The sequence below is a fragment of the Emydura macquarii genome, unplaced genomic scaffold, assembly GCF_026122565.2.
Source record: "Emydura macquarii macquarii isolate MOO-44397 ecotype Brisbane River unplaced genomic scaffold, CSIRO-AGI_Emac_v2 contig_2863, whole genome shotgun sequence".
NCBI classification, from domain to species: domain Eukaryota; kingdom Metazoa; phylum Chordata; order Testudines; family Chelidae; genus Emydura; species Emydura macquarii.
The window spans coordinates 4585853-4730031 of NW_027133000.1; the positions used below are offsets into that span (position 1 = coordinate 4585853).

Here is a 144179-nt window from a genome sequence, read left to right on the forward strand (position 1 = left end):
TGTGGAATGACAGGGCTAGATATCAGCCCTTCCTATTGAGCCCTACACTTAAAGTTATCTGATAAAAGTGATTAATGGAACACAGAGGGGAATCTACTTCTGTACTACAATGGGTCCTGTGTGTGATCTGTGGCAATAGACTTTCTCCTCTGAAGCACTTTATAAGTGTATTCCAGGAGACCATTAGCAGCCTGATCCAGAGTGAAAACTTCCTAACTCTGACTGCTGTACTGCAGAATAAGAGTTGGCACAGTGCAGAATAAAGACATACAACTAAAAGTGGCAGTGGCAGTAATCCAAATATCAACAAACCACACAATGAACTGATCTGTTTGCTAAAATGAGGCTGCAGTTCTGCCTGAAATCTGGATCAACTCTAGATCCAGCCTGAGGTATAACACTGCATTATTGCTGAGTTACCAAGAGCACAAAACACCACCTAATAAATAGAAGATTCTCCTGATAATCTTGCACAGAGGTTAGACACCCAGATCCACATTTAGGCATTTTGAAAGTCAGGCCTTTTATTTATTTGCTTGCCTAAATGTGTGTCTATGTGCTTATCTTCAGGCACCTAGATTCGAAAAGTTTGAACTAACGTTTGTCACAGGACAATGGGGAGAATCTTGCACGAAAATCTCTTTCTCTACTATGCCTGACTGAATCTAATGCTATGAGTTCCTCATTTTCAAAGGCATTAAATTCATTCATACATGTTGGAGGAAGATGAGTGGAAAACGAAAGTTTGGTGAACCACAGAAAGCCTTCTCTGTTTAGTACAGGAAACATTTAAAAACTCATGTTTTTGAAAAACAGCACTGACAAATATCCTAAATACCAATAAAAATCATGTACACCACCATAAATGGACATACACAGATTAAGAAACAACCCCTTACTGTCTAGGTAAGACAACACAAGACAAGACCTTGGATGTCAGTTCAGGTGCGGGGATTACAGATGATGAGACGAAGACAGGAAGGATTGGTGGAAGGAAGTGAGTTTAAAAGTGGGATTTTACTCTGACAAGTGACTGCAAAAATGGAATTGCGCTGATCCATACTTATTGCCTTTGTGTTTGTTTGCATAGAATGGCAAAGTGCAGCAGAAGGGTGTGATGTGCAAAGTGCACTAATGTTGTGCACTCTAACTGCCCCATGTAGACCCAACTGGCTCAATGTAGGCCTACAGCTACACTTGTGATGGTACACAGTTACATGTGTGATATTGTGCCATAAGCCCCCTATTGCCCACATCTGAACATGTTCCTGAAGGAAAGCACACAGCATTAAAGATAACCACATCCTTCATGTGTGCTATATATGTGTAAATGTCTCTACTGCAGCATGGCTCCACACCTGATCTACAACACAATGTGGACGGGAGCAAGTGGCATGTTCTAGGCCACAGGTATCAAGAGTCCTCCAGGGCCATTCCCATAAAGCATTGGTTCCTTTGCTACCTGACTCTTATCCAAAGGTAAGGGTCCCTGACCTCCTGTTGTCAGCGGTACTACAATAAGTAGAGCCAGAAGATTTACACAACCTTCGAAAATCAAATTTTTAAAGTGAAAGTAAACACCTGGTATGAAGCATAGTTCTGTTCTCACTCATAGAAAAGTTAGAAGTAGAAATCTGGAGTAACTTCACTGAAGTCAATGTACAACTGGTGTAAGAGGAGTATCAGGCTCACAGTCAACTTTATTTGCTGTATTTATCTAAAACTAGGAGAAATTTTGAATTTGCCTTAAAGTTCTCTCTGGTTTTATACTGCTGTGCATCACTGAAGTATTCAAATGTCTTTGATGTAAAATCAATGTGTTATCCACAAGTGTTGATAAGCTCAATTGTATTAGCATAGCTGTATTTATCATAGCTGCTTTATTTTTCTTCAACATATACGTGCCATAAACAATATTAGGTTCTCATAAACTGAAGATATAAGATCATGGGACGCCTACTCCAAACAACTCAATTCCTTTGATTTATTCATTTTTTGGAGTAACACCCCAAATTAGGAAAAACATTGCTTTTTGCATGACAGATATGAATGCTGAGGACTCATTTGGAGGTAAGTCTGGGTCAGGATCCAGTAATCTTTATTCTTGACTGGGAGGATAATTTAATGAAAGTAATCAACTTTAAAAGAAACTTTCATATAATTGCTGCGTCATTGATGAGAAGCAAGTTAACACAATGGAAAAACCCTCAGTTAGTGGAACCCTCAAGGTATGCTTTGTATATACGCCTTACTGAGTGACTATGCTGATATTATCGTAACCCTTGTCCTTTCTCCATTGTTGGTTATTACTTTTGCTTGTTTTGTCACATCTGAAATTAGATTATAAGCTCTTTAGGGCACGGATCAGCTCTTTCTTGTGTACGGTGGCTAAGATACTCTGGGGCGCTAAATAGATAATAAAATAATAATAATAATAACAATGTCTCTACAAGAAAGGGTTCAGAATCAAAACCCTGGAGTTTAACATCCCCAAACTTTGCAAGAAATCTGGTGTTGCAGTGTAGGACCATCTCTGTTTCTTCAGTTGCCCAAATAGTTAGGGCCAAAAATTGGTCCATGCAAATTTTACCTGATTTCAAAAAGGGTCAAGAATTTGGCTGTTATTCGCATAAAACAGAAACTGCATTGTTCTGGTGCCGTGACCTACATGAGTTCTTGGAAGGGTTAGATTTTTATTAGTAAATGTTGGTGAAAGAAAATTTGCCATATATACACAAAACATATTTCCATCAATAATAATAGAAATTTATAAAAAGGCAAAGTAAGAAAAATGCTCCTTGGGAACTTAATAGAGTTTGAGTTAAGGATGTTTTGTATATTTTGACATTTAATGTTCACAATCTGTTTTTTGATGGTTATAAACCTTTCAAGTTTTCCATCTCATTATTTACTGTCATAAATAATTATTGTCTAATCCGCATTATTTTGTCAGCCCCCACCATAATTTGTCACTGTTGTGAAATCTTAACTCAATAAACATTCGTATTATCTATTGAAATGATAAAAAAATAAAAATCAAATTCTGCCAAATGATATTGATGGAGCAGTGTGGGGAAACTTGCAAATACACATCTCATCTTGTCTCCATATAGTAGATAAACGGACTCAAGTCTTCCTATAGTATGAATTCTACAACTTTTTCTTCCCCCAAGCTCTAAACTCGTTAAATGCCTTAAAATAACGATGATTCAGTTTATATAATAACACTGATTTTTTGTATAATAGCCAAATGGCATCGTTTCTGCCTCTGAATTTTTTTGCTTTGTTTCTTATTTTCTCAGCTTTACAATTCTGACCTATAAAAGAAAACAAAGGCCAATGCATGAGATAATAGACTTGGAAATGAGCTGGAAATATGTTGACTGGAAACTCCTCTGTGATTGAATATCTAACTGCTCTAAAAAGTTTAATGGACTTCTCTTTTTTCTTATATTTGACTAGGATTATCTATGGGGCTTTTTATAGTGCCAAAAATCATATATACATGCAATCATTTTTCTGTAACTCTACTTGATTTCTGGTGCACCTAATAGTAACATCAGAATATAAGAATCAATGTATTGGAAGAGATCAATGTCCCATCTAGTTCATTATTCTGTTTTCAAAAGTAATTAGATACTTTAGGGAAAGATGCAAAATCCCCTCCACTAGCCATCCTACTATGAGTGCCACAGGTGAATTATATGTTGCATGAAAGTGTTTCCTTTACTCTGTTTAAAATATATTGTCTTTTTAATTTGTATGTCTCCTTGTTCTTGTATCATGGGAAAGGTAAATTGAATTTACTAAGCCATCCAATATTTTTACATCATTATCATGTACTCTTGCTCTTCTTTCCAAATTAAAAGCACTCTGCTATTGACTCTCATGGAGTTACTAAGGCGCACACCAATGTTGGAGAGCAGAATTTGGCTCATGGTTTTTAATCCCTGAATATGGATTACTACTTTCCCCCACCCATGCCTCCAATTATTCCTCTACCTTCCTTCACTTCTGTGTTGTTGTTGTTTTTTTTTTTTCTTTTTTAATAAGATGAGGTGCTCACAACTGAATACAGCATTCAGGGATAAAAAACATACCATCAAATGATTGTAAGGTGCTTTATATTAATCTCTATTCCCTGCTCAATAAAGCCTAATATTTTACTTGGCTTTGCAGTGCTGCTGCACATTGAGCAGCTATCATTATTGAACTGCCTGGCAATTTCTTTTTATGTACTTATTCATCCATTCACACTCCAAGCTCCCCCACTCTTCCAAAAGTGAAAGCTGCATGAATAGATAAGCCTTGCACCATGCCCTGAAGATCAATGGACTCAGGTTGTGACTGATCAATATGGAGAGTGACTTCTAGACCTCCTCTACACAGAAAATGCCTTGCTTATAATACCCAGATAGTTAGATCTAGGGACTGTCAGCGTAAATGCATATCACATGAAGATGAGTTATGCATTGGAGGAGATGTTTCTTGCTCAATACTTTCCTCCCTTTCTTCAGTAGTCTCCAGAGGTGGTTCAGAAATGAGTGAGACAGATTGTGATGAAGATCTGGTTCTGTCCCGATAAGGCAGGGATGGCCAAACTTACTGACATCTCCCTCCTTGCTGTGCAGAATCCTCTAGCCCCATCACCCTGTCACAGGGCAGAAGTTCTGAGCTCTCCGCCCCAGTCTGGTAGGCGGAGAATGGAGGGAGTATAGGGGCTGCACTGCGAGCCGCACTTTAACTATAAAAAAGCATCATGCAGCTCACGAGCCACAGTTTGGCCACCCCTGCTATCGGGGCTAAGAGGTTTGCTGTTACAATTTGTATAGGCGGACCATGTATCCCAGTTGGGCCATTGAATTGGGAAAGGTATGGGTGGCCTGAACCATGGTGGTCCATACCATGATTGTCTATGATGTCTGGTGCTTGATCTATATTTCGGAGATTCATGAGCTTGCCTGGCAGGTGAGGAATGTTGGGAGAAGACTCCTTCCTTTCCCTCATCCTCATCTCTGTTGGAAAATGGTATGGGAGAGAGAGCCTTGTCAGGTGTAATGTACACTGGGGAAGTATCTGTGCCGAACAGCGACGACTTAGGCATGGATGTTACATATATAGCTCTCTGATAGCATTTATGTCATTCTGAAGTGTGTTTTTGTCCTGGTGCCAACATCGGTGCCACGATTTTCATCGATGCCATCGTTGAGGTTGGTGCCATCTTCGGAGTCAGTGCTGAGGTCAGGTTTGGCTCCGTCACCAGTATCGGTGCCTCTGTCGGCATCGATGACACAGTCAGAATTGGTGCCACAGTCAGTGCCATAACTGCTGTTGGTGATGAGGTTAATGTTAAGTTGGTTGGCAGTGGCTTGACCTGTGAAACTGGTCTCTGTGCCGTGTGTTTTGTCAGTGCTGTAATGGAGGCCGTCAGCTGATTTTTGACTCTTGACTTTGCACCGGAAAGTTGATAGTCCTTTGAAGCCATTGAATGGGCAATACCTGAGAAACCTAGTGCCTCATATGTACTTAATCTTGGCACCGTTGGTATTGCCAGCCAAGAGAGATTTTGCTGGTGAGCTCTTCTTTTTCACCAGTTCTCTATGAGGCAGAGTTGAGGCTCTTTTCTGTGAAGATTTTTCTGTGATTTCAGCTCTTCTGGACTCTGATGATGACATTTCCTGGCCTGGGTCAGAGGTGGGTCTCAACGACTTTTCCATTAAAATGAGTTTGAGTCAGAGATCCCTGTCCCTTCTGGCTCTGGACTTTAGGTTCTTACAATGGGTACATTTTCGGGGTACGTGTCCCTCACACAGACATTGGACACATTGAGATTGTCCATCTGATACTGGGATTGCATCTCTGCAGGATGTGTAGCTTTTAAATCCTTGTGAACCAGGCATAATGGCAGGTTCCCTGAGGGAAAAACTATTCTATGCTCCGAGGAAATTTTTTTTTAAACTGGATAAATGGGGAAAGGTAAGTAACTAACTAACGACTAAACCAATACTATATAAAGACTATAAAACTGTTAAGAGCAAAAGGTAGGAACTGCTGAGGGCTCCATCTCAGACTGCGGATGGTTGAGAAGGAACTGAGGGTTTGGTCACATGCGGGGATGATGCACGTGCGACCCAGATGAGCACTGCTGATAGAAATATCCAATTGAGGATGTGAAGACATGCCAATACCTGAAGTGGAGTACCCACAGGGACACCACTCAAAGATGAATCCATACTTTTTCTCACCTTTTTTCGAAAGCCTGGCTTAGCCGAGTGTACATCATAGCTCGAGAAGCATGGACCCCACTCAGCTGTGCACTCTTTTTGTTAGCATTACAAACATTTCATGCCTTATCCTGCAGTATTTCCAGAGCTGAGACAGGAGCCACCACATGGAACATTGCAATGTCATTCAAGTAGCCCTGAACGAAACCATAGAACGAAACAATTCCCGGTTGCTGCTGGCAGTTGCGCAGCAGCTGAATACAGTGGAGTGCTGTTTCTAGTCCCAAAAAACAAGCACTGATTGATGGGATTGCATCATTATGCAGATATGGGATGATGAGCAGTGGCTGCAGAATCTTTGAATATGAAAGGCCACTTTCCAGGAACTTTGTGCATAGCTTTCCTCAGCCCTGAAACACAGCAACACTGAAATGAGACATGCTCTGACAATGAAGAAGTGAGTGGAAGTTTGCAGTGCTAGATTGCTATCAGTCAGTGGGAAATCAATTCGGAGTTGGTTAAACCACCATGGGATCTGATGTGATTCAAGTGTACAGGGGCATTAATCGACTTCTGCTAAGAAGGGTAGTGATTCTGGGCAACGTGCAGGACATAGCAGATGATTTTGCCATAATGGGGTTCCCTAACTGCGGTGGGGCGATAGATGGCAAGCATATCCCTATCTTGGCACCAAACTACTGACATCAACATGGGATAGTCAGGAAAGGAGCATGATGTGCATATCTTTCTTTCCAGATTACAAAATAACCTTAATGATGTTGAAATGCCAATAAAAATCCTGGGAGACCCAGCCAACCCCTTGCTCCCCTGTTCACAAAGTTGTACACTGGCCACCTGGACAGCAGTAAGGAGAGGTTCAGTAGTAGGCTGAGGAAATGCAGAACGGTGGTGGAATGTACCTTAGAACGTTTACGGGTCACTGGCGCGGTTTGCTTACTAGGTTAAACCTCAGTGAAAACAATATTCCCATTGTTAACATTTTTCAAGTCGAGCCTTTCGTTTTTCCTGCAGAGTGCTGCAGGAACAAACATTTAGAAGAACAATGCAACTGAAGCTCTACCAAAAAACAGTCACTACAACAACCTATTTAAGTTCTTCCTCTTATAACCAAAGCTCTCTAACAGTGTATCAGCGAGCAGTGACTAACTCAGCCTGATGGATGTTCAAGGATTTAATTCATTGTGAGATACCCTCAAATCTCATAATATCACAGAGAACATACAGGAATCTGAAGAATAACAAAAGAGTAAGAATGATAGGCCCATTGACTGCTGCTCCTCTGAATCCTTAATGCTCTTACACTGTAGGAACAGGGAGCCAAATACATCCTTGGCATAAGTCCAGTAAGATTAGTGGAGTTATGCCAGGTATGAATTTGGCTCACTAGGTGTGTATCTGTTGTGGTTTGCCATACACATTTTTGTTTTTACACTTTATTTATTTCCATGGCTTTGACATTACCCAGAACAGCTCTTGTTTATTGTCAGTCTTAGTTAAGGATCCTGTGGAAGTACTTCCTTTCATATTGAAGAACTTCAGCAGGCCTCTCTATCCAGCACTGACCAGCATTACAGCCCAGCTACTTGCAATTCATTTCTTTTTTTAATTTTTAAATAAAATTAGAAACTATGAGCATAATATGCTCAACAGTTCTGAAATCCTTGCATATCGATAAACATTTGGAAGTGTTTATATTCATTGTAGTATCATGAGAGCAGTGTTGAATACTGATAGCACAGCCCTACCATACATGCACAGAAACTAGCCCTTAGCAGCAGCATTATGATTGTGTGCAGCACAAAACTAGCCGTCACAAGTGTATGTCACCCAATACCAACACTAGAGCATAGTGGCATTCTGCCCTGCCATGTTATGGAGCTGCAGGGCAGGATGGCTAGCTAGCACTGGGGCTACGGCACTGCATCTCAAGGACAATGTAGATGAAATCCCAAATTAAAGTGAAATAAAAAATAAATTTTAGAACATAAGAATGGTCATATTGGGTGAGACCAATAGTCCATCTAGCCCCGTATTTGGTCTTCTGACAATAGCCAATGTCAGATGCTTCAGAGGGAATGAACAGAACAGGGCAATTTCAAGTGATCTGTCCCTTGGCTTCCATTTGGCAGTCAGAGGTTTACGGTTTACGGACATCTGGAGTGTGGGGTTGCATCCCTGACAATCTTGGCTAGTTCTTTTTTGAACCCGGTTATACTTTTGGCCTTTACAACATCCCATGGTATTGAGTTGCACGGGTTGACTGTGCATTGTGTGAATAAGCACTTCCTTTTCTTTGTTTTACACTTGCTGCCTATTCATTTCATCAGGTAACCCCTACTTTTTGTGTTATGTAAAGCTGTAAATAACACTTCCCTAGTCACTGTCCCCACACCGTTCATGATTTTATAACCCTCTATCATATCCCTCATCAGTTATCTCTTTTTTAAGATGCAAATACCCCTAATCATTTTCATTGCCCTTCTCTGCACCTTTTCCATCTAACCCTTACTTGTTACACTGGATATATCTTTGGCAAGTGGCACCATTTTATGGGTGCCTGACATTATTGGTCTTGCCTCAGTGGGGCGGACTGGACTAGATGACCTATCAAGGTCCCTTCCAGACCTACATTTCTATGATTATGAGGGTGTGACACACTGCACCCCATGTACACCCTTATGGTGTGATTGTATATCATTCACGTTCACTCTTACAGTTTAATTGTGTATTGTTTGATGGGTCCAGCTCTCCAGCCCTTGAACCAATCAGCAGATTAGTTCCTCCAGTGCTCTCCCGCCTTCGGCTCTCACTAGCCCTTGGCTTTGGCTCTCTGGCTTACAGCCTGCAGGCATCTCCCTCCACTGCTCCCTGGCTGTCAGCCCTTTCCAGCCCTGGCTCTCTGGCTTGGGATTGTCAACTAGCAAATGCCTCTTGCTGCTCTTCTCCCTTCAGCCTTCTCTCTGGAACCACAATCAATCTCCTGGCTCTGGAAGCTCCCACTTCCTACCCTTCCTGCCCTTCTCTCTCTCTCTCTCTCATGTCACCGAATCTGTTTATAGCTCCAGGTATTGCCTTGCCCCCTTAACTGGTCAAATGGGAGCACCAGCACTGAGGAATTGGACCTACTCCATTCACAGGGGCCAGACTCCCTGTAACATCCCTCTCACCCTACGACTGGTGGAGAGGCCTCTGTTTTTTGGTCCCTGGCTAGCTCAGAAGCCTGGTTGCCTCCTGGTTCCATCCCTCACTACTTCTAGCATAGATTATCTCCTAAGATGTCAACAGGGGAAAAAGTTTATTTTTGATATGGAAGGGATAGGCCTGCCCAGAAGCTCTAAATCCCCCATCAAAAAAATTTACACCCATATTGGGCCATAACTATACCTGACACTCACTTTTCAGTAAAGAGATGAGTAGTGACACCGCAGTGCTCAAGCATAAGTGAGAGTGAGCTTTACTGTCTTTGGTTTACAGAAGAAATTAATAATAATCGGTGCTACGTGCCATGTTAATAAATATGTCATTGCTCATTCATTTTTATGGCTTTTGCTGCTGCTGTTATTTTCAAGACGTATCAGAAATAAAAACAATTTTTTTAACCTTCTCACCCAGATATGCTTTTCCTCCCTCTCTCTTCCCTAGTACAAATATTCGTACTTTCCTTCCCATAGAGAAATCTGAAAATCTTCTCACAATTACAATAACTAACCAACTCTGCTACATCTTCAATAAGTTCAACTAATAACACTTTTTACCTTTAAATAAAAAAAACATTCAGTGCAGGCTGAAATCATAAAATCTTTTTTGGCTAAATAAGCAGAGAGAAAACCAGACACATATAATATCTCACTTCATAAGTGTTTAATGAGCCACTCTGTTTCAAGCATCTTATTCTATATCTGCTCTCTCTTTGACCTTGTTTCTTTAAGCCATAATAAAAAGAGAAAGTAAATTGTCATTGTTAAGACCACAATGATCTGCAGTGTTGGCTCCTATAACCAGAGCTTACACTCTTATCAAGTTCATTAAAAAGCACTGTTTTCCCAAATCATATCTAATTTTGATCAATAGACAAAAAAGAAGGAAAACAATAAAACCAGACATAATGAAAAACAGATTCCAGTTGTATACTTGATTATTACATTGGTTTTTGTCTTTTAGAGCTGTCTGAAAACATCTGAATAAAAGTTAACGTGGAGCTCTCCAAACACACAAAACCTTCTCTTTGTTTGGCTTTTGTTTGAAACTTTGATTTGGACACAAGATATTAAGTTAGTTAAACTAAACACCAGCCTGTTTTATTGATCTTGTGGCCAGGAATCTCACAGACTGTGTCCGAGTGGAAGTTGGTGACATTTGAAAATGATTTGTACATCTGTGATCAGAGCCATCTCTAAACAGGGTGGGAAGAGCCTACCCTGGAAGAGCCTCTTACACAGCACAGTGTGTGTATTTTTCGGAGTATGCTTTTAGGTTTTATGGCTAGCCATCCAGGTGAAATGTTATCCAATTCTCTTGTATTCAGTGTAACAAGCAAGAGTTAAGCCATACAACTCCTCATCAGTTTAGGAGTCATGCAGTCAAACTCGTCAAACTCCTGCACGTTATTCTGAATACAGATGCTGTAATGCTGAAACAAGTTTTGCTTCTGAACCAAGGGAAAAACAGGTGAGTAACAGCAGCTGGAAACTGAATGCTTCCGTTCCAACCTTTAAATTCCTCCACTATGAGTATAAAACAAGTTGGAGATCATTTGATATCCAGAAAATAGCTTATACATTGGGCCTGAACTGGAATCCTACTCACAGGAGTAGAACTTACTCTCAAAAGAGTCCTTTGCAAGATGAGGCTCTATTTGGTTCACATTACCTGGTGGTCAGTTATGGAGATGAAGGTTCTCTAGTGTCTAAATCACATTGTGAGCCATATTTTTAGAAGTGTCTCAAATGGCTCACAACACACAAAACACTAATTGCATTGGCCAAGGAAGTAAATATATCCCTGGCTACCTGTTTGTATGTGCAGTTTTAAATGGTCTGTTGGAAAACTGGTCCTGTATGTGTGACAATAGCAACATTGTAAAGCTTGAAACAAAAGTAAGGATCTATAATTGTATTGCCAGTTCTTCTGCCTATAACCACACTGTAAAACAATGACTCTATATCTGATGGAAAACAACTGAATGAAACTAGAAAGCCTTTTTTTGGAAACCTGGAGATTTTATTGCACAAAATTTGTGGTGGAAGGTCAAGGAAATCCTTGGTTGTTAAAACAACAACGGTAGGAAAAAGTAAGAGGTAGTGGCAAAGGTTGAGGCTTCCTAGCAGTTACACCAGTATCTGTGAACTCTCTTTCTGAAAGCTGCTGACAGAGCTTTGGCATATGATCACCCCCTAACTGCTGATTAACATAGCGCTGTTTTATATTTAACTCCGAGCAGAGCAGGAGGAGTAGGGGGTGGGACTGTACTGCTTAGAAGGGGAGTAGAGTAGTAACAGTGTTCTTCTGTGTCAGTTTCCTCTGTCTTCCTCCACAGCTGCACTCCTCTTGATCAGCCACTTTTCCTTTAGCTCAAATGCGTTTTATCTTGAATTAATTGAGTGCCTGGTGGAACGAGAGGTGGGAGAAACAGAAAGGCTATAACTACACCATTAAAATACAAACCAAGTCTGCTGGCTGGACTAAAAACAAGCAGTGCTGAGGTGCTTAATAAGCCTGCTTTACGGTTAATGTTTAGCTTTAAGAGAAGACAGGGAAACGGAGATGCAGGGAATGGATTTTGAGGATAAGAAGTCCAAGAGGTACTGCATGAAGAAAAAGCATGTGGCCATCATCTGTGCCGTGGTGGCTGCGGTAGGTTTAGCTGTGGGACTTGGCGTGGGACTAAACAGACCTGAGCCCTGCCAATCTTCAGAACGCACAGAACAGCCAACTGCTGCTCCTGGCACAGGGGAGCCACGCCATTGCCCTCCCAAAAATGATGTGAATGGAGAATGGGTAAATTTCAGGCTACCCAATTACATTAACCCAGAACACTACGAGCTGGAAATGAAGCCCGAGATGGATGCAGATATTTACACAGGGACAGTCAACATCTCCATCAAGTTGTATAAACCTACCAAGTACTTGTGGCTTCATCTCCGAGAGACCAAGATCACAGAGATGCCCATGCTCCGGAAATCCTCAGGGCAGCAGATTGCACTTATAGAATGTTTTGAATATGAACAGCATGAATATGTGGTGATAGGGGCAGAAGAGATGCTCTCTGAAACCAATGCAAGTGGCACCTATCTACTAACCCTAAAGTTCCAAGGCTGGCTGAACGGCTCCCTGGTTGGATTTTATAGAACCACCTATACCGAGAATGGAGTGACCAAGTAAACCCATTTTTTTAAACTTTGACTTGCACATCTATTTCTACTTGCTCAGACCTGATCTCTCCATCTCTCAACTTCTCATTCTTCTCTGTCACCAAATTACTTACAATTTCTGGGCTCTCTTTTAATTTTCCTGCTCCTCTCAGGAAGGTACAGCATTAAGAATGCCAAAGCGCTCTCTGGGCAGCTGCTTACAAGGGAAGGTGGGCTGGAGTTTTTTATTCTGAAAAACATTTTGGAACTCAGTTGGCCATAGCCTATCCCTGATCTTTGCAAACTCACATCTGGGAATTGTATGCAAGGACTGAGGCCGGTATGCGTGCTTTATATGTGTAATCCAGGTCATAGCATATAGCTCTATATGTTGTTTTCTATCATTCCCCAAAGTAACAGCCTTTCAGTGAAATGCTAACTAACTAGCACGGTGACAAGCTTTCTTGACATAACCTCTTTGATGTTGTAAGCCAAACAAAAGTTAGAATCAGAGCTCCATTTTTCCTTCCCCAGCTGGTTTAAATTACATGCAGGCCTGAAATTTGGAAGATATGTATGATTTGACATATTTCTGCTCCAGCTCGTCTCTTGTAATCAGATCAATGGTTATTAAAATGTTGCAAAGATTTAGCCACAATTAAAGAACCCAAATGTGTTTCTTTAATGGTTCAATTAACCCTTTCCCTGCCTCAGATCTTTACTACTTCAAAGGCAGGGCTTGAAGAATCTGCTGGACAGTGGCAAGTGGCAAACGTTCCTTGGTGAATATGTGTTAGGAGAGGGGCACTAAAACCATCAGTTTCTGCTACATTTATGATTTAATGTTTTAAATGTCACATTTCCAGTCCTAATGCTTAGAAGATAACCCTGAATCTGCAGACAGGCTGTTGGACTACCTCCTAGGTTTCCTGAGCAGCAGCAGAGTGAAATTAACACCATCAGTCAGTTTTCATTGTTGCTATTCAGAACCCTGTGGTGCAACAAGCAAGTCATGTCAGCTTCTCTCTGCTGCTGACTGGCAATGCCATAAGCAAAAGCAGAGGCAGGCACTGGCAAGGTTGAATGCAAGGGCAGAGAGAAGAGCAAAGGTCTAATGGACCCCGCCCTATATGTATACAAATGGGTTGCAGCAGCAGTTTGATCTGAGAGGATCATATCAGTTGGCTCTTCCGCTCTGTTCCCTCTCTATCATCGCTATACAGCTACTCCTTTATCAATCAAATAAGGTACTTTGGGCCCTTATCACCCTAGCATGTAACGGCCTCATAATTATTAACAAATTTAGCCTCACAGAACACCTGTAAAGTAGAGCATTATTTCCTGTTTATTGAAGGGAAATAGAGTGACAGAGAGATAAGTGACTTGCCTAAGATAACACAAGAAGTCTGTCAGAGATTCAGAAACAGAACCCAGATTTCCTCAGGCCCAGTTCAGCATCTTAACCACAAGGTCATCTTTTATCCCACCCCTCTGTCAGCCAGTTTCAGAAGTAGGAGGGAAAGGTGGAACAGCAGCTCAAATGTGGAAGCAGGGGGCATCCCTTCTTCATAGCAAGTGTGTGTAGCAAATGGCAGGAAGGAGATGTGTGTGTGTGTCTATGTATATATTAGAGACAAAAAACTCTGTTAAAAGGACATTATTAAGGATGCAAAGTCAAACACTAACAGGTTAGGAAATGCCTAACGATGCCTGTGTAGCCTTAATTCTGGCCCTTGTTCGTATACATTATGTTGCAATCTTTAATTAAATTTAATACATACTATTTTTCCACAAGACTACTGCCTCATTCAGTAAAGAGTGTGCACGGTGCTTAATTAATGAGCAGTTATTCATTATTTTGTTTTCTTCTCATTATTCCATGTGTTGCTCTAGCTCTTATTTATTGCATTCTTTTCAAATCCTGCTCTGGGTACGGAACTACTCATTTCCTCTTGGGTGTTTCTAGGGCACTCATCACTATTGTATCCAAGTGTTTCAGAAACATTAATGAGTTTATTTTCACAACACCTCTGTGAAATGAGGGGGTATTTTTAGTCTCATTTTACAGTTGGGGAACTGAGGCACAGAGAAATTAAGGTCAAAAGTATGCAGTACTTTGAGGTGCCCAATTTGAGACACCAATATCTGATTTTTCGGTGTATGTAGCATTAGAAAGAATTTTATATATTTAAGCACAGAACCCAATGGCCTCAGCTGCAGCTGTGAGTGCTCAGCACTTCTGAAATCAGGTACCAGGGTTTAAAGTGAAGCACCATTAGTGACTACCTATGAAAAGTTTGGTTTAATTCATTTGCCTAGCATGACACAGGAACTCTGTGGCAGAGAAAGGGATACATTTTAATTCTCTAGGACAGCATGCCTTAACCACCAGACTCTCCATTCTTTTCTTGCAATCTCTCTGCCTTGTTCATTGCACACCTTCCAACATCAGCAATAAATGAGGCAGGGATTCTACAGACAAGTCTCCTTCACTGCACAACCCCGATTCATTCCCCAAGCAGACCCATTCTGTGCACTGAATGAGGGTGAGATCCTCTGGAAAAAAATAGTATCTGATCATGTAATTTAATTTAAGACTATCATAATGTATGCAAACAAGACATCTGAATTAAGGTTGTGCAGGCAATCTTAATTCTGACATTTCCTAGCTTTTAAGTACTTGACTTTGCAACCTTAATAATATTTCTTTAATGTAGTTTTGCGTGTGTAATCCCCTAATTTTAAAAAAAAGCAAACTGAAAAGCAAGCAAACAAATATTCCATTATGTGGAGTCATATTGACACTTCCATGGAGCATCAGCAGGGTTGGAAGCTTTAGATCCACCACACAGATGTCTGCCACTTGAACTAACAGAATAACTGACAGCAATAGTAGATTCTCATCCTTTACGTGAACCAGCATTTGAGGGGGACAAGACACAAATTTTGCCAGTGACTTTCACAGATATTTGCTGATGGCAGAGGAAGGGTAAGGCTCAGTGATCTTGGGTTTCATTCCAGGCTCTGTGGGGGGGAGTGTGCTGTAGTACAATGGTTCTCATCCACAGGTACATGTACCATTGGGGATACACTGAGGTCTTCCAGGGGTACCTCAACTCATCTAGATATTTGCCTAGTTTTACAACAGGCTACATAAAAAGCACTAACAAAGTCAGTACAAACTAAAATTTCATACAGACAATGACTTGTTTATATTGCTCTATATACCATACACTGAAATCAATATTTATATTTAATATTTAACTACAATATTTATGGTCCAATTGATTTTATAATGATATGGTAAAAATGAGAAAGAAAGCAATTTTTCAGTAATAGTGGGCTGTGACACATTTTTTGTCTTTTTATGTTTGATTTTGTACTCAAGCACTTTTTAAGTGAGGTGAAACTTGGGGTGCGCTAGACAAATCAAACTCCTGAAAGGGGTACAGTAGTCTGAGAGCCACTGTTCTAATGGGCACAGAGTATTTTGTTTGTATCCCCCTAGATGGATTTCTTCTGTCCTATCTTCTTCAATTTTTCCCTGTCCCAATCCTGTCTCTCCCCCACTCCATAGCTCCTCGTACCAGTCTCATTCGCCTCACCTATTCAGTCCCAGTCTCCTTGCCAAGCCAACTCTAATTTCTCTCTCTCGGCTTCCTATCTCAGTCTCTCTACCTCCACTGCCAGTTTTCCTCACAGCTCTCACGGTCCCAGTGTCCTCACCCAACCATCCCCCCTGCTGGTTCCTCATCTCATCTGTTTTTCTTCTTCTACTTTCTCCACCCCCATTAGCTCTCAGTCCTGGTCTCCCTTCCTGGGCTCCTGCTTCAATCTCAGTGTCCCTCCACTCATATCCCTCTGACTCCTTGCCCCAGTCTCCTTGGCCAGCCAGTCCCAGTTGTCCCCCCACCTCCTTATTTCTAGTCAGATTTGCCTCCCCTCATACCAATTTACTTCCACCAGCTTCACTGTTTGCCAGTCCTAATCTTCCTCTGGCTCTTCATCTGATCTCAATCTTTCCCTCCGCCCCCCGCCCCACATACACTTCCCTCCCTGGCTACCAAACACACTGCCCAGCCAGTCCCAGTATACCCTTCCCAACTCCCAATTTCTCTCTCCTCTCCCCTCGCCATCAGCCTACAGTCAAAGTCTCCCTGCAAATGGTTCCTTGTCCCAGTAGAATCCCCAGATCCTTCCTCAGGTCCAACTCTTGTCCCCTCTGCATTCAAATCAGGCTGCTTCCTCCTCCATGTCACCTGTGCCAAGGATGGTGGGGTCCAGGATTTGTGTGGGCATTCAGAGCACAGAAAAGACAGGCTTCCTGCTCTAAGGTCAGGTATCCAGCCTCCAGATGGGCCCGAGCGGCCCAGAGCTGTGATTGCAGGGAAAATTCTGCTCAGGCCTGCCTTGGAGCATGCCCAGTGCAGATGGAATTTTCAGTGAATTTAGCTGCCAAACTCTAACAAGCCACCATGGAACATGTCCAAACTGCGATCTTTCAAAGGCTGATAAAGTTGAACACATTTGGGCAGATTTTCATGGGGATGGCACAGCCATGACAAAAAGCTCTGACCCCCACCAAAATTCACGTCCCTGCTCCAGAGCATGAGGACACCAGAGATTCACAAAGGAAAGAGCACCAGAATTTTTTTAACGAGGGCAAACAACTTATTTTTCGCTAGCCTTGTTCTCAGAAACAAAGCAGCTGAACTATTTTGACTGAAATTTTTCAGTAAATTTCAACCTGAGATAGACATCTGGCATGGAAGATTTCAGCCCAAATGGTAAAAGTTTGGAAAAGTTAAAAGCAAGTGAAAACTGGTCTTATAATGGGAAGAATTGAACAACATTAAGAACAGGCAACGCTACCAGCCCGGCCTATATTATGAGAGAGAAAGAAGGCTGGGATGGGGACTGAACCAGATGGCAATTAGCCAAGCACTGCTTACCTCTTGAACAGCCTCAGAAGATGTGGGACTTGACTGCTGATAGAGAAGAGGAAGAGTGGTAGGGAGGAGGAGGAGTGGAAAAAGCAAGCTGGGAAGCGGCTTCTGCCAGGGCAAAGGATTGCTTAAGTACTGCTGCAGTCCCTTTTGTTTATACAGTGGGCCTGGATCCAGACTTTACTGTCCCTTGGATCCACCTCTGGTTTTATACATTCACCAAAGGGCAATATTAGGTCCCAGAGGAAGGAAGGTTCAGTAGTTTGGGGACCAACCTTGGACTTGGGACACCAGAGTTTAATTATCTTTTTTGTCACAGATTTCCACTATGTTGGTGGACAATCAGTCTCTGCGCTCCATCTGTAAAATGGGAATAATAGCACTTCCCTACCTCACAGGTTTGTGGTGAGGAGAAATACAATAAACAGACAGAGGTGCTCAGATAGGGGGATAATGAGGGACATAAAAGTACTAAATAATTGTCTTAGGTTAACGAGTGACAGATTTTTCAGTCCTTAGCTGCTATCAAGAGATGTGAAATAACTCCAGTTTCTTCTCTTTTTATTACTGTTGATACAGATGGGATAAGGCAGCTGTGTCTTGGCTTTGTATAACTAAAACCTGGCTCAGATCTGAGTTCCCTTTTATTCAAACCACTGAAGTGCAGCGCTGAGGCACATCTCTAAATGATAAGGAAGCTGGTATTCATGGTTTTGTTGGTTAGCACAGATGGGAAATATTTTTTCATTCTCTCCTTGAATTTTCTCTATTTAAAAGAAAGCAAAGGCAGTTGCTGCAGACAGAAAACTCATTTTGCCATGACTTTGTGTATCCCATGCTAAAGTGCCAAAATTTCCCCAGGAAAATGATAAATCTGTGTTAGCAAAAAATGTGTGAAAATCCATTACTTAACTGAGGAAGAAAAAATAATTCTCTTTCTCTCTCTCTTTTTAATGAAAATCTGTGTGTGCTTTGCAAAAAATGGTAATTTATCATCACTCTAAATGTAGCAATGTTTTATTTTGGGAACAACAGCTGCATGTGGTCACAGACAGATGTCCTCTTAATATTCCTAGTATATTTACAACTTTATCACTTCTGGTTCATGTTTTAAAAACCTAGACTGCAACATAAACTGCAGGGCAAAATTCACCATAAAGAAAAGGAAGGTTTTTTTTTCTTAAAACCAAGTTACACAATGTTTCATTTTTTCTTTAATTACCACTTGTCTCCATGGGGGCATGGCATGGTCTACAGGTCTCTGAATCACCCCCATGAATTGTAGCATTGAGACATTGCATCACTGGTGTTTGTCTGCTCACCACGGATATATGGATTATCACCTTATAAATCAGTGATGAGGTTCTTGTGTTATCTGTCTTGAGAAACAATGATAGAAAAGTTTCCAAATATACAGCAATTTTTTAAAGCAATTGCTATAAAACATTGCCCTAGGGATTTAAGATAACTTTGTTGTGAAATATCTTCCAAATCCTACAAAGAGGAGAAAGGGATATAAAACAACTCTCTAAAGCAGAAGAAACTCCAATAAGCCCAAGTTATTTTGAGAGATTTAAATAAGGTGATGTTCATTACACTTCCTCCTCCAAGACCATGAATTGAAAGCATTTGAGTGATTGTCCAAATGAATATGAATAGTAAGAATAGTAAAAACCAAATATATTACATCATCAGGCTTCTAGATAAACCTTGTCACAACAAGTTTTTAATGACCAGTTTAGTATTTAACCATCACAGGGGAAAGCCAAAGGTAACAGAAACCTTGAGAAATTGGCTGTCAGGTGAGCTTGTGGTGTTAGTGGCAATCTATAATTTGAATATTTTTATTACTTTTTTGGAGAAAAAAAACAGATAAAAAAAAATCCACATCTTACCATAATATAGCCTGAGCAGCTATAGAAATATTGTCAGAAAATGCACAGCATTCCAAATTAATTGAAGAGATATTTGAGATGCATTCTCCCATCAATCAGAACAGAGAACATGCTCCATCGCTGAACAGCATGCTGATGGGGGAAACTTGATTTCATGTAGGGAAGTTGTTTCATACAAGCCTTGCCAACGTTTTTTAAATGAGCCCATTTTGCAACAGTTCACCTAGTCATTTCTATCTACGTGAGCCCACTTCACTTCCAAGCTAAAACAGAACAAACACACTGTAGCACTGATTTGTCATCAGGTGTTCTACCCTATTTCAAACATTTCATGTCAGTGCACAACTCATTACTGTGTTCAGCAGCACTGGCAGGCAGGTGTACAGGGTAACCTCAGGGTGATAATTGCCTATAACAAAAAAGCACTGTGCAGGCAGCTTAAGTATTTTGTAAGGATGGAGTTAAGCAATCACTCAGAAGCTTTTAAAGAGATCTTTCTAAAAGAAGTTCAGGTCCCAATCCTGCAATGAGCTCTAGGCAGACACAATCAGTGAAGCTTCCTGTAGCACAGCAATCAATTCATTCAGAGCTCATCGCTAGATCAGGGCCTTAATTTCCTTTTAGTTGATGACATTACTAATGTTGACTACTGTGAAGTCAGTGGGATTACTCACATCAGTAGGGTGAGCAGGATTTCTATTTACTGTAGGGGGGATGGTTGTGTTTTACTGCTCCTGCTCTTAAAAAAAATCTTTGAGAACATCTTCCATTGGTGATTAGCAGTTTTATTTGTGTTTAGTTAGCACACTTACGGGTTGTGACTTCTAGGAGTTTAAGTAATTGAAGGGTTTAGAAATATTTAGGTTGCATCTTTTTAAATAAGACCACTGAAAATAAAACTTTTGCTAGTTCTACTCCAGTTTGCATTGTTACCTAACAATTATGCTCGTACATGAAAATAACGTAAAGAATGTCTATAATGTAGACTTAGGACAATGCAACAATCTTTTGTTTATTTTAAAGGAGCATAGCAGCCACTGATCACGAGCCCACAGATGCACGGAAGTCATTTCCTTGCTTCGATGAGCCCAACAAAAAGGCAACTTACACCATATCTATCATCCACAAAGAACCATTCAGAGCACTCTCAAACATGCCAGTAGAGGTATGTATTTCACAAATGTACTACATAAGTGGAAGGATTCTGGAAAACAAATGTAAGAGTAATTCAAATCTAATCAACCTTGTGTGTTAACCCATCATTTGTCATCTCAGATGCTATACTGCTTAAGGTTAATTAAGATTTATATAAAATAGGACCAGTCATTTAGTTTTCATTCCTAGTTGTGCATTACTGGCCACAGAGGCTCAGCAGCAGAACACAACACAGCAATACTCTGCCAATCGCAGTGCAGGAGAGAATCATATCTTCTCTTTAGCTACCTATCCCGGAGCTTCTACGTGCACAGATCTTGTAGACTTGCCTCCTCTACTGGCCATATATAAATGATAAGAAGTGTTGTTGTAGCTGAGTTGGTTCCTGGATATTAGAAAGACAAGGTGAGGGAGATAATATCTTTTATTGGACCAACTTCTGTTGGTGAGAGAAAGAAAGCTTTCAAGCTTACACAGAGCTGATGAAGAGCTACGAAGGGATCTCACAAAAATGGTGACTAGGCAACAAAATGGCAGACGAAATTCAGTGTTATAAATGCAAAGTAATGCACATTGAAAAAATAATTCAAATTATACATACATAATGATGGGTTCTAAATTAGCTATTATCACTCAAGAAAGTCACCATGAATAGTTCTCGGAAAACTTCTACGCAGCATGCAGCAGTAGTCAAAAAGGCTAACAGAACATTAGAAATTATTAGGAAAGGGATAGAAATTAAGACAGAAAATATCATAATGCCACATAATTTCCCTGTTCTGTACACTCTCCCTGAACCTCTCGTATAGGGTGCTGTCAGACACAGGCCACTGGGAAAGATGGACTGTGGTCTGACCCAGTATAGCTCTTATGTTTGTATATGCTAAAATACACCTGTTTTCTGAGCGTAGACCTGACTACTCCATTTTTGTTGGAAATGCTGATGGAGTTTCTAGGAGCAATTTGAGAAAGTTGAAAGTAGAAGCACATTTAATGTATTTTGGTAAGGTATTCAAATCATAAAAGACTGCATAGAAGGTTCTAAAAAAGGGTTGGACTGATCAATTGTTTTGCACTGAAACTGTGTGAAATTTACTTCTGCAAGAACAAGGGAAACTTGGTGATTTCATTTGAATGTTTCTTTGAGATTATGGGTGTATTTGGTCTTAAAAGCTCATTGTAGATGGAAGATATCAGGACGGAGCTGGTGAAATAATGGGAAAAACAGACTTGTGAATATATAAATAAGTTACTTTAATTTGTTTCACTCTTGCTTGTGAAATCAACACATCTGATATTCATGTAATGGCTGCTTGTAGGCTGGCGAATCCGCCCAGCAGGGGCGTCGCAGCCCTTCCTCGGGCCCAAGCTCCGAGAAAGGTCACAACGCCTTGCTACAAGGGGAAAATTAGCGGGCTTGGTCACCACTCAAGTCTGCGCCTGGTCCCCTGACGGGGCGGGGCTGGCAAAGAAGTCTGTAGCCCCCGGCTTCCCTATGGGGCGGAGCTGGCAAAGGAGTCTGTAGCCCCCAGACCCGCGACAGGGCAGGGCTGGCAAAGGAGTCTGTAGACACAACACTTGGTATCCTCTGCAGCTGCAGGCCCAGAGGAGACAAGCACTGCCAGGGTGGCTAGGGAAGAGGGGAGGGAGATGCAGACTCACCCGATTCCACTGAGTCCCAGCCCAGGGCCCTACCAATGACAAAGGGTTCTGCCACTGGGTCAGCAGGGCTCCAGCTGCAACGCACTGACACTGGTGTGAGTGTAAGCTCAGAAAGACTGTAGTTGGCTGTCCCTGGGTTACTTCCTCCTGCCCTGAACCCCAGGTACTTGGAGCCAGGGGTTTCCTCAGATTTCCCAGATAAGTGGCTAAAGGGAGTCCCACCACTGCCTCACCATCAGCCATCGGCAGGTCCTGGAACTCCTCAAGGCCATCAGTAGATGGCAGCTTCTCCAGGTCGCAGGGCCCCGGTGGGTCCTCTGGCACACAGGGCTCCAGCAGTTCCAGTGGGTCCCAGGCAACAGGCAGCTCCTCTAGGTTATGTCTGGCCTTGGGGGGTCCTTCCCAGTCAGCGGTCCCCGGTAGTGCTTCCCAGTCGCTATGGCCCAGTAGCCCCGGCAGGACTTTGAGGCTCTGGTCAGTGGAGAGCTCACATTGCCCAGTCGCGGGGCCAAGGTCAGGTTCAGATCACAGCCTCAGAGAAGGAGCCTCTTTCTCTGGCAGCAGCTTCCCCCTCACTGAGCTGCTAGGCCTGCCTTTTGTACTTCCCCTTCCTATCTTGGTCCCACCCCTGTGTTGCCGGGGTCTGAGGCCTGCAGTTCCCTGATCTGCCCAGCAGCAGCGTCGCGGCCCTTTCTCGGGCCCAGACCTTGCTACACTGCTATTCACAAATATCTCAGAAGTTTATTGCATTTCTATTATAAGTATAGTATTTATTATTTGCCATTGGCTTTTTAACTTTTATAGAGAGTCATAGAACCAGGGAACAGAAAATATACCACATGACCAGTAACAAATAATGATAGGTGAAGTAATTTATCCAAATTATTCAGCAAATACTTAAGGATATGAAGTACATTTGCTAAAATCAGGACTGATTTGCAATGGATTTATAAACCAAAAATCTGGCCAGCTCTAAGAACAAAAGAATATTTGAACAACCCGTTGCAAAGCAAGCCTAACAAGGTTTACAGCGCTAATTGCTATCGCATTGGATTCAGTAGGCTAAAGTCTGCCCTCAGTTACATCTGTACTACCTCACTAGTTTCAGGAAAGTGGCACATGTTGGCCAATTCTTTAATTTCACCAACGTTTACAGAGCCATTTCAAGAAGGCTAGCTAGAAAACACACTGAAAAAACACATCTTAACAAGATTATATAAGCACAGTGATGCATGGTTTGATTTCTTAATGCAAACAGCTGGAAATAAGAAAACTTATTCTTAGTGCATAAAAACAAAGCCCCATCATATGCATTGCACCTGTAAGATAAGGACACTTTGCATGTTCCCATTACATGAGCTGGGTAAAACCTGAGCGGCAATTCATCATTCCTATCGCTCCTGTTTATATATAAATATTTTACTCTTTTATGCATGTTTGCAGTTTCCAAAGGTAACAATTATTTTTCTACTTCTTCAGCAAACTGTTCAACTGGGTGATGGCTGGAACAGGACAACTTTTCAGAAATCTGTCCCAATGAGCACATATTTGGTGTGCTTTGCTGTGCACCAGTTTGATTGGGTAGAAAGAAGGTCTGCCAGTGGAATTCCTGTAAGTCCAATTTTCATTCTGAACACATTCCAGATGTGAGTTTCAAAAAACATTAATCAGCTTTTCATATTGTATTGCTCAATTTTCCCATTCTTATGGCCTGTGTTCTGTAGGAAGTCAAACTAGATGATCACAATAATCACTTCTGGCCTTAAAAGCTGTGAATCTATGTGCACCCTCATGTCTCTCTTGGTTAGTAATCAACTACATTGAATAATGGAGTCATAACACTGCATTGTTGTGTAAAAATGCATAGTGTACCATTATTAATTATATTACAGTAGTGTCTATAGGACCCAATCATAGTAGGAATGATACAGACACATTAAAAAGAGACAGTCCCTGCCCTGGAACCTTAGAACCAAGCCCCACTGAACTGAATATGTTTGGATTTGAATCCACAAATCTAAACTAGTTCCTATAATTTTGGTCCCAGCTTGTATCCAAAAGAATATGGAGTCTATTTTTCCAATTCTGCTTTGGATTCAGTCAAAATCTTGTAAGAACAGCCAGTCTCATGAGATTTTTACTATTAAAAAATTTGTGGAAACAGTTCACAAGATTTTACCAGACTTGTTGAATCTGACCTGAAACTCCAGCCAGGATTTAGCCTTCAACCAAATTCCTTATTTAGCCTAAAGTTAATCTGGAATGCTCAACCCCTGTTATCTATTTATTTGTCCATGTTTTTCAATGTGAGATAGAAAAATTCTTCCAGAATGGTGCTGTTGCAATTTCCTTTCTTTTACTTCTAAGAATCTGAGTACACACTTTTGAAGTAAGCATGTTTTAATCATTTGCTCAGAGTAATTTATTACTGTTCTAGAGAAAATATTACCTAATGACTGGGAATCCAGATTTCCCCACACTGCCATTGACTCACTATGTGACGTTCCTTCTGCAAGCCACTACTTTGCCTCTGTTTCTCTATCTGCAAATCAATCCCTTCCTATGTTATAGGGTTCACTGACATGCAAATCTGATGCTTTTCACAAAAACCCAGAGGTCTCATCCCACTTCTTAGCGAAAAATTAATAGCACATTGCTGTGCTGAGGTCTTGCTCTAAAACATTTTTTTTATACTCTACTATGTATTTATACATCTTTGTGTATGCAGTGTTGAATCACAAATACTTAAAACTGCAATACATTTGTCTAAATACGTGACCAGAGTACATTTTGTGATGTGATGCAGTATCCTTGATTTTTTTTTAAATTCATGTTTGTTTGTTTAGTTGCAAATCTAATTCACAAACTGTGATAATCAGCAAAGGGTCTCCAAACCTCTAGAGCAAAGTTTTTCTGTAGCTCTAAAATAAGCTGCTCCGCCTGTTTTCAGTCAGGCTATGTTTACTAGCCTAGACATGCACTCTCTAGAGCTTAATCATCTACACAATCAGAATTTGCATGGGTCAGTTGCAGAATTTATTCAGGGAAAAAGAAATGGAACATAGCAAACACACACACACACACAAAGTCAGTTTTTGTATATACAAAAGCCCTCCCATTCTATGTTCAGCTACCACACTTTAAGCTGTGAGTTAGGGATTGACCTTTGTTGTTTCAAGCAGTGGCATAGCTACGGGTGGGCCTGTTTCGGTAGCAGAAGTTCTGTTGCTGACGCTCCACTTAAGCCACCTTGGCAACTGGAAGTCAGGCAGCTTAATTTCTCGGCCGGTCGCTTCCCAAACTTCCTGCTTCCGATTATGTGACCAGAAGCCAGAAGTTCAGGAAGAGCTTGTTTTTCGGCTGGCCCACCCGTGTCAACCACAGGCCCGGACAAAAAATAACTTCTGGCTATGCCCCTGGTTTCAAGGAGGTATATTAAAGGCAGCAAAGTTATAGTACAGTAGTGGCTTTTCTGAATAAAAGTGAGTATTTTCTGAATAAAAGTGAGTTACAAATAAATACATACATACATACACACCTCGCTCTTATATAGCACTTTAAAGTGTGTGTGTCTGGCTAGCAGGAATGTTAACACCAGCACAGAGTTTGAATGAAAAAACCCCATCTAGTCTGTGCTATAGTTCTTGCCCATTTTATTTACATTAGTCAGTAAAAATGCCTATGGGTTTGTCTACACGAGAAAGTTTTGCTGCTTAGGGAGGTGCTGCTGCTTTAACTACACCTAGTGCGGATGCAATTATACTGGTAAAAATGTGCTAATACCAATATAGCTTATTTCAGTTCTGGAAGCAGAATAAACCAAACAATTATAATGCACGTTTTAACCAATATCATAGTGCCTGCACTAGGGCTTTCACCAGTCTAACCATTTCAGTTAGGAAAAAAAAAAAAAGAAAAACACCCCTACCCAAAATAATTATACTGATAAAACTCTGAAATGCAGACCAGGCCTTACCATAGCGATCAACACAGCTAGTCAACCAATGGGACAAATAGATTGACAAATAATTTATTCAAAAGAAAATGCCAATGCTCATTGGATAAATTATTGGCAACAAATCATTTGACCAGCTCGACTAACTACATAGCAGCATAAGATTGTGTTACAGAGCCTCACTATATATTGCTTTTTATTAAAAAACAAACAAACAATACAATACAATTACACAGAATTCTCACATTACACAATAAATGCTCTTAAAGCTCTTTTGGGATTTTTTCTGAGTTGTTGGCCTGGCAGAGCTAAGGATGGAAGAGATAATGAAAAAAATGCCTCCAGTTTTAAATGATCATAAGGAATTGATTACTTCACATCAGGTGTTAAATCTGTGTTTTGAGTTTCATAAAGGGAGATTACACAAATCAAACCTAAAAGTAGACTCTGATGGATGCAAGAGGTTTTCAAGTATGGATCAGCTAGGGGAATGAAGCACGCTAAATTGAATAAAGAGATTACTGAAGTGGATGTAACAGACAGTAATTGCAAACCAACCCTTGGGGAAATCCCTTGGTCTTGGTGAAAATCCAGTTGAATTTTAAAAGCTTTTTGTTTTTTCCTTTGTTATATTCCTGACCATTTTTCTTGGAGAAAGTTTAATTTCTTTGTACTGAATAAAGCCTATCAACTGCCAAGCACTGCTCCTCACCACAACTCCTTTGCCCAGTTCAAAGCCTAAATTCCTGACTAGACTTGGTTAGGAATTTTTCAAAGAAACGTTTTTCCATCGGAAAATTCAGATTCTTTCGTGGACATGTATCGTTTTTGACTAAACTTTAATCTGGAAGTCCTTGGGTCCAGGATGGAATTTATGGTGTACCTGTGTGAGACTACGAAAGAGAGAGAGGCAGACACCAGAAAAAGCAGTAAGCCCAATGGTCAGGGCACAGCCCTGGGATGTGGAAGACCCAGGTTCAAATCCCTGCTTGATTCAGAGAAGGAATTTGAAACTAGGTTCCCCATATCCCAGGTGAGTGGACTCACCATTGGGCTCCTGGGGGTTCTCTCTCATCTTATTTTGACCATAAATTCCATCCTGGACCTGCGAAATCCTTCAGATGAAAGCTTTGTCAACACAGATACTTTTCTCAGAAAAATTTTGATTTTGACAAATTGGCATTTTCTGAAGAAAACTGTTTTTCCAAAAAATGCCCATCCAGCTCTAATAGTAAATTTTTGCAGGAAAAGGTCCTTGGTCCCTTAAGCTGGGGATGTTCCATTGTTAAATAGTAATACAAAATTAATTACCATGTGGTAGCAGCAGTTCCTGATTGCTGATAACAGGGGCGTGAGAGATCAGCACTTGACATATCACTTTTCTTCTCTTCATTAAAAAATATAATTATAGATTTAAAATGTGCATGCAGTACACAGTGAATACACCTAAGTATCCAAACATATTGCACAGTTAAGAAGAGTGTTGACTAGTTTGTAGTTTGCAAGTTATAATAAAACTAATCCAAGTAAGAAATATCACAGAACACGCACATTATCTTGTAAAAGCCAAGAGCCTATCCTCATCATACAAGCTTTGAAATTTTCTATTAAAATATCACTCTCATAAGCCAAGATCTAAGCATGATACTTTGCAGATGGCTTAGCGGTTATCTTGCATGCCTATGTACTACTTTACTACACTGCCAGTCTATTTTTATAATATTATGTCAACAGTCAGACACAGTTTAGTCTGCAACCCTTCCACTAAAGGTCATTTCCTACATTACCTGAACCATGAAAAATGGAGAAGCTGTCCTGCCAGTGCAGGACTGGAGAGCTAAGGGTAGCCAGAGCTGGGGAGGAAAGTTAAGGAAACATATGGCAGAGCACACCTTATTATTGCTTCAAAAAGGAACAATATGTATCCACTAAATGAAACACACATATAGAGACACCAAAGTCCTGTGATGTCCTGTCCTTTTAAATGTTCAGGGGGCTCTGTGCCAAGTGCAAAGCTTTTGCTGCCAGAACAATAAAGCTACCACAACAGAGAACTGGGTGTCCATCAGCTCCCTCTGCATCTGTCTGTCTGCTCTGTTTCCTTCTCTGCTGGTTCCAGAAATATAACCATTTGACCACACCTTCCTGGGCCCCGGATGTGCTAGCTCCTTTATTCAATGCCCTGAAATGCTAAGTTGCAATCTGGCACTTGTAGGTCTGTTTGGGGAAGATGTTCCCTACCTCCTCTTCCCTGTACAGTGCACTTCATAGCAGAGAGTTGGAATTAAATTTTGTACCTACTCTGTTACAAGGAAACCCTAAGATACTAAAAGAGGGAAAGAAACACCCTTTTTCCAGCTGATTTTCTTTGTATATTTTTATGGTCAGTTACGCTATTTTGTTACAGCACTTCCTGTCTCACTAGTCTTAGGAGAGCATGCATGCCTATTCTTTCCTAGAGCGTGTTTATCGGTAATAGCAACAAAGCTTAAAAATTTTAACTTGGGGAAGCTATCCTTCCAAAAAAAATGAAAAGCATAGCTGATCTTCCAAGCAGTAACAAATACATTTTCTAAATCTATTCAAATTTAATGTGGTGGCTTCCACTAATTACTGAGAAGTGAGGTCACCCAAATCATGGTCCTATGTCCAGACAGAATTTGTTGAAAGCAGAGGAGCAGCCAGAAATGTGGTTTAGCAAAATATAGGCTAGGTTTGTCCCTTATTGTTATTTTTACTTATATAATTCCAGAGATGTGCATGGTAGCTTGCAAAACAAGTAAAGACAGAGACACCCAAAGAGTTTGTAATCTAAGAGTGGACAAAAACAGGAGACGATAGAGTGAGAATGGTTAGAAAGGATGAAGAAAATAAGCTCATAATGTTTTATGGATGAATAGGCACAGATTTGGGAGAGTTACACATGGATTCGATCATGTATATCTACATATAAAAGTTGACATTTCATAAGTCTTCTCAAATAAGTGGTTTAGACAAGGGTCTTTGTATTAGGCTTAATCTTCCAGTGAAGAAAAAAATCAACCATATTATTCTTCTCTATGCTAAATGATGCTTCAGTACTAAACACATTTTTTATTTGTTTTGTCCAACTGAGAACTGCTCTAATTGTATTTCTCTACTTTGTTTTACAGCTCAGGATATATGCACAGCCACAGCAATTACACACAGCAGAATATGCGGCAAATGTTACTAAAGTTGTATTTGATTACTTTGAACAGTATTTTAATGTGAAATATTCTCTTCCAAAATTAGGTGATTATTACCATTTATATTTTTCATTCTTTGAATTTACTATCACAGTTTACTTTCTGCTCTGAGTCATTGTTATTTCATAGAAGGAAAATATATAAATTTTGCTGCTAATGGTTGTTGCTGAAGTTATACCAGAATTTGCTTCGATTAAGACTTTAGAGTTCTAGACACCCTTGTCATGATGGGAGGTTCAGACCCAATCAGGACATTCTCCTCCTTTCGTTCTGGCAGCTGAATCCAAACACTGGCACTAGCACTGCTATTTTAGAGTTTCCAATTTTAAATAACAAAATGTTGGTGACATCAGCAGAGAAACAATGTGGGCTAAATACAGCCAGATGCAGCTTGAGATAAACAGGTTCAACTCTCAAGGAAGCTTCTGGATCAGAGTCATCAGTGTCATAAATGATGCAAGTCATCTGACTTGCTCCAATTTGTGTGCACTCATTTTCACCAGGGCTGAGTTTGGACCCATGACAATAATTTATTTTCTATGGATGGGTTGAATGAAGATCCCAGATCCAAATAAAACCAATCTTGATACAGAACCAAATTTTGCCTGTAGCCCCTGTATTTTAAGGTACCAAAACAAAAAAAACTGGATCCGAGCATCCCTAAATTTGGATGTTTGAAATATGGAGCTGATTTGTGAAATTTGAACCAACTGGGGATATAATTAGAGCTGTGAAACGGCTACCGAACTTTGCTATAAAATCCAAAGTATAGTTTACTAAGGTTCAAGAACTTAACTAAGAAGGACAGAGAATTTAAATAGGAAAAAAAGTTAAGGCAGTCAGGGGAATTTAAAAAAAAAAATCATGCTATGCACTCTGTCTAATGGATTACCCATGTCAAGCAACTGACATGCTAAATTCTCTGAAGGTTTTGGCCTTCCTCGTCTTCTCACCCCTAAATATCAACTGAGTCACTATAAATTTCCACCTACACTACAAATTGGAACTAAATCAGACAACCTAGCTACAACACAGTTGTCCTTTACCTGGTTACAAGCTGGCTCCAATTTGTGGACCCATTTAGACTGGATCTTAACTATCTATAACCAAGGTCATGTTTCTGTAACATGTCTGATGCTTTAGCCCAATTAAAGGACACTGATAAGGTCCCATCTACATTGCAAAGAGGAACTCTGTCCCCAGTTAATAATATTTGTAATGTGGACCAGCTTAAACATTTTACATTGTGCACCTCAGAGTACCAAGTTGTAGGCGACAAACATTTCAACTCTCCAGTTCCAAATCAGAAGTCCATCTTTCCTTCATATCTTTCTGAGATTGTCCCTTCATTATTATAACTTGATTACAACAGAAATGATTCATCAAAGAGGGTTTTAACAAAACCATTATTTTAAGTAAATGAATTTACTATCACATGAAAGCTTCTGGCACCTCTATTTTTCTTGTGTCCTTCATTTTGGATCTTTGACAGACTGTAGAATGTGTCCCATAGATCTTGCCAGGTTGACAGCTATGACCAGTGACCGAACTGGCTAGAATAAACAGACATTAGTAATTACACCTGCAGTTTGCAATTAGAGATGTGTGTAAGACTTTTTGTCCACTTTTGAATCCATTTGTATTTTATCCTAAATCACATAGAAAGGCTGCTGTCATTACTCACAGAAAAGAATGCAAGTCCAATCGAGTCCATAATTCTCATTTTAACTTGTATTGATTATGGAACATGTAGAAGTGACTTCACAGATTGCAGTGAGAAGAAGCAAATGTTGTTCATTACGTGGAGGATTTACTTCAGTTAGTAAGTCAATAAATATTTGTTATCCAAGAGAGTGACAAACAATGACATGCCTCATTATGCTACAAACAGTTTCAGATGCTTTATTGCCTACAACATATCCCTAGAAAATACTATTAATTTCTGGAGCCAAACTTAAGTGTTGGATCACATGTGTATTTCCATAAGGTTGCTCAGCACCTTATCTGGCTGGTGACAGATCTTTGGCTAGTGTGCATTATCAGAGCTACATTAAAGCCAATGGAGCTATGACAATTTACATCAGTTGAGGATTTGTCCCACGGTATTACTGAGCATCTTAAACATAAGAACAGAGATCCTACAGTTCACTCTGTCATAACAGTGTGTAATATAGAAGACTGTCAAATGACGAGCAACAAGACAAGCTATTATCTTATGCTGTGAATAAGCAGATGGATGTCTTCCTACCTAAGAAAAGGAAATATCACTTAAGAATCTTAGGTAATTCAGTGTTTACCCAGCTCTGTTTCTTTCAATATAGATAAAATAGCTATTCCAGATTTTGGTACTGGTGCTATGGAGAACTGGGGTCTGATCACTTACAGGGAAACAAACCTACTTTACGATCCCAAAGAATCTGCTTCGTCCAACAAACAGAGAGTAGCAGCTGTGATTGCCCATGAGCTCGTTCATCAGGTAGATCTTATTAGATGTTCAATGTTTTTCATGCACAGTATCCATACTTCATTTATGAAAATAATCAGTGAAATTTATTTCCAAATCTTCTAAGCATGTTTAAGCCTCACTTTAAAATAAGTGTACAAAGGCAATGCTATTGTTAGAGTTTTACAGTACTGCAATTATGGCAAGTGGACTTTTCTCAGAAAATTAGATACTTGGGACCAGATTTTCAGCCAGCCTCTGAAAAATCTGCCTGCAACATCATCTCTCTCTCACACACATACCCACACCATTTACATGTGCAGATGTGTGATTTAAGCTTGCAAATGGTTGCAATTGTAAACTCTGGAAGCTGTTTGAAAATATGGTCCATATAAAAGTAAATCAAATCAAGAGGAAGAAACTAAAAATACTTCCAGTGGTATATGAATCAGTACTAATTACTGCTGTAATATGTAATTTCATAATAAGAATGATTCATGTGCATCATCATCTGAATTCCCATTAAAAACCTAGCTTTATGACAATTTTTTCTTCCTGGTAACAGGAAGAAATGTAAACAAATGATTGTACTGCATGAAGATTTGGACAACTATAATATACACATATCACTGTAGCTAACACTTCATATGTAATGCTTACAATTATAGTGGTTTGGAAACATTGTGACCATGGACTGGTGGGACGACTTGTGGCTAAATGAAGGATTTGCCAGTTTCTTTGAGTTCATGGGAGTAAATGCTGCAGAAACTGATTGGCAAATGGTAATTATTTCTGCATTGTTTTTTATTTTGGAACAGAGTGAAAATTAGAGTCCTGTCACAAACAAACATGTAGTGGATACACCTACACTTAATTATTGTGGCATACAGATATATAGAGAAAGGATATAACGTAACAAATTGATTTGCGTGGTTGTATACTACTGACCTCTACTGGTTGGCATGTGTAAGGACTTTCTGGGTTTCTAAATAGTCCTGCTAATTAGGTTTTGGTCTGAAACTAGGCTATCAGATGTGCAAAGTTCTGCTCACCTGGGGAGTGTATCGTTTTGATGAGTGAGTAAAATATTAGCTTATCATCATAATAAAGAATCAGTAAGTGGATTCTGAGCCTGCCCATGGCAATTTTGCAAGGTGGCTATAAATCCTATTCCTAAAAGATGAAGATTTTCCTTTTATTCATTCAGGAAAGACCTGAATTGGTGGGTGGCTTTTTTTGGTTTTATTTTTTTTTGGTGTGTGTGTGTATGGTTACAGAACCACAATCCAACCCAAAATGTGAATCCCTTTGAAGTCTGATAGCTTGGCAAGTGGGGGTCTAGGGTGAATTTATTCAGATCCAAACCCTTTTCTACAATTTTGGTTCCAGATCAGAAGTGGGAAATCAGTTCTTTAGATTCAGCTCCTGCAAGTGTTTTAAGCACTATGTCATAGAACCGTGTTCAGAGCAGGTCTAATAAAAATAATGCTTAAAACAGTAGTGATCACAGATGGCCTGTCTATTCTAAAGTGCCCGATATTGCTAACAATCAAGCTGAACTAATTAGTTCACTTTAAGATTCTGCAAGAAAAAGGAAAATGGGTGCTCATATATATTTTACACGCTGAGGACTAATAATTTCTTGTGTGAATTAGGTGACTTTGTTGTCCCCTAGAAACAGATGCCAGGGCCCCTTGGTTATCTGAGTATTTTGCCCCCAAATCACCAAATTAATATGAGACTCTAGCTACCATATGCATTCCTAGTTTTATTTATATATAGAGAAGGGGCCTTAGTTTGTTAGATTTTTATTACATTAAATCCTTTATAGCAAAATACTGATTACTGGCCCATTTACTTTAACAGTGGCCAGAGCATATCTGATGCTCCAAAGCAAAGTCAAAAATCATAATATACCCTTTCATTTGTGCAATGTCCTGAACATGGGGGTGGGGAATCCTTCCTTACTCTAGATCAATCATCTTACATTCTGAAGTATGAAATTCCATTACTTTTATTTTAACATACATAACTACATGTTGTTATTGATCATAAAGCTATGTAGCCCCTTTTTAAACCCAAACTCAGCATTTAACTAAGGCATAGAGCTGTCTACCAATGAGTGATAGAACAAAAGTTATATAGAACTTTAGTCTCACTCATATATTAATCAAGAATTAAGGGGACATGGATCACAGTTTACTGGATCTGACAAAGAAAAAAATAATCAGGAACAGCCACTGAAGAAACCTGACATACTCTTCAACCTGACCTCTATATATCCATCTGTGCTAGGTCTCAAACCTGGAATTAGTACTAGTTTCCCTTTTTTGCCTTGCTGAGCTTTTTGTGTTTTGTGATGCACATGTGCAGACAGGGTTCTGTAAGAGGCAATTTATCATAGGCGAGGACAAAATGTCCCCATCTTAGAAACATAGGGCTAATGCACAAGTCATTCTACAGAGGAGGTGAAGTTTCATTCTGCATTCCTCCTCCATCGCCATCCCCCCATACACCAAAGGCAGGTCTGAAACTTCCATTTAAAGTTATAAACTAATTCTTCTTTGAATTGCAGTCCTGGTTTTGTTTCTGATTTAATGTTTTCTGTTTACCAGATTGATCAGGTGTTAACTGACGACGTGCTGCCTGTGATGAAGGAGGACTCTTTGTTGTCTTCCCACCCTATTGTGGTCAGTGTGTCATCTCCAGCTGAAATAACCTCTGTATTTGATGGTATATCTTACAGCAAGGTAGGAGAGGCCTCGCATTATATCCTTAACTATGACTGAGGGCATATCTACACTTGCAGTTATGCCGGCAAAACTTAGATCACTCAGAGATGTGGGTTTTTTTTCACACCCCAGAGCAACAAAGTTTTGCTGGCATAACCGCGTATGTAGACAAGGCCAAAGGGGTTGAAAGGAGGAGACAAAAGACAATTGCGTTCACAGACAATCAGCCTGTGTCTGCACTAGTTCCTCACCATTGTTAACACTGTTTTGGGTTACAGCAACTGCAAGAGCAATAGTTTAGCCAGGGTTCCAGGCAGCCTTCAGCATTCTGACTGCTGTGCCATCTAAATCTGCTCCCAGCACGTGTAGAAACATGGGGATTAAAATGTCGGTAGCCTCTGGCATCTTTTCCTCCCACCCCCTTGTTTTCTACAACTTTTAAAAGTACCCAGTTGGTACTATGCTGTATAAGAAACTGGATTAAAAACTCCAATCTTTAATTCGCCCTCCCCTTTGTACCAGTTACCACAAGACTGAATGTTTTAAGATAAACCACTGTTTTGGAGACACATGCAAAGTTTGGGAACAGTGAGCCGGGGATATATTTTTGCCTTGAATCTGAGTATCCTCACTTTGTAGATTTAACTTGGACTATTCTTTATTGTCTGTAGATAAATCTGTGATAATCAGATTAGTTTGCTTCCTTTCAGGTAACATTATAAAAAACTAAGAAAACCTCTTATGAAAGTATATGACAGTTGACACAACATTGGGAACTCAATGTAAATTTAATCAGAATATATAAACATGCTTATACAGTCTAAAGATGCAATGAATTTCTTAGGGTCTATGGCGTCATCACAGCATACTCTGTAATTGTACATCGAATCAGTATCTGATAGGTACAGTATTACGTAGCTAGAAAAGCCAAGTTAGGTAAAATGCAGTGTTGTAGCTATGTTGGTTCCAGGGTATCAGAGAGACAAGGTGAGTGAGGTAATATATTTTATTGGACCCCTTCTGTTGGTGAGAGAGACAAGCTTTTGAGCTTACACAGAGCTTTTCTTCAGGCCAAATTTGTGTGTTCTGATTAAATTGACATTGAGTTCCCAATGGTTTGTTAATTGTCAACTGTCATACACTTTAGGTAAAAGACAATTTGGCCATATTATACAGCTGGTATAAGTGACTCCACAGTTAAAGTTGTTTTGAGATTTGCACTTGAATTACTACACTCCATCTCTCTCACAGTTTAATTTTACAGTTTAATACATTGTATCTTCAGATGACAATTGAATTTTCCATAATATTTTTGAGCTTTGATATTGATTTTTTAAAGAGGAAATATTTGAAATGAGCTCTTTTTGAAGTAGTCTTGAGAGTCTCACCATTTCTGAAGAGCTAAAGAACTTTAGGCACCAAAAATTCCCAATTTACAAATGTGCTACCACATAATATCTCTGGGACAGGCTAACAATTACTAGAATATGCTAGGAGCAACTATGTTTACCAGAAATAAAGTAGGGCCAGCTACTCAGCTGGTGTAAATTGGTGTCACTGCATTGACTTCAATTGAGCTATGCCAGTTTACACCAAATGAGAATCTGGTCCAAATAAGAGAGAAGTTATGTGAACAACTGGGTTTATGTAATTTGTGTTCTTCTACTCCATTGTGTCACAACCTCAAGGGGATCACAAAAGGCAGGCAGCTGGCTTGTGAGGATGAGAAACACTGTTTCTACATAGTTTATAAAAGTGGCCTTATAGTTTGTATAATTAATTGGTTCTGAAGCTTGTCAACCACTCCAATTTTTCTAACAAAGCCACTTTTGCATTGAAAAAAGCGCTATCTGCTGTCCAGATTGAGAACTGCGACAATAAATTGGAAAAGAAAGTTTCCCAACTAAGGTCTTGTCCGTTGCTGTCTGAAATCACTACTCTACATCAAAGCATGCTATGGAACTTTTAGTGCAGGGTAGCAGGGCCCACACGGCCAGTCAGCATGCAGCAGGCTAATGCACTGTACATTCACACCCTGGCTTGGCGCACATAAAGTTTTTATGTAGACAGTCCTAACTATTGCATAAATCTACTCAGTGTTAACAACCACTCCAGTTAACAACCACTCTGGTGTGTCCAAACTGTCATTCCTAGTAGTATAAACAATGGTGTCAATGCTTACTGAGGACTGACAGAAGTGCTTGATCTCATGGGGCAGTGATGGGTTGGGTTTTTTTAAAACAGTTCAAAACATTTTTTCAGCGTTCCTTTTTTCTGCCAGGGAAATAAAATTTATTAACGTTGAAGTTGTATGTTGGGTTTTGTTTTTTATTTTCCTTTCCCTCTTTGAGTGTCTATCCCATTTTCTCTCTTCCACCTGTCTACTATTTCCTCTCTCCATTTTTATTTCTCCTTTTCTACCTTTGTGTCTTTCCCAACCCTCTTCTTTTCTCAAGGCCCCTGTCTCACTTTTTCTCCTCCTGGCCCCCCAAAGATCCCTTCATTAGAGTAACTGTCACAGAACCAGTCAACTTGCTTCAGAGGCTGGCGTTTTTATGCCAGGTCAGCATCCCAGTGCAATTTAAGTCTTCAGTACGGTCAATGGACAATCTAAAGATGCAAATTTACAGCATTTTAAAAGCTCCTAATTTCTTAGTCAAACTCTCACAACAGGATCTGAAATCATGGCAGGGTGTGTGCATGTGAGTGAGAGAGAGAGAATGCTTTGCAGAAATAAGGAACTAAATTTTTATCCATATAGATTACTTCTATTTTTGCTCTATCAAATATTCACTCTAGTGAAGTCTTTTAGAGTAATGAGAATCTAGTTTTAAAAAAGTATGAAATGACCTTTCTTTTTGTACTTAGGGAGCATCAATTCTCAGAATGCTTCAAGATTGGATTACACCAGCAAATTTTCAAAAAGGATGTCAGGTATGAACTACAGTAAAACGTGCCAGAATCAAAAATAAACCACATGTGGCAAAGGGAACAATATTACTCAGAAAAATTAAATGTGATACATTCACTTTTGGTGTTCTCATTAGAATTTTAGGTAACTATTTCTGTACTAAAACATTTATTCCTAACATTTCTATATTAACATTTACTCCAATTAATCAAAATTTTATTTTTTGCAGGATGTAGAGACAATATTTCCTTCAACCACATCTGAAAAAGCCGTGTAAACCATAAAAGCTAGGTTACATGAATTCCCAGCATGATGGTACAGTTTGGTCATGATATAGAAGTTAGGGAACCTTTTGCAATGGGAATAGGTAGAAATGTTAAGTGGAAATGAGTTGGAATTTGAACTGCAGGGTTGTATGTGTGTTTTGATGCCAGCCAGTGATGATCCTAGGCACATGATATCTGAAAATACCCTCCTGATTCCTTCTTAACCCTCTATCCCCATTCTCTTATCAGTAGTAACTAGAACCTAATCACCCATATACCAAAACATTCCTGTATCTTCCTAATGACAAGTACCTCCAGACCACTCAGTTGTGCTATGCTGTTTACAGAAATCTACCTGAGGGCTTTACAAATCTTGATTCACCTGGCACCTGCAAAACTTGAAGCTGAGCCAGAGGCCACTATAGAGAAACTCCTCTTTCAGAGCAGTTAGGGAAGGCAGGCTCTGAAAATGGAGTTACTCCACATCTGAGTCCAGATCTGAGTCCACATCTGAGTCCAGATGCACAGTACTAACTAAGAAGCACTTGCCTTGGGAAAAAAACCTTTTTACTTTAACCCTACAAAGAGATATCATTGTTAGGATACATGCCAACTATTATACGCACAAAAGAGAAAATAGGAGAACTTAGGGTCCTCTCCAAAAATAGAGAATATAACTACCGTCCTCTCTAAGACTGTGATCTGAAATCTTTAAAGAATTAACCACGATCCCTTTGTTGCCTTGGTTATTAAATATGTTCTTATCCCCACCCATGCCAAAAAATCCCAAAACAACGCACCTACCTCCCCCCCAAGATTTCTGAGCTGCTACACGGGCATTTTTCTGGAAATCTCTCACCATTGCAGCTAGTCCTCAAAGCGAGACTTCAGAATACCAAGATAAAGATTCCTGAGCCCTACTTATGCTAGTGTCCTCCTCATCCCTGCTCCCAACCTAGAATTGACAGAGCTAAGATTCAAAGGAGCTGGGAGAATATCCTGGCTGGCAGCTAACTGATTATATTGAAACCAAGGCTAAAAAAATTTCCATATTATCAGCAAGGACAGTTCTACAAGACAGGAAGATTCAGTCACACTCCACATTATAGCCACAAGCTGCTGTAATAAATACTATTAATAAATACTTCCTGCTTACCCACATTCCTATAAAAGCACAGAAATAGCTGTGGCTGAGATTGAAACAAACAGCACCACCTACCTAAAATTCTGTAGGCAGGCTAGGAAAGAAAAGATCATGCAGTACTTGATGTGTCTCAGAGTGGCACTGAACTGGGGATAGCATGTTCCAGCATTCAGTATTTAAGCATAAGAGCAAATCATTAACTAATAGCTAATAATTAGCTATTTTTTCCTTTAAGAAGATTTTGATCACAGAATATAGTTGTCCAAATCATCGTAGTTCAATTCTGATTTCCACTTTTAGAGAGACACCCTAAAATAACTTTCTCTATTTGTCGCCTATACAACAGAAATTTATACCATGTCCAGGGCCCTCTCCAAATATTAATACATTGCACATTAACGTATCAAGTTGGAAAATATTAACTCCCCAGGGTCAGTGGGTAAAGAATAGGCCTGTCCTTTGGAAAGTACTGAAACTTTATTGGATTAATATGGTTCCATTTGATTTACCACAGAGACACAGGGCTGGGATGATGGGAAAACTTTATTCCCCCCGCTCAAATGTCTCATCAGTAAGCAGATGTGTCTGCTGATGTTTGTTTTTAAATTGAGACATATAAATTAATAAAACTTAAAAAAAAACAAAAACAACAACAACCGCCAATGAGCATAGTTTCCAAAAGGAAGAAGAGGCTGGTTCTCTGAACGGAGAATGTATACATTAAATCACACTTTATCCTGGCTGATATTAAAATCTTAGAAAACTTTCACACCCCCTAAATTTTCACTAGTGAATGGTGTTTGTAAATCACATGAACTAACATTTTGGACACTTAAAATCAGTGTGAAATCATTTCTCAATGTTTCTGGCTTTCTGTAAGCCAGAAGAGTGGGAGCAATTGTTTCCACCCTGCATTTATACAAGGAGGAGTATACCTCTGGGATCTCTTTTATAGAACAACCTGTGGATCCTGCACTTGGAAAGCGTTTCTGCTATTCTTCTATGCAGAAAGCAGTGAAATGAACAAATGTACATACATTTCAAAGCCTTTGCTGGTTAGAAATAACACCACTCTTGGGAAGATATTCTGCATACTGATACTATAGATAACATTACAATGTGTGCATTGTTTTGACAGGTGAACAAGGAGGACATGCAAATATTTTAAAAAACATTCTTCTATCTTTTCATAGGAGTACCTAAAGAAATACCAATTCCAGAATGCAAAGACAGATGATTTCTGGGAATCTCTGGCACAGGTATGTTCTGTAACAATTAATACCATTGCTATTAAAGGTTTCTGTACTCATCCTATAGAGTGGGGTTTACCAAACTTTTTCATAGAGTTAACTTTCTTAATAGAGAGATCATATCCCAGATAGCGTCCCCCAGCCCAGCAAACTCCAAATCTCATCCCTCTAGCAAATAAAATATTCATTTTTTGCATGGGAAAATTGTTTGGGGCTGGTGGGTTGGAACAGGGAGCAAGTGAGGGGGAACTGCTAAAGCAAAGCAATCCTTCACCCACGTACACAAGAAATTTCAACCTATCCATCTCCCCAAATCAGTTTCACACATCTCCATTCCCCTAACATGATTCTCTTTATAGTAGGGTTTTCTATAGTGCTCATCACCACAGTATCTAAGCACTTAGTAGAACTGTCAGTTTAACTTCCTTGGATCTCTGCTGCTGTCTCATTTCCCACCAGATCCTGAATCCTTCCTTGTTCCCAAATTCTAGCTCTTTCCTCCCACCCTATTCCTCAGTTGCCTCCTAAGGTCCAGCTATTTTCTACCTCCCCCAGTTCCTTACTCGGACACCACACGCCTTCCTCTACCCCTCCACCACCCAGGTGCGGAGCAACCATTTGGTCCTAGTTCTAGATTAGTGTCTCCTCCTCCCCTCTCCCTAGTCCCAGGCTCTCTGCTGCCCCAAAGAACTCCTTGTTCTCTCTCCCTCTCTGCTGCTCACAGTACCTTCAGGACCTGGAGAACAAGACCTTAATCCTGGCTTCTTTCCATCCCTCACATGGTGGTTTGATGGGGGTACTGGCAGAGTCCCATGGCTCCCATTTGGGAGGCAGCTGCACTTGAGTATGTGGGTAAAGAGGGAAGGAGGGAGCAGCACCTCCATTATAACAGCAGTCCCTAGTGCTGGCTTCTCCACCTTCCTTCCACAGGCATCCACCTGAAATTGTATGAGGGGTGCAGGGGGGGAGCCAGGTGCTTAGCTCTCCTCAGAATGCCTGGAAGGGCTGGTTTGCAGACCATCGTTTGGGAATTCTGCTATAGAGGGGATTGCCAATAGTGCTCAAGTCTCTGCTAGCCCTTCCCGTGTTCTGCTCCCTCCTCAGAAGACAGCAGAGGAGGAAAATCATGTGAGCCTGAAGCATGCAGAGAGGAGCGGGGCAGGGAGTTTTCTTTGCCTCTCCCACTTCCCAAACCCTGACCTTAACCCTGTTTGCTTTAAGAATATTTTAAAACGTCTCTTTTGACAGCTTATTATTTTTCTTCTGTTCCATGCACCACGAAAGGGTTTGACAAATAAAATATTTTTGAGCCAACATTGCTCTCTCATTTGCTGAATTGTTAAAAACAAAGCCCTAACATTTATGAGGAAAACCTGTTCCCTTTCCGATCTCCCATGCACTCAGCATAAGAGTTTTATTCCCTCTTCAGTCTGTTTTAGCTTTCTCAGAGTGATCATCTGCTGTTATTCTTAGGCAAGTGGTAATCCAGTGAAGGAAGTGATGGACACCTGGACCAGGCAGATGGGATACCCTGTACTGACTGTGGAAGCTAACTTGAAAGTCACACAGAGACGTTTTTTGTTGGACCCCTCAGCAAATCTTTCTGAACCAATTTCTCCACTAGGGTAAGATTTTACTGTACACGCTTGTCTCATTGATGGACAGCAGAAAGAGAGATGCTGTAGATAGATATGCTCATATGGACACACACACACACACACACAGTACTCCCTACTTTGAATATCCAGTTACTCCCCCGAAAATGAGTAATGCTATGTAATATGTAAATGTATATAAAGGAAGAGGGTTGGATGTGTGGTACACCCTACACCCAGCCCCTATGCTTGAGTCTAATCAACTCAGTGCAACTTTGCCTTATGCCAAATAAAGGAACTTGAGTGTCAAGACTAGAGGTGAACTGAAGTCTTGAGAAAACCACGTGGAAGAGGTCTCAGGGGAAACCCAACTATCAATAAATTACAAGAAAACTTAAGAAGGTGCTACATAACAACTCCCCATACCCAGAACAACTACTGCATCAGCTCTTTTTCTCTCAGTGTAGAATATCAAATGTCTAAATCCAAAAGGAAGAAGGGGAAGGGAGGACAAATGGTATGGAGAACTGAGCATAACAGAGATCACACAGCAGTTTCAGTTACCCATGGATTTTTTTTTCTTCAATATTTCCGAGTGAATTTCATTATAGTGGAAGAGGCTATATTTACAGTCTTGGAGACTTTATCCACCAAACAGGTACAGCCATAGACAGAACAATGTAGTCTTCCCCATGTGACTCAACAATAACCACAAAGCATCACCTGTAAAGGCACAAGGGTAGTTCTGTCCCCATGTTCATAAAATCTTTGCCTTTTCTGCTTGAGACTGCCAACAAGGCTGCCAAACAGTGTCAACTGTAGTGGTGGTTTTGTGAAGTGAGCACCACTGGGGTTTGGACACTGGACACCAACTAATTTCACACAGGTCAAAGAGCCTTCAGTCAACGAACCACTTCTGCTCACTAGTGCCATGGTCTAGATTTTAACTGGAAACAAAAATGTTTGCAGACTTGAACCAAGACAAAAATTTCATTTTTGCAAATTCCATCCATGTACCTTCTGGAAGACGGTGTTATAAAATATTCAGTTAACATCTCCTTAATGTTTACAAACTTGGCTCACTGCATTATGATTGTGGGGGGCGAGGTGGATCCAGCAGCCTAGCTTTCCTCAGACAATCAAAAGAATCGAAGCACCAGTTTCTTGGTGTTCATCATGCTTTGAATGTAAATCCCCAACTGATTCCTGCCCTAATCTGTTTTATAGCATTGCTGTGCACTGGTCCAGCCAATCCAGAAGCAGCTGCATTTCAGTGGCGGGAGAAATTAGTTCTAGATAAGTAAAGGTTTATCAAGTGCTGAGGGATAAAATGCACTATTATATATCATTATGATGATATAATAAAATCATGATATCTTCATTGGAATATCCCTTATCCCTTTTTCCCTTGCAAAGGATCCAAGTGCACTGGAAAACTGTACTCCTTCCTCCAGCCAGCATTGATGGGGGAGAGGAGACTACTGGGGCTGTGTGCCCCCAAATGGGACTGTCCCAGCTCAGCTCCAGGTCTGGGGCTGTGACTAAGCAGTGAATCAACTGAGTCTAATAACATTTTTGTTCTCTGAGCATTGCAGGGACAATCTCCCTCGCTGGCTACAGTTCCCCTGCCCTGACAAAGTCCTCTCCTGGATATTAACACTGAAAAGAGAAATACAACTTCAAGAACTCGTGTTCTTTAAATAGTGCTGCTAGGCAAGTACGTGGCTGCAATACTGCATGTCAGGAACACGTCCTCAATACCCATACTTAACAGGATATGTACATTGTACTTAATGCCCCAGAGAAGTATTTATATACATGATCTCAGGAACATATAAAAACACTAAAGAAAATCACTCCACTAAGTGCATTTACAAAATGAGTATTAAAATTTCTTTTATCAGCTTTGTCCTGGAGAAATGCAACAGCCAGGCTTTTGGCCAAGCAATAATGCTTCCACAGCAATAATTCTTCAAAAAGACATCTAATAAAAGTTAGAAATGTATAAATCTGTTAAAATGTTTTTATTTTAAAATATAAAACAAGAACTGACCCTTTTTCCGGTACGTAGCAGAGAGAGACAGCTTCATTCTAGCAAGTAAAAAATGAAATAAGTGATCATTCATTTGATCCTGCGTTCTAATGCAGTAAAGTCAGAAGAATGACACAATTTTTTATGTATTATCTGTCACCATGATATCTAAGATGATAGAAAAATGTCTCTGGGCTGGATTGTGATACTTTACATTAAATACTACCTTACTTCCAAACGGGTTCCATTGATTCCAGGCCTGGTCTACACTGGCTGCGGATTTCAGCAGCAGTTGACAGGAGATACGCAAGCTATGTACAGAAACTTGCGTATCTCCTGTCGACTTCCTAACGTCTACTTACTGCTACGTCTCCACTGTGCTGCGCCGACAGGAAATGCCCTCCGGTTGATGCAGCGCTATTCTTCTTGTCGGGGTGGATTAACAGAGTCAACTTCTGGGTTTGATTGAGCGAATCTTCACTGCCGCTCAATTGAATCTGCAGAATTGATCCTGCGCTGCTGGTGGTGCCACCAGCAGTGTAGACATACCCTTATAAATGAGTAAGATACTACTCCATGTGGGTAAAGGTATCACAATCTGATTCTTCAATCACTCACTAAGTGCCAATGTGGTCTGAGAGACAAAACACAGGATTGGAACAATCAAGAGGTCTTGACTTCTAATTCTGGTTCTGACACAGATTCATTGTATAACCCTGAAAGAGTCACTTAACCTTTCTGTTTCAGTTTTCCTTATCTGTAAAGCAGGCATAGTAATACTTAGCCACTTAGCACACAAGGGTGTTGTGAAAGTTAATGTCTGTACAAAACTTTGAAGATTTAAACCTTCACATTAATGCTAAGATCACCCATCCACATATAAGCATACTTGGTTAAACTAGATGCTTTGTGATCTACTAAATTAGCATGATGTGATACCAAAATACTTTTTGACAAGGCTATATTTCCAACTGTGTATAATTATAATGAACACATTTACAGTATATAATAGCACAGAAATTATCTAGTCCACACAATACCCTTCTGATATTGGGTAAATATCATCATTCCCATTTTATAGATGGGGAAAGTGAGGCACAGAGACTTTAAGGCCCCCATTCACAAAGCTACTTAAGCACATACTACATTTAAGCATGTGGGTACTCTAATGGATTTCAGAAAAATGGCTTGGTCAGTGGAACGACTCATATGCTTAAAGTTAGGCATGTGATTAAATACCTTGTTAAATTAAGGCGTAGGTGACTTGCCTAATACCACATATAGTTAATGCCAGAGTTTGGACTAAAACTTGGTAGTCCATAGCTCCCAGCCCTGCACTCAGTCTGCCAGAGGCATGGCAACAGCTATGTATATTTCATAGTTTTAGAGACTAACTACTGCCATTCTCCATCTCCAGAAGAGAAACACTATCAGATACTTCAACCCTTTTGTTTTAATTTGGAAACAGAATATTGTCTTAATTATGCAGGGTCTGTCCAATAACAATAACCAAGTAGCTATTTTACCATGCCTGTATCCAAGACTTTTGTACACTGATTTTGCCAGGAAGATGTCCCGAAGAAGCTTATATTATTATATTTAAATATCAAGCTGTTGGTAAAAGACCAACATTTGTTATCTGTGATATTTCATCATATATTAGTGTATATCTAGATACGGATACACATATATGTACATATTTATAAACGGACTATGAAAAAGTAAATTTACGCAGTGTCTAGCACAATAAAGCTGGATCCTATAGGTTCTGCAACAATATAAATAAATGTATTATTTTTTCATAATAATAGTTGATAAAATAATGTTTTAAATATGTTATTTTAGATTCTTTCAAAAATTGTTTTTGTTTTTTTTTTCATTTAAAATCATTTCAGTTACACATGGAATATTCCAGTGAAATGGTATGCAGGGAACGAAAGTGGATTTATACTCTACAATAAATCGGAATCTGCAGGTAAACTTCAGTAATATTTCATTAAAGAATAACAGTAGGCTCAATGCTCAATGTGACAATCATGCAAAGCTTTAAAAATATCCTTAGTAAGAACTAAAAGAAGCAGTTAACTTTTATGCTCTTCAGTGCCTGAAACACCCTGCTTGGCAATGGAGTTAAGATCCTTTCCTAGGTTATGCTGGGTTATGCTTATTAAGGCCCACAATTAAAATCTATTCTTATTTATTCAAACAATATGAAGAACCCTCAGCCTATTATAAAATTGGTCATTTGGGTTAGAGGAATTTGGGGCACATTAAAACAAAGATTTCCGTTTAATTTTAATGATAGCGTGTGTATGTGCGAGGACTGAACATGCAAACATTTAAGACTCATGCTTAAATCCATCCATATTCACGAAAGCACCTGTGCACTGTAAGCGTGCTGTCCCATTGAAGGCAATGGGACTTAAGTATGTGTTTTCCTGAATCTCAGCCTAAGGGAGAAGATGATCTGGATCATGATAAATACATCTCTAGCAGTGATAGATGGCAGTCTGAGCTAGTTTAATTTAGATGGAGGGAGCTGCAGTACTCTGTTAAGTTTGGGTTGGCTGAAGCTATTTTCTAAAACTGGTCAAAAAAGCTGAGGAGAGTCCATGAAAGTTTTTTTTTCCCCCCAAAATTCTACATTTCAAAAATTGAAAAATTTCTACTGCTCAACAAAATTAAAAAACAAAAAAACAAAACAAAAAAACCCTGCTCTTCTATTCTCTTTTTGTATTTAGCACTTGACTCCCCCATCCCCATTTTTAAGTTTAGTTTGTCTCTTTTTTTTTTTTTATTGAAAGTTTGTATTTCACTTACTTGCATTCAGAGTCCAGGATGAAAGTTAACCCTGCCCATTTTATTGTGATACAGATCAGAGAATTTTCTTTTATCACTCTCCACATCGAACCACAGGAGGTTGAGGGTTGTCCGATTGACTTCTATAGCACTGCTTGTGAGAATAACTTTTCACTACAATGAGTAAAGCGTTCACATTCTGACCTAGTAGGACAAAAGCCAGCTACAATTAGAACTGTCTTTTGAAATACCTTGCATCGTTCATCCAAAGTGAGAAGTACTATTTACTAATGGCTGAGTCAATACCCATTAGAGTAAAAAGATTCTGACTTCAGACATTGGAACAGGCACTAAGCACTGACCACAGTGGGAGCACTCTGACTTTTGAGAATAGAACGTCATTCTCAAGAGTTAGGTTTAATTCTACGTTTCCAGGAACCTCAAGGCTCGAGTAAGGGCTTGGTTTATTTTGTGGTGTAATTAATCTGTAGTTGTAGGAATTGAGTCAAGGAGGAGAAAGGGAAAAGAGATGCCTGGACATAAAATGGAAAAACATGCAGAGGAAAAATAGGTAAAATATAAAATCAGAGTAATACAAAACATAACACTGAGAACTGATAGAGGCTGTTGGAATAAATATTAATAGGAATGATTTTTGTGATTATTCTTTTTGCAATAAACATTTAATTTCCTTTATGCTTTAGTCTAATTACAGTGCTCTCCATTTAATAATGAACATTTGCCTACAGATTCCACACTGTTACCACAGTTATTTCCTATTCAAAGCTAACAGCTGGCATCAATATTTTTACTCTCTGCCATTTTAGAGCAACCAAGCTAGAATTAAGCTGTGGGTCCTTTGTGGATATAGGTTAAAACCGAACAGGACTTTTGGAGCGAATGTATTGCCAGCGAATGTATTTCTCTCCAGCAATGTATTTATATGCATATATAATTTTAATTACTATTTGTTCAATGTCACAGGAATCACTATAAAACCTAACAACCCTGCTCCTAACTCTTTCCTGAAAATAAACCCAGACCACATTGGATTTTATCGTGTAAATTATGAAACACAAACTTGGAACAATTTAGCCAATAATCTGATTATCAACCACCAGGTGAGTCTGATGAAATTAACTGGATTTGGTTACAGGCTGGTTGGTTTCTGGGGTAGACTGATGATTATATTTTCTTCTACATAATATAAACATATTTTTGCTCTCATTTTCTTCCTCCCCCGGTGCAGTCATTTTCTGCTGCTGATCGTGCTGGGCTTTTGGATGATGTATTTTCTTTAGCAAGGTAGGTTTTATAATGAAGTTAGCACATTATAGACATTTTTAAATAGCTTTCCTGTCTTCCCACTGGTTTTTATATTGGCACTCTCTTGGTCAGGATGATAAGAGTGAGAATTTTTAAACTGAACTACAGAAAGAATTAGGTCTTGGTTTGTCTTCACCAGCCCTTTCTTCTCTTTTGTTTTCCTCCTTAAGGAGCAAATTCAAATGTGTGTGTACAGCTCTCATTGATATCCATTATAGCTGGCCTTACCTGTCCAGTATTAGGGTCTGATCCTGAATCACAGAAGTTAATGGGAGTTTTGCCATTCACTTCAATGGGAGCTGGGTTTTATTTCCTATCTCTGCCTGCAGAACTCTTGGGAAAGGTTTTTGAGTCTGATGTGGATGGTAAGGCAATGACAGAACTGTTCCAGATAAAGCCATGATCCCAGAGGAAACCAGGTGTGTAGGGAGTGTCACAGAGGATCTGTCCCTCTGTGTATATGTCTCCATAGATATCCCAAGACCACCAGATTTCTTTCTGAATCTTGGGGCGTTAGGCCAGTTAATGAGACATAACCTCTTTGTTAGTCACAAAACTATGTGTACCTTTTCAAGGTTTATTTGGTGACTAAACGCAGGTAACTACCCGATGTTGTCTGCCCTAAGATAGTAATGAGAGCTCCTTCAGAGCTGCTCTGCTCTTGTACGTGACATCTAATCATAATTATCCTTCAGAACGTTCTTTGGAAACTGCCTCCTGTGAATGTTCCATAACTTTTTCCCAAGTTTATCTTAGCCCTTTTAAAGAGCATGGTGCTATAATAATCTCTTTAGCACTTTAATTGCCGTTATCACACAATACAGACAATTCTTTTTGCCTTGGGATGAAGTGAAGGGCTCTTCTGGGAGTGCAGTTGAGTAGCTGGGTATAAAAGAGATAAACACTGTGAGAACTGGAAGGACTGTTGATAACAGAGTTCCATAAAAAGCCAGGAAAATAAATATGGTTTGGGCCTGGTTACTAAACCCGTTAAGAATTACATAAGCAAAATATAAGCACAATTTTTCATCCAGTTTACTTATAGTTATTGCAGATGTGCATGCAAAGGAATAATTATAGTAATTTGTTCTCACGTATCTGAATTGGACACACAATCACAGCAAATGTGTGCACAAATTGTACACCTAATTCATTTAAAATCAAACCCTTCATGTTCAATACCATGTACAATACAAACCTCCCCACAACATATAAGATTTCATGATTATTAAACATACCAATTAAATAATTAGGGCTAGTTTGTCCTCTCCATGGGACTCACATTAACAAATATTCTATATCACTTATATTCTGCATTACAAATACTAGCTAGGCTTTGCAACAACCCTATAAAGTGGGTAAGTATTAACTTCCCCATTTTGCAGCTAAGGTAACTGAGATACACAGATGTTAAGTGATTTGCCAAAGGTAATATTAGAATTCATGGTTTTCTGACTCTCAATCATGTGATCAGACCACTAGATGCTCATTGCTTCATGCAAATACAAACTCACAGCCCAAGTATGAACCTCTTATTCCCACTGGCAACAGTTACAAAAGTAGTCCCACTGAATTCATTAGAATTTTCCCCAACATTACAATTATTTCCCCCAGCTTATTTCCCCCGATGTTTATTTCTGTGTCATAAAAAGGGATTTGCAAGCCACTTTGTATTCCTGGCTCTGGTCTGCTGATTGACTTTGGGCAAGTGACTTTAACCACTCTGTGCCTCAGTTTCTCCAGTCTGCAAGATGGAGACAAGCACTTTGAGATTTACTGAAGAAAAGCACTATTATCACTAGGTATTATTGTTATTATTTACTGATTTGAAACCACTTCATCTATTAACACTACTCAGAATAGTATCAGCAAATTTCCTGCATTTTACAATGAGTTGATAAACCAAATTGATTGCTAAATACTTTTTGTTACTGATGTAATATACATGTTTCAAAACTAGCAGAGGAGACTAATCTCTAAATGAGCCATGAATCTATAGTGCCACTGAGACATTCACCACAGCATTGTGGATGAAATTATTTATGACACTTCTACAATTGCAACACAATTAAAAGTATGTTATTTTCAGCTGTCCCATCAAAGCACAAAATCTCCAATACACACAAGAGTCTGCATTAAAAACAGGTACACAAAAGCAGACTTTTATACAGGCCCAGACCATTTCACCAGGTAATGCGGAGTGGTGGGGAGGGTTGTCCAGTATAGGCTCTGAAGTCAATCAGGTTATCACAAGAGCTGGCGAATTTTAAAAATACAGATTCAGATCAACACACATTTTGTGATTTTAGGTTGGATTTGCCAAGTTGCTTTTGTTGAAAAAAATTCTGTAGCATCAAAAACACTTTCATTTCAACATTTGCTAAGTGGGCTGTGTCAGTTTCTCAATTCAAAACAAAACTTTTAAAATTTCCATCATTTTAATTTTTTTTAAAAACGTAAAAGCCTTTAAGAAAGCTCAGAACTAAACTAAACATTTTGTTCAGGTAAAACAGAACATTTCATTTGGACCGGAAGTGATTTTTCTTTTCTTTTTTACTTTCAGTTGGTTGAAAACTTGAAAAAATTCCGTATCTGTTCGACCTCAAATAAATTTGTCTTGATTTTTTTTCCAGTGAATTGAAAAATCACTTATTTGCCCAGTTATATTTATCACTATAGTTATCTCCAAAGAGCGCTGGTGCTGAATGTTGGTGTGCTTGCTTTGCCTAGTCTATTTTTAAATGAGACAGTGAGCTGAATCCTCGTGAGTGCCTGTTCTGTAATATAGCACATTCCCATGAGGGAAACTAATAAGAAAGCTACAGCAATCCCCACCTCTTACTTTTTGGGGAGAGGAGAGGAAAGATGTTGCACCCGTTCCTTCTCAGAGGAGAAGTTTGTTGGCTCTCCAGAACCCCTGATCAGCCCCATCCCCTGTCAGCATGGCTGTGGGACATGGCAGGTGACAAGAAAACTTCTTCTCCCAAGCATGTTCACAAAGACTGGAGAAGAGGACACTGCTTGTTTGGGGAGCCTCACTCTGTCCTTCTCTTTTCCTATTAGAGAAGAGGTAGACTGAGTGTTGTACACAACTGAGGAAAAATGAGGAAGAAATGAGTGATTTGGAGGGCTGGGGAGAGAAAAGGGACAGTGAGTGATGTAGAAAGAAGAAAAATTAAACCTAAGGCAAACAAACACTGAAAAAGCAAAAGGCTGATGTCTGAACTCACTCTTCTGAAATTTGGATTTGAATAGATTTGCTTCTTAGAGGGGCACATGCTCCTCAAGCAGTCCCTCTGCTTCCTACAGATTGTACAATACGGCCAACACATCATCGTCCCCAAAAAACAAACAAAAAAACCCAACCCATAGACCGTTTCCAAAATAGGAAAGCAAGATTTCAAATTACAAACAACAAATTCCTTCTGAAAAAAGCTTCCCTCAAGAATGATGCAGTCCTGAAATGTGATTACAATTAACACACACGACGTTAGACTTCTCTCTATGTTCCAGTTCCAAATGAGGCAGAATTTGTAAGTTTGTATCAATTGTCTCTCTCTTCCTTCCTCAGGGCTAAACTTTTGAATTATTCAGTTCCTCTGAATCTAACAAAATATCTACAAGTTGAAGAGGACTATTTACCTTGGCATAGAGTTATGTCAGCTGTATCTTACCTCACAGACATGCTTGAAGATGATAAAGAGCTCTACCCCAAATTTAAGGTGATGCAACCAATAAAAGTCTTGCTTATAATCTATTAATCTTACAGTTCAGGGCTATAACAATGATAATATTGAAGGCTGAGTAATTTTCAAAGTTGTTGGAGCTGTTTTATATATAATTTCAACATTAAAAAAGATGTATATTATTTATTATACTCACCATATATTTTGTGAGCTGCTTTATATAAGCACCTGAATTATACATCTCCATGGTCTGGGACTATATACTGGAAATAAAATCAAAGTGCTCCCAGACTCTTAGAATTGCCATCTATCTTGATTGTTCACAGTACAGTTGGTTTTTTGCCAGGGCTGTCCTGTATACTACAGGCAGGATTGTTCAAGATAGTAAAACTTCTGAAGCCTTACCTACACCATGAAATGTAACCATCTCTCAGTGAGGTTGTCACCAATTATGATAGTTGACCTGGGGTTGAACATATGTCAGTGGGCAGCACAGATAAGCACAAACTGTAGTCTCCATTACGACAGGGAATCAAGCTGAGCAGAGTTTGTCCTAGTTTACACTGATGGTTATGTATCATAGTGTAGACAAGACTTGAGGATGATGGGACATTTTCATGTTGTGTCAACGCATCTTAACATTGCAAAGCAAATGTGCAATATGATGTTCACCTCCTTTCATGACGGTGATTTTATTGAAATTTTTTTTTACCAGGGTCTGGTTAAGGGTTTTTGTTGTTGTTGGAATTTTTAAAAAGGCAAACTGTGAATATGAAAACCTTGTTATGCCATGAAACCCATAAAAGTAATAAAAAAAACCTGTATTTCAGGCATACTTTCGCAGCCTGGTTAAACCCACTGCAAGTAAGTTGGGTTGGAATGATGATGAAACTGGAAGCCACGTGAGGAGGTTGAGAATTTATTGTTTACATTAATATTACATATAGACTCCAAGTGTTGAACACTGGGAAAAATCTCTTTTTTTTTTTTTTTTAAGGCTTCTTCGTGCAGATGTTTTAGGATTTGCATGCAGTATGGATGACACAGATGCTTTGAACAATGCATCTAGCTTATTTTATTCATGGTTAAATGGAGTAAGGTGAATATTCATGGTTTTTGCATTCATTTAAGAGTACTGTGTATGGTATTATAATGCAACTCAGAAAAAGATGGCAACCATAATATACTGCTTTATGTTTTTTAGTCCACCTGTAAATCTTCGGCTCTTGGTATATCGCTATGGGATGCAGAATTCCGGCAACGAGACATCATGGAACTACATGTTTCAGAAATACCAAAGTACTTCATTAGCTCAAGAAAAAGAAAAGTTGCTCTATGGTCTGGCATCAGTGAAGAACATCACCCTTCTGGACAGGTTGCTGAAAATAGGCTGAAAAATGTAGTTTCCAGTAGAAACAGCGCTCCTACCCCCATGTACCCACCCACTCACCTGCATTACCACATTTGTCATGACAAAGCACAACAGATTGTCAAACGCTGTCACTCTTTAATAGTCCTCCCTGAGACTATACTACCAGTAACTAGGCAGAGTAATTGCTCCCTTTCTTGAAAGAATATGCTCAGGTGATGGTTTTAATACCCCTTTTATATCTCTTCGTCTCTAGAAGTACCCTCATTAATTAATTTATTAATAATTATTATTATTATTTAGTAGTAGTAATATCATGACAATATCCTCCAAGGTCCCAGTTTTGATCTGGGTACCATGGTGTTGGCACATAAAATGACAGTCCCTGCCCCAAAGAGTTTACAATTTGAGACAAGATTAAACAATTGAGTGTAACCAACGAGAGGAAGAAGTGGAATAGTGGGGATGTTAACAATAATATGGATTATGTGATGACCGAAGCTAGCACTGTGTATAACATCATTTAAGGTTATTTCATAACTAATCCCCACACAGTCATCATTACTTCAATGACTGACACATGGATTATTCAGACAAACCCAAATCTGCAGAGCAAAACTAACAAACAAACAACAAAATCTGCACTGTAGGTAACCCACATGTGGAATTTGGCACTTCCCAGAACCAAGCTTTTTAATAAAATTAAGGAAAAAATACGCCACTGAGAAAGCTGGCTGTGCTCTCAGCCACTTGTTTATGGAGTGGAAGAACAGAACTCTCAGCCCCAGGTTATAGTAGTTGAAGAGGAACCGCTTTGAAGTTGCTACTGTATGTAACTAGGAGTAGCTCCCTCATGTTGTCCCTTAATATGGGTCTGTGTGACAGTGAATCCCCCAATTTATGGACCTATTGGTCACACCCCTGCATTATGGTCCTTCTATGTTTCACAAGATTTCATCCCATTAGATGAACAAACTTTGACCTCACTCACTGGGATAGAAAACTGATAGATTTAGGGTAACATTTTCAAGTGACCTAGGAAATCAGTGGGAACTCGGTACCTCAATATCTTTGACAATCTGGGTTCTAAGCCCTGCTGACTTTCAGTGAGAGGCCCGGAGCTTAATTTGTGCTGGGGATCAGCTCCAGAACCTCTTCCGTCAGTGGTGTGCAAGGTGTGACCTTGCACTTACAGTTTTGCAAGGTCACACTGTGTGGCGCATGCCATCATCATTGCTTGAGCCCGGCATCTTTATTTAAAAAAAAAATTAAACATGGGCGATGCCTACATGCCGATGTCACTTTTGAAAGTCTTATCCTTAATATGTAATCACATTTTAGACCAATTTATTTCATCTTTAAAATGCTCTAGGAAAAATAAGTCTTTAGTGTTATATTTCCATATTAAAATACAAATATTTCTGCAGAGCTGAGTTGTACCTAGCAGATGGTTTAGCTTGGTCTCAGCAAATAATCAAAGACAGGAATAAACTTAAGATGACTTTCATTATTTCTTATAATCAGCCTTGGAAAATCCATACTTGAAAAGTTACTTTACAACTCACTTTTCACAATCTTTAATGAAAGATTTTAAAATCTGTTTGTTTCCCATAGGTATCTAAAATACATTTACAACACTAGTCTTATCAAAAGTCAGGATGTCTTCACTGTCCTGAGATACATCTCCTACAACAGCTATGGCAAAACAATGGCTTGGGACTGGCTACGGCTCAATTGGGAATATTTAGTCAGCAGGTATGTTAACATCCTGTCAATGTTTGACACTTAATTCTAACTCTCTTGATTATTTTCTTATCTTGACTTACTTTAGTCTCTTCATATAGTCACCAGTAGGTGCAGGAATACATCAATCCATTTCTCTTAATGGGAAGCCAAACTTACAGATTTGAGGGGAGGGGTGTTTCCCATTTCTGTGGAAGCAAGTGGCTCTAAGAAACAGCTCCTTTGGACAGAGAGAGCTGAAAATGTTTTAAATATTATTATTATTGCAGCCTGTGGTGTAAAAATGAGTTACTGCCAACCTGAAAATCCTACACTAAAGTTCCAGTCTGAATCAAAACTTGCTGAGTAGCACAATGCAGAAGTTGGTTTGTTTGTTACCGATCTTTCTTTTGGACAAAGTAACTAGCTGTCAGATCTTTGAAACACTGCATAAAATAGGAAGCACATTTAAGGCCCCAGTTCAGCAAGTTACTTAAGAACCTGCCTGACTTCAAGTATTTGAATAATCCCATTGGTTTATGGATACCCATCTTTTCTGAGAATCTGGCCATTAGCATTTGATTTTATGAAATACTGAGCACCCTAATCTGTCACAGTTTTCACCAAACTCAGCCCCTTGCAGACTAATGGCCCTCCAAACCACTTAATGTAGGTGAGGACCTACCAGTGGAATAACTAAACAAACTTTGGAGAGAGTGGCAGGATTCAGTGACCAACACCCAAGCAAGTGATTTGAAATGGCTGCAACTGCTAGGCCAACCAATAGGCTTGACCAGCAGCTAGAGGGCGAATGCAGTGTAGCCCATTACGGTTTTCTGCAGGCACACTGAATGTCACTCTTACTGAATTGTGATCTCTCCTACGCTAAGTTGTGACAACACTAAAGGAATTTGTCAGGAAGCTTTCAGCTTTAATATTTACTCATAAGAAGCCAATTATTTTTCTAGGAAAAGGAGAGAGAAAGTATATGACCATTTCCTAGAGGTGGGCTATGTCATATCTGTGTGGTAAAGAATTGTAATATGAATTTGAGGAATAAAAAGAGGTAGATAAAGCAGTTAAGATAAAGATATAATTTTATCCCCAAACGGTCACTAACCACCAATGCCAGGAGAAAATTGTAGCAAGTTCTACAGAGTTATAGGAGTGTTGTTCTATGGTCTCTGCAGCAGTCAATACCCACTCTGGCCTAATACAGAATATTCTCTATATTCACACTAATCTACAATGGGGTGTCCTTTAATTTTCTTATTTCCCTCTTGTAGAAACAATGAAGTTAGCTTCCAGTTTTGCTCCTGTCTACTCACACTGATTCCTGAGGGGCTCTTTCACTCTTACTACTAGAGTTGGACATTAGAAAGGGAAACTACAGGGTGTTCATAACTCTGAACAAAATGTTGTGGTTGTTCTTTCAAAAGTTTAGAACTGAACATTTGTCTTAATACAGCTTTGAAACTTTACTATGCAGAAGAAAAAAAAATGTTGCTTTTAACCATCTTAATTTAAATGAAACAAGCACAGAAAGTTTCCTTACTTTGTCAGATCTTTTTCTAAAATTTTTATTTTTAAAGTAGTTTACATTTGACAGAGTACAGTAACATACATTATTTGTTTTTATTTGCTTTTTTTCGGTTTTATTTTGTTTCTGCTGCCTGACTGCGTACTTCCAGTTCCAAATGAGGTGTGTGGTTGACTGGTCAATTCGTAATTCTAGTGTTTGTAACTCTGAGGTTCTACTGTAGTTGAAACTCACATGAAGGCACAGAGTCACAATAAGCCTGCAAATATACAGAAGTCCTCTAATCATACAGTTTTAGCTCCACAAAGGGATATGACATGTGAGAGTGTTGTAATGGAAATTTCTCTCAAGGGTTGGCTTGATTCCAGGCAGAAGATGCTGTTCTTTGAATATGTTTGCATCAGAGATCTCACCAGATATAGCTAAACTGCATAATAGTACAAAAAACTTACACTCATGATTTTCAAATATTTCTGGTAATATCTAGAAATTTGGGGCAACATCTATTTCACGATATTAAAAGATTAAGAACTAAAAGTTTATTAACAATAAAGGAACAAACACTCCAAAAACCATCTGATTTTTATATCAATTTTTTTTTTTCAGATACACTATCACTGATAGAAATCTTGGCCGAATAGTATCAATAACCCAAACATTCAACACTGACCTTCAGCTCTGGCAGGTATGGAGATGATATCATTTTACACCACCAAGTTGTAAGATCCTCCTTGGTAGGAAACTTTCCTTTTCATCTTGTAAGATGCCTAGCACCATTTTGAATGCTATAAAATAATTACTCAAATGCTACCAGTCCAACCCTGAAATTCTTTCAAGTAAAACTTTCCCTGATTACAGGAGCATAGAATTGGGCCTTATAAAAATTAGTTGATGCTAAATACAAACAGAAGTACTTGCTGCCTGTGAATTCATTTTGTTTTCTCTTTTCAAGATGGAAAATTTCTTTGAGAAATATCCTGATGCTGGAGCAGGAAAAGCACCCAGGAAACAGGCTCTCGAAACAGTAAAGAACAATATTGAATGGCTAAAACTGAACAAGGGAGAGATAGAAGCATGGCTAACAATTTAGCATGACTAACAATGTTTTATTTCAAAGTTGGAAAGAATCAAAAACATCTTGTCTTAATTTTATGCACTTACCATGTTCTTATATGAACATTTAGGAGTCCATTTACAAACGCTGGCTCTGAATCCTACAAACACTTATGCACTTGAATAACTTTACTCATGTAAGTACCCACTAAGATAAATAAGACTACTTGTAAGAGTAAAGTTACTCATGTTAAAATCAATTGCAGGATTGGTCCCCCATTTATCAGGATGGTTTGCATTTGTACTTCACCTACTGCTTTGAAGAAAAAAAAATCTATCCCTTTGTTTATGTAGAAAAGAAGCCCATTTAACAGAATTTAAGACACTCAGGGATACCCTTCCAAGTGCATTTTACAGGTAGTTTACTCCAAGGGGATTAAGCAGTAATGTGTACTTGTTTAAAAATCAATTTTATATATTTATACCTGTAAAAAACACATCATGTGGGATTTAGCTTTGCATTCATAGAACTAAAGAAATGTAAGTTAATCTTGTTTCTCAACTGATTTTTTTCAATATTTAATTATTGGTATTGGTAACACTCATTCTTATCTAGGAAATAAAATCATGGTTAAAGTATGTGTACTGGCCACCTCTGCCTTTTTGAAAAACATCAACCCCTGTCTCATAAGAATTTCAGAGATGGCAAATAAACACTCAGAGACCTCAGGGGGGAAATTCATCCCTATACTGGAGCTAGGGCTGGCCCAGGAACAAGGGGAAAAGAAGATTGTGTCTCTGCTACGCAGCAACAACTGGAGGCCAGTTTGATCCCCCCAGTGCAGGCTACTGAGTAGGCCTGAGAGCTGGCCAAACTTTTGCCACTGTTTCAGTGGGCCACTGCACGAGTGCAGAATCAATAGGGAGTAACACGACACCTCCTTTCACCCTAAAATGTCCCCCTGAATGAGGAAGGGAGAGTGAGGCTGCTGAAGAGGTGGCACAGAGCTGGCTCTGCACCAGGAATAGAGAAACACACTAGGAACAGGGGCCCTCTGTGAGGCTACTCCTGCCTTATGCCACCCCTCCAGCTCCTCTGTGCTAGTGCAAAGGTGATACAAAACAATGGTGAATCGGGACCCAACTGTGAAAGAATAAGCAGTTTCTTCACTTTCAGAAGTTTGAGAATCAGGACTGAGGCTTCCTCATGCTCTATTGACCCCTTACGTGTTTCAGGCCAAATTCACCCTAGGATGCGCAGTAGTTTCTTCCATGGAGGTCAGAGAATTCTAGTGATCTCTAGTCAATTGTGATGTGAAAGGAAAGCGTCAGCCAGCATTCCACAACTAAACATTTAAGGATTTTAACCTACAGTGGTTACAACCCAGTGCTGATATCTGCTTCAATGTATGATGGGAACATGGCAAAGAGCCAAGCAACTTCAGTGCTCTTACCTTTGCCCAGCAGTGAAAGTGAGCAATCGTACAGAACCAAAATATGCACAGATCATGAAGAAAATCTTTCACCTTCCCCCAATGTGAAAAATTATCCCAGTTCATATTTATAATGAGTCCTTGTCTGCTTACCTACTTAGCAGGACAAGTAGATATCAAAGGGGGTGTAAGATCCCTTATGTCTGTACCTTTAAAGATTTTGATGATTGAATAAAGTAAATAAGTATGGTGGGCTGATTTAATGTTAGGACACTACTATATGGAACACATAGTAATACTCACTGGCATAGGCTGTTTTTCCCCTCCCACTGCCTATTTTTAGCCAAATGTTTGTGACCCCAACTGGCTTGTATTATTCCCCTCTCTACCTGAGCCAAAGGAGATGGAGGTCTATTACAGCTCTGACCTTGAGAGCTGAGCATTTTAGCTCCACCTTGTTCTTTTAGCTCAGTTCAATCCCTAGTGTGTCAGCTATCACATAAGTGAGGGCTCATCTGGGATCGAATCAGATCTCTACCATGAAAAGCACAAGTTAAAGAGCCAACCTCTCAAGCTGAGAATTGTAAAAGATCCATAGCCTCCGTGGATCAGCCAGAGAGGGACACCCATTGCATATACTGAACAATGGGTTACATTTACACCTATCAGAAGAAGAGAATTAGTTTTACAAGATGGTACAGCTCCATTAACTCCAAGACAGGCATTCTAGTTAGTCTGTGACGTTTGTCTGAAAAATACAGATTTTTATTTTTTTTAATTAAGAGAACAATCAGGAGAAAACGTGAGGCAACTCATCTAGTAGGAAGAGAGGGAGAAGAGGAGTTCCTAAAGTTGACACCGAGACACGCAGCAGCAGAAAGATTTGACGGTGTTTCTGGGAAAGGACCGCAACCAACCAAGCTAAAGCATTTTATTGCACTAGTAGATCCAGTGTCCGTCTTGGTGTAAGCATGTTTTTTAAGCAAGTACCTAACTGGCTCTCACTTTCTGGGAGGGAAGAGTTTTACAGACTATTGATGAAATGCATCAGGCAGAGAGAATTGAACCATTAGACAGTCCTTGGGCATCAGCCATAGTTTCTGGTTAGGAAAAGGATGTTAGGTACCAGATTCTGTGTGGGTGACAGAAAATTAAACTGTCACCGGGAGCACCCCCATGGCCTCACGGCAGCCCAGCAAGTGGTCCCTTGCCTCAGATAAACTCACTATACCCTTCAGAGTATATAAAATAACCTCGTGTGGTTTTAATTTATTACCCAAAGTCCCACTGCCACAAACCAGAATCTCTCCAGCACAGCTCAAACAGTACATTTATCCCCTACAGTCCAGCACCACATGTGGCTCCAGCATCTCACCATGCAACTCAGCTTCCAGGGATGGCTCTGGTATCTCTCACCATGCCTAAGCCAGTTTCTCTAGTTGGGGTGTTTCTATGCCTTATTTCCTCCTCAGGCATGGCTCCAGTTCTTGCCTGGAGACATCAGAGTGCTCAGCCCTACACCATTCCCCAGCCTTCAGCCTTTCCTGGTGTCCAGCTCAGACAGCCCGCGGGTATATTGGCCTTCAGCTCTCTCCAATCTTCTCTGGCTATGCTTAGCTCTCCAGCCTGGAGAAGAGTTTGTATCTGACCTTCTGACTGCCTTCCGTTTTCACCAGCCTGTTCCGGCTCCACCAGGGACCTCTCACTATGCCATCCTTCGGGGCACCCCTCCCTGCAGATCTCAGTCCAGCTCTGCTCTTCCTCTGAGCTCTCAATATGTTCATGGCTGGGGGTGTCTCACCCTTTATGAGCTCTCCCTTTAAGCTCCCTTTCTAGGACTTCACAGTTCTGAACTCCCCTCTCAGATTCTGAACATTCATTTAGAATACCCCAAGGTCAGCCAAACCCTCCTCATTACACCAAACTAGGGCACCCGTGGACTGGAAAAAGGAGTGCTGAACGCACTTTCATTTAAGAAGCCAGCTACACTGTTTCAGTCACTTAAAGGATTTCTGTCCTTTGCCAGAAACAGATACATTTGGTGCTAGATAAATTTGGCTTCCGTGTTGATCTGAAATGGCTCTGCACAGGTGGAAGTGGATCCAAAAAAACCAGAAAGAAGGCTGCTTTTACAGCAGGATAAAGGCTCTGCCAATTTCAAGTAATGTCCTTTAGATTATGCAGAGCTCTTGGAACTTTTAAACTGCTCATGGAGAATGTACTCTGTGGCATGCACCTCTTTCAGACTGTTTGTCATACATGGATAACAAATCTGGTACATGCTAAATGTTTTGGTCAGGAACCGGTGCATTTACAAATGGTCTGCGATAAATTTACGAATGCCAATTTGAAACTGAATCCAAAGAAATGTGAGCTGTTTTAAAAAGAGATAATTTTCCCTTGGTCATTTGATCATCAAGGAAGGAATTTTCACTGATAAAGTGAAGTGAAGGAGTGCAGAACTGGCTAGCTCTTTAGCTCTACACAGCTTTTTAGGACTCTGCTGTTTCTATTACACCACGTTCATTGGGTTGCCAATAGAGCAAAAGCTATTGCATACAATAAATAAGAGAAATGCCTTGAATAATCACCAAAGTGTGCTTTGGCATTTGCAGCATTAAAACAGGCACTTGGGACCGTTTCAGTGTTGCCTTCGAAATTTTTATATTAAACACAGATGCAAGTGCTTGCAGAATGAGAACACTTTGGACCCAGAAGGCTGTAGAAATTATAGGCATATGAAGATGTTTTGTCTCACTGATTCTGTTGAAGGGACAATTGGAAATATTACCCTGAGAAGAGCATAAGGAATGAATAGCATGTCTGCAGCTCCCTGGGTGTTGCAGCTGTGTAAATGTTCTTGAGTCAGTTGCTGCAACAATAGACGCTGCAATGGAGAAGTAGACTGCAAAGTAGTTAAAAACTGTACCAGTAGAGGATCCCAGTGTTAAAACAGGTCATGACTGGAAAAACTTAACTGACACTTGCCACTATCCTAGAATTCTGGGTCTTCTAAAAGTTCTGTAACAGCTCTTTGGCCTCAGGGTGAAATGGGAGAAGATAACCAGTGATGGGCACAGGTACCAACAGGTTGTAGTAGATAGTACCTCTTTTCAGTGTAAGGATGAAATCTGACTATCAAAATCAATGGCAAAACTCCTGTTAAGTATAAAGGAGTCAGGATCTTACCCAAAGTTTGTGTCATGGCTATAAATCATTGTGTATTTTGGATTATGAAAACACTAGCCAATTTAAGGCTGTATTTTAATTGGGAAACATTGTAACAGGGCCCCACTTTACATTCGCCACTAGAGTTACTCCACGTTTACACCCACATACATAAGATAAGAAATTGTCCCAAGAGATAAAAAAATTGGTATAGAAAAATATGATACAAGTGTAAAAACATTCTCCCCCCCCCAAAAAAAAATAGCATTGAAGCAGCCATAGGAGCACACTGCTTTTAATGTGTCTTAGCCTTTGTGGGAGGTGGTCTAGAAATAAATCTCCCTGAGCGCTTGAGCTTAATTTATAAAAAAAAAAGGGTCTGAAATTTACCCAGTTTAAAAAAACCAAAGAAATAAAAACACAAGAGGCTGCAATGTTCACTGATGGTCTAGTTGCCAGCCCAAAAGTTGGCGTGGAGGTGCAAAGAGGAAGGTGGCCTGGAATTTATGCCCATCATGAAATATGCCCTGTGTACAGATAGCGCCTACAAACTGCTGTCAATAATGTCTCGTCCCCCAGAAGACCACCCTACGCCATCTTGCCCTTTTTCATTGACCACACGTTTATTTACAGATGGATGCCAGAGACAGAGATTCTCCTGACAGCAATTTATGGCTGGTTGATAGTGCAATGTAACATTGGGGACAATCTCAGGCTCAGGACAGACAGGAAAAGGAAGAAGAGATCCACTGCTTTCAGGGCTGTGAGAAAGCTTGATCATCTCCCCACAACAGGCTTTATACGGCACAGCATAACTATCCTTAACACACATGAGCAGAGCTGTCTGAATAACAAGTTTTCAGTTTGCTGGCAATGTCCCACCAAAAAGCAATATTTCAGCTCAAACTGAAAACAATTTTAAAAACGATTTTAGGTGAATCAAAAAGTCAAAATGATTGTTTTGGGTCAAACAAAATGTTGCATTTTGATTTTGAGCATTTTCTTTTTTTAGTGTTTTCAAATAAAATTAAAGGAAATTTACAAACAAAAAGCCATTCAGAATACAAAAAGAAATTGAAATTGTTTTGCACATGTCAAATGAAAGATTTTGATTTTTTTGGAATTTTTAAAGTGGTTTTGACGGAAGCCATTTGGGAAATAATCAACACAAATTCATAAAACGTTTTGGTGTTTCTGAATCTGCATTCATCTCCCTCTCCCCCCCAAAAAACTGTGAAAAAAAATTGATGCATCTCTACTTGGGAGTAGTTATAAGGCAATTGTGAAGGCACGCTACACCTGCGTGGGTTATTGTCACCTCCAGCCAGGGAACCCCCCACATGGATTAGAGGCCACTCTACCACTTCCACAGAGGAGTTCGACTGCTATTGGCAGGAGGGCTACTCATCAGAATAGCTTCCCCTAAGATGAGCAGTACCGAAAGCAGAGCACGAGGTGAGTGTGTCTGCGCAGTTCCTCACACTTCACTCAGGGAACCTTAGAGCCCAGAAAAGCAGCCTCCCAGGATAGAAAGGAGTTATGTTCTGTTGAAGGGCAGGTCTCCTCCCAACTGTAACGCCCCAGCACTCTGTAACATGTTGTGAGTTCTATGTTCTCAGTAGGTTCAGATGGGAGGGGGGGGGGGGGCATGAGATCCGGTGGTTGCATATTGTGTGTGTTCTTTTCTTAAAGATACTAAGATTAGTCATTTGTTCTGGTGAAAATTGCAAGAGGCATCGTTCTGTGCTTAGAATCACTGAACAGTCACAGTTCACTTTATTTTAAGCCAAAAGAATGATAGTGACAGTGTGTGGGGGTGGGAGGGGATGTCAGAAACAGATGAAAAAACTGCTGGCTACACACAAGAGAAGACAGCAGTGGGTATCCCTCTGCAGGCTGCAGAAACAGGGTCTCGCAAGGTAAAGCCAGGCTCAGTGCAGGGAGCTGAGGCTATGCCTTAGTGCCGCCCCATAGAAACAGGGATGAAACACGGCGACGACAACAACAACATGACTTTGCAGTGGGACTGAAGGAGGAACAATTCAGTAAAATAAAAGTGAAACATGTAACCTAATCTAGCACCCCCACCTCTAGAGGAAAGGCCAGTTAACCCAAAAATCAGATTACAAGGGGAGCAACCAACATATTCCACCTCAAATATTCACTGGGGGGGGGGGGAGGGAGAAGGGGAAGAACCATACACACACTTTTTTGTCAACAGTGCTACAGAAGCAATCCTCTGCCAGTTGTTGAGTGGAGGGCTGAATGGATTTTGGCAAGGATTCCGAGCACAAGAAGCGACATGGAAGAAGAGATGGGAATGTTTATGGATGGAGATGACAAAATAAATATCCAATAAAATAATTCAATTAAGTTCTCAGTAAGAGAAATGCAGTGCATTGTTACAGCTTGTAGATGTGTTGTCCACTATAAATTAGAGAAAATATCACCCAACTACTGATAAACAAACTGAGAAGCTGCTACTTACACAGCATTTTAAACATTAGGATCCATTTTATTTTGAGCCTTACAGAAAAGTGTAGACACGCTATTGATAAATCCCCTGGGATTTTTAAGAGCTACGACAGACAGATCATATGGATCTGTATTTAACACCCAATTGGAGGGATGGAAATAAATAGAGAGAATCACAAAAGTGCACCATGAAAATTCAAATAAACTCTGCTAATTTAACAGAATATATTCCATAAATTGCAAGTAATCTAGATTTCTGGTGAAAAAGTGGACTGTCTCCTATTTATACGTCATCATTATGTATTAAGGGTGGCCTCTGGTGACAGGTAGAAGTCATTACAGTTAATTATACATGGCTTTGCTTGCATCCCATGTTTATGTATTAATAAATCTTCAAATATTTAAGATACATCTAGGACATTTTTATCTACCTTGGAGATTTTTATAAACAGCACCCATCATTATAGTATCTGAGGCCAGATCTACAAAGCTACTTAGACACCTAAGTATCAGTTTTAAGCTTCACTGAGCCACAAAACTGCTTGGCTGCCGTCAAAACCTGTAAGTGCTTAACCTCACTCAGCAACTAAATTTTCAGAATAAAAGCTCTCTAGAGGCCTATGTTTCTCCCCCTGGGCAGGCATACTGTTGCCTCACTGTAGGTGTCTGGACGCTTGTCTCCCACCTAAGCCCCGGCCGGTGAGGATCCAAAAACAAGAAGATAGGCAGCGGAGTGTCTACCTTGCCTGCAGTGCCCAATCAGGCTCAGAAGCCTGCCTGCTGGTTCAGCTCCTAGTTGGAAATTTGGTCACTGGGGGAGGAGAAGGAAGTTGAGGTGCCACCTGCCTTAGAACATTTAGCCCAGTGGTTACAGCATTCAGCTAAGATTCAGGTTCAGTTTCCCCTTCTGCTGAAGATGGAACAAGTATTTGCTCAAGGATCTCCCACCTTGCAGCAGCGTGCACTTACCACTGAGCTAGGGGATACGCTGATGTAGAGTGCACTCAGTTTCTCCAGTTGAAGCTCTTGTACTGTGGATAAAGAGACATTCGAGCAGACTTGCTGGACTGGACTAGGAGTCCTAACCACCAGGCTACTGATCCAATGACTCTTTAGTTACAGACAGTGGAACAGCTTCAAACAGAAGAGACTGACGGAGCCCATACTGATCCCATAGCTCAGTAGTTGGAGTTCCCTCCTGAGAGGGAGGAGACTCCTGTTCAATTCCTCTCTGTCCCTCAGGCAGAGGGGTGCATCCAACTCCTGTGCCCCTCATCCCAGGGGAGTGCTCTAACCACTAGGCTAAGAGTTACGAGATGAGCACTGCCAGCTGCTGCCATGGTTGTCTGTGGAGCGAGGCAAGTGACAAACTCAGTCACACAAAAATGACTTAGGGACTTAAGCCCCTATCCATGCTTAGCAACTACAGCCAGGCACCCCTCTCCTGGTGTTAGGTGTCTTAACTCCAGGAGAGCGGCAAGGCTTAAGACACACCCCTCATCGCCATCTCCCCGAGGCAAGCTTAGGCATACTGGCATTCGTAGACCCCATTCTAAGGTGCCTATGTCTAGAGCCCTGTGCGGATACAAAAATGTGGCTCTGCATTCGCAAGAATCAATTTATATCTGAGCCGCCTAATCCTTTCTACGGCATCCACACCCGCAAGGCCCTTACAGCACCCTTCAGGCCCTTCAATCAACTGTTGGGAGGCCAGCCTCTCCAGCCAGCTGCCGAACAGCTCATGGAACAGCTGATGGGTGGCCTGCTCTGGGCCCCTGCTACTGAACAGCTGATGGGCAGTCTGCCTCCACTCCTGCTCTCTAAGGCGGAGAAGCAGCCTCAAAGGCTATGAGCTGCAGACAGCTGCTTCCCCGCCTTTGAGATATGCATCCGATCCACCATCCGCAAAAAATGGTCCATGGCTATAAGGCAGATATCCGTGGATTTGCAGGGCTCTGATTATCTTTCTGTTCATTGTAAAGGGAGCCTCGCTGCCTCTCTCAGGTTTTGTTAATTTCAGGGTTCTTCCAGTGATTTTCTAGATGCCTAAAAATTTAGGCCATGCAAGGCCTAAATCCCTTTATGGATCCGGTCCCAAGTGCATTCAAACAAAGTTACATGCAACTACTTACCCTAGAGCTATGACACAAGCCATTAAGGCCCAGACTTTTAAAAAAGGTATTTAAGCATTGCTCTACTCAGCTTTTAAAAATCTGGGCCACATACCTTACTAAAACTGTAAGAATCATGGTCTAAATGTTCAGAAGTGATTAGTGATTTTTGCCACTTGACTTGAGACGCCAAAGACACCTGATTTGCAAAAAGTGCTAAGCATGAAAAAAAAGTGTCACCCAAAATGTTGAGGCATTCAAAATCACTAGACATTTTTGAAAATTTAGGCTCATATTTAAAAATAATCAAATGCATTTTTTGAATGATAATTGACATTTCATCTCTTGAGATGGTCCACAACTGAAAAATCATTAGCAAACACATCAGCATACAACTTGGAGCAGTTATTTCATTTAGGTTGGGGTTGTTGTTGTTTTTTTATTATTATTATTATTACACTAATGGACTTTACTGTTGATCATCTGGAAAACTATCTCTAGATATGAGACTGTAAATGGCAAAATGCTATGAAGTTGCATAGCAAGGGTCATGCTGAAAAAAGAAGAGATTGTCAGCTGTCAAAGTGATGAACATTACAGAATTGTGTCCTGAATATCTGCCTTTGCTCTCTGAAAAAATCTTTGAGTAGACAGGGCAATACATTGTAAAATAGATTATTGGTTAGCATATACTTATAGTTTCCAAAGCAGTTCTTTTTCTAAAATTCCTTGTGTGTTGGCGGCTTTTAAGATTGCTAAGGCTTTTACTTACTGTTTTAATAATTGGGTGTACAAATTTACCCTAATTGTGAGTTCAGTTGTAAAAAGTAAATAAAGTTCATAAAAAGTGACAATAGTTTACAACAATGAAAGTTAATGGAAAAAAGTGCAAAGGGAAGACAAGCAAACCCCAGGTTAGTCTAAACAAAAAGGTTTACTAACGTAATTCAAGAATTGTGTTAAGATCACACCTGGTAAACAAGAAAAGTTTGGGATTTGAAATCAATAAACCACAATTGGTGAGTTGAAAATTAGGCCTAATTGGTGGGCAAAATAGAGAGTGGTTGGTCAATTCTACCTAGCCCTCCCTGTTAGGGATTCTTAAAAGGAAAATACTTTTGGGGGGAAATTAGCAGAGTTGAAGTGAAGGGAGACAACAGCTGATAGGAAAAAAAGAGGAAGGAGGGAGCTTCAGCACCACCCCATCATGTCCTGAAACCTTAGAATCTACCATAACATCACATGGTCTTTGTTGGCTCATTCTGAGAGATGTCCAGGCCAGAGAAAGGAACCCAGATAACATCGCCACCTCTGTTGGCACCAACTGAATCCCAACTACCACCTGAGTTGTGAGACTATTACATGCAAATGCTCATATACTGTTGTGTCACCTTTCCTTCCCCCTCCTTATTTCTTCTCTTCTTTCCTATCCCTCTCTTTTTTTCCCCTCCAGTATAAGAAGTGTCTTGTTTAGCCATCCTAGACTGTATATAAATGGCAACAAAAATTATTAGGAGCATGGAACAGCTTCCATATGGGGGAGGGAGGAAAGACGAAGACTGGCACTGTTCATTTTAAGAAACAGACTACTAGGGAGAGATAGGACAGAGGTCTCTAAAATAATGAATGTCATGGAAAAAAAGTGTTATTTACTCCTTCACATAACACAAGAACTAGCGATCACCCAATGCAATTAATAGGCAGCAGGTTTAAAAACATAAGAAAGGACTTCGTCACTCAATGCCTTTGGAACTCATTGCCAGGGGATGTTGTGAAGACCAAAAGCACAACCAAGTTGAAATAAGAATGAGAAGTTCATGGAGGATAGGTCCTTCAGTGGCTATTAACTAAGATGGTCAGGGTAACAACCCCAAACTGTGGGTGTCCCTAAACCTCTGACTGCCAGAAGCTGGGACTGGATGATGAGGAATGGATCACTTGATAATTACCCTGTTCTGTTCATTCCCTCTGGGACCAGCAACTGTATGAAGCCAGAATACTGGGCTAAATAGACCATTGGTCTGACCCCGTATGGCTATTCATATGTATATTTTGCAACATGCTGCAAGCTTGTGAACAGAGAGGCAGCTAAATTCAGTGCCCTAAACAGCCTAATGCTGGTAAAAGCTTGCCAGCTCTCAAAGTGGCTGAAAAGATCACATGCTGTGTCCGTGTTTCTCCAGCAGCGAGTGAGGTTACATGTACAAGTCAACACCAGAAACAGAAGCTGCATTTTCTATCTTTACTGTTCTTTCCCCCTCCTCTCTTGTGTGTATTTGTTAAAGCCAGATCCCATTTTCTTTTTTAGGAAACAGGATCAGACTTTAACCACCAACAGCTCCAGCCTATCCCAACGAATTCTCTCTCTTTTCCTCAAAGAGACAGTCAAACAAGGGTCCCCCCTCCTTCTAAACTCTCAATTGCTTAAAAAAGGAACAAGAAATGTTAAAATAAAAGCCTTAAATACTTTACATTTCAAATGCTTTTCCTCCTCTTCCCTCTGGAAACTTTAATAAAAAGTTTAAATAGAATTTGTCATGGTGTTAAGTAGGTGAGGTACCAACCTCCAACCCTTGTTTTAAAACTGCTTAATGTTAAACAATAACCGGGTCATTTTAACATCTTTGACTCTTTCAACCCATAGAGCCCAACAAAAATAATGCAATGTTACTTTGCTTTGAAAGGACGTTTGAGATATTTATTTGAGGAAGCTGCCGGTGGTAAATTCCTGTCTCGTTGGTATCACTGCAAGTCAGCCCACTGCTTATCATGGCCTCTAGCCTGCAAACACACACATGCTTTGACTTAAAGGACTACACATGTGAGTAACATTAAGCACATGCATAAGCCCATTCAGGATCCAGGGTTTGTGTCTGCCACTCTTTCTTAAACTCTACTGATGCAATGGTAATTTTACAATTAGGGTTTAAATGGAGCTTTGAGTCCAAAGCACACTAGCACATAACACAGTGCATTTGGAGGAACCCCTTTGTGTTGTACTATCCTGATCCTAACATCCATGGATCAGATTGGTATTAATTAGGGGGAAGGAAGGAAGCAACAATGTCTGGTATCAGTCTTAGCCCAGCTGCAGGAAGGCTGACATAACATGATCATTGAATCCTGCATATACTGTATAAGACCTTAAAGGGTGAACAGAGCCTGTTTAGCCCTCTCATTTCAAGCTAGCTTTTAAAAGCCTATGCAGAGAGACGGTTACAATGATGCTCACTAACCTTAAATGGTACCCAGATAAGATACAGTGGGGTGGTTTTGATTTTCAACTCTTCACATATGGTCTTTGGGGACATTGCTTCAGTTCACCATTGCCATCACATTGTTAGACACCTGGTGTGGAGAGGGACACAGGAGGGAGACCTTTCAAGAGGGCTGTCATTTGCCTTCCCCAATGAAGTCTGGTGAATTGCTCTTGATGAGCCATTCAACCTACAAAAAAGAAAAGAAAGATGTATCCTGCGAGAAACACATGTAAATAGAATTACATCTTGTTCCAATTATCCCCTCGTCTTCCCCACCCCCTGGATCCATTTCCCTGAACTCCCTTCTTCTCCCTAGTTCTCCTCTTTCCTCCCTGCATTTCCCCCTCTCCTTTCCTGATGTCTCCTTTCCTGGGTCTTCTTCCCTCTTTATTGATGCCTCTCCACAACCACAAGTCCCCTTCTTAGTTCCCCTTTTCCTGATCCTCTCTCCCTCAGAAACGCAGACCCCCTTTCCATGGTCCACCCCTGAGGCCTGGGTCACTTTTGAAAAGTGAGACATAAGCCTTGCAACAAGGAGCAGAACAACACCTAAATACCATCATAAATCTGTGCCTGAGCTTCTCCCTCTCCCGAGGGCCCTCCTTCTCAGAAGTGCTGAGTGCTAGCTACCTGGAGCAGAAGAGAAGGAATGAAATCAAGGAGGAAAAAACAGAAGGTCAAATCCTAGTTTTAGGGTCTGCTCCCTGCAACATTTACTTCACTGGTGCACATTCAAGTCCTAAATTAGAAACCTAGGAGAGCTCACAGAACCTAGAATCATGGAGCAGCTGATCTATTAAGAAGGAGTGGGAGGTGTAATCACTGCTAATGAGTTTGTGATTACAGTCCTTCCCTGGTGGTGGAGCCCTCTACCTTACAGTCTGGTGCGCCAGCAGTTATCTGCATGTTCTCTTAGCAAAGGACACCCATTCAGGGGCCCCTCTCTAGATAGCCTCTTATGTTGGGGTTGTGTGACATGGACATTCTGAGAAGAGGATTATCATCCAGACTGATTGCATGCCCACCTCTATGATGATACTGCTAATTGTTCATTCACAAGAATTGGCAGAGAAAGAGTCTGGCACTCCCCTCCTTGCACTGAGGAGCTGCTGCTGAGCATTTCCAGATCAGAGCTGCCTAATCAACAGGGCAACACACTATTAAAATTATAATAGACATTAATTGCCTTGTTAAATGTCCCAATTCTGAAAGCACTCTTATACCACCATGGTAAGCATGGTATAAGAACCTGAACAGAACTGATTTTTGTTGGTGTTGTAGTTCTGATTAAATGAGTGTCTTGCTTGGGTATTTTTTAAATAATTCTAGATTAATTTTCTGTTTAAAAAAAATTAAGAGCAGGAAAAGGAATGTGAAGCATATACCATGTTAGTTAAATTGGACCAGATTCTAACTCAATTTGTATTTGTTTTTTACTTTTCTTCAAGATAAAATAAATAAATTGGATATTAATGACTGTGCTGTTGTATCTACTATGAAATGTATTCATCGCAAAGACTTCAGCTCTGTTAACTACTGTGGTTTTTCGAAGGTCTAGTAGTTAATTGACATGTTATTTAAGGGGAGTTTTAGTGGTGTTTAAAACAAGTCCTCATATGCTGCGATGAGGTGAGAGAAATAAACGTTTGTAAATAATAAAATGTGTAAGATCATATCATACATTCCTTGCTTGGGCAAAACTCCTGTTGAGACCACTGGGAGCTTTTGTCTGAATAAGGTGTGCAGGATCATGTCCATGACCAGTAAAATGCATAATCAGCTCACATAACAAAACACAAGTCAAGCAATGTAGTCATGTCTGCCAGACATCAGCACTGTTCTGATCTCACTAGGGGGAGCAATTTATTTTGAAATAGTAATCAGTGTTAGCTCAACATTTAGCAAGGCAACTAGTGGGTCAAAAATCAGAAGACCTTTCTAAAGCAAATATGCATTTTAGGGGAAGACAAACACTACACAGGGAATCTCTCAGTGAGAATGCAGCATTGGTTTGAAAGATTTCAGAACTTTTAAAACAATAGCTTATAAACAGAAAAGGAATCCACAAGACATAAGGAAATCATTGTGGGTGCTTTGCCGACTAAGACTGCTGCAGTTCATAGGTCTGACCTGATTTCCATTAGAAACTCCTGCTTCCAAGGATTTGCAATTCTGCTGCGAAAAGTCGCTCTCTGCTGAAACTTGACAGGAAGTTTCATATTTATTTAAAACACAGATTTATGTACACATGCGCACTCTGCCTTTAGTTTGTGGTTTAGGTTGTAAATGGAAATAAATTCCAAGATGCATCAGGCAGGATTCTTAGAAGTGATACTAGAGCTCACAGTCTGTCAACATTTTCATTATAAATCCTCTATTTAATGCTAAGAGTTTATGACTCAACAGTAAACATTCATTTGGGGCTGCATCTTGACACACAAGGTCCCAGTTCAAAAGAAGGGCTGCTTGTTTACTTTTCAAAATTAAAAAAAAAAAAAAAAAAAAAAAAAAGTGGCTTTTTTTAGACTATTATGGTTCAAAAGAGTACATGGAAACTTTTATTCAAAGAGACAGTCAAGGCTATTTTGTTCTGTGTTTGTACAGCACCGAGCACATTGGAGTCCCACTCCAGGCCTGGGACACCTAGGTGCTACCACATTACAAATAATAATAAATATTGTAAAACAGGCCCTTTAAAGAACTGAAATTGTCAAGTTATCTGAACATTAACATTTTGTATGCTCATTTATGGCCTGACCCAAAGCCCACTGAAATCAAAGAGAGTCTTTCCATTTACCTCAATGGGCTTTGAATAAAGCTGCAAGGCCACAGACCTGCAATCTAATCCATACAGGCAGACCCTTATATTTGCACTGATGTCAGTGGGGCTCCACGTGGCCCCACCCACGCATAACAGCTTGCAGAATTCGAGCCTAGAAAAACATGAATTTGTTATACACATATTAACATCATAATCTCTTCATAGTATGTGGTATTAATAAGCACTAACTTATAATTGGCAGTAGTAGTCATAGCAGCATTGTCTGGTTTGGTTGTTATCGCCTCTATACTCTATATGAACAGAAATCAGAGCTTTTTAATGTCATTGAACTTTTTATGTTACATATCCACAGGATGGACTGGTACAAAATGCCTACTACATCTCAGAAGGTATTACACTGATTGTATGAATGGCTATAATGTTTCTTATTTCTTGGCTCCTTCAATATATTATGCCAGATTCATGAAATTATACTTCAATTTATGTAGCTGTGGTGTCACAGTGTCCTAGGACTTGGTGCCATTAATCCCAGCTGAACATAGACTGAAATATAATCATCTGAAAGGAAAGGAGAAAGCACAGCAGTGCAATGGTTAATCCTGTTATGCACTGGAGTGAAGGCCTTTTCTTTACTATCATTAAAGGACATTTATTACCAGACTACTATGAAAGAATTTTAAAAGCGTGGCAAACCCAAGAGAATGCAGATTTAAGGCTGCCACTCTATTCTTAAAGGTAAACTGCAAAAGGAGAGAGAAGGGATTTGTGCTCTCTCTTGCCTGTTATATACAAAGGAGGCCTGAGATTGATTGTTTTTGGAATCTGGATTTTCTGCCTGCATTTTATATATGAAGTTCAGGCATTGCCTACCCAATTTTTCCTGGATGACTCTATGGAGGCTGGAGAATTGGGAGCTTTGTGAGAAAAGAAGCCAAGGAACTGAAACCTAGTAAAATGAGAAGGGATGTGATTTTTATTCAGACCATGTAAAACTTTTTGTTACCACCTCTGTAATTCATTTGCTGAATAAATAGTTGAAAGAATAGCTCTTTGGGGCCCCCATTTGAGCAAGATAATCAAGCACAAGCCTAACTTAAAATACATGAGTAGTGCTATTGACTTAAAGTTAAGCACATACTTCAGTACCTTGCTGAATCAGGGGCTTGTTGCAGATTCAAAACGTTTTCCCCTTCAATTAAGTGTGGAGCGAGCTCCCTATCCATATCTCTGGTTGCTTCAAGTAATTCATCCAGCAAGATAGAGAACACCAAAGAGGGATATTTATATATTATATAAAAGAACTCTCTCAGGCTAACTCTTTGCATCATTAAGGATCAAAAAAGGGCAAAAACCCACCCTCTTTCCTCTTCAGGTCACTTTCAACTGCACATGCTGCACCATCCTGTCTAGTGCACATCTTCCTATTTATTTTAGAATTTTTGTGGCATCAATTCCCATACTATCTAAGGGCTTGACCCAAAGCACACTGAAGTCAAGGAAAGAATCCCCTTGACTTAAATGGGATTTGGAAGAGGCCCTACATGCCAGCACACAGAACAGTATGTAATGTACATTAGCTGCTTCAGTACCACGGCACAAAAAGATAAACTAAGAACAGTCATACTGGGTCAGATCAATAGTCCATCTAGCTAGTATCCTGTCTTCTGACAGTGGGCCATGACAGCTTCTTCACAGGGAATGACCAAAACAGGTAATCATCAGAGATCCACCCTGTCACCCATTCCCAGCTTCTGGCAAACAGAGAATAGAAACAGCCTGGATTCTGACTTTCTTCATTTCTGTTAGTTCAGATCCAACCTTGAAAGCTGATCTTATTTAGTTTTGTATTTAGCATAAAGGTACTTTGTAGGCAAAGTAATGCCAGCATTTCAGTTGTAGTTGTCGTTATTATTATTATTGCAGTAATGCCTAGGTGCCCCCATCATAGACCAGGGCCCCATTGTGCTAGGTGCTGTACAACAGACTAAGCAGACAGTCCCTGACCCAGAGAGTTTACAGTACAGTTTTATGCCTCATCCCATTAAAACAGGTCAGTTAACAAAGCTTTTTGAAGTGCCTCCCTGCATACTAGAGATTACATTAAAGCTAATAGAATCCCTTTTTTTTCAATTGCTTTAAAATGTTCAATATTAGGTCCAGCTAGTGTATTTATAAAATCATGAAGAAAAGTGGCAATATCTCCTCCCTTCTTCAAAAGTATACATTCACCGTATAAAACTGCATCTTATTTGCATGACCAGAGTGTATTTATAGGAAGCCAAGAGTGCAGGTGTGAAGTATTCAGGCTCTTTGTGAGAAACCGGAGTTTATCTGGTTTTGCTACAAAGAAAAAAAAAAAAGCAAGAACCCATGCTTTTTACAGAGCCCTTTGCCTTTGGCCATGTGTATTAGCAATTTGCAGGTATTAATCCCACCGGCCCAAAAAAGGGCAAAGACCCATAACCACTGATACTTGGGATGCATACAGTTTTTGTATGCGTATAACTATGTTGTTCAGGGGTGTGGTACTTTTCCTGAAATAGTTATACTAGTGTGGATGCAGTGATCCCAGTATAAAGGTACTTGTAACAATACAAGTTATTCCTCTTCCCCTACTTGAATTAGCTGTACCAATACAACTGCATCCATGTTAGAGAGGTTGTACCACTGTAGCAGTATAGTTAAAGCAGTCTACTTTTGTGTGTAGGCAGGGCCTAGGTATATGTTTCCCAAGAAAGACAGACATTTTGCAGTTATAAAGCACAGGGCTTAAGAATTTTGCTTGAGCTCATGTCTGAAAGGTTGGCAGGCTGACTAGATAAATGTTTAAAAATAAGTCAAGTGCCCAAGCTAACACACTTGTGCCTTCTTGAATGTATTCATTTGAAACAGTGTTATACTATAAAACCCCTTTTGTGTAGAAGTCTATCTCATCTGACTCTTAGTAATGTCCCCCGATGTGCACCATTTATTCAGCATCTCTCCTGCTCACCTGAATATTTTGGATATCTGGAAACAGTTCAACTAAGTGGGATTGTATTTCATCATGTCTGTTCTCATGGGTCAAGCAACCTACCACTCCTCCTTCAATCACACTTCCTCTGCAAAGCCTTTTTAAAAAACAAAACAAAAAAAAAAAAAACAAAAAAACCCAACGTGGTTATATTTTTGCATGACCTCTAGAGCTCTGTTTGGTACAACTTGTAGTTATTGCATCTGAATCTAAACAAGAACCGGCCAAAACTTTTGTTTGAAAGTGTTTTATATTAAAAAGTGGCCTTTTATAAAAAAAAAAAAAAAAAAAAGGTTTTTTGAAAAATGTTTTTTAAAATTTTCAGGGTTTTTTTTTTTTTGAAGAAATGGGAGGGGGGGGGAGACTCAGTGTCCCCCGTCAAGATTTTTTTGAGTTTTCCCCTCTTCTTTTCAGTGGCAAAATAGGTGGGAAAAAGAAAATGGAGAAACGGGGAAAGCAAGAAAAAAAAGGGAGAAAACGTAAGAACTGGGAGATTTTGGTTTAGGAATTTTTTAATCATATGAAAATGCTGAACAAACAAATCCTTTGTTTCCAAAACCTGCGGAGTGAAAATTTCAATTAAAAAAAATTGGGGAAAAAAAAAAGAAAAATGGTTAGACAAGTTCTTATCTGACCTAAAATATCAACTCCTTTTGCTCAGTAACTGTATTTTCTGTTTTTGCTTATGAAGTGCCAACCACCCTCTCAAAGCCCTTATATATATATATATATTACATTAAAAACGATGTTAAAAGAAAATAGTTATAAAATCAAACTTAAAAAGTTAGAAAATGCCAGAATTAAGGATGTCTGGGCAATCTTAATTTGGCCCACTTGTGCGTATGCATTCGGATATAGTCTTTAACTACAACTTTTTCCTACAGGACCCCTGCCTCACTCAGTACACCCAATGGATAGGGCTCACTTAAAGCAAAACATTGAATAACTGCTCTTTATCCTCCTGGTTCAATGTGTGGCCTTAGACCTCCTTTACTGCACAATGTGGTGCTCATCCCTACCATATCAGAGTACTTCACAAAGATTCATTGATTTATTTTCCCGACACCCAAGTTAACTGAGGGGGTATTAGCCTCATTTTAAGCTGGAGCTCTGGGGCACAGAGAAATTAAGGTCAAAAGTTTCCATTAATTTTGGGTTTGTGTTTTGGGACACCTAGGAACTGATCTGATAGAGTATTTGGGGGTAGCCACAATCAGGAGAAGCCCTGGAAGTGCAGTGCCAGTGGAGCTGTGCTGTCGAGGATAAGGGTCCTGCAGGGACCATACATCCAGGGCCAAATTAACTCTCCTGTGCACCCGGGTCTATTAGATTACGTGGGGCCCCTCCACCACACTTGAGAAACGGGGATTTAAAACGCCATCGTTCTACCCTCCCCCTTTGAGCTGCTGCCCCCTCCCATTCCCAAGAGGCTCTCCTGTGCTCTGCACTCCCCTCTCCCTGGCCCTGCCCTATTCACAGAGCAGTTCAGTGTCCCCATGCCTTTCCCTCCCTCCTCCACTCCCCTGAGCTGCCCCCTCCACAGAAACCCCTGTACCTATCCCCTGCTCAGCTCACAAGGGATCCCCGGGGCTTTCCCCCCACGCTGTCCTTCCACACGGCAGCATTGTGTTGCCACTGCCCTGCAGAGCTGTTCCATCCATGCCCACCCTGCACTGCCAGTGGCAGTGCCTTGCCCTGGCTCCAGGCAGGCCCTGCCCAGCGTGTCCTATGCGTGGCCAACGGGGACTAACAGTAGCTGTGCGGCACGCCTGGCACCACAGGGCTGCTCCTGCCCAGAGGCTCGGCCCTAAGCTGGACAAATGGCTACAGCTGCCCGCTGGGACTCCAGGCAGGGAAGGTTCTGCAACCGGCTGCCCTGCGCGCTGCGAGTGGGACTGCAGCGGCCCGCGCCAGGCTCCCCTCTCCGCTAGCAGGTCCTGCGGGGCCTCCCTTAGGTCGAGACCCTGGGATGCAGCCTGTAAAACTCCTGCCTGAATCCGGCCCTGCATACATCTGTGGAAGCACAGGTCTCCGGGTGGATGACCTTGTGCCTTTCGTGATTCTCCAGGTTCGTAGGAATCCCTTGGGATTCTCCAGGTTCGTAGGAATACTCCAGAGTCTAACTCTGCACCATAGTTGGGGAAAAGCCTCTCCAGTGGAACTATGTGGTAAGCTCATCACAATGAGATTCCTTCCCATGAGCCCCCTCCCAGTGCCATTTCTATGGAAGGGGGAATCCATTTCTCTGAGCGTTAGGAATTATAGCCATTTTACAGATGGGCATGCTGAGGCCCAGCACTGTTAAGCTTCATGCCTAAGATCATAAAGCAAATAAGTGGCAGAGCAGGAACAGAACTCAGATATCCTGACTCCCTTTTGCCTGTGATTTATGCTCTCTTCCACTACTACTTTCAACTGTTTTGTAAATCTCCCCCTAAAAACATTTTAAAAATGAATGAAAAATAAACATTGTTCTTGTGGGTAATAAAGATGAGTCTGATTTTCCACTGTTGTAAAATTGTAATGTATGAAGGATTTTTTATGTTATAATAGCTATTAGAGTGTTTGTCTGTAGGATTTTCTTGGGTTGGAAACAAGAATAGGTATTGTTTTGAGCTAATCAGTTAGCAGAGGACAAAGATATCTTAGATTGCTGATGCTTCATAGAGTTAATGGTTCTCAAATTCTTCTCCTTCAAATGTAGCAGCTGTGGCAAAATGTCTCTTATACACACACACTTAACATTAAAAAAAATTAGTTCTTTATTCCTTATTATATCTAAGATGGATGGTTCAGTGACCCATCCCTTACAGAGTTGAAAAACATGAACGTCATAATATTATGTTTTCTTTAAACAAATATTTTAAAACAAGGGCCCAGTCCAACAAACTTTGATCACAGAAGTAGTCCCATTCAAATCAATAGTTTTGCAGAATCAGCCTCTAATATCAGACTGTTCATGTTTATTGTGTTAACTGAATCAGGGTATTGCATGTATTTTGTTATTTTTATAATTGTATTGCTAATAGTAGCATACACCTGTCTAAAGACCAGATTGTAGACAAAGACCTCATAGGGAAGCAGACAGAGATCGGAGAACTGGGGTCTAGTTTTAATTCTGTCACTGACCTGCTGTGAAACCTTGGGCAAGTCACTTTCTCTCTGTGTGTCTTTGTTTTCCCCTTCAACAATCGGTCCTGCCTGTTTAGACTATGAACTATTCCAGGCAGGGTTCTCTGACCTTGTGTTTGTAGATTGTTTAGCACACTGGGGAACCAGCCTCTCTTGGGCCCTACAGGCACTATTACCACACTAATAATAATTAAACAAACAGGCCTTGCATAGGGGTTCTCTGTAGTGGTCAAGGGAGCAGAATCCTCTTTCCCCACCATGGAGCACCCACGCAGCCCCTCCAAAGCTGCTGTTCCAGCTCAGGAGTTGTAAACACAACTACGGTGCTACATCACCAGCACCAGCCCTGATGGGGAAGGCTTTGAACAGAGGATTCGTGGAGGCAAGTCTCAAAGAAGTCCTCCACAAGGGCTCCCAATCTGCAGTTAGAGTGAGGGGCAAGAGGCTCTAGAGCACATTCTACGTATACACACCCCAAGGTCACAGGGCAAAGAGTATAACTTACTGCAAACAGACTCTGCAATTACTCATTCACCGCCTTCCTTAGTGATATAGACACCCTGCTCAAAGAGGATCGTACAGGCAGCCAGCACTTGGGGGATTCTCTTTCAAGGAGGTCAAGACCAGATGGCTCTGCCTTCTAGCAGCTCCTTAAACCCTGTGGGCTTGTGGGGCTGAATCCCCAGACCCTTCTGCGAGGAAAACCACCAAGGAATTCAGCACCAAATGGACAATGTTTCTGCTCTGAAGCTGACTTTACAGCTTTCTTTAGTTTTTCCAGCATGGAAGACCATGGATCATTGGCTAAATCTCGTACTTATTCATGTTCATACCTAATTATAAGTCAGATGTACATAGATCTGCCATGCAGAACCCCATAATTCCGCTTAGAATTTACATGCAGCCAGAACTTAGAATATTCATTCGGTGTGTATTAGGCACTCATTTCTTCCCATAGGGCTCTGAATGTTATACAAAAGGAAGAAAAATCACACCAAAAGAATACATTCTTCATGTTACAGTGACATGTGCAATAGATATGTAGGTCGTTATTTCTGTTTGAACTCCCATTGACATTGATCAGGAACTGGTGTGCACAGAATGAGCAGAATAGAACCCTTAGTATTTTTAGAACTGTAAACTACAGCTTGTAGTCTTAGCTTGTAAACTTAAGGTTAATCTGGGACCTGATTCTGCCACCCTTGCTCATGTTGAATAGTGTCTTTGCTATGCAAGAAATCCCGAAGAAATCAATGGCACTGATCCTGGAGATAGGGTCTGCTCATTGTGAGTAGTGATGGCAGAGTCTGGCTTCTGACGATTTCCACATAAAAGCAAAGCAAACAAGAGGAGAAGAGATTTGCATCCAAGGAAACTCTGCTATGTTGCAGTAGGGTCAAGGAAAAAAGTGTGATTATGCAGTTGATCAAATATGGAATGTACTGATGGCCCCTTAAGATTTTTTTTGATAAAAAATAATAAACTGTAGATAGTTGAATCTGGACTTATATTTCTTGTAAACATCTTAAAAGATTACATACTTTTAAAAAAATCTTTGAAACACTTCAATTTAAGAGATGCCCAAGCCAGCTCTAGATTGTTAGCCTTTGGGGAAGTTTGCAGCAGACCACCCACCAGAAAAGTGAAAAGTTGGCACCTCTGCTAGTATGGCACTTTCTTAAGAGCGTCCTCTAAATTACTGCGCTGGTTTTCCTGTGGAGACTAAAATGTCCATGAACATTTCTAGCATGGCCAACATAATTTGACAAAGTGATGAGGTATAAATCACACCTGGCATTACTTTCTTGAAGCTATGAGTTACCTTATTTACATGTATTTGGGCCAACTGGCCTGCTTCACTCTGCTACTTACATGTAATGCAATCAGCACACACTTGTGAAAATAAATCTAGCATTTCAAGGAGAATTATGCTATACGCATACTCAGTGTTTAAGATAATGAGTGAGTTGAATTAATTAACATAAATCTGTCTCTGTGTATTAGTGTGTCTCAGTAATAATGCTGCAGTTGTGGTTGAAATAGACATTTAGAATGAAATGGCCATCAACAGTTACTTAGAAATTTCGTTATTCTCTTGGCAGAGGTATTTCTTGGTTATTGGGTAGTTAGTTATAATTTTATGGACACAAAACAACATTTTCAGCTGCTAAGGGAATTTTCAGATGCTTTTACCCTCATATTTAAAAGCTGGCTTTGATTTAACATTTCAAATTTACAGTCCTCGATGAAGACCGTATGCTTAGCCTTTGTGAAGAAATTTGGGTTTGAAATAGCAAGGCTTATGAATGCTGAAAAAGCAAACATGCTGTACATGTGCACTATGGCAATGTTTTCAAGCTTGGGTGCCTAAAGACACATCTGCATCCATTTTTTTCTGTCTGTTCAGACACTGAGATACTACAGTGGCAGAGTCATATGAATACCTCACAATCATTACTGTATTTTTATCTTCCCAACACCCCTTTGAGGAAAGAAAGTATTGCCCCACTTCTATAGAGGGTGACCTGAGGGTAGATCAGTTGTCTTGCCCAAGTTCACAGATGACATCTGTGGCCGAGTTAGGATCTGAACTCAGGACTTCTGAATCCTGGTCTAGAGTCCCTGTACACTCAACTATCTTGGCACCTAAATTAGTAGCCTTGATTTCAGAAGTAGCAAAGACCCACGGAAGACCCTTAGGAAGCAATCAGACTCCATCCCCAGGTCCCTGAGGAATGATGCATCTGTAATTTCTCCTTACTTCAGAGGGGGAAGCACTCTGTGGATGATTGACAGTTTGGAGAACCTTAAAGAGACACCACATTCTAAAATAGAGCTCTCCTCATCAATGACGGCACGCCAGAGAAATGACGGGCCCATCGAAGTAGATCTCCGCAGAGCAATCAAAAGGAAAAGAAGAAAATACATCCCTTTTAGCCCCCGTCAACATTCCCAAAAGCCTGGGGGTGGAATCTAAGATGCCCAGCAGCTACAAAAATGTCTCTGAATGGATGGGAACTCACTCAAGAGATGGCTAATTATCTGTAGGTGACAGTACTTTGCTCCAGCAAGCTCCTCACAGAAGAGGGAACAGAGCCAAGATTAGACATCTGATTTCATCATCTCATTTTACTTTAAAGCCAAAAAGGGTTGGGCCTGGTTAGGACAGTCCTTAGATGGGTACTCATCTGAGAATGCCTAATGCTGCAATCCTGTTGTTTTCCATTATATCAATTGCTGCTGTTAATGATTTTATAATTTTCACTCATTTGGCTGCAGTCTATGATTACAATAGTCAAAGAGGTTGTCTCCTGACAGATAAAGCAGACTCTTCTTTATCTCTTTAGAAAGCCCCATTGCATTAATGATTGGTAGCCATTCAAACAAGCAAACATATAATCAGACTTGCTTCATTTGATATTTACTATCTTTTGGGCAAATTCTACCCCCTGATATGATTTATACATCATTCCCATTGGCTTCAGTGGGAGTTGTGCATAGAGAGGTGAGGGCAGAATTTAGGCCAGGGTTAGCTTTCTGTCTCCTTTACAATTTTATGCTTTACAATTTTATGTACAATAGCCTTACCAGAATGTACTTAGGTCTTAATCCTGCACCCATTGAAGTCAATGGTAACTATCAGGGGATAGAGGATCTGTCCCCGTACTGAAGCCACTTTCATGCGTGTGCACAATCTAACATTAGAAGTGCCCACCTAGTAAGATGAACAGTAATAATAAAGGATTAAGCTAACTGACTATCTGATGGATAAAAGCATGTAACTGGTGATAATACAATTCTACTATGGCAATGATGATTAAGATGCACTTTCCATTATAGCTTTCTCTACAATTCTCTCTTTTAGTTAATATTTTGCATATTTATTTAACTCTGAACTTTAAGGGAATTTTAGCCATATGATAAACTATCCATATGAACACTATCAAGAAAAATATGAATACTAAAAAGGGTATTTGCACAAAGCAATGGACTTCCGAATTATGCTCCTACAACTTGGTTCTGCTCCAGCTTCAAACTACAGCAGATGTGTCTTTCATTACCTGATCAGACTTTGAGCAAGGTGTCATCCTATTCCTCCACACAACAAGCTGAAGTAGCTTAACTTGATGTAACTTGATGTAAAGGATCCCACTCCTTTGTAAGGACTCCTCTCCTTTGCCCCCCTCCTCACCCTGCCAGATAACAGAGTAGCAGAGCTACTCCATAGCTCTTGCTGCACTCATCTACGTTCAAGTTGGTCTCCTACAGCAGGCGTTCGCAAAGTGGCTGCTGGCCAGGTGCTCTGAAGGCAGCGCTGCACACCGCAGCAGCACAGAAGTAGGGGTGGCATAGCATGGGGGGCGGGGAGTGAGGTGGCATAGCATGAGGGGGGGGGGGTCATCACAGCCTGAAATATTTTCAAAGAGGGGTCCCAGGGAAAAAGTTTGAGAACCCCTGTCCAACAGCCCCGTAAGCAGGGCACCATCCCCACTGCTCCTCCTCCAGCTGGGTCACTAAAAGTTCAATCCTCTGTCAGGGTAGCAAAGTCCAACCTCACAGCCCAAACAAATACAAAAGAAAGAATTCTTTGTCCCAGCTGGACTTAGTCCTTAGCCCATTCATGTTATGTATCCACCCACTTTCCGGGCTCAGCTCTCTGTCACTATCCTGACCCATCAGGCGAGATATCTCACTGCTAGGACCTGGCTTTAGGATCTTCAGTAAGTCCCCAGTTACTTCCAAGTAGTTCCTTGTTGAGGCCTACCTTAGCTACCAGGGAGAGTCAGTCAGACCTAGTGCCAAGCTCCAGCCCAACTTCTCTCACCACATAAGAGCTAATGGTCTCTACTCCTCTCCAAGCAGCTCCCAACTGACTGGGATCTTCTCATTTATACCCTCCCTTTTGACCTGCCACCCACTCCAGGAGTTGCAGGCAGGGTTGCTTGGGGTCACAGCATCACATTAACCCTTCCATGGGGGTGGGCGGGTGTAAACCAAATCCCAAGCCCCTTATGTTAATGTACATGATAAGTGAATCAGTATAACTATGGATCCACTCTCCAGAGCCTTCCCTTCCCACTTCTGAGCTCCCTCTGCAGCGGTGCACAAAAAGCCCTGCCCAAACTGAGCTCAGTGGCACAGGCTCCTTAAATCCTTCTTTCTCCATCCCCCAGCCAGCAGAAACGCACTAATTCCAATGCAGCTGAGGGCTCTCTGTGAGACTAGATGACGGATACCATTGTCAGAAGTGGAGAAATCTTTGCAAGTGTGGCAGGGATTCACATCTCTTCCTAGCCGCTCTCCAACCCAGACAGGCTCCTTGCTATAAACTGTGGAGTTCTATGTTCACAAAGATCACACCTATCAGCTGCTGTGGAACTGAGAGGGAACAATTTTAGCCAGGCCTCTCCTTCCAACAACAGAATTTTGGCCAAGGCCCTGATTCAACAAAGCATGAAAGTATGTGCTTAAATTGCATGCTGGCTTCAAACTGAAGTTAAGTAGGTGCCTATATGTTTTGCTGAATCAGGGCAAAAATGAGCAAGTTTCTGCTCTTCTAATCTTACCTCATCTACACAAAAAACACAGGGGATAAACTGATCCCATACTTCTGTAGGGTATCAAATACACATTTGGGGCCTAGACTGCACTATTAGTGTGTTCAAAAATACCACTGATATCAGCAAGAGTCTGAGTGAGCAAGAATGCAGGATCTGGCCCATGTTATGTGATCTGTGATGTGTCTATAAACAGTGTTGCTAAAACTAAGCTTTAGAAGACTTTTATTATGCAAAAGAGAAGAAACAGACTATGAAGATTTCACATGTCCTGATACAGCTAAAAGGAGACAACTGAACTAGCTATAGCAAGCGATGTGCCCAATCCTATAAAACGCTGACTGCCCTCAGCTGCCACGGAGTCAATACAACAGATAAGAGAGGCTTAGGAGAGAAACATTATTTTCTCTTTTATTTAAAAGATCATTTATTCATTCATTGACAGAGTTGCTAAAAGCATAGCCAATTGATTGACTATACTTGTGATTCATTATAAAAAATGGTTAAGAGATCAAATAACCAAACGTAGCCAATTTTATTGTCTAACGCAAAGTAGTACAATATGAACATACCCTTTTTCAGGAAGCAATTCCTATCTTGCAGCATGTTCACCTTACACAGAAGGTGTTCTTGGAAGATACACCCCAAAACTACTTATATTTATAGCACAGTTGTTTACGAGTTAGAAAGCCCTTTATTCATCACTTAAGATTCAACCCACCAGTTCATACCAGCTCCTTAAATTGTTCTGTACCTTTCCTTATCTCTATTTGGGATACTACATTTCAAGCCAGTTGCCCGGGAAAGTTACAGCCTGTATTAAGATACAGAACAAATGTATATTTCCTTTGACAGGTTTTATATTTGTTAATGTCAAAAGGTATGTTTAGCTTTGCAGAGTATTGTGGGATATATGTTTCTCAACATAAGTTAAAAGTGGACAGAATTGTGGGAAAAATCTAATGTCATTTGGTTAACATAACTTGCCACATGCTGGGAATAATACAATATTAACATGGTACGCTCCACGCCTAACATGCATGTATTGGGTAACAACAGCCATTTTCAGTTATCGCTGTTCCTGTAAATAGGTTGAAGAAGGGACTTGCCCCCTCAGCTGCCTGACCAGTGTGAATTTAAAAAGTGTTGGTGTGATAAAATCCCTTTCTCACTTTCCCTTGCCTCTATTTATTGGATTATAGCTACTGACATGCAAGAATGGTTCTGATTGCATCACACCAAGAAATATTTATCAGATTTGTTGGCAGTAACCAAGTAACTCCAGGCTAGAGTCTCTGACCTCTTAGTCCAACCATCATTACAAGTACATGAGTAGAATGGAAGTGTCTGGCAACATCAAAATAGACCACAAGGAATAAAGCTTGTTTGAATTTTGGTATCAGTAAAATACATAGTGTGTTTTTATCTCTGTATAGCCTTTTCCTATTTGTAATACAGTACTTAATTAATCTGGTTCAAACTGTTCAGTCAATGTTACTCATGTTGGAGCACTATTGTTTCATGTGCCTTATTTTTATTTTTCTAGTGTGATTATTAAAGATTTCTCTTAGAGTAATGAGGCTTGTAGTAAGAATTTCTGCCAGGGAAGGGAATACCAAAGTTACGTATTGGTATGATTTTTGTGCCAACTGGATGTGAGCTATGAAGCAAATGTTTTCAAGATAATTAGGGCCAGAGATACATCATGGTAAATGACATGAAAAGTCCCGTTCTGGTCATGAGAGGGGGGAAGGCTAAAGTCATAAATTTAAAATAAATATTGCCAAAAACCAGAGGCCGCATTATTTTAATCATAATATATTCTAAATTGCAATAAAACAAGTTAAACTACTATTCTGGTGCCAGAGTTTTCAGCCGCACAGAAACAGCAGTGCAGAAGAAGGACAGAAGAGGTACATTGGTGCCATCAGCCTCAGAAGAGGCAGTGGGAGGAGTGTTATTTTATGATTGTTCCCCAGATCCCCCAAAAAACAGACCCAGGGAAGAGAGACCAGTAGGTCTAATGGTGAGAGTTCCTGTTCTCCGAGGCTCTGATCCTGCAATCAAATCTGCTAGCACAAACCTTTGCATCCTTACAGGGCTTCATTGACTTCAACAGGGCTCCAAACAAGCATTCAGGGCAAGGATCCAAGTCCTTGCCTTCAGTGGAGCCTAAGTTTTGTATCGGTAGCTCTCAGTACTTAACACTGCATCCTCATAACCGCATGAAAAAATCCTAAAATGTCGAAGATCAGGGAATTAAAAACAAAACCATGGAAATCTTGTCTTCTGTGATAAAAGTGCAGCCTTAAAAGTGTCCTTCAAAGAAAGTTAGAAAGATGAGTTTGTGCACTTAAGTCTTTACTTGCTTTGTTATGCTCTATAAAGAAGCCCTTAATCATTTAAAAAATAAAATAAAAAAGGAAAAATGGGGTGGAGCAGTCTGCTTATTTTTTACCTTAGAAATGCCAAAACAGGTTTTCTGGAGAATTCCTCGGGGATTTCCAGAGATGTGTGTTGTGAGCGCTCACGGATAAATTAAAGGGGCGACAGCATTGCATCTGGGAGTCTTACTTTTTCTCAAGTGTTTATTAGACATTGGAGTTAAAAAGGTGTTAATAAAAACAAAACCCCAAACCTATTATCTAATAATCCCTTCTCTTCAAAGGGAATGTACTTAGGAGGTTTGCACAGGTTTAGTTGGCTGCACTACTCCAGTACAGACAACTCCAGTGTAGACAAACACTATATGTTCATCTTTTAGTCCTTTTGGAGGTCATGATGTCACAATTCCACCAGTTCTCCAGTCATCATAAAGTCTTCTAGCAGCCTGTTGCTGTATTACCTTTCATATCCTGCCTCTTCTGCCCCTGTGTTGAGGAGCACCCCATTAAAGGAAGTCCAGAAGGAAGCCACCAGGTACCCTGCTAGAGGGTTGCCAATAAAGTCTCAATGTCAGGTAGTGGAGGTCTGCTGGGAGCGCAAGTTTGTTGCAGAGGCTCAGGGCATCTGCATGGAAACCCCTGTGCCCCTGAAGGATCCCCAAGGTTTCAGGGTCAGACCCTTGCTTTTTTTCACAGGGGAGTCAGAGGAAGCAAACCTTACTCTAATGGAAAAATAGAGGAAACTCTACAAGGGGAACATTATGGAGTTTCCTGGCTTCCATATGAGTATTACTTTGTAGAGGTGAAACAGGGTCCTGAATGGGGGTAGGGAGGTATGTTTATATAATAAATATACACACGCATACAACACAGGACTGCTAAGAGGTTTGAAATATACATTGTAATTATTTTCTTATAAATGTATGTGAAAACTCAGCAGGAATATATCTGTTTGCATGTAAATGACCTTTAATGTTAGCTTGTTTTATACATGGCCCCAATCCAGTGAAGCACTCAAACATATGTGTAACTTTAAGCATGTTATTAGTAACATTTAAGTCAATGGGTCTTAAAGTTATGCACATGACAAGAGCTTTGCTCTGTCAGGACCTATTTGTGAATGGTTTTATTTCTTTGCATTTATACGTGGGTCCATGGACGTGCATTTATACGTGGGTTCATTTGGTCATGGATTTAAAATATCCACACTATTGATTCTTGCAGATAGCTATATATATATATATATACTGAGGATGTCACATAGTGCAATTGTCAGAATAGATTTTTTTAAAATCCATATAATCTAACACATATCAAATTTGTATGCATGAGACATGCTGAGTTCTACATGATTTTGAGCATATGTAAATCTCTCTTCAGGTATCTATTAAAACTGAAGAAAGGGGGGAAAGCTCCATTCCTTAAGGAGTCTACAATAGGCACATTTTGCAGTGATTTTCCATCTTTGCTAACAGGATGCAGGGTCCATCAGTCTTAGCAAGATTGCTAGTTCTAGCACAGAGGGGCCACCAAAAGCTTTGGCACTTTGTTGATTCCAAGAAGAGCTTAAAACAGGGGCCACTGACCAGTATACACTGTGGCTCCCAGCACTGATGCAACCAGTGGAGCTGGCCTTTAGCAAGGGTGGGTAGACCAGTCTCCGGAGAATAAGACCTTTGTAGAGAGAGGAATAACTGAAACAGAGGGAGGCAAAAAGCTCTAGAAGGAATTTTTTTTTTTTTTTAAGGACAGAACACTTTAAAATGTTGGACACCGGGAGCGAAGTCCTCATCCCACTGAAATCAGTGGGAGTATAGTCATAGGTTGTAATCGGGACAATATTTCACCCCATCAGTTCCCAGGCAGTTTTCTGATTTACTCCAGTGTTGATGGGAAACTTCTGTCATGACAGCATGGGCTATAAGAAGCTTGAAAGGGTCTGGTTGCTCTTTTGAAACAAAAACAAGGGAGAGGGTCAACATCTTATGACAGGAACCTCGCTTCATCTTTAGCTAGGGAGAGACGCATCTCCGCAAAGAGGGCGGATCACACTGGGGCGTTTTGGCTTCGGATGTCACAACTTGTGTGTCTGCTGCTGACTTCTGTGTGGTTATCAGCCTGGGACCCGCCTAAGAACCGACCGCGGGTGTAGCCCTGTATGAGGCATGCCTCGGTGTCGCGTTTATACAGAAAGAGAGGCGGCCAATCCGTGCAGCAGATTCCACCAAGCGCCGGGCGCCGGGAAGGTTGCCTCGGGCGGGCCGGTGGCGGACGGGTCGGTGATAAAGACACACCCTCCCGCTGCACCCACCCTGCGAAAGGGCGGCCCTGGCTTTTTCCCGCACTCTGAGCGCAGGGCGCCAGCTCCTCTGGAGGGAAGAGTCAGGCCGGGCCCTAGCGAAGGTGCCAGTTGAACCCAGGCCGGCCGCTTCGCCTCAGAAGGGGTCGGGCTCTGGGCTCACGCGGAGAGCGAGGAGCCGCGTTATTAGCCGAGCTCTTCCCGGCCTTGCTGAGTCATTCACCGTGGTCGGGGCAGGGTTTGCTCCCGGTCCCTGGGGGGATCTGGCTCCGGGGCGTTGCCAGGCCGCCGTTCTCCCGTGTGGCTGGGCGAGTCCCCTGCGCCCCGAGCAGGACAGGCGGCGGGGACAGCGCAGCGCGATCGTCCGGCCAGCCGCACATGTGCGAGCCCCCTCCAGCTTTCCAGCGCCCCATTGGGAGTAGCCCCCGCCCCTCTGCAGCCAACTGGCCTTCGGGGCAGCCGGCTTCTGCGCTTCTCGAGCCGGATCGCTGTCCCCGAGGGGCCGATCTGCTCCTCCACGAGGAGGCGGGGAGCTAATGCGGGGCTCGCCGAAAGACGCCGTAGGAGTCCGACAGCCCCGCCACACATTTGACAGTCCGTCCGTCCCCTGATGGTTTTCAGGGCGGCGGTAGGAAAAGGGCCCCGTCATTTGGCGATCCACTTGCAAGTGAGCTGTGCGTGCATTTTCCGCGCACACACCAGGAAAGCAAGGAAAGCACTCCTGGCTGCCGGCTCGCCCACTTGCACGACAGGGCAGGGTGGACTCGTTTTATTTCCTCTGTGTGTGCTCCGGGAATCCATACATATACTTCACATTTCTCCTGCCTAGATAGTCCCAGTTTATACATAACATCACCTAAGAGGAAAACCCGATCCTTCCATCGTAGTAAAAAAAAAATCTATCACGATCTGTTACGTTATTTTGCCTTCGAGCTGAATGGAAGCCGCTCACCTCCTTGGAGTGAGATTATTTTAAAGCCCACCTTGGGGAAAACAAAGTTATTGTGGTATTTGGGGGGGAAATGACCTCCCTTAGACACTTAATAGCAGCAGGAGTTCTTGTTTTTGGGGAGGGGAGCGCAAATATTTGGTAGAAACAGAAGTCAAGTCTAAAGGATTAAGTGCATACCAAGATTTATAGATCCACTTTACAGGACGTTTTACAAGAATCTGATAGATGATTCATTGTTATATGTTACATTTTACACGGCAATATTGCTGCAGTCTGTTAATGTTCAACAGGGTTTGCTTTGGGGAACCTTTGTGTGAGGCTGCATGAGACACAAACACACGGCGCAGGAAGTGATTACATGTAGGTAGGACTAATTTTTATCCGTCTGAGCCTCTTTTTATTCGCTTCAGCTTTTCTGCGCAATTTTATGGTCACCAAACAATAATACAAAAGTTTATAGAAGGCCAAATCTAAACAGACCGCGCGAGGGAAAAAACCCCACACGGGTTACCTGCTTGCGGCAGTGCCCCCTACATTGTTTATTTGTTCACCACCCTGGGCTGGTGCAGGTTCCTCTGTTGGAATTTGTGGGGGGAACGGAGAGGGCTTTGAGGTTGTGTGTGTGTGAGTGAGGGGGGAGGGAGAGGAGTTTCTCTCTGGTTTCCTTGCAGAGCCGTGGAAGATGCCGACGAGAGCGGCGCGCTGACAGTGAATGCCAAGACAGCCGCCATCGCCCTCAACACAAGCAACTGGGCTTCTGGCGTGTATCCTATGGGTGTTCATTGTGCTTTGCAAGAGCTAAAAAGATAGGATGGAGAGAAAATATTATCTCTGTGCAATTACAGAAGAAGTTATAGTACTTTTTTCAAAACGGATACTCATATGCAATATATATTTCTAGCTCCGTCTCTAACATATATTTTATTTTTCTCTATTTTATATAATACATTATCTATATAGTGTGTCCTATACCTAACATATACGAGATATAATATTAGACATTACATATTTCCGATCTCAGTTACATCAATGTGAACCTGGAATAACTATTGATTTGCGTCTTCACGGCACCGGAGTCACTCCAAATTTACACCGCTGTAACTGAGCGCAGAACCCGACCCATATATTTCTACCTTTCTATCTGTGCGCGCACACACGCTAGGAATCTACAAGTTCCATCTAGCTATGGCCCTGTGCTTTTTAAATACACCATTAGATAGTGCGGGTGGCAAGGGCCGCCGCCCGGTCGTAAGGTTGAGGCTAAAGGAGTATCTGCACTGAAGCAATAAGGTCTGTTTGGTGTTACCCCTCTGATAGAACTGCTCAGGATTCTAATCCAGTATTGTCAGGTAAACTGGCTGAGCTGTTGTGTACTTTAACGCACAGCGTGTGGCGGGTCTTGTTTTCTTTCGGATGGGGGTCAGAAATGTCCATGATCCAATCCGCACGCCTTACACCTCAGAGAGCTCTAATTTATGAAGAAAAATGACTTTGCACCCAACCTCGGAGTGGTTAACAAGACCCTGTGGTTTTCTATCCTACTATTTTGTAAATGCACGTGATTTATTCCCGATAAATAACACGGCTCTATTAGATCCCGGGTCACTTTTTTTTAAAAATGTGATTTCAATAAATAAGATCACAGCTTTATTTACATAAGATTGTTTTGTTCCTCCAGGGCAGGTCCTCGCCAATCGCCTAACCCAGTCTTTGTTAGTTACTTAATGGTATAAATCCGTCAATAGTTCTCATATTTTGTCAAATGTCTGCAATAGTAAAGCGACCCTGTACAAAGCTTGGTATTTGCACACAAGCGAGCACACTATGTGAGTGAAGAGATCAAGCTACCGGGTCATTTTTATTTTGCCACAGAGCGCATAAGTTCTCCCACCTCACAGTCCACAAAAATGGATCAGGTTGGGGGAAGATCTGAAAACAGTAATAATAATCATTTAAAAAATGAAAAAACCAAACTCAAAATTTCCGCTTCCTTTTGTATATGACGTTTTTGTAATGACGTTCCTATTCGCAGAATGATTTACCAGTCGCACTAAGGAGAACCTGTAGTCATACAGAGAATTCGTGTCATTTGCGACCTCAGATTTTGTACATAATAGAAGTACGCCAGGCAATACATATTACACGTAGAAAATGCAAGTTAGTGAGACACACATATTGGAGATATTGCTGTGATTGTGTCATCAGTTGGCTTATTCAAGGGTTTGCGATTCTGCTAAGTATCCACATTCATCTGGGGTGGAACTTGGTTCATATGATACAAAATCTCAGTCCTAAAATCCTTTTCTTCCTTAAAAAATGACCTTGCCGCTATTAAATTATAGGGGTGTAAAGCAAATAAACAAATGAAAAGAGAGTGGCAGTTGGAGATATTTGGAGAAATTCATTCAAATGGCTTTGATTTAGAAAACTAAGGTTTAGCAATCAATTAGTCCAGCATTTTATGGAGCTCTGAAGGCGTAAATCCTTCGTAGTTTATGGATTATTGACTGTTACGGTCTATTGGATACGTAATATTCAGACCTACACATCTATAATATGCGTACCAAAGTAGGCATTTAGCAAGGTAAATTATATGCCCTTAAAATCGTAGGTATTATTGAGAGTGTAATATGTAAAATCAGCCTGCACGCTAGAGAACCTCAGCGATGCCTAGAAAAGCACAATGGGGAGGGTTAAGGAGAGTTTCAGTTTGAACTCTGAATATTTTTGCTTTTGCCAGTTTGTCTGCAGTGCGCGCATACACACACACACACACACACACACACAGACGAATGAGTTTAATTACTTTGAATTATACACGCAAATTATATAGACTACATTGTTAAATTAATATACTTTAAAGCAATTTGGAGTTTATATTCTTCATTACTAAAACCTATCAATTCTATTGTTTTCTCCTTCCATTTATTTAAGGAAAGTTTGGGGTTAGTCTAGGAAAAGTGTTTATAATAAAGCAACACTGGTGTCCACGCGTGCCCATTTTAGATTCCCCCGCATAAAACTGCGAAACTTCCTTTCGCCATTTCTGTGCTGAGTAACTTTAATCTCAGATGTCACCTATTTACTAAAGAATAAGTCTCCCCTGAAATGCTAGTGACGCTTTTAGTGGTAATAACGCGTGTTTGTTTGTTATTTATAATGAATAAATAACCAAATTTCGATTAAATTGTGTCATTTTGCTTCTTTCTTATTTTTTTAACCCTTTAAGCGATCCAAAATCAAATATTTAAATAAAATGCGCAGCATAGCCTGAATAAAAGAAGAGTGTAAATTACCTATGCAGAAGTAAAACATTTTATTCACTGAGTTACAGAGGTAGAAATGGAGGGAAAAGCTCCTGTAAACATAAACCAAAAAGAAATAAAGCCGTGGCTGTTTCTTAAAAAGACTTTGAATAAAAATGCATCGATTCATTATTCTTCTTTGTTTAAAAATATACAGATTTTTTAAAATAAGGTACCTTCATAAAAAGTGTCTCCGTTGTGGCATAAAATTGCATTTTAAATTACATTCACCACGTTTTGGGGTTAGGTTCAGTTAAACGATCATCGCCGTGGGGCAAAGTTTCACAACATCTAAACCCATAACCGCAGACAAATATTTGAAATCTTTCGCTTTTATTCAGGTATATTCCCCTCTCAGTGATTTACTTACGTTGTGTGTTTAGATTAATGCGCCTTGCCATTTCTGAAGTCCATCAATGGCGAGTCTATATTCATAAATGTTTCAGAACACCAGATCTGATTACAGGCCACACTTCTCCCCCGCCTAATCCGTATAAAAGAAATGGAGTGAAGGGCTGGGTAGGCTGTAGAGTGAATCCCTGCTTTTGCTCGGAGTGGGGGGAGGGATTTAGGACTCTCATCCCATTGTGGATTGAGATGTGGATTGGGACCCAGACAGCATTGTTTGTTCACACTCAGAGTGCTTTGGGTCAGCCATTAGCACTATAGTTTAGCCTCAGAAGAGCAGCTACACATCAGACAGTTCATTTATTAGCTTTGGTGGCGGAGAGCTGGAATCTGGTTTTTCATGTTCAAACTTCCATCTCGAATCAGGAGAAGGGAAGCCAAAAAAAAACCCCATTTTGATTTACGACTTAATCAAAACATTTTATCTTTGGTCAAGTGGCGCAGAGAAATGATGAGCCTCCGGGCTTCAGCTCGGAGGAGGAGGAAGAGAAATTCAGAATACACTCGGCATGATTTATATCCTCTGTGAGTGGGCACGCTGATTTTTCAGCGTTTCAACAAGTAAGTAGCACAGTGAAAGCCCAGATCCAATATTCTGCCTCTGATTTTTTTTAAAGCAAAGGAATACTAAAGACCACAGCCACCGAAGGGAAACGGTGGTAGGAAGGAAACCCTGAGAGAGTAATTCTGCTCGGTGATTTCGAATAAGATGCGACGGTCTGCACAGAAAGTAAAGGCAGGTCATGATGGCTCTGAACTCGCCATGTTTCAACTCTGACACAGGAAACTCTGAGCTCCAGTGCTACCCAGCAGCTTACAGGGGTTGGGTTTCTAGCACTTGAAGGCGCTACTAGCCCCGAAATTATGAACCCAACAGCGTTCCCCCTCGCACTCACCGGTATTAAGTGTTGACACGGTGCAGAAAATCGATTGGAACCGGTTTGGACTGGGGAGGAACGGGGGAAAGTTGGGGACGGGTCCGTCTGCCTCAAAAGAGGCGCCGGCTGTTGCTCGGGTTCTGTCCCGGGAGCTGCTCTCTCCAGCCCCGCCGTGGGTGGGGAAACGGCCGCTGCCCAACTCCGCCTCCCGTGTTAGAAAACTTCGCCCGGGGATCCATTGATTCAGGCTTAATTCATTAACACGAGGCATTAGCAGCTCGAAGTGGCCCTGCTCTTCCCCCCCCCCGCCTCCAAAGACACGCTGACACCCCTCCTCCCCCACCTTGCTTGGGGGATCCTATTCCCCTGCCTGCTTCCCCCAGCCTCTGGATGCTAAAACCAAATCCTCCCGAAGGCCAGCTGAACCGTCAGGCGGTTCCAGACCGAACAGGTCCGCCTGGCCGCCCCTGCCTCTCACCCACCGCCACCGCAAAGGGGTACAAGGGGAAGGTGACCCGTTGTCCAAGGGGCTTTTGTTCGCTCTCCCTCCGCCGCGTGATCCCTGCCTGCAGGTCTGCCCGCGACGCCTCCAAAAATAAAGACAGAAAAGTTAATGTGCAGCGAGCGCCGATCATAAAGCAGGGGCATTATCTGAGATCTCTTTTTAAGTGGCAGCGATTCCGTGCGGAACAAAGGCGCAGTGTCTCTGCTCGGCCTATACGTAAAGTTACAGCAGCTAAAACACACCCAGCTGCGAAGAAACGCACGCACACACACACACAGGTTCAGTTTCTCCAGAGACAGGCACTGGCGGAGTTTCCAGCCTCAGGTCCTATCTAGCCTGTTTGTCCCCAAGACACAGCAACCCAGCGAGCTCTTCCCAGTTTGTTCGGAGTTTTATATTTTAATTCATTCTTGATGTTTCCTTTAAATCCAAAACCGCATAAAAAATGTTTCTCTCTCAACCTCCACCTCCTCCCCAAGCTCCTAACATTCACACACATTCATTCCCAGTTCAGATGTCGTCGGATGGGAGGGCCAAACTGTAATTCATCTTGATTTACTTCATTGTCCTGGAGACTGCGAACTATAATCCTGTATAATTTCACGAACAAGCAGGTTTGGAATTAATGGGTCAATATTATTTAAAACAAAACACAGAGAGCACGACCTTTTCCCTCAACTACATATTGCAGTACAAGTCTCAGGAAACTTCAGGCTAACCTCTCAACCCCTCGAGCTCTCCGAGGTTGCGGTTATTTGGAGTGGTCTTTGCTTCTGCTAATGCCTGAAAAGGAATTTGGAAATAGAAATGTAATATTACATGAAAGATCTCTGTACTTAAGAAAAAAGGTGGCTGTGGGATTATTTTGAACAGGAGGGGCTTGCAAACTATTTTGTGTTATTTAACAACAGCGTCCTTCACAGCGGGAGCAATTCAATCTGTAGATAGATGCAGCAACTTTGTTGTTTTGGAAATGCTCCAGTCCAGCAATCTCAAATAATCCATTTTCTACTGAGCTATTCATGGGAATAATAGAACCCTGTCTATTTCGCAGAAATGCAGAAACCAGGAGTTCCAAGGCCGGAGTTTATTTAGCATGTAACTTTAGTGTGAAGGGTTTTTTTGTTTGAAAAATCACTGTAATTTATAAGTATAGCACTAAAAATTACTGTGCCCAGAGGGGATCCAGTGTCATCTATCAGTCAATCAACGTGAAGTAGTCACCGCTACCCACTTAGTTCATTAAAAAAAAAAATCCAGACAAAACTGTATGCTGTATATTTTACTCCCATGAAATAAAACACATTTTTCATGTTTGCTGAAAAGTAAAACAATAATATTGTACGAAATGTTATACACAGGGCATGTTTTACATTGCAATTTCAGAAACATCATTGCATCCACCAGAGGTACTATTCTAAAACTGATATTCACACAATGGTTTTTTTTTTTAATAATAATATGTTAGAAACATACAGTGTCGCATTTAGTATATACATTCCCTTGCTCGCAAGCGAAAAATCCTAATCGCTGCTGTGTAACATGCTTTATTTTAAAGCCTAACCTTTAAAAACACTGTTGTGATATTACTAACAACGGCTTTTATAAAATTAATTTGACATTTCCATATATATACATCCTTTCAGTCATTTTTATGTTAACAATGCTAAACTTAAAAAATAACAAGCTTATAGTAACATTAAAATGTCATATCATATCCAGTCAAACATTTGTCCATATATATATTACATCTATATCTATATATCTGTATTGGTGCTATATAGATATATAGATATATGTATACCTATATATATTTCCTGGTAACTGTTGGAAATACTCTTAGTGAAAGATGTCAGAATCTGCAGAGCTCCTTTGAAAACAAAGGAGCTATCTTATTTCAGTGGTTTCATTTTCTCTGTTTTCTCTCTCCTTTTCTTTCTTTCTTTCTCTTTCTCTATAGTGCCCATTACTTTCTAGTATAATTCTCAGTCTTTGTGGGAAGGGGAAGGGATTCCCATTCAGTATTTTATACCTTAATCTCTCACACGGGTCTGTCCACAGCGTATTGGCATGCGCTCAGGTTGGAAGCTGGGTTCTGAACACTGGCGTATCCAAAGCTGGAGTGCTGCTTGGCTTTAAGTCTCAGACTAGCCAAGCTAGAGTTACATGTGTCCCTATAAACATAAGGAGGTGTTGGAGGAGCATAAGGACAGGCTGGCGTTGGCACTGCAGAATTCAGGGAGGGATTGCTCAAGTTGTTCAAGTTATTCAGGCTGTTGAGGCTGGAACCAGGGACCCCAGTGACTGCAGAGGGCACCATGCTTGAAGACATACTCATGGAGGAGATGGAATTTGGAGGGGAGAACATGCTCTGAGAAGACAGAGGGTTGACATTCATAGAATTGAAGAAAGGGAAGCTTTTTGTGGAAAGGGAGGCAGAGGTCAGGCCTTTGGCTGCCCAGTTGTTGTAAGAATAGCCGGGGTACATGTCATCGTATGGCTGCATTAGACCGTTAAATTGTGGACCAAAGCCATTTTTGCAAAGCTCAGCCTGCTGGTTTCTTTCTCTCTTTCTCCATTTGGCTCTGCGGTTCTTGAACCAAACCTTTAAAATAAATAAATAAATACAAGAAAATGTCAGGCGCGGTTTAGTGATACAAAAAACTGAAATCACAGCACTTCGCTAACCACGAAGGTAATAAAAAAGATCACACACGCTCAAGGAGAATTGACCCGTGTAAAAAGGATCGTATTTTTCACTATTGACAGACATTCGTATTGAGAATGGTTATTCAAATCTACAACTCTCTGAAGTTCGCAAAATCGCCAGAGAAACTCTTCAGGAACTCCAGTGCAGACTTCAGAGATTTTGTTCCGTCACATTCATATTGTAGCAGCTACAGTTCATCACATGCAATATTTGTTTTAGAACACACGTTTTGCAAATGAGTTTTTCTTTTGTTATTCCGAAACACACATTCGCGCCACAAAAGACAGCGCGTTTATAACTTTTGTTCCCTGTCATTTTACAAATTGGAGACATTAAGTGAAAAAAAAAAAAAAAACAACCCAAAAACCAATTGCAAATCGAATGCAAAACGCCTAGAAAACCTGCAGAGTTTTGCCAGAGGAGAAGAATAATAATTCCTATTACAGATCGGGGAAAAATACTAATAAATCTTGACTCCGCAGCTTGTTAAAACTGCAAGTTCCCCATGTGCTAATCTTCAAGAACTCCCAAACACTTATAAACAAACGTGTCCTCCTGCTTTTTGGTAAGCTTTGCCTTTTAACAACGTACTAAATGAGATCTAAGGTCCCTCCCTCCAGACAAAGGCGAAAACGTGTTCCTTTCTGCATATCTTTTCAATCCACATCTTGGTGTCTGATTTGTCAGCCAGCCTCCTGCAAAGTTATTTTGTGTACTAGAGGCCTTCCCGGGCTCCTCTTTGTTTACACAAAAGATGTTTTACATTACAAATCCCTAACTGTACAATTAATCCTTGACACTGCTTACACACAGCTATACACCAATATCATGCCCCACTCACTTTCACAAAATATTGTCAAGGTAAAGCAGCAAATATTTCTCCACCTATCTTCACAAAACATCCATCAGTTAAACTGCAGCTCATGAATAAAAATACAGAGTGTGAAGTGGTTGCTAAAATTACTTTAACATTTTATAATCCGATATTTTACCCACCTGGCTACTAACTTCAGAGGAAGAATGCAAAGTGACTGTTTTCAATAACAAACAGCCTAAATTGAGACCACTTTTTAAAATAACAATGAAATAGGGTTCAGACAGATTCAAACAGTTTGCAATCCCATTGTGCTTTAATTCATCAACCACAAATATAGCCTGATTTTTTCCCACTCCCCTCTATATACTTCTTAATTACTCAGTGTCTATTTCTACTATTCAGCTTAGTCTGAAGTCTACAACTCACTTCATTTTATTGAAAATATATGTTTACTGCTAAATTTCTGTGGATTAAGCTAGTTCTTAATTTAAAAGAGAGGCCTTTATTTATTTATTTGAGAGGTCTAATCTAATTCTAAAACATTTAAGACTAAATAGACTTTTACCACAAATCAAACATGATTTTCAATTTACTGTGTTTTAAGAGTATCCATGTACAAGCAGAGCAATAAACGAGGCATGGGGGTTTGAAAATAACAAAGATCTCGGGATTTATTTATTTATGTATTTATTTATTTTGGGTCTATTTTTAAGCGAGGGTTTTAGACTACGGGATTGCATACCATCCGGATTTGGCCCATAATCTTGATAACTTTTAGCACTGTGATAGTACCATAAATCTAAAGGGGAAAGGGAGGGGGAAGCTCTTGGAGTAGTTATGAAACCAAAAGAAAGAGAAAATGCAAGGAAGGGCATGCCCTGAACGCCTATGAGGAAATAAAAGCCCTTGTGTATGTTGTATATTTTTCTCATTAGAGGCAGCGCAGGTTGAAGCCTGTTCCAAGTTGCTTTCTTGGCTAATGTTTTCATTAGCATTTCGATCAAAAGGAAGAGAACACATTGCACGGTAAGGGCGAAACGTGCACTGCACCATATTCCAAGGAGAGATCATAATCTGCCGGGCTGTGACATAAATGTCTTTTGCTCCCTGATGTTTTTGTGCAAAGGCTCTGAGGTTTGAATGCAAACTGAAATCGAAAGCAGCTGCAGTCAGCTCAATGCTTCCCCCACCGCCGGGCAGCATCGGGCTTTTGGTGTCTGTACCTACCCTGACTCTGGCTTCAGTGAGGTTGGTCCAGACGGCGATCTCTTCTCGGGTGGACATATCCGGGTAGCGATTCCTCTGGAAAGTGGCCTCCAGCTCTTGCAGCTGCTGGCTGGTGAAATGAGTCCTCTGCCGCCGTTGCCTCTTCTTCTTGGATGGATCCTCAGCCCCGCCGTCGTCATTCTTACTCTGCTGGCTTTTATCTTTCTCTGTCAAAAAAAAGGGCACCCAACGTTCAAAAAGGCTGCTCCTTAATGCCAATAGAAACGGTGGTAATGATTTCCCTGAATAGAAAAGGCTCGTTAGGTTGACTTTTGTTAGCGTATTTACGGTTAAGATAATTATGTATGTACACACACACACACTACCGTATATTCTACTATTCTATAGATATAGATAATAGAGAGAGACAACACGTACAGGCTAGATATAGATAGAGAATGTAGATTTAATTGTATTTCTCTGTATACACAGTTATATGCCAGATAAATATCGTTACATTGTCTGTGTATATGTATGTATTTATAAGAAATACACACGCAGTATTTACAGAGATAATAAATACAGTTATCAACAGACCCCGATTCTTGCAGGCTGATTCAAAGACACTTCCAAATACCAAAGTAAACGATAGTCCCTACATGTATTGGATCTCGGCACATTCAAATTCACTGATGAGCAGACTGAATCATTGCCCCGGTTGAATATCCTTGCTCTTGCCTTGCGGACCCTTTCCCCTCCCAGCTCCCTGGATGAAGATCGCCGTGGGGTCTCTCTCTCTTTCTCCGCAGCTGGATGCTGGGTGGGGACAATGGTGAGATACATACAGGGGCAAGGCAATCCGTAGCCAAATGGGAGCCGTCGTGAATCCCAGTGCAAACCCGCCGGAAAGTCCCTGCAGAAGTAATTCATTATACTGGGGGAGGGCTTTCCCTATGCTCTCAATGAACACACACAGACCCAAGGCAATAAGCCGGGGCTCTGGTGCCAGGAGAGACGCGCAGAGGAACCTCAGTCCGGTTCCAATTCACTTTCCTTCGCTCCAGGGAAAATATGGAGAAGAGACTGAGGGGGCAGCAACGACACAGAACTGGGGGGACAGGGTGATGCAGAAGTTACCAGGGGGTCTTTTTAAGTCGGGGGCGGGGGGGCAGCAGGACGGGTGAGTGTAGCTGCCGCCCGGGATGGCCTCTGTCTTACCTGCGGCCTCGGGGCTGGAGGTGTCCGAGATGGTGTGCACCTCCAGCCGGTGTTTGGAGGACTCCAGGGAAGAGCGAGGCTGTCCCGGTGCTACCGCAGAAGCCATGACCAGGGCCGACTGGTGATGATGGCAAGAGGATGAAGAGGAGGAGGAGGAAGGTGAAGTGGGGCACAGTTTATTCCCGGCTCCCAGGCGCTCCAGGCTTAACGGATCTTTCATGAAGTTCATCGGCAAAAGAAAGCCAAATATTTCTCTCGCGCGCTCTCTATGAATGTGTATAACGGGGACGTATCGATTGATATACACCGCACCCCCCGCTCCAAGGCGCAGCGTTGCAGAAGTTGCAGGCTCAGTTCCCTGTACGGCTCCCTGGTCCAGTGGGAGACAGAAAAGCAGCAGCGGTGGACGGCGTCCAAGAAGCAGCTTGTTACCCTTTCTACTTAAAGAGTCTTAAGAAGCCTAATGTAGAAGTCCAGACAGCCTTAGCTAAAGTCTCAAGGAAAATATACACAGATGCGCATGGGGTTTTCTTTGTGGCGAGTAGGCAGCAGGAAGACACACACAGAAAAAAAAAGATGATAAAAAAGGAAAATTCGACCCTATAATAATAATAATATTCTTAATAATAATGAATAACCATAGGAACCAGGTGTCCTGACTGACACTCTAAGGCAATGGCACTGTCAGTGTCAGAGTGACAGGGGCAGGTAGATGATATTATATCCAAGGCAGCAGCAGCAGCAGCAGCAGCAGCTCAGACACACTCTCTCTCTTGTACACAGATCTACACTCAGCGCCCAGGCGAGCAATGGACCGGATCAGCTCAGCCACTTCCCTGTTTGCCCAACATCTTAAAACCAGAGGAGGCCTTCCCCGGGCAGTGATGTCACCCGACCCCTTCCCTCCCTCCCGCCTCCCCCGCCCGGGACCCGCCGCTCAGGGCAGGACTGATGTCGCTCCGGACCAATCAGGAAGCGTTAGGCTGAAGGCCTCCTATAATAACCACAACCTATCAGAGAAGTAGGGCTGGGCTAAGTAAATTCAGGCTGCAGGACCAGGAGCTTGTGAAACCTGCTATGCCCAAATGGCAAGAGCTTGGGTATTTAAAGGAGGTGATTCTAAACTGGGGTTAAGGAATGTGTGTGTTGGGGTGTATGTCTAGGCGTAATGTACCCACACATTTTATAAATAACGTTTATTGCCGTTTCACAATGATATGGGGGAAACAACCTAATTTGCTGGCTACACAATTTTCTACATTAAAAAAGCAGGCTGCTGAAGAAAAGAAGAAGAAACAAACTAAAAAATCTTAAAATTTCAACCCAAGCTGTCATGAATATTCCCCTAATCTTAAAAAGCGTTTCTGTAATTGCGAGCAAGAATAATGGCACCTTATAAATCCGAATTAAAAACGAACAAAATCTAGACTGTCAAAGAGAAAAATCATTATTTTAAGCGTTATCCTACCAAGTGTTCAATACTATAGTCTCGTTTTTACAGATTTATTGAACAGAAACGACAACACTAAACATACCAATACGAGTGTAAAAGCCCATTAATAAATCAAGTAGAAAATAAATTATACAGTTTATACAGTTACGCCAGTTTGACCAACGGATCTTTGACGGAAAATGGATAGTTTTTTAATTCTAGCAATCTTTTACGTTTCATTGGAAAGCAATCAATGAGACTCAATCCGATTCTGGCACTATATCTGTAGACCTTTACGTTTCTTACTTTTCCTTGGCTATCTAGTTTATTTTCTTGTGATAATTTCAAAGAAAATAAAACCAGGAAAATCTCATTTTTGTGCAATATCTATCTATCTATTCTTCCGCCCATCATTTCAGGGAGATTTCAAACAACTGATCACAGGGACATTTTCTAAATTCCTTTTATTTTTTAGAGCCTTTTCTGACGTCTTGAACAAATTACTAAATAAAACCAGAATTATCCAAGGGAAAGAGAACTGAGAAAGCTAGAGCAACAAAGTGACTACGACAAATCAGACATTGCTAACACTGAGATATTATGGCGGTGAGCGGCGGTATAAAACCCTACCATAGGAACTTTTCTGAGCCATATATAGGAAAGAAATTCCAACTAAAAAGAGACCGGTCAAAGTTTTCAGAGTTCTATTTCCCGTCCAGAAACATCCACAAATCTTACATACATAAGACCAAATCCTTCTCCTTTTGTACACATAGCAGAGTTAGCCCATGGGCAGGATTTAGCCCATAATCCCGAGGCAAGGAAGATGAAGGAACATGAGAGAGAAAGACACACACACACACACACACATCGTATTTAGTTAACATCTGGCTGCATCTCAGCGCACAAACCAAAAACTAATCTCCCTCCTACATTCTGATTTTGTTTACATGTCTCGTTATATTACTGCAATAGGTGTTGGTGTGAGATTGGAAGCAGTGGTTTACAGTAGAAATATCGGGAACTGGTCAGCAAATCTCACACTGTGGAGATTGTGTGTCCTTCCATGTTGGCCACATGACGAGAAGCTTCTTCAATCAGAAAAAGATGGACTTGTCCCGCAGATAAAGCAAGAGACAAATGTATTTTAATCTATCAGTTTGTCTCCTCTGAATCGAGTTGCAAGAAAACACCCTATCCCAGATATTTTCAATAGGCTCGGGAGTGGGCCATAGCAGTGCCAGGGTTTTTTTTTTTTTTTTTTTTTTTTTTTTTTTTTAAAGTAATACACCCGTTGATTGAAAGAGTTCTGATTAAGTATGGCTGGCACGAACTAATCCCAGATACTGAAAATGTATGGGCAATTTAATAAGATTCTTCCCATCCTTATAATTACTCTTCACAATTCTAGGTGTCTGGATAGTTATAGCTTCCCACGGATGGGACCTTTCTTAAATCAAAACATAACTTCCAAGCTTCCCTTTCTTTTATCCATTTTTTTTGGGCAGGTCCTTCTTATTAGCTGATGCTCTTTCCCTCAGTATTATCTCTTGCAATCTTACTTATCGCTACATTATAGACATTACTTTAGCAGCCTGTTGGTAAAGAAGGTTAAATTAATTTACATTCTGCTCATTATCTGGTGTTTAAATGACGTGTTTTATCCCTGAGATTTGGCAAAGAATCTCTTTCCTCAGACCCCACAGCGTTTCGATGGAGACAATGCGCTTACATTTGTAGTGGATTTTAATCTGATAAAACTCTAATTTGCTTAAGTCTTTTAAATAGGGGGTTTTACATGATTCTAGCCGTTTTCTTATTGAATTTCCTCTAATTCCCCCAAGATCATAAAGTATATGTGCAAAGTAAATATTTCCTCCCTTTGCACCGGCAGCAGATGACCTATAACTAAGTCAATATGAATCCAGCTCCATTCTGCACCATTTGTTTACTAATCATATTCCAGTTTCTTCTTAACCTCTCTGTACTACTGTGGTCCTGTACTCATAAATCCCCCAAGCCCTTGTTAATGACAGGACTCCATTAGGGAGGAAACCAACGACTCCCACCCAGTGTCATTATTTTAAACGCAGAGTTAGGACTTTCCTGCGCGTTAGAATTGGAGGTTCAGAACTTCAGCAAAGTAAGTTCTGTCTGAGCAGTATTTTAAAGGCAAGCAGGGGGCTGGGTTGCGGGTGACGGAGCTGATATAGGAATTCTGTATTTCAAGATTATATTGCAAAGAACTGGGAAAATTAGGGACGCACCAGACCTTTATTACCTTTAAGCGATTTGTAAATGAATACATCTCTCTCTGGTTAAACAACAGAAACGATCCGGGGGAGGGGCTAGAGGAGAAGGATTGCCAGGTTTCTATTTTTATCTAGGGCTTCCACTTTTATACTCGGAGTATGGGCAAAGTGTGTGTGTGTGTAAAGGGGGAAGAGCGCTCTTTCATTAGTTTTATTTTTTTGAAGATGGGCTTTTTAGTTTAGAAATGCAGACATTCCCGTGAATCCTGCGAGTCAAACGAAAAGACATATGTATGGTTTGGAAACTGCAAAGCACTTATTATGCACTTTGTGGGTTCCTCTGTAATGGGATGCTATGTTGAATTCTAACTTGTTTGGTCATAAATCATTATGATTTTTAGCCTCTGTCATAAAATTTAACGTTGGTCAAATTTGTACACAAGACTCCTCTAACATGCGCAAACACACAGTGTAACTCTGTGTCAAAACGGGGATTTAATGTTCTCAGATAAGAGATTGAATTCGGTTTCTTTTTCCCTCTTCCAGACAAATGGTTTGGAGGAATTTTTGGGTTTGACATAAAGTCACGCATGTTTTGACACTGTGTTAAGCAAGCGATTATGCATTTTAGTCTTATTTAATGCCACAGTTAGATTTTACTGTCCAAACCCGTCTGCAAACGCCTCGCAGCACTGAGTCCTAGGGACTGTGAATGAAACGAAACCGTCAGTTCTCAACAGCTACTCTGCTATGGGCTTTAAAAAAGGAAGAATATGAGGACATGTGGCTAACCGTGCTTCTTTTTAACAGGCATTTATTAAAGATTATACATTGGAAACTCTCTGTCTGTAGGTCTGTCTCTTTAGTGTCTCTCCCATTCCGGTCCAAAGTCTTAATTAATCAAAGAACAATCCGCACCCTACCCCACCCCACCCCGTTCTGACGTCTTTATTGTCAGCTCTTTCCTCTTTTTATTGGTATTTCAAGAATAATTGCACATGTACGTGACTACAGAACCACGCTTTTCTATATAATGCACGGAACGCAGTTCTAGTGACTGTTGCACATTGGAAATTGTGAGTTGAAGATTGGGCGATGTATAGTTTGCAGAATCCCTTGATTGTCAGAATATTAGGCGCTGACAGAAGAAAAACCTCAGTTCTGTCGAGATTCTTTTGACAAAACTCTGGACTCCCTGTGGGTTCCTTTGCGCTAGTGGCTCTAAGTGAAGCTTTCCTTCTCCTATCTGGGTTCTAGATAATAGATAAAATGGGGGCCCATTGTAAAAATCTGGATTGTATTAAGGATCACGAACAATTAAAAAAAATTAGAACATTCCTAAAGAATTTGAATAGAATCATTGCTGTTCTCAGTTGTGAAACATCTCCCGGAGCCTAATGGGCTACCCTAGACCCATTTCCACTTGAACGTGTGTGTAGTGGAGGGTTGGAGTGGGGGGAGTAGGAACAGAGGCGTATTCAGGTATAGTCAGAAGGGAAGGCTGCAGTCACTTATTTACAATACTGTGATTAAAACTCCACAGTGCTTCGCCGCCCCCCAAGCCATGAGGGTAGCTAACATTCAGCATTAGTTGTCATGGTGACCATAAATCACATAAATCCAAAAATACCCACCTTTAATCTGAGATGAAGTTTTTATTTCCCTAGCGAAATAATATTTTAAAAGCTGTCAGCTGACAAAAAAAAAAACCCAACCTAATTGTAGTAACCCAAGTAATACATTACTGCTAAAGGTTTAAATTAAAATGGCAGAAATTTTGTTGCTGTTGTTTCTTTTTAATGTTGGTAGAATCTTTGGTACTCTTTAGTTTCCAGATCTTCCCAGCCTCTATGTAATGGAGATTTAGGGAAAGGGGAAAACAAACAAATAAAATAAAAACCCAACATCTTTCATTGCGGGCAGATTTCCTTCTGCAGGAGTTCTTGCACTTTGCACTGAAACAGCTGATGCTGGCCGCCGTCTGGACAGGATATCGGACTAGGTGGATGACTGGTCTGATCCATTCTGGTAAAGCCTGTGTTTCCTGATCATTTGTAACCTCAGTCCAACTTCAACAGACACTACAAATTCTGCAGAGATTTAAATTTATCTCTGAATGAGAGAAAGAGAGAGCGAGATCTTGAAACAGGAGCTCAGCTGACCTGCTTAGCAGGATACTGCTTGTGTTTGCAAAACATATTTCAGGTATTTATTTTCCCACTTTTGCCTTCGTCTACTATAAGATCATTGTTTCTAGACGTAATACTCTCCTAAATGGATAAATTGGGTCTCATGTAGATTCTCCAGCTAGTCCTGTTGTCTTTTACCTTTGGCTTGTTGTCTTTCGCCTATCTTGGATTACCGGGTATTCTCCTAGATGAAGAGCCATTAATTACCCATTCAGTCAATATTAGGAAGACGACAAAGCTTTTTACATAGGATTAAGAAGACATCAGATTGTTCCATTAGTATATTCCTCCTCACGAATAAGCTTTCGTTATACATTTAGTTTTCCCTGGAGTCAGTCTAACAACTGCTGCATATATTATTGTCAGACGACGGCGAAAAAAAAATAAAAAAAACAATAAGTAACTTTTAATTCTCAATTTGCAGCGATTATTTGAAGGGAAACTTGAATTTGGGGTAGGAGCTGCTATAATCACATTTCCCGTTAACGAGAATCAGTCCCAATCAACTGCAGAAACATACTGAAATGTAGTATATGACCAGAGTGTGTAGCTGATTTAGAAACTGGAAACCTCCTGGCTCTTCCTTTCATTGTTCAGATCTCAGGCCTCTCTTAGTCCTAGGCCTTTCTTAGTTCTCTTAGGACTCTCTTTCTTCCCCAGTCCAGTTTCTTTTTCTTACTTGACTCAGACCTTTCTTCTTCGGGTTTCTCTCTTCCCTTCTTCTCAGGGTTATTTTCTCTGGTGCTCTCTAGCTGGCCAGGCTGGTCTTAAGAAGCCAAATGCCAGTTTTTCCTCTATCCCTTTTTCACACGGTTGCCATCCTAAACTACATTTTTGTACTGGCATTGTTCAAGCAGCACTAGTATTTCTGGCATGCACACATAGCTACGGTGACATTTTGGTGGACTTATGTGGCTTTTCCACAATATCTGCACTGGCAGTACCACTGAAATTCGTATCTCGCTGAACTGATAGAATACAGAGATTTTCAGTTAGGCTGGGATCCGGTTGCATATCCATCCAGCCATCCACTCACAGACATACATTGGGATAAGTGTTGATATTGGATTCATATAAGAAACTAAACTGTTCCGGTCTCACCAGTGGAAGAGCGACAGAGAGCTACCAAGGTTGCACAATTAGCTTTTAACTTGTGTAATAATAAGTGCTAAACATCTGCTTTAAACAGTGGTGTACATACCTAAGTGCTGGGGAATATATCTATAAAGCTGAATGAGCGGGTGATTTTCTAAAAGTGATGTTAAATTATTGAATATTCAGCCCCAAATAATGATTTTTAATGAGTTTAAATAACCACTTTGCCATATTGAGAGTGATAACACTGTGTTAGTTCCACATTATATATTTTGAGCCTGTTAGTTCAATAGTGACTGGGTTATTGATTACAGAACAGGATTTCTGAAGTGGAATTTACAAAAATATATGTAATAATTGTATATATTAAGCATGCCCTATCAGAAGTCAGGACACTGCACAGAAATTAAAATAATAATTAACAACAGTACTTATAAAATGTACATTTGCATGGTTTGTCACTAAGAAATAATTTTCACATTTTCAGTTTTATGGCTAGATACAAGATTAAGATATTTTCATGTGAAATTACCTGTAGTAACAATATTTTCATATGGATATTAATATGACTAAATAAGTTCCTATTTATTCTAATTACGCCTTTATTTTCTGCTGAGCTATGAAAATACTCAGCACTTACTTGCAGAAACTCAACACTCAACACTCATTTATATTTTGTTGGCTCTCTTTCTCTGATTTTCACTTTTTACATATCTTTTTACTCCAAACTGACAGTGGCCCCAACAGCAATTTCACAAAAGGAACTATGACAGGATATGGTCCTAAAGAATACTACTTTAAAATTCCGAAAAATGCCAACAAACTCAAGGTTTTCAGCATACTTCAACAGAGAGGTGTATTTTAATTAATGGTATTAAATATGTTTGGATAGCAATTTCCCTTTCAGTCCGAAAGGTAAAAAATAAGACTTATCGACTAGGCAGGAAATTTTACATGTAATACAATAATCCTGACTCATAATTAATGGTTAAGAAAATAACCATTTGTTTCTCAGCAAGGGAAGTAAAAAGCTACCATGTCACGGAGCATATGTGGATATTACTTTTATAAATACTTAGAATAAAACTAGCTTGTAAGGACTCATAAATTTATTATAGGAGAAAGGTCCCCACTTTCCCATTAAATCGTGCTATAGTCTTTGATTAAGACCACCTGTTCTTTGAAAAAAAAAGGTGAAGGGTAAAAAGGCCTTTGTTATTCTCAAACCATATATAAACCAATGTCATCCTTCATCTCCACATTATTTAACAGTTATTACTTGTGGATGAAAAAGTGTCAAACATTGATAAACCCTATTTGTGAACAATTTAATATCATGTATTTTTTCGGGATGACAAATTATTGGGTCATAATACTTTGAGGTTTGGAATTGTCTCTAATCTTGATTTTTAACCATCCACTGGTCAAATCATTTATTTTTATAACGAGCTGTCAAATAGTGATTAAAACTTTCAAAGGGGGAGGGGAGAATGAACAATTGCAAAACACTGGATGGTATCTGAGAAATAATAAGCTATTTAGCCAAATAGGGTTAATAGTATATTCTTACAAGTATGTGTTTAACCACAAGACCTGGAATACTTACATTATTAGTTCAGCCCAATTTCCTATACTATTTATTCACTTTAATATATTTTATTTAAACAAAATTATGCTTGTCTTGTACTAAACAGGATCTTGAAATAGAGAGCTTGTTTTCGTCTTTGTAATATGTTTGCATCGATGTTTTCCCTTTAATATATGTTATATTCACATATTCGAGCCATCAAAACTTGAGTCAAAAAGGAAGTGGAGAGATCCTCCTATTAGTGGAAGATAAACGGTTTCTTATGCCTATTTATATAATTTTTAAACAAACAAAACAAAGAAAGACATTTCTGATATTCAGCGCAAATAGTTACCACAATGATTTTTATTTTGAAATGTTAACAGCAATTTTATTGTGGACTTACTTTTAAAAATACGGACGCAAACTCTTTCTGATTAGGAACACAAAGAGACCATCCTAAAGCACAGCACAAATGTGTATTGAAACAGTATAAAAGGGTTGCATCAAAAGGATGCCGATACATCCAGACAGATAACAGCTACTCGCAAGTTGTTCTGTCCACTGGACAGATCCTGCCTGCACGCCTCACGCAGGCATATCTTCCCCTCTCCTCCCTTTTGAAACTCCGTGGGAAGAGTTGCCTTAGTAAAAAAAAAAAAAACAAAAAAACCAACCAACCAAGAAAATACCCGCACGAACTGGCCCTGAAAGTGGTTATTCACAACGTGCACTCTGCTCTTTGCATGGGGAAAACAGCTTGCGAAGAATATCTATTTTTAATTGAATTGCACGCCCCACCAGCAAAAAAAACCCAAACAAACAAACAAAAAAACCTGGACCAAGTTAACTTTTTCCCAAGAGGGCGCATTGTCCAGTTTCCCCCGTTCTCTGCGCAGAGGCACAGGTGCAAAGCAGCAGAGGTCGCTGTTGGACCACGTTTTAGCTGGGGCTCGGCCTGCCTTCCCACACAAGAGCTAGAGCGAGAGTGGAGGATGTGAAAAAGAAGCTGGGAAATTTCCTCCTCAAATCCACTATCCAAATAACAACCAACACCTTTTTCACTAGAATCCAACCAGGACAGGACACTGCACACCTGAGACCAGCCCTTTTAGCTCTAAGGTAAAAGGAGCACATAAAGAGGGACCAATTACGCATCCAACGCCTTGGACTCTCTCTCTCTCTCACGAGTGGTAGATAGGGTGAGAGGTAAGAAAGTGAGTGGGACTGAAGGGAGGCGGCCGGAGAGGCTCTTGCTTACCGTTGGCGCTGGGATGCTGCCTCCCGAAGAGCTTGCTACTGCTCGCCTCTTTCCTGCTCTCTGGAGAGTCACTGAATTCCCCCTTTTTAATATCAGAGTCTTTGGAGAAAAGGCATTCAACTGTAGAAGGCTGCACCCCTACTAGAGAGAGAACGAGAGACAGACAGACAGAGAGGAGAGATGGTCAGACAAAGAATAACTCTGCCAAATCACCAGCATTGTGAACATCACAGCCCGTGTGAATTTCATTGCACTACGAAGAGTTTAAAAGTCCAGACATTTTTTTTTTATCTTTAAATCTGTTGACTATTAAAGTATCAGCTCTCCGCAGAGCGAGAAAACAATAGCTATGCAATCAACACACTAATATTTGTAAATGTAATATGTGACTATAAAATATAGGTACATATCTCCTTCTCTCGCTCTCTCTAATACGGAAAATACACAAATATTTATATTCCAATGAACTTCTGCCTACATAAAGAATATGTTCGCCTAAATCGATCGGAAATATTTTTCTTACCTAATTGAACACAAGCCGATACTAATTTACGACAGTTGGACTCCATCACCCGTTATCTGTAAAACATCAAATGTATTGGATTTAAAAAAAAAAAAGATTTCTTAAGAAAAATTAAACCTCAGAAGAGCCGTGAGGTAATCAACGGTAAGCATGTTGCTAACATATTTTCGTAACGATTTTTACAAAATACGGGTTGAAAACGTCAGAATCAAGTTCACCTTTTATTTCACTCAGAAAGGGACGTGCCGGTATTAAAGAGCAGTAATAATGAGCACAAATTCTGAAGGCGATACAAACAATTCTGGCGTTACCCCCGCATAAAACTGGGATTCTCTCTTTGTGAATGGCGAACAGACTTTTGCAAACAGCTCATCTGATATTTGAAAACTTTGCAACCGAACTTTTCCTTCGTACATTTCAATCCGGTTGTTTATCGATTAATAATTAATTAATGTGACTTAATAATTACTCAGATGAGAGGAAAAAATGGCATTTGTACAAACTGAGCTCAAATTAGACTGTAACATTTGATGCATCAGATTGAGCTTTCCTGTAAGTGCCTTCCTACGCTTCGCACTTCAATATAATCTAAGGTTACAGGGGAGCAATGCAACGCGGCGCCAGGCTCAATTTCATTTCATTTCATTTTTTTCTTTCTTAAATTCTAAAGGCTATCACGGCCTCCTCTGGTCTGGGAAACCCTCACACCCCATTGTGCTACGCCGTCTGTTCAGCGAGGTTCAAACAGTAAACCGGGCGCAAACGCAGGAGCTGTAGCTAAGAGCAGGTAAAACAGAAGCCCAAGCAGATTGCAGAAATGTATCCTAGGGAGAAGATCATTTGTATTCATTAAGGATACGCCGCTGCTTACATGTGCTGCTTCCCTGTTCTGGGGAAACCTGACAATGCGAGCCACCAGCGTCCTCTTTCTAATCTAGCAGTGGGAACTCGGTCTGTGACAGTTTAGGATCCCCAGACTAGGAGACTTGCTGGTCGCTATGCCTGTGCCAAAGAGCAGCAGTTTGGTTGCTCCAGATTTAGTGATTCTGCAGTAAAATCACAGGATTAGTGCCTGATTGAGATGTCTGTTCGTGAGATATTACAAAATTCATTATCACAGCTCTCTACTAACTCGATATGAAGTAACACAGATGGGATTTTATTAGTCCAGACTTCAAATGTTTACTTATGATAATTTCTGGGGAAATTTGCATGTCATCATCATTTCGGTAATCTTTTCTTTCGTTCCTCCTTCTTCTGCTTTTTCTTCTTCTTCTTCTTTTTTTTTGTAGTGTCTGAACGAGGTGCATTATTAGCTAGTGTGTAAAAAATGCCGCAGACTGGAGCTTACAAACATTTGTGATGTAATTAATAATAAAAATCTACATGAGCATGGCTGAAATTCAACCCGCAGTCACATTCTCCAACACACTCTGCAGCTCTAGAAATAACACGGGTTTTCTCCTCGGAAGTGAGAATTAAAAGACATGGTCAAGGTCTGTTTCTCCAGACACTTCTGAGTCTTATGATGATACAAGGATTGATATTCAAAGCCAAACAAGGCTTTAGGAAGAACTCTGATCTGTATTAAATGCTCCTTCCAGTAACTGGGCCTAGTGTATGAGCTGTGGATACATTTTTGGGGAAGGCAATTAAGAAACCCTTAATTCCTGTCTGATGGTCCTTAAACCGGCTCTGTCAAGACAAGCCTTGCATGACAAATTCAGTTGCCCTGCCTCTTCGCTTTCCTTGATGGCTAATTTATCTAACAAATTGAGATGCACAACTTTTTTTCCCCTCGGATGGGAAGTTTTTCTTTCCCCTTAAACGCTGCTGTCCTGGGATGAATATATCTTGTGAGACAGGATTATTACTCTCCTGGCTTCAGCCGCCCAAATTCCAATTACACCGCTGATTTTAATGTTCTCTCTCTTAATTTTTATAAGAACAGCTGTAAATACATCTCAGCAAGGGAATGGGCATAAAAGAAGAGGTAATTTTTTGTTGACTACAGAAATGACAGTGCTGTAGTAGAGGCTCTGCTCTCCCCTTTGCTATTTATTTTAACTCCTCCTATCCACTTTGTCACTTTCAAAATATTTAGTTATTTTTTATAAATTAAAAGAAATAGCAAACTCATAACCAACTAAAGTATTTTCTTTTTCATGGATTGCTGGGGAAATTCAGGTAATTAACAATCTGCTTCGAGCATTTAAACCATAGCTGATTTAGATTAATAAGAAATATTATGAGTTTACACATTGATATTACATAAGAACAAATTAATCTGAGGAGTGGCAAATATCTTGCAAACAACATGCAAAACATTTTAGGATCACTGAAACACTGGTAAAAAATTGGAGTAAGCAGTTTGTGGTAACATGGTAGGTGTTATTGTAGGTGGTTCATAAACGAAATCGGTGCTTCTTTTAAAGACTAATCCTGTAATCTTTATTCACGCGAGTAATCCGTAGTTAGTCCCAGACAGTGAGTAAGGTTTACTTGAGTAAATAAAGGATGCAGCGATGTATCGTTATACTGAAACTGCAAACAAGCCTTGCTATTTACAATCTAATAAACACAGGACAACGATTTAGGTTATTTCTATTGCATTAATATTTCTTTAAGGCTATACATAAAGCTATTCATTTATCGGCACACACATTATTCTTTCTCATGTAAAATATAAGCAGTTCCTTTGTGCATAACACACTTCCCAGATATACATGTCTGAAACCAGGTAAAAATGTAGACGCTTTTGGTCACTTCTTCCCCTAATTTGATTTAAGTTTCCTTGCAGTAAAGGATGTCCTTAATTTTAAAAAAATGTTCTCTATGCTGAGTTTAGGAAATAAATTAAGGTAAACATAGCTACCGAGGAAGCGATCCACAACATTTTCATTTTATTTGGAAGGGGGAGGGGAGGAAGCACCGAGAGGAACGTAATAGAGACAATATTTTCCCTCCACAAATAACGTACAATTAATCATCTAATTAATTTACAGGAAAATAAATTGGAAAAAAAAAACCCCGCACTAATTTAAAAGTATTTTTAGAAAGACACAGTTTTAAAATTGTGATCAATCTGAGCTGATCGAAATAATTAACCACTGTCCTGCAAAAATCTTGCAGGTAATATTCTCAAGGCCTCACTTAATTGCTGGGTAAGGCATGGTTTTTCTCCTAGAACCTTAAAAAACAAAACAAAAACCTCCGTGACTCGACTGCTTGTATCTCTCGAACGCCAGCCCCTCCAGAAGTATTAACGTGAAGGAGGTAGAGGAGGGCTGAGGGAGATGCACCGCTTTCCGAGACAACTCACGATCTTCTCTATTGCCATTGAACTGCCCCCATAGATCATTCCTGCGTGACTGAAAACCACTGTAAGTCCCCAGAACGGCTCGACTCAAATCTGTTTGCAACGGCCCCAAGCTAGCGAAAAAGAGACATCAGAGAGCCACACAAATCACCTACAGGGAAGATTCCGTCCCGCAAAGTGGAACCAATTCCCAGACTCGCATTATCTCACATCCCCGGAAAGGACGGGCCTCCACTTACCGGCTACTAGTTGAGCTTCCCACCCCGTTATTCTTCCTTCTCCGCGAGATTTAGCAAATCCTGGGGGCTGGCTGGACTGGAGCGCCAGCAACGCGGGTGCAGAAGTAATAAATGATCCAAACACGAGCGCACGGTTCCGGGTGGAGGGAGAGGGGGCTGGGGAGGGGGGGGGCACAGGCGGAGGGCGAGTGTATTCGCTGCGGGATCGGAGATCTTCCTGTGTCTGACTCACTCTTTCTTTTACCCTCCAGCTCCCTCTCCCTCGCCCCCTCTCTCTGTATTGGGAGCGACGTGACGTCAGCAGAGATTCCACCAAACTAACTCCACGGTGGAGCGGAGCGGAGCAGAGGGGGAGCGCAGGGGGCAGCGGAGCTGGGGAAGGGGAGCCAGAGAAAGCGCTCGACGGAGGGGAAGTGCGCGGAGAAGGGGCGAGGGGCATAAAATCAGCAAAGAGCGAGCCAGGCAGGGGGACACATAGCCAAGAGAAGCGGGAAGAAGCGAGATGATAAAACAGAGGGAGGCTGGAGACAGATCCCGAATAAGGCACCCGAGTGCAGGAGGAGCAATCAAAGAGTAGAAGCTACGTTAGCTCTGTGCTACATTAGTCTTATATGTTAGCCACCCACACTCACGCACGCACGCCGGAGTCGGAATGATGCGGCCGGAGTGGAGGAAGAGTAATAGACATTCTGAGAAAAAAAGTGAAAGTGTGCGTGTGCGTGTGCGCGATTGCGGGGGTGGGGGTGGGAAAAGCAGCCATGGGAAAAGGGGAAGACGAAACAAGCAAAAGGAAGACGAAATAGATAGAGATCAAGACGAAAACCGAGGTGAGAGAGAGAGCCAGAGTGGTCTGCGCGTGCTTGCTCTGGAGAGAATGGGCTGGTAAAGGCTGAAGTCTGTGCAAAAGGCCAGGTCACTCTGCGACCACTCCGGACTGGTCCACTAGTTCAAAGTCAACTCGGGCTAGGCTGAAAAATACATTTCAGATCCCAGTGCGCCGCTGGGAAGGGGAGGCACTGGCCAGTTTTAATGAAGGGATTGCGACGTACAAGGCTCAGAAGCTCATTTAAGTCTAGAATTTCCTTTGCTGTGTATGCACCCAACAAGTTCACATAGGGTCACTGATAACTCATTTTTTAAAATGACGAGGTTAAGGGTTCTGCAAGAACGGCATTACCCCGCACTATTTTGCGTCTCTATATATTTACATTTGCTTCTGAGAATGTTTGTTACTGTAGGAAGCAATAGCTATAGGGCACGAACAACTGCCTGCTCATTTAAATATTATGTTTTGTTTGTTACTAGAAAAGAACATAGGCATTTTTAAACTTTATGGCGATTCATTTATATAGGCTCGCTTGTAAAGTACTATCAAAATGCGACATATTTACTACTAGGTGTGAAAGGTGATTACAAACATAATGTGCGATATATTTTTAAATCTCTAGGGTTTAATATACATATAACCAATAACCCTAGGGATTTAAAAATATCGCACATTATGTATGTATACACACACACACATTAGAAGCCACTATAATTATTTGAATTCTTCCTCGAATATTTGTTATTCGCAAGACATCGTTTAAGGAAACAATATAATATTAAAAACATTAAGTTGAGTTTGTATCGCCATCACTGAAGTTCTATTTTATTCCATTTTCTGTATTTTAAAAATCACGACGCGGAAAGTATATGTTTAAACCAAACAAATGATTTACTTTGTGGCTGAACTATTTTTAGTGGTTTTGCCTCGATAGTTGCACTATTTGAAAAATATACATAGTTGTTTTAATTACTTCTGACGATGCAAATAACACGTGCGTGTGAATTTTCTTGAAGTATATCATGTTTTGAATTAGTTTTAGTCAGTAGTAAATCTGGTAGTAATTTTTGGAGGATGAAAGCAAATTACTTTGAAAATGGCTAAGAGATGGCAAAGTAACGCTATGGAAAGCGTTATCCTCTTTAGCTACGAAAGAAACCGAACTGCTTTCTAACATCATCAAGCATTTATGACGTGAGTAGAAAATCTATTTAAACACGAAGTGTTAAATTTAAAGATGCCGCAAACAAATTGATTTACTTGAAAGAAATCAAAATGTACGCGTATTTAAAAAAAATCTGTTCCTCTGTATTTCTGTCCTTTGGACTCGTAGGCTAAGTTAATACGATTTTCTCAACCAATCTGCAGAAGAATCAGCAGAGAGAAAAATCCACCTAAAATTGTGCTTTCGGTGAAAAATACTCGCATCGGTCCTCACAACCGCCAGTCGTATTTTTTTTCGGAGAAATAAATGCATATGTGTATGTCTTAATTCATATAGGTGCTGGATACAATAACAAAAGTAAAAAAAGACCCCGTGTTGTGACTGGGTTTGCTTTGAACCCTCCGAAGAATGCGAGAGAGAACTCTGTCCGGAGAGACGTACAGAGCCGTGCTTGTGCAAGTCCCCCCGCTTTCTTGAGTCAGAGGTTTGAAAGCAGGAGCCGCTTGCTGAAGCTGTCCCGTTTCTGTCTGGGCTCTCGCCTGGCAATGTGCTGTTGCTGCCCCCATGTCGGGGCTGCAGCCGGGACCACGAGCTGAGCCGGGCACTTATACAAGCCCAGAATCGGTACAGCTGAAGTGAGCAGCTGGTGGGAAATGCAAATGGCTCCTAGAGAAACATAAGATACAGGGTGATTTTCATTCCCTCCTCGAGTGTGTGGAAGGAGCTGGACATACGTTTCACGCTCCTAATCCTTCTTTTACATTTTTAGTCATACTCCTATTAAACAACTAATTAATGCCCAGAATCACCAGGGAATACATTAGACATGCTGCTGTGGAATAGGGGTTCTAGGGTGTCTGGAAACTATGGAGCTGACTTAATACATGGATTTCAATTTTTTTTTCTTTCTGTCGAGGCAGCAAATGTAATATAAGAATTCTGGGCTGCAGACAGGCCGTGGTGATTGTATTTGTATTCCCATTTCCCTCAGACAGGGTCAACAACTTAAAAAAACCACAACAAAACAAACAAAAAACCCGGTAGATGTAAACAACATTTCACTACCAGTCGTACCAGTTTCGAATACTTGGGCCGCTGCAGTTTTCTGTAGCAGGAGTCTGACATGATCACAATTCTGCATCTCAAGACTGGCACCGTTTTACATAAACAACTTTGGCTCGGATTACTCTGTAATTCCGGATCGATAATGCCTCTCACCGCACCACAACACCATAGGTATACACATAGACATGGTCCTTTGAAATAATTTGAGAACGTCGAAAGTTAATCATCTTCCCACATGCAGGAAAGCTGGGTTTTTAAAAAAAAATTATTATGACTAGTATCCATTTCCAGTCACCTGGCATAGCGAGGAGGGAGTGCATGCTGGTTAAAAAGCGTTCGAGGATTTTTACTGGCGGTATTTTGGTTCTTGAAGTCAGCTATGGGACAAGTCAAAACTGGAATTAAGATGCTTTGCTACTGTCAAGTTGATAGAGCTTCTCCCATGGACAGGAAAACAAAACAAAACAACCCATGATCAAATAGAAAACAATAGCCAAGGCAAATGTTCAGCGCCTTGCGCCAGTCACCACCATTGTGGGATTTGAGAAAGGTACAGTATTATTATTATTTTAGAGAGTGTGGTGACAGGGCTATTCACTACCATTTACTTTCTTCTCTCCTGGATTATGGTCTCAACCCTTGCAAGCAATCGCTCCCCCCCCCCCCCCCCGGCCAGATCTCCCCCCTAGATATCCCCCCCCCCAGCTTCTTATCTGACAACAAGCGAGTATGTAAATACCAATGGCTAGCTGTGTTTAACAGCCTCAAACATTATTGATTTGTTGGCTGCTCGAAATTTTCTTTCCTGTCCAGATCGTGTTTCAAAATTGTTCATTCAGGCGGTTGATCCTGACGCTACAATACAATAATTGTTAAAAAATTAAGCATTTCAAATGGCCCAATTGATTTGCATATAAATTAAAATTACCATGCCTTGCATATTCCAGTGTTCTATAATCTTTTCGAAATTAGCGCTTAGCCACTTGAGCTAAAAGAATATATAAATGTCTGTATTGACTCACTAATGAATTACCTAATTAAAACGTCCTGAGGATGTTGGTCGTTAGAAAGATTGTTAGATCAGGGCACATTAGGGGTAAGGATGGCAGTGTGAATCAGAGCAGAGCAATCTCTGTTAACACAAAGTAATCTAAGCTTCACACAATGATTCCTGTATTTATTTTTCCATGCTTTGAGCCCTTACCCTTCTTCTATTAATTCTTTTTTTTAAAAAAAGAAGAAAGGAAGAGGAAGTGCAAATATTGCCCAGTTTGTACGAGTATTTCTGATATTCAGAGCGATCTATCTGTAGTTTTCAATGGAGAAAGTACAAGCAGCAGCAGCTCTTTAACCAGGATGCCCTTAGCAGAGGCTGCGTTCTACTTTCACCTTCCCAGAAAGCAAGCCCGAGCCACAGCCAGGAGCAGGGAAGCAAACGACGTGGAGACCATAATGTAATAGATGTGCTAACTGAGCACTTACCTTCGCATGAGAATAGGAATAAAAGGTATCTCTTCTTAAGAGAGACAGTGCAAAGGAATGCTAGAAGTTCAGAAACAGGCTGGCGGTGTGAAAATCTGTAGCCTCGGGGGCTGGCCAACAACCCCTTTCATTTCAAGCACTTATTGATTTGCTGTTGTCATCTTTGGCGACGCAGAAGGACACTTGAAAGAATTTCTGATGGGGCTCTGATCTGAAGAACGAGGTGACCTGACCGGGCTCTCACCAAATTCTTAATTACCACATCAACTGCTTGGGGGGAAAAAACACTTTGACAGCAACAGAGTTTGCTTATTCTGAACTTTTTTAATTATTCAGAAACTCCTTTGTTTCTCTCTCCCATTACTATATGCGCAGTTTCATATTCAATTTTTCCTCCCAACCAGTAGGCCTGCTTATGGATCAGTCTGATCTTTGGCGTGTATAATATCATTCACCTTCCAATACCTTTAGATCTTGTGACACTTCTAATAAAATAAAAAAAACCCAGAGTTTCTACAAGGACAGTAAATATGAAAACACATTTTAACCTAGTGAAAATAAAATGTTTCTTTTTCTTTCTTTCTTTCTCCCACTGCAATTAAATCTTTGACGTTTGCAAGCATTTTAACATTTCAAACAAACACATTATTTGTCAAATTGTAAATAAGGAGGGGGGAGAGGACAAGGGGATCTGCATGTTACACTGTATCAGAAATTCAAACCCGCAACTTCAACTGTAATCAGCTTTGTTTGAATATAATCAAAATTAGTCATCTACAGTTTGAACAGAGAGGCAAAAAGGAAAATTCGTACAGAAAAATCAACATGAAAAATCTATTATCAAAACCAGCACACTAGAATGCAAATGATATCTCTTTTACATCAGTCTCAGTACACTGAAGGCGACAATATGGAAATATGGCAGCATCGCTTTTGGCTAAAGGGAAACAAAATGCCTTTGTCTCAAGGTGGCAGATTAAAACACACACAAAAACCTGGATCTTCCTTTTATGAGTATTATTTTTCATCTTGGTAGTGTGGATAAATAATCATCATCTTACCTCTCTCTTTTAACTGTAAAGCAAACCATTCTCAGATCTACATGTGTTCCTTTGGATCTCAGAGGGTATTATTTATTCTGGTGTCAGCATGGCAGTTCAATGGAGTATGGAGAGAAACTGGGTTGGTGCCTACCTCTCATGAGCCTGTATAGTTAGCAGGCCTGACAGGCACGAGCTGAATACCTTTTGCGTTTTGAATCTCTCCATTCTCTGTTAGAGATATTTGTGAAGAATCTGGGTGCTAATCTTGCTTTTGCTCAGTATTTCAACACCTCTTGTTCAACTTTTTAGTATCTTTGCCAGTATATGGGCCTCTCTCACCAGTGTCGAGACAGGCTTGACAATTGTCCTGCTGTCCAAAACTCTCTTTCCTGTGAATGTATTTTACACATTTCTGTAGACCCAAACCCTATCAGCCAGACTCATGGCTATGACTGTTTTAAATTGTCTGATCACACCTAGGGTGACCAGTTAGCAAATGTGAAAAATTGGGACAGGGATGAGGGATAATAGGCATCTATATATGAAAAAGCCCCAAATATTGGGACTGTCCCTATACAATTGGGACATCTGGACACCCTAATCACACCTTACCTCTATGACACTATCTGTATTGACTTCCAGCTTACCAACACTTTGTTTTTAAAACAGCGACACTTCTCTATAAAACATAAATATCCTTGTAATATTTTTCAGCCCTCATTGCATCACTGTAGTTAATTATCTCAGGTTTTCCAGCCCTAGGTTATGTGAGGGTCTGTGGTCTCCAGGCTGCTGACACCACCTGGCAGCTTGCTAGTACCAGCAGAAAGGGCTGTCTGGTAGACTCTAGCTCACAGCCTAGAAAGCTCCTGATTGGAGGAGACCTCTGGCTTCTCTGATTGGCTCAGACTCACTATTTAAGTCAGAAGGAGGCAAAGGAAGTTGTCTGAGCAGCTAGGTGAATCTCTGACTGGCTGCTATATTGGACACCTCCTTTTTACCTGACTTCTGGGGCCCACCTGCTCAGTTACAGCCATCTTGCCTTGTTCCAGATCACCGCTTCTATCCCCCACCCCTGGCTAGTGGCTCTGTCTCCAGCTTTGACCTATAGCTCTGGCTCCTGCTCTGGCCATTACTACTCTGACCATGAGGTCTGACTGCCTACATGTGGTCCAGATAGGTTGATTATATCCCATGTCAAACACAATCTGATCAATAACACATCTCTTCTCTCTACCTATCTAATTCCTTGCAGTATTTTCATTTATGGTCCTCAGAGTGGTGTGGTGCTATGGCCAAATGGAAGGAAGGATGAAATTGTTCTTGTTTTTTCACAGGAGTGGAACCCAGATTTTTGAAAGTGAAAAATCAGCACAGAAGCCCTAGAGCAAGTACCACCAGCTCTTATGACTTTCCTTTTTCATATTACTTTAATCTCCTTTTGCTAAGTGTATAGTTGTTCTCTCTTTCTCTCTCATCTCTTAATAAATGTTTATGAAAATGATAGTGAGTGCTACAGGTATAGGCTGAAATGGATATTATATTTTTCAAACAGGAATAGCACAACGGTGCTGCTAATGCTTGAGTCTCACAGCTTACAGCCCTGTCTATAGCTCGTGTGGAAACCATGCACAGATCAAACTTTCTGTCTGTCATGGGTGTGTGTGTGTGTGTGGAATCATTCCTCATGCTATGAGTACTTTCAGTATTTGTGCTCGCTCTCTTTTGGAGTTTCCGTCATTTGTCAATTAACTGCGTCTCCTGTATATTGTGTCCCTTTTTTGCATAAGTTTGTCTTAGAAGCTACAAAATATTTGGTGCAAGATTCCCAAGCCCAAACACAAGCTGTGACCTTTTGAACATTTCCTGAAGGAAAGGGGGAAGAAAAATTTTGATATTAGAATGACCCAGAAACAACTGTACTTTGATTGTTTCGGTGTCCGAGGGTGTCTCTCTCTTTTACTTACATCTGGTGACTTTTCAGACCATAAAGTAGAAACAAAATGTCTCTAATCCTGAAAGGACAGACTGAGTTATTGCTTTGCTATGAAGAAGATGCCTCCTCTCCAAAAATGGTCCTCCCTTTCAAAAAATGTGGTTAATTGAGAACATGGGTACTTGTTGTGAAGTGTGTTGGGCCCAGTAGTTTTTTCTATGCCTTTGCTGAGCTACAGTCTGCTGCTACCAGTGGGAAGGGTGGCTCTGGCTGGGTAACAAGTTTTAATTATTTCCTGTCGTACCTGCCTTCACAGCATTCCTTATGGTGGCAAATCTCTTTCCTTTCTGCCTCTTAGACCATCTGAATTCTGAAGACCTTAACGTTGCCACTAGTTTATGGATGTTATGCCCAATGACTCTGGGTAGGGGAATATGAAATCAAAATTATTTCCATCCTTCCATAGAAAGGGGAGTTGAATCCTTGTAAATGAGGACAATATAGGGTTCTCTATAAAGAATTCATTCATTAAAAGGGAGAGGCTTTTTCTTCACTCCAAGGAAACAAACCCAGTGTGAGTCTTTATGAAATATGCTACAGTAGTTTACAGTGATCACCCAGAACACTGCAATAACACAGCTGCATTGTAAACTGCTAATATAAAATACAGTGGGAGCTTTTTGCCATCAACAGATACTAACCATCCCCATACCATTCTTACGGAGAATCTGTAGAAAAGTTCATGTCTAAAGCTGCTTTAATTTTCTGGGAGGAATACCTTCTGTGATGAGGAGCTGGGGCTCCAAGAATATCAGCAGGCTTGAAGAGGCTCCATTGAATCCATGTTTCCAAGATGCAGGAGTTGGGGAGTCAGTACCAAAGTACAGGGCTCGCATGCAGTTTAGCTTTGTGTCTCTGGTGGATCTCTTGAGATCCTGTGCATTTAGTAGATCTGTGAATTCCAGGGTAGCACTTTCCATTCGTGTGTGTGTGTTTGTTGTGTGTGTGGATACACAACTCCTTTGAAGGAAACATTAAAGGAGAATTTCACGAACTTTTCTTGCTCTGGACCTCCTTGTCCATTTTTTTAATGGAAGGAGTTGATATGGCCACTAGCAGTTGTGCAATAGAGTGATAGAGGGGAAAATTCCTTTCCAACCATTGCAGCTGATTATCTTACTCACTTCTGCATGAGGTTCATTTTCCCTTGTGTCTTTTTTGTTTTAGACGACTTAGATGGAAATGTTATTAATGTTCATAAAATTCCCTAACCATTTAAAATATGTTGAAAAATTACATGTCTCAATCCATATTTTTTAAAAGACTTGATGAACATTGTGAACTCTGTCCATAGATTTGGAAACAACACATGTGAGGAATATAAAAGGGGAATTAGAAGCTAAAATTCAAAATCTAGTTTTAATGACAGTTCCTTCCTGTTCATGATTTAGTGTGGTAAATAATCTACCTACTCTCTAGACCATAGGAGATATTGGATAAATAACTGTTTTCTGGAAAGTTAGATGTAATAGCCCTAAATGACTTTTTGTGAACAAGGGGTTAACCTAAGGACAACTGCCTCATACCTTTGCTCAGCTGCTCAGAAGAAGGATTATAAAGGGTCTGATTGGGAAAGATTGAAAAGAAGCCTGTCTGCAAAAAAGCAAGACTCTTGGTGTCTTAGGAATGGGTTGAACTGTAAGGTGGAAATATCTACTAGCTTACAAATGGAATGGCTGTTTTATTCTGGGCAGCCAAATGCCACCCGTCTCTATGAAAACAAGCCCTTTACTGTGTGTGAGATTCCTAAAGTCCTCAGTTGATTGGAAGGGAGTCAATGACCCACTTCTAACATCTCAAAGAAATCACTTTTCTGAATCAAGAGAATGTAACTATGATTACAATAGATAGTGAGATGTTATTAAAGGACCAACTGCTAATTTAAATATTATTATTATTTGTACCCCTGAAGTGGCTAGGTGCTGTAGTTATGGGACCCCACTGTACTTGGTGCTGTACAAACACAGAATATCAACATCAAGATAAGGCATTCCCTGGGAGTCAAAGTTCATTTTGCAAGATTCTCTATAGGGCTATGAGCCAAAATAAGAGTTTTCCGGCAGTGCCTCGGTGGTAGTCACACATAATTACAAAGGGTGTGATCCACAAAGCTATTATGGCCCCTAAGTCCTGTTTTTAGGCACCACTATGAGCCACAAAACTCCCACTCAGCTGCTACCTAACCCTGTAGGTGCCTACGTTTTTTGCCACTGGACATGCATGCTGCAGACTCATTGTAGGCAGCTGGATGCCTATCGCTTGGCTAAGCTCAAGAGTGATTCATAAGCTGGGGAAGGCAGGCATTTGACCGCCTTAGTTGCCTGTGAAGGCCTGATCTGGTAGGTGTGCTCAGAAGCTACCAACTGGGCCCTTAGGCAAGTTCCCACAAAACAGCTAAGGGTGGGTTGGGAAAGCAGAGGCCCTCCCCTGTAATTTAAGCCTACTGGACAGAGTACACAGGCAGTATGTGACTCCCCACCCCTAGTTCAAGTCCCCCCTCCTTCTGAGGTGGAGAAAGGATTTGAGCAATCATCAGCCACCTGTCAGGTTAGTGCCCTAGCTATTAGGCTATAGAGTCATTCTAATACTTTCCCTGGCCCATTTAATATTCAATTATTTAATTAAAGTAGAACAACTTCAATAAGAGAGATTGAGGGAGACCCACTTCAGGATATCCCATAGCTCACCGCACTTATCTCAGAAGTGGCAGATCTATGATAAAATCCCTTCTTCCCTCAGAGGAGGAGGGGGAACTTGAAGTGGAGAGTTTTACACGTCCGGTGAGTATCCTAACCAGTAGACTAAAGGTTATTATCCTCCTCTTCCTCCAGTTGTTTTGTGAATTAGGTGGCTTCTGAGCACACCTACTAGATTGGGCCTGACATGCAGTTTAGGTGGCTGAATGTCTATCTTCCCCCAGTTTGTGGATTATAAGCAGAGATAGATATCTCTCTGCAGCTCAGGCTCCTATCTCTGTGAGAGGGGCAGGATTTACCACACCCCTGTTTGGTTGGTGTCTCCCATTGGCTACCTTTAGTGGCTCCCCACCTGGCAAGCTGGATTTGTGGATTGAGGTCCAAAATGGCCTGTCTCTCCCGTTCAGTGTATAGCAGCTTCAGTACATAACTCAGGCTTTGGGGATTGTAGTTTTGTCCCTGTGATTTTTCTTAAAAAGTCAGGTGCTGCAATTCTCAGTGTCACAGTGCCTGTGTCTCGTCATGGATCTGGGCCAAAAGAACAAATCTTGTTCATCTTATTGATATAAACAGTCTAACGGATTGAATTATGCTTTCTTTAATGTGTGCATTCTGTTGACTTCTATGGGACAACTTGTTTGACTAAGGTGAGCAGAATTTGGACCAAGCTATGTGGGTTATTTTTAAAACCGATGACACTGAACTGAGAAGATGGGAGAGCCTGTGCTCTAATTTCCCCCTCCCTTGCCCAGCTCTTTTAAAAGCACTGTGCAAAGGTTAATACATGAAGTGACAATTTGGGAAAGCACTTATTTAAGGGCAAATTCAGTGGCATCCAATAGTTTGTTCTTTGTCTGGGAGCTTAGCCAAGCTCTCTTACTTACTCTTAATATACCCTGTCAAAAAGCTGGCTTTCTATTATACAGTGTTTTTAAAATGTGTGTTTCACTTGGAAACATAATAGTAAATTTACTTCACCAGTTGAATACCGCTTTGCACATTTTGCTACTTTACATGAATCAGTTTTGGCATCATCCATGGGAGAAAATACTAAAGGCTTGTAGAAAATATTTATTCTGCCTGAATTTATGATGTGATCTGCTGTTCATATGTATGATCAGTTTAATGTAATATGATAGATAAAACAGCTCTGAATGAGATGGTGGCAATCTGATTAAGCAATATTTTTGGCTTGGTTGGACTCTATTAGAAAGCATTTGGAAATGGAATAAGGTATAATAAAATGCAGTATCAAGTTGAAATGATCAATTGGTTAGAAAAAGGGGAAAAAAAAACAAAACAAAACCCAAACCCTACCAAAATGAAATGAAACTTAAAACCCACACACTGTGCTATGAATGGATGTTGAAACGGTTTTAATTTCCATGGGCAGAAGAGATACAAGCCTGAGGTCAAACTTAATGCAGAGAGGCAGAGGTTCTATTTGTGGAGTTCTCAGTTCAGGCTTCTCCTAGGGGAACAGAGTCTCATGGAAATCATGGAGAAGGCAGGGTTTGATACTTCCAAGGATCATGGGGGGATGGGAGCTTCAACCCTATGAAAGGGATTCTCTTCTACATTGCTTTCCAGTGCTCGCTCCTTTCTGTGAAGTGGGGTTCCCAAAAGAACTATGCTTCCATTAGTCATGCTAGTTTTATACTCTTTCTCTGGGTAGGAGTTTGTGCCACTGAGAGCAGAATTAACTCTCCCTGGTTTTGCTCTGTACTGACACCAGCTTGTGTCATGCTAAATAAAGTAATTGTTGTTCCTCCAGTCACCTATCCCTGAGCCATATAGCCCTGACTAAACAGTTGACTCTGGGCTATGCTGGAGACTGTATCTATTTGTCTACAGATTCAGCTTTTATACTGCACTCATCAATATAATAGTTGAAATCCTTCCACATTGACTATGACCCTTATTCCTTCCCCTTCTATGGCTTTTGGGGCTTTTCCCACCATGTGTCATAGTGACAACACACAGAAACACAACCTTTCTTTCTCAATGGTGTTGAGCCTACTGACTACCTCTTCCCAGTGTTTCTCTCTTAAAGAAACATTTTCCCCAACATACCTTCTGGGGGAAGGGAGCCTGACCTTTCATATTTGGCAGAGAGCTAAAGTGGCTATTTTGAAATTGATGGCTATGTCTCTCTCTCCCAGCTGGTAAGTGTTGCTGACTATGGTTATGTTTTCCCCTTCTGATTGTTGAGAATGAATATTCTCACACACCACATTTTACTTTCTGGTTGGCTGCAGCACACATAGACAAAGTTGGGAGTAATTTACATGCTGAAGGCTGTTTTGTGAGCTGTCCAGGTTGGAAGTTCCAGCAGCAAGGCATTGTAAAGGTTACAGGGTAGGAGTGATGCAGCTATTCATTAGTACCCTGATATGTCACAAGGGGCAATTGATATTTGGGTTAGATTCACAAGGTAGACTTGGGTGTTGTAATGCCTAACTTTTAAGCACCTTGTCACCAGTGGAATTCACCACTCTGAATTAGGCACCCAGGTTTCCTATACAATGCAGGGAGACTTAGGCACCTAAAAGGGATTCACAGAAGGGGAACTGCCTAAGATAGCCAGCTGGAAATGCCAATGAACAGAGTGGGGTTTAGGTCCCACCCCTCAAAGGTAGTTAGGCCCCTAACTCAAGTGGAGAGAAGCACCTCCCTCTGCTTGGGATTCACAGCCAGTAACACTTTCCAGGAGTTAGGTGCCTAAGCCAAGTCAGTACTTTCTCTCAAAAAGCTGAACCAAGGAGGAAGAGTTGCTGCTCTTTTATCCAATAGTCCACTGGTTAGAGCACTCACGTAGGAAGTGTGAGATCAGGATTCAAATTCCTTTTGTAATGGAACTTGAACGCAGGTCTCCTGCCTCCTAGAGGAGTCCCTAACTACTGACCTATAGAGTCAATCTTGCACTCTCTCTGGCTCAATGAATATTGAAGCATTTCATAACAAGTGGAACAGCTTCAACAGGAAAGACTGAGAGACCCATCCCAGACTTCCCCATAGTCCAGTGGTACCCACAGGTTGGACTTAGGTGCCCCTTGTGAATCTAGACTTTGTGACCAGTGGATTGTTAAGTTATGAAGTTACTATTGAAGCCTGTGTTAAATTAGCTGATTTCAGACAGTAGCATGCTCTATCAACGTTCACAAAGTCACCTCTGTACTTCAGTGAAAATTTAAAACCAGCTTAATGCACCTCTGATTACAAGTAGTGAGTTTGATGTCAATATATATGATTATAATCTCAATTGTTAGGGGTTTACATAGCACAAACATTTGTTTTGTGATGGAAGTACAGCATCTATGATCAACAATGAAAAAGATATATATAATTTGCTTAGTCTTCATGTCTCCCATCTGTCTTTGCTATGGGGGTATAGAACTCCCAGTCCCTTTGACTTCCACAGGAGCTCTGAACATGGATTGTTGTAGGATCAGGTCACGTGTGTTGATTTTTGAGAGCAAAACAAAGTAACTATATTTTAACAATTAAAAAAAAATCCCATTATACAATCTAATTGCTTTTGGTGTTAAAAGATAATTCAGGTGGGCATGATAATATTCTGCTTTAAAATGTATCTACTATATGTATATGTTTATATGTCTTAATCTATCAGATACTTGACACAGGGTTTTTTTTTGTTTTTTTTTTTTTTTTTTTAGTATAATTACTTAATTGTCTAAGAGGCTAGAATGACTATGAAGGACTCATTCAAGTACTCCAGTCTTTGGGTACTTGGTAATATATCCTATCGTTAGGGCTGCTAAATAATTTGAATTATAAGCCTCTTTTTCACATGTTAATAACTTTTTGAAAGATTATAATCTGAGGCAGTAGTTTTTCCATGCTAGTTTCTTCTCATAATGATTCTCTTTTTCTTAAAGTGAGAACAAATCCCTTCAATGTCCTTTTGAGGCATATAACTAGGCAAAGTTTAGGTGAATTTTCACAGGAACTAAAAAAGGCACATTTCCGATGTGTGGGTGACCTCAGTACCATACTTCAAGTTCCTGTTCCAAAGCATGGAGGTACTAGAGCTTCTCAGTGAAGCAGTTAAGACAATTTTTTAGCATGGGCAAAACATATTCCCCTTACCTCATTCTGATAAATAGTTCAACTGTTTCAGCTGAAACTTTCCAGAAAAAGTCAACCTGAGGTTGACATGTGGCATTGACAATTGTAGCCTAACTGATTAAAGTGTGGCAACTGAAAACAAGGTCTTAAAGCTAAGGTTGCCTGACACTTCCCATTATATGCAGCAGATAGACAAGTATAATAAAAGTAATTAACAGAAGCAGTTTCTTCCCTTCATTTCCCAACCCCTGTTAACTTTTGCCAATATAACGTTTCCCAGTTATAGGAAAATTTTCCCAGAATGCCTTTTATTGTTTGTTCCTTTAAATATGGCAGCTACAGGCCTAAGGTGCTATTTTACTTATTGTATCTTTTTCTCTTCAAGTTGGTAAGTGTTTTGAACTGTATGTTTCTCTTTAGTTTTTCCTCCTCTTAATCTTGAGGAGATGATATTCTCACAAAACATACACAGCAAAATCATCCAAGAAACTTGACCTAAAAATGTATTCTAAAGGATCTTTAAAACGATTAGATTTTTTACTCTTTTTTCCTTTATGATACCTGAAAGACTGACTCCTCACTCCCCACACAAAGTTTCTGTGTGTGAAGAAATATCAGGAATGTCAGGGTCTCTTCTATTTTTTTACTTTTGGACTTCTTAGTGATCTTAATGTTTCCTATGAGCAATCACCTTTATTAAAGTACAGTAGTATGGGTATGTGTATGCATTCAAACTTTAACAAAGACATCTTTTCAACTCAGTGTTCATTAGCTATGGAATGTGAGTAGCTGTTAATAAAGCAAAGAATGAAGAGAGTTTTAAACTGTTGGACTAAAAATCCCATCACTCTCCATTGCTCAGCTGTCAGTCTCCTGCCTCTTGTGATGTGATCATTTCATATATCTCCAGTTGTCACAGGAACTTCAAGGGTAGACAGCCTGAGTTTACAATGTGGATTTTAAAAACGAAACAAAACAAAAAAAACCTCTTATTTTTTTAAAAAAACAAACAAACAAACAAAAAACAAACAAACAAACAAACAAACAAACAAACAAAAAACAAACCTTTCAGCCCTTCAATATGCACCATAAAACTGAAGTAGAGTACAGCTTGGTGATCTCTTTGTACCTTTAGTATCAGGGGTCCTAAAATTGTAAAAACTGAGTGCAAAGAGGCTGCAACTTGCTGCTATTCTGATTTAATAGCATTTGCCCCCATATTGCACAGGTGTAAATCACTACACAATATACAAAGTGGTGGTGAATCAGGCCCTAGGTTTGTGACAAAAAACGAGGGAACTGGACATTTAACCTGGTATGTCATCCTCCTAAATTCATATTATATTGTTTTTAAAATACCTCAATTAAGTTCCTCCCCTGTCATCTCTTCCTTTGTGGCTACAGCATTTAGGTTTTTGCAGTAATGTGAGGAAATGTTGTTTCTAATGCAACGTAAATCTCAATTTTAGTATATAATTGAATTTTAAGTTATAACACTAGGATAGCATTCAGATTTTTAAAAAATCTTCCCTTTAGCTAAGGATTTTAAATAATTGCTCTAATTTTTATTAGATATTATACTTTGATTCAATTTTAAGTATTTTACAAATGTTTTTGAGGCTAAAGCATGTCTGCATATTCTTACTGGAATAAAATAAACTGATTGTGCTAATTCAACACATACTGTTTGAAAATCTTCTTGTTTGAAGTGTGGGCTAGAATATCAATTGGGTATCTGAAGGCTGCTGCATTTTTGAGGTAGGTTGGTTAAGATCACCTGTTATGCAGATATTGAAATATATTCTTCTTCTCCAGTTCTACGTATAATCTGTGACATGACAGGAAGGAATGAAAAGTAGAAATAAGTATATCTTTTAATCTTCTACATGAAGTGCTGTGCAAAATAAAATTTGAAGCCAAAATTTTCAAATGTAGATGCCTAACTAACTTTTGACAATTTAAACCTGTATTTTGGCACCTAAATAAGTGATGTGATTTTCCAAAGATGCTGAGCACTCACAGCTATTGGCTTCAATATCATCAAAAACATGGAGGGGAGGGATTAATAAATTATGTAACCTATACATTAAAATCAGATGATTATGATAACTATCTTGCTTTTCTGTCCAATTTTACCTTTCCTTTCAATGCCATCATGATTTTTAACAGCCAATATTCTCAGTATGAATTGCTAAAATTAGAGAGTAATGCTTTATACTATTTGCAAGGTAGAACTACAAGATTTTGATAGAATACAGCATTAGTTCTAGTTCTAAATTTTGCATATGAAAGATACTGCAATCAGACTAGATTTGAAGTAATTGGGGGAGAGAGGAAAGCAAGAGGGTAATTGGAATTATGTGATTCCCTCTCCCTCACCCCTACCCTGATTTTACAGATGAGCAAGGCTAGAAAGAACTACTGAACTGGGATTCTCAAGAAAAGATTTCCCATTAGAAACAGGGATTTCCAGGCTTCCAAGATGTACAGCATTAGTCTTTATCCTGCATGGTTTCTGATACTTTAAAATAATCTCAATGGTCCCTTGGGGTCATGCAAAAATTGAAGCCTATCTACCAGCAACTGTAACCAGCAGGCTTTCAGCATCCAAGTTCTGTCTGGTTTTCTATTAAGAAGCTCTACAGCTCTTCTGTTAATAAACATTGAATAACTTCTCTTTATTATGTGGATGTCATTGGCTTTAGTGAGGTTTCGCTGGAGCAAATGAGGAGAAAATGTCCCAATGACATTGTTCTAACTTTACCTCTGAACTTCACCTCACAATACAGAGCAAATCCAGTAGGTGCTAATTAAGGCTCCAGAGGTGGTGCATTGTTGCTGTGGTTTTTGAGGCTTTTTTGAGTTGAGAGATGGAAGCAGGTTAGAAGGGTTGATTTCAACATCCGAGGAAAGTCACTTCAGAAAATATGAAAATGTAATTCTCTCATGATTGCCAAATTGAGGACATGTCTGCCAAGATCTTCAAAAACTGCTAGAGATTTTAGATGCACAACTTGACACACCTTGAAAAGAGCCTGGTTTTCAGAAAGTGCAGAGTGTTCATCATTTGAAAATCAGGCCTCTTTGTAGTGTTTGAAGTTGTACACCTAAAATTGTTTGAAAATCTTGGCTTGCTTGTGCAGTCTTTATAGTTAGTACCTCTGGGTGCTACATTCCTTGTGGATAGCACTTCTGGTCATTTTGTAAGTATGTATATAAATTAAACATGAATTAGATGGAAGTCATTTTGTATTGAAATGCTGATGATTTTGTATCTTTTCAAATGCAAAGGTTCATTTCTTTGTGTTACTATTTTGATGTCCTCACAGAAGGCAGGCTAATTTTATTTTGAGACTTGATTATTTTCTCTTGACATTGTGGGATGAATAACTCAGCATAACAAATTATTCTATATGCTTCAGTTTCAAGCTTTTAACATGGAATCCAAGTTTAAGCATCAGGATCCACTTAAATGATAGTTCCATCTGACTGAAAAATTAATGGTCCAGAAGGGAAACCATGTAGCATTTTTTTGAAGTTATTATTTGCAGCATTCCTGTTTTAAATAAAAATCTGAATGCTGCCCAGAAACATATAAAGCTGCATGTTCTTTCATCAGCTGAACATATAGCCACACCCAAACATGAAGAGTACATTTAAAACTGATTGTTTGCTTAGTGCTCTGATCAGCTGTGTAGGTGTTAGCATTCAAGCAAACTTATTGGCCTGAAGTGGCACTGTAATGTGGTGTTATAAAAAGTTTATATTGCCACTGTTTGCAGGAAATGTGATTTGTACTTGGTAAATCATTATTCTATAATTATGTCATCCTCAGTGACTGCTAGAACAGTCGACCCCTGTTTATATATGAATCAGACATATTGATTTTTCATTTTAATGATAAACAGATTGGCATGTAATAAACTAGATGTTGAATACATCTGTTTAAAATGTGTTAATGTGCTCGGACTTAGAATAATGGTTTAGCATTACGGTAGAATGGGGGGGGAGGGGGGTTCAGATTTAAATATAAAATGGGTACTGAATGATGCGCCTTACTCCAAAATGCAGTGCAGTACCTTTTTAATCTAGCTACAATTCAATCACATCAGTAATCACTTTCCTGTTGTACTTACATTCAGTCTTTTAGCCAAAAAAAATTTCATGGCCATGAGTACTGGGAGTATTTTTCTAATTAAATTACTGTAGCTTTACTGGAAAATCTCTTTATATTTGCAGAAGTTAAATTTGTTCTCGTCACCCAGAAATCTTATTGCAATTTATAAAGGAAGTTTTGGCCTGACTTTGCAGTTTAATCTCTTGTTACTCTCAACCTTCATCTTAGTTTGGTTTATTCTTGGCATTATTTTATAGAGTGGTGTAATAGGCCTTTAATATAACACAGTGACACTGGTAAACTAAATTACATACTAGTTGTAGAAGGAGTGTGTGGGAGGCAGAGGTAGGAAGGGAGGAGCCTTCAAACTAAACTATTTTGGACCTCTTCTTACTTAGATAAGGGTGAGCACGTCTCAGATATAATACCCTAAGTTTATTTATTGTAAGGAGTAGCTATATTTTTATTCTAAAATTGTACAGGGGCTAAATGGACACTGTTAAATGTTTTGGGCGAGATTTTTTTCAAACATGCAAAGGGGACTTAAGCATCCAACTCCCAAAGGCTTTCAATGTAAAAACAAAATCCAAGTTTGGAATTACTAGACACACTTTATGCAAACACCTCTCAAAGCATGCAATATTTTTTATTCTCTATTTATTCTGAGGTTTGGTGATAGGTATAAGGCCTGTACAAAATTAAAGATAAATGATGTTAAAGTCTTTTAGAACTGTACATTTTTTGATATATTAAACCACAAAAGCAGTGAACTATTCCCTGACCATTTTTTAAGCTGATACACTGATAACTTAAGGGAAAATTATTTAAAACATGAAGTTTTTACTTTAATCCCCCCACCCAAACCCAACTCCCCTCCCCACCCAAGAAATGTCCCCCCCCACCCGACCAGAATTAAATAACTACCCACCATCCCCAAAACAAATAAAAAACCTCACTTAAACGGATGTTTCATTTAGTAGGGTGTGGGAATACACAATTAAGATACCCATACCAATCTTAATTCTAGCCCATTGCAGTACCCTGAGGACAGACAGAAAGACTGTTAATGGATAGCATTATTCAAATGGATAGTGTTATCAATTTGCACACATGTCATCCATTGCTCTTAAGTAAGAATATCTTACTCTTAGTTAGACACTGATTGTGAAGGCTATTGCTTTCTCTATAATTATTTTTAAGCACTTATATAGCAGCAGCTCCTAGAGACAACTGGGTCTGAGCCCCATTGTGCTATAGTAAATTACAGTTGGCTACTGAAAGACACATTCTGCCAACTAATGAATTTAAAAATGGTATAACCTGCTCAAATTAGGCCAAGTCCTGAGCTCTTGACTCCTTTTTAACTTACTCCTCACTCAGACAAAGCTCCCATTGGCTTAAATGAGTTAATTTTTTTTTTTTGTAAGTAAAGTAAGGCTCTCAAGTTATAAACAAAGGCTGCATATGTCGCAGGTCATTAGACTCAGAGCTGGCATACCTACAGATACCAGCCTCCAAGGCAGATACCATAAAATTGTATAGTTTCAGTATTTTTAAGACATCTATCTTCATGGTATCTATATGTGAATATCTTATTTGCCATTTCTCATATCCTCATTTGTTCCCATCTCTCTCTTTTCTGAGCTTCATTTCCCCCACCTCTTCCTCTTTCCTACCTTCTCTTCTATCATGTCATCCCCATAGGATGTTAACATCACTTCAGCTGAATTGGTGTTAGCAAGATTAGATTAATAGCATATAAAGCCAGAAGGGATCACCTAGGCTGATCTCCTGCAAATCATAGGTCAGAGAATTCCATCCAGTGACTTCTGTACTGAGATTGGGAACCCTAGTGTAGACAGCCCACCATTTCCCCAAATCATTTTAAGCTCTATATTAATCAGACTTGTTCTGAACAGACTAGGGCTAAAAATAGTTCCTAAGGATTTTACAGAGTTAGCATGATTTCTTTTTATAATAGAAAGACAGTGGCCTTTTTAACTATGGAAAAGCAACCACCTCTTCATTAAGTCAGGGGTCTCAGATTGAATTCTTTGCTTTTTTGAATATATTTTAAGAACAGTGCTCCAGCCCTAAAAAAAAAAAAAGTGCCAGCAGGTCACGGGAAGTGATTATTCCCCTCTATTCGGCATTGGTGAGGCCGCATTTAGAATATTGTGTCCAGTTTTGGGCCCCCCAATACAAAAGCGGAGGATGTGGACAAGTTGGAGAGGGTAAAAGAGAAGAATGAGGGGGGAATGTCTCTAACTTGAAAGGGGGTTCTGGAGGACAAGACTTATGGAGGCAGATGGAGGGCAAGCCACACTATGAGTCTGGAACACACTTCTGGTACGTCTGGTGTGTGAATGCCATTTTACCAGAATGCCATTTTAGCTCTCAAAAGAAGTGCCAGAACGGCACTCTGATGCGTTCCAGCATGATTCTAGCCCTCTTAAGACTCAGTCTGTATCCTTACCCTAACCTACTGTTGTTTAGAACAACATCATATACAGGCCCCAAACTTTTGTCCTTACTTGGGCAAAATTCCTATTGAAATCAATGGAGCATGTGCTGTATACAATAGCAGGTTTGGCGATTTCTATACAAAAGTTAATTTATGAAGTTTCCTAATGGATAATCCTGATGCTCATGACTTTTAAGTCAGAAGCTCAGCATTATGGGCACCATTGTGGAACTGTTATTCCCAGTGAGTAGCCCTTGTTTATGTGAGACAATGGGACTACTTGCTTGAGAAAGTCAATGAGAGGTGAGAGTTGCACAATCCAGCCTTGTTTGAACATGGATTTCCTCTTGCATTCCACCCCAGTATCTTATGTTTTTTTATACAAGTTTTTAAAAACAAAAAAAATCAACCCTCCACACCGCAGTCATGAAAAATTTTGGTTAAAATTTTTCTCTAATCCACACTGCAGACCTCTGTTACATATTTTGTTCTTGCACCATGTGTGCAACATCCACAGACATCAATAAAAGTTCTATGCTCAGAATAAGTGCTGAATCAGAATGAAGAAATTAGCCTTATGATTAGACACATTAGACTGCTATGATTAATCCTATAAATATGCAAATATGTACTATGTATATATATATGTATATGCTCTATAAAGTCTGCATTATTTTCCTACTGAAAACAGAGCCATTACATTTCAACCTGTATATATGATTACAGAGTTTCCAAACAATTCAATATTTGGCATCCTCTTTGTGGACCCCTTAAAATTCTCCCTGTATGGAGTAAATACGCTTTATCCTTTGTCTTGTCGATTGTAAACTTTCTCTCTGTTTATATGGATAGTCCTTGCTTCAGAGAGCTTACAATCTCTTACTATATGTTTAATGCATAGTATGTTGACAACTCATTAGGTGATGCTACAGCCGTCCTGGCCATTTCTCTCTCATTACATGAGAAATGACACTAAATAAGCAATACAAATAACATAATGAATAAAGGAATTTAAAAGAACAATAGTACAAAGGAGAAAACCCCAAAAGAAAATATAAGAGGAAACCAATGAATTAATCAGGTTATAATCAGGTGCTAAGTACAGGTGAATTTTTAAAGAACAAAACCAGACTTGAGTCTTGGACTGACTTTAGACAATTCCCAAACCATCCATCATCTGGGTTTGGTTTGGAGCTACCTCTATTCCCCAAATCTGTATTGATCTGTTAAAATATTGATCCTTTCCTCCCTTTGATAACTTGTTTCTGACAGAACCCCGAATTTTGGAAGGGGATTAAGAATTCCTGACTTGGTAGGGGCCTATCTATTTTTATGTATCTCAACAATGTGGAAATCTAAATGTCAGATGTGAGTGGTAGAGAGTCTGTGCATTTTATTAAAATGCCTTTGCAAGTCACAAATAAAGAGTAGGACAGCAGCCCTATGGCAATGTCCCCTGGACACCCCAGTGTATGGAAGCCTCCCAACAGGCACAGCAGGGGAGGAAGACTAGCATCACATCTGATTTGCTTGGGGAAAAGTTGCTGACAAGGGCATGGCCCCCAATACAATGGAAAGAATATCTTGCTAGTGACTTGCATTTGGCACATAGAAAATAATTTTGATCAGTGTCTCTCTCTCCATCAAACCCCTTTCTTCCCCCACTTTCCTCAAACAAAACCTATGAAAATAAGAGAAATGGCTTCTTTAAAAAATACAGAAATACGTAGGGGTCTAAAAAGAATAACAAAAGTAGCAGCATTTAAAACAAATAGAAATGAGCAGTTTTCTGGCATCAAAGATTATTTATTTTAATATGGTTTGACTATTCAAGTTGTGCAGACACTCAGGCTATGTGTGTGTAAACTTATGACTATTACCTTTGTCCTGCCTCCTTTCCTCCTACTGGACTACACTTATTTGTTGCATCTTGTCTCTTAAATTAGACTGTAAGCTGTGTGTGGTATTAGGCTCTGTTTGTATAGAACCTAAGCCCCCTGATGATAGTAACGTCTTGCAATATGAAAGTTCTAGAGGGCAACTTGTACTGTGTTTCATAGACATTAGAAGAGACCAGAAACTTACATTTGTCTGAAACTGGCTCTATAGACTGCAAACTCTGTCGCATCCCATACACCTCTCTCCCAGCAAACTTGCAGACAGAGTGGCAGCCTTCATCATAGCCTACTGGCAGCGAAGTAGAGTGCCACACTGGAAAAGTGTTGCACCACTACAAGGGACTATTTTATTCATTTATTTGTGGCTGAGGCTGCCAGCAGGGGAAGCCGAGATGTGCCTCACCCAAAATCCTGAGTCTGAATACTCCTGAGTTTTGAGGTGTTTGAAATTTGAATCCAGTGGCTGCAGCTTGTACCCTTTACTGCAAAGATGCCTGCCCATTTGTCTGCCTGCTCCCTCTGTCCACTGCCTAGTTCAGCAGCTGTGAGCTGCAGGCAGTAGCACACATGCACAGTTGGCTAAAATGACAAGCCAGCCTGTCCCTTGGCTCTTTCCACAGTCACGTGGCATTCAGTTGAGTTCTAAGATCAAATCTGGCCTCACCACAATTTACCATATTCCTTCATCTCAGAGCAGCATGAAGCCCTAACAAGGGTGGCTGCTCATCAATTAGCCCTCCCGTGTGAGCAGTACAGAGACCTGGATAAGCCTATCAACTTTCCATCTTTAGCACTTGAAGCTGTCTGCTCCTTTCAGATTGTTGCAACTTTTACTTGTTACTGAGTTGGGCTGGAGGGGAGAGAGTGGTGAAAAGATCTGTATCTATTTTGTAATCTCCCAAACCTTCCACTTTCCATGTCGGATTTTAATTTTTAAAATCTATTTTTTTAATTAGAAGAACCAAGTAAAGTGTCCAAACCATTGTTCTTATTTTTACCTTAAAATAACTCTCTAGATCTCTGAAATCTCAATCAAATAAGTCTTCAGGAAGTTTGGCACCCTTTTGAGGGTGCCATTTTTCCCTTGTAAAAAAAATTAATGTCTGCATTTTTGTGCCATCAGTTAAAATGAAGACAAAATCTAAATGGTTACACTCCTTCTTGACTCAGACTTTCAAATCAGATAGCTAATGATGGTGCAACTCATCAGGATTTCATGTGCAACTCATTTTAAATGTGCAAAAATACAAGTGCAAATTATGTGAGTGCAACTTGTGCCCAAAATCCAGAGGCTGATTCTCATCCCAGCCGAAAATATACTCCTTTCTATAGTCAGAATTGATAGATATTACACCAGGATTTGTCCCCAGTTTTGTAGAAAATACTTAACGCTGAACTGTATTTTGTGCACATAAAAAGACTTACTTCATAAGACAAGGAGCTCAGAGATTTACATTCCAATATACAATACTATTACTAAAGTGCTTTTTTTACTATTACAATAGAGTTGTAATAAGCTATATATTTTAAAATATCTCATAAACTAAATGTATATAAAATGGAAAGTATTCAAACCAGGCATTTGGGACATCTTAAAATTGAGTCTTTTAACAAATATCATAACAACCTGGACCCTCTTATAGGCAGACCTAGATCAGCTAGAGGCATTTCATATGCACTATCAGCATCAAATCCTGAGCATTAAGTTGTTTGATTGTGTACAGAATGTCATAATCTCACAGAGATCTGGCCTTCCATCCCATCTGCTCATTATATTTAAAGGCTGCATTGCATGCTCCTTGGCCATGTTGCCAGGAGGGACAAAAACACCCCAACACAACATGCTTGCAAACATTCTCCATTGACATGTGAAGGGGTGTACCCGTCACCCTCTTTAGCACTGCCTGCAGGGCCACCCCAAAGAGTCATAGATTTGCAGGATGGAGTCACATCTGGGAACTTTATTACAGGATGCCTGTAATAAAAAAACAACCACATGTGGTCATTCTGGCTATCACAACAGTCCTTAGTAGACCATATGTGTTTGATGTAATAATGTTTTTCTTTATCTATTAGCTGCAGCAAAATGTAATCAATTATTTTGAATTGTATTTTCTTATATATGTGGTATCTCTTTAAATAGCCTTATAGACTAAACCCTGCATGTTGGTGCATGCTGTAGAAGAGGACGTAGAAAGTATCATCCTTCCACATGATCAGCCAGGGAGAACACCCTCACAGTACCAAAGTTCAGTGGGAGATGCTCACCTGCCATGGTGGAGTACCTACAAGGTCCCCAGTGAGGTTGTGTTCTGGTGGAAGGGGGGAAGGTACATCCAACTCCTCTGCCTGCTGCTTTGTCTGTTATCATCCAAAGCTAGTGATAGCAGTTAGCTGTTAAGGGATGTGAAGAATAAAAAGTTCCCCTTCTGCGTGTTGTGCTGGCTTCTAGTGATCAAAGCTACACTGCCAGGATGTTGTGTAGTGATCAAGGTCCTCTCTGCTACGGCAATAAAAGAACATAAGGTTTTTCAGTAGGATTCAAGAATGTGGACAGTGCTATGCTTGCTGTTCATCAGTGACGTGCAGTTCCCTCTGCTTTGTGTGCTACATGCTGTACACCAAAGGTAGTGACACATTGTCATAGGCCTGCTCGTAATGTTGGAGTAGTTCTCTGCATTTGTGTGTATGATGCCACTTGAATGATGCCTGCATCGTTATGGCTCTCAACCTGGCTTGCATCTTCAGAGGGCAGTAGGATGAGAGAGACTTCCCATCAGGTATAACTTTGTGGTTATACATGCTGCAGGATGGTGGCCACCTTGGGACACATGGATTTTATTCTATTTTATATATTCTTATACTTTTGTCATCATCATAGTGTCTGAATTCCTTCCAATAGTGCATTTAAGGTACATGACTAACATCTGTCATTGCATATAGCTTAGCTTGCTGTGCACTGATAATCCAGACGTTCCTGCACATGAACATTATCACCTTCTGCTTCAGCTGCACTGAATACACAGCAATACTCACAATTTTGGCATATGTGTCTGTGGTATGGACACTATTCATATAAAAGAAGGGTAGTATTGAAAATGCTGAGAGATCCAGAGTGCAATGGGCCTTAATTGTAAGGATCTTCATGACAATAAATGTCACAGTGTCAGAATATAACTGCTAAAATTTGTAATGTTGTTAAAAGAAGTACTACATGCTAAGAGTCGTGTTTTGCTCACTAACCAGTCATAGTGGCCTCAACTGGCTTGGAAAGGCCACTGGTACAGCACATAAGATATTTGGGGGAAAACACTCATTACTTCTATATTTAAGTGAAGCATGAGTTGAGCCACACATGCCTGTAGCAGTACAAAATGTGTAAAATATGGCAGTGATAACATAATCTACAGAAAAGAGAGAATTACCGTCCTTCTCACTAGCAATTAATCATTTGCCAAATTAGGGAGCAGATTGCAACAAGTGTGGTTAGATCACCACTTTAACAGCAGAGCAGGGATGCAAAGACTGAAGGAGTTATCGTCCTTTTGTAAAAGGTTAGCTTGGGAGTATAAGGAAGGGAGGAAATCAGTGAACCTTAATAGGCTGTGTAATTTCTTCTCCACAGTTAGGGAAGAAAGGAATAAAAGACCATCTAGACACTCCTTTTCTTGCTCTGTCTTTCTCTCCCCATTCTTCTTTTCTAAAATATTATAATTTGTTGCAGGGAGGTGGTTAGAGTAAATTCATCAGTAAAATGAATATAAAATGTCCTCTTAGTATTTACTTTGAATTAGTGTGTATTTTTTTTTTGAATGTACAAATAGGGTGTGTTTCCTGTGATGTACATGCATTCTCAATTACTTTTTGTAAATGATTAAATTTAAACTCCTTACTCAGCCAATAAATCACAGTGGCCTAATTTTTCTAAGAAGGACAGTGAGGGTGAGAGAGGCAAAAGTTGGACACTTCACAAAATTCTTGCTTATCCCCTGACTCAAAGCTCCATTGATTTCCTCAAACTCTCCTCCTGACTATGGACCTCATCCTGCAAACACTTGGTGTAAAGTGTTGGTCCCACTGAAATCAATGACAAAATCCTCCCATTGACCAGTGGGGCCAGAATTTCACCCTGACCTTACTTGAAGGATATTCAAGTGAGTAGAATTCTCACATTCTTACATGTTTGCAGAGTTGGACCCTATTAGAGATACACTAATCCCACATGGAAGCAGAAAGGATACCAAGTAATGTGTGTGACCAATCAGAACTATTGATCTGTCTGGGTCCTTATATGGCTTTCATCACTCTAGTATCTGAGTGCCTCACAAACTGCTGATTTTATGCTCCTGACACCCCAATTTTACAGATAATAAAGGCAAACTGTTGAGATGATATGTCTAAAATCACACAGGAAGTCTCTCTGACAAGAATTGAATCTAAATCTCTTAAATCCTAGTTTAGTCCCTTAGCCACAAAATCATCTTACTTCCCTATCCAGTGCAGTTGAGATTTTGGATATTGTCTGTCCAGCTCTTTGTAACTGATCCATTTTGGGAGTGGAAAAAGTAGTTAAATTTCAGAATAATTTGGTCTGCAAATGTCAAGGAAAGAAACTGTGTCTGAGCATTACTTATAGGTAGATGGGGACAAGATCAAGTCTACAACTGGAAAATATATAAGATAAGTGGATATGTAAATAGGTATGTGCAGATAGTTATGTAGATTTAAAGTATTGAGTTGTTAATGTTAGTATACAGCTTAGAACACCTTTGGAATAGTTAGGCCATGTGGTACAGACTTATCAGCATTTCAAAGTTGTTAATTATCAGTCGATAAACAAATAGCAGGTGGTGTTAGTACAGGAAAGTTACTTATCTAGAGTATGGAATGTAGTTTTCATCTATAATTGGGTCCTGGGAAGATTGGGGTTGAATTGTGCAGATGATTTCGTTCATGGCCTAAGTTATTTGCCCACTGTTTTCTCAAGTAGTGAGTAATATGTATGCCAGAGCCCACCAGCTGTCCTTCTAGTAATCCTCCCACTGTCTGATTCTAGCTATATGTTTAATTTCCTGACTGATACAAATTGATGAGTTCTTGTCATTTTCATAGGTATGCCATCTATGCAGGCAGTTATTGCAAGCTATAAAGTTGTGCTGCAAGTTCTAGCAGCAGCAGAAGAAATATTTTGAATAAGTGCTATTTTCTGGTGTCCCAAAGGTTTTGATGAGTATCTGCCAGAACACAAAAAATTGGCACTAATGAAGCTGAATGTTGAAGGTTTTTTCCTAAGATACTATATATGAATGGGCAAAATATTTGGATCTAAGACAGAAATTATTTGTCGGGAGGTCAATCTGCCCACATTCTCTCCAGTGGAGGCTGTAGGTTTTTGGGTACATTTTATTGTGATATCTCATGAAGAAAAACTATGATAATTCTGCATTGGAATTCTTTCCACAATGATGCTCAGCTGGTGTGGATGAGCAGCTAGGAGAATCTATACATCCCAAATGTAAATTTGCAGCTCTCATGTTAATTTGACAACTCAACTTATTGATCCAGACTTGAAACAATTGTTTGAGCAAAATGCTCATTACATTTGTGTACATCTTTGTTTGTTTCATTGTATTCAAAAGAAAAATCACTATCCTAAGAAACCTGAAACTATGCTTTGGATCCATTTATTTATGTATTTATTTATTTAAACAATATGTGAAGCACCAATTATAGTAATATTTGTAAATATATTTACTAGTCTGCCTGAATCATACATGCAGAGTTATCAACCTATTGGATAAACATAAATGCATTAAGAATATTTTTTAAAAAAACCCTTCTTTATGCCTTTTATGGCATATTGTGTCAATTCTGATTAGTTTAAAAGATATTGTCAACCATTTTATATACAAATGTTGATTTATGGGAAATCTTACTGTTCAACTCTGTGGGAAATCAGAGTGTAAATATCCAATTTTTTAAAGTCCATAATTCCATTACAAAAAAAATCTTTTTAACCTTTTTAATCTTTGACCATCATTTGCTGGCTCTACAGTTGTACAATAACATTCCATTTCAGTTGTCATAATGTATAAATATCATATGTTTCTGAGATCAGCATAAAATGACCAACACTGGCAAAAATGGGTAGCTAAAATTAGGTTCCTAAATCCAAATTTAGACATAAAAATAGCAGATTTTCAAAATGCTAGGTGGAAACGGGTCCCATTGAAGTCAGAACTCATGAACGTCACACTTATTGCTTAAGATCCAACAGCTATCCTTTTCCAGTCCCGAAAGAGCATGTAGTGATTGTTAAATGCCTGAAGTAAAGCCAGCAGATCTTTGTGCAGCAGCAGGGATGCAGGAGCAATCCTAAATTCTCCTGTACCTGCTATGTATATCCAGTGACTACAAATCTGGCTATGAAAAGCTTGTAGGATACCTGTGGGAGGATTTGCACTCCTGCTGCAAGTTATTATATCTGTGTCAACATATCATAACTGCAGCTAGGTTTGCTATAGCATGTGTTGCTGATAAAACA

General features: G+C 40.3%; 2 protein-coding genes and 1 long non-coding RNA gene across 6 annotated transcripts; 1 reads left to right on the plus strand and 2 right to left on the minus strand.

Moving 5' to 3' along the window:
• The first annotated feature begins 11789 nt into the window (after positions 1–11789).
• Positions 11790–57913, plus strand: ENPEP (glutamyl aminopeptidase). Of its 2 annotated transcripts, XM_067568180.1 has the most exons (20): positions 11790–12622; positions 20460–20601; positions 23733–23864; positions 29361–29481; positions 31757–31911; positions 32547–32660; positions 34494–34628; positions 37479–37544; positions 40125–40190; positions 41655–41806; positions 45704–45783; positions 47592–47728; positions 47857–47912; positions 51505–51655; positions 52450–52529; positions 52617–52718; positions 52824–52994; positions 54603–54743; positions 56857–56935; positions 57203–57913. In XM_067568180.1, exons 1-20 carry the CDS (start codon positions 12009–12011, stop codon positions 57338–57340), a joined length of 2832 nt encoding a protein of 943 aa, XP_067424281.1. In that variant the 5' UTR covers positions 11790–12008; the 3' UTR covers positions 57341–57913. The 2 variants fall into 2 exon arrangements, with proteins under 2 accessions (XP_067424281.1, XP_067424282.1); XM_067568181.1 differs by lacking the exon at positions 11790–12622 and having other exon boundaries at positions 20487–20601; positions 34494–34568.
• Positions 57914–69078: 11165 nt separating this feature from the next.
• LOC137166451 (uncharacterized) lies at positions 69079–70509 on the minus strand. Of its 2 annotated transcripts, none has more exons than XR_010923701.1 (3): positions 70381–70509; positions 69727–69937; positions 69079–69271 (listed from the first exon to the last, which is right to left on the minus strand). It is a non-coding gene; the product is annotated as an uncharacterized lncRNA (long non-coding RNA). The 2 variants fall into 2 exon arrangements; XR_010923702.1 differs by having other exon boundaries at positions 69727–69964; positions 70381–70496.
• A 25756-nt stretch (positions 70510–96265) lies between these two features.
• PITX2 (paired like homeodomain 2) lies at positions 96266–111282 on the minus strand. Of its 2 annotated transcripts, XM_067568207.1 has the most exons (4): positions 111237–111282; positions 110714–110851; positions 99721–99926; positions 96266–97571 (listed from the first exon to the last, which is right to left on the minus strand). In XM_067568207.1, the coding sequence occupies exons 1-4, from the start codon at positions 111280–111282 to the stop codon at positions 97008–97010; spliced, it is 954 nt and encodes a 317-aa protein (XP_067424308.1). In that variant the 3' UTR covers positions 96266–97007. The 2 variants fall into 2 exon arrangements, with proteins under 2 accessions (XP_067424308.1, XP_067424307.1); XM_067568206.1 differs by lacking the exons at positions 110714–110851; positions 111237–111282 and adding an exon at positions 100918–101146.
• Between the last annotated feature and the right edge of the window lie 32897 nt (positions 111283–144179).

Excerpts from the sequence above, each read along its gene's own strand:
- PITX2 (XM_067568206.1), bottom strand. The coding sequence starts at position 101,146 with ATGAACTTCATGAAAGATCCGTTAAGCCTGGAGCGCCTGGGAGCCGGG. Across the intron at positions 99,927-100,917 it reads CTCCAGCCCCGAGGCCGCAG|AGAAAGATAAAAGCCAGCAG; the intron begins GTAAGACAGAGG and ends TTTTTTTGACAG. Across the intron at positions 97,572-99,720 it reads TCACTGAAGCCAGAGTCAGG|GTTTGGTTCAAGAACCGCAG; the intron begins GTAGGTACAGAC and ends TTTATTTTAAAG.
- ENPEP (XM_067568180.1), top strand. The coding sequence starts at position 12,009 with ATGCAGGGAATGGATTTTGAGGATAAGAAGTCCAAGAGGTACTGCATG. Across the intron at positions 47,729-47,856 it reads ATCTGATTATCAACCACCAG|TCATTTTCTGCTGCTGATCG; the intron begins GTGAGTCTGATG and ends CCCCCGGTGCAG. Across the intron at positions 52,530-52,616 it reads ACTGGAAGCCACGTGAGGAG|GCTTCTTCGTGCAGATGTTT; the intron begins GTTGAGAATTTA and ends TTTTTTTTTAAG.